The sequence below is a fragment of the Heteronotia binoei genome, chromosome 5, assembly GCF_032191835.1.
Source record: "Heteronotia binoei isolate CCM8104 ecotype False Entrance Well chromosome 5, APGP_CSIRO_Hbin_v1, whole genome shotgun sequence".
NCBI classification, from domain to species: Eukaryota; Metazoa; Chordata; class Lepidosauria; order Squamata; family Gekkonidae; genus Heteronotia; species Heteronotia binoei.
In genome coordinates, this window is record NC_083227.1 from 86,161,516 (window position 1) to 86,305,694 (window position 144,179).

The window sequence follows — 144,179 nt, forward strand, 5'->3', positions numbered from 1 at the left end:
AGTAATTGGCTCACAACCCACAAATGCCACCACCCTTTTTTACACCATTCCTTTTGCCACAATACTAAAACCGTTTAAAAACCAAATCTAAATCTTAAAGAGCTCAAACACCCAAGTTCAACCTATACATTAACCTTACTGGCTACATACAGAGTTATAATTTGGATTTCATACTGAAGCCTGCTTCAGTGAAAAATTTAAGAAGTGTGAAGTCATAGTTTCTTAATTGTATTATTTATGTAATATCACAAGAATTTTCAAAATTTATTAAATGTCACCAGCATAACTTTCTAACAAAGGCTGCCTTTGTGCCATCTAATAAATTATTGAGGGTTTTTTTCAAGTCCATGCATGCCATTAGCAACTTTAAGTTCTCCATAATTTGTTTTTTATAACCTTCAGCTGTTTTGGTAATGTTGAGATCTTAGTTTTAATTTTTTTAAAAATCAGTTAAATACAATTCTGGATGATAAAATGGGCTTGCTGTTATACATCTGTTGGGATAACTAATTATATATAAGCAAACTTAACTTGGTATGAAGCAGAACAATATAGCCAAGCATTAAAATACCCAATTTATTCCTCATGCCAAGAACACACATAAGTTAATTGTACAAATATTCCATGTAAACAAAACCACCTACTACAGTGCTGTTTCCTTTCATATGAATTCCTTGTTGCTGGAAATGTACCTTAAATATACAAAATGCAGTCATTCAAGCATCCTTGAACAAAATTCCATACTGTCAGACAGGTATGGGTTATAATTACAGTAGTAAGTACTATAAAGTGCAACACAACAACATGTTCATGTATCAATCCTGGAATTTTTAAAATGGTGAAATAAAGTTCTCTTCCTGGCTTATAAAGCTTGGGATAAGACATGTCTCCAATTCTTTCTGCTTCTGGAGGAGGCCCTGAAAAGAAAGATGCATGAATTTATTTTACAAAAGTGATACATAGTTTCATCAATCACCAGTCTCCATAAAACATGCGCAATTTTTAAATCACTGCTAAAGTGAAATCTTCATGATGAGGAATTTTTACATATATGCACCCCCCCCCCCCCCTTCAGTCATAATCTAGGGGCCTCCTGCAGGTGCCTGGCCCAAGGATGGCTTGGTTAGCTGTCACCAGGGGAAGGTTCTTTTCAGTTGTGGCCCCTGTCCTGTGGAATGCACTTTCGGATGACACTCATGCCAAACTCGTTTGGTTTCCACATGACATGCAAGGCTGAATTGTTTAGGAGAATAACCATATATTTAGGCTGTTTTAATAGTGGCATGATAGCCACATATTTTAATAATTTAATATTTTAGTGTTAATATTTTATATTTCGTTGTTTTTATGTTTAACCCTATTGATTTTAATGTAAGTTGCCACAAGGTGACTAAGTTGCCTTCAAAAATATACATGCTGGTGCTAGAATTTTCTAGCTGTCAAGGTATTACTTAAAGGAATTGGTTAGGAAGAAAAAGGCAGTTGTACTATTGACAAAATAGTATCTCTTGAAAAACAGGTGATGGTATTCTACAAAGAAATCACTGTACATGAATGAGGAGTTGAGCTACTACTGGCTCTATCTGGAAACTTTGCTGTGTTGGAACACAGAAGTTCAACCGCAATATAAAATTTAGCTATCTCATTTCCTTTTTCTAATAAATGAAAAGGCAATTTGTTTAAGCTTACCACCTCTTCTTACTTATGACTATGTTTACTGCCTTGAGTGTTGGATGCAATTTCATACTAAATAAACATTGAGAAATCTAAAATTTTTGGCTGAAAGTGGAACTCCAAAATTAGTAGCTTCACCAAACTAAATCTAGTGGCCTAATCCTACCCCAAATAAATGCAAAAAAATTTCATTGTTAATTCATATGCTTGTTTTGTTTCTGTGTTTGCTTGAGAGTAGCTAAGAACAAAAGAGACATTTGATGATTAAAGATGCAACGTGTGGACAAGAAATGGCTTCTATCCCAAGGAAAGGTATAGCGGGAACTATACTTTTCCATTAGATGTCTGTCTTGCCACACAGTGTTTGGTCAAGCTAACAGGTGTGCACTAGCATAAAGATTATCCTAAATCAGTTTCATTCAATGAAATGAAAGGAAATGCACTGTTTTCTATAGGTTATTGCTGCCATCCAACATTTATGTAACTTACAACTGTAATATCAGAATGGACATTTTAATTTTACAAACACTGGAAAATATTCTGAATGTAGTTCAACAAACTATGAAAGGAGAAAAACAGCTGCTAATGCTGTGCTGAGAATACACAACAGTATACCATACAAAGCCATTACAGGTTCCTCAAGCAGAAGAATATCTTGCACTTGGGCTCAGTTCAGATATAAATGAATGTATTAACCATGGTTAGTTTATGAAAGGGAGAGAAGGTAACAGAGTTGGTACTTAGATGAAGTTCTACCAAGGAAAATGCTACAGAGGAAGACAATTGCAAACACTCCCCTTCACTTCTCACTTGCCTTAAAAGCCCCTGGCTGGGGGGGTCACCATTGGTCTATCATGACTTCACAGCACATTCGCTCCAGTTTAAAAAATAAAAATGCTAAGATGACATATTACAGTTTATAGAGCTCTCTTGTACATTAGATAAATATGTAGGGTTGTGAAACCAGGATTCTGCTTGTATCCTATCATTCAAATCCTGGTTTGTCTTCACAAAAATAGCCAGGGAGTATATCACCAGGGGCCAAGCCAAGTCAGCATTCATGTGCCACAAGCAACCATAAGATATAACTGTGGCTACTTGAACCAGTTTCAAACTCTGGTGTCTCATCCTGATTTGGTGGACTCTATATGATAGTATGCCCTGCACACAATCACACCACCAATAGCTAAGCCATAGTTTTACATTATGTTTGTAATAAGTCTCTAGTTTTGTTGTACAGTACTTCAGCATGAACTATAAACATCTCTTTAGCCAATGGAAAACTCCTTCATGTGGAATGGTACATGCTGGATATAACGGTCCTTGTTTCATTTTCACCTTCTCCATCATGGAAATCTACACAGGAGAAGCAACTTAGTTGTGGCTAGTCATAAGGTTGCTTTTACATGTCATCACAAAATCCAGTTACAAGTTGGTTGTTGTACATTGCAATATAGGTCTTGGATTACATTAAGGAATTTCAGTGAATTGTATAAATCCTAAAGTAATCCATATCATCATATAAGATACATCTAGGTGGTAGATCTATACAGCAAATCACCAGTTAAGATGTTCGATCTGAATACTTTATTTTGTACAGGGTTCATCCACTTTACTTACACAAGAAGTTGCTTCAGTGAAGAGACTGCACTTCTAATTACACATAATCACAACAATACACATTAATGTCTGTATTTACACCATTGTATTAACTAACAATTCTGCTTCAGCAAGATGTAAATAAGGCTAAGCATAAGTCTGAACAGCTGGACAATGGAATATTTATGGCAGAACCATCCATAATGTTGGATGTGAAGCTGTCATCAATGCTGCAGAATAACTGGGACAAGCACTGAAGAATTCTGAGTGTGGCAAGCCAAAATTTCCTTTTGCTTACTCTTCAGACAACAAAATTTACAAAAAAACCCGTAATTTAGAAAATTCTGATGAAGCAGTAAAGTAATTTGCTTCAAGAACGTTTTCCTAAGGCATGCAACCAGCAGTCTTTTAATTTCCTGTGAAATCTAACATTCTTCCTGCCGTGTGGTTTTTCCTGTTTCCATAAACAATCATTCATGACCAAATTTTTGAGACTAGGGAACTATTCACTGGAGTCTTTTAACAACATTTGGAAATCTGTTTTCTGGAAAACTAACAGCAATAAACTGAAATAGCATGTATGCATAATTTCATTCAAGACTCTGAACTCTTGAAATTCTGAAAACCTACAAGCCCACCTCTTACTCTTAACCAAGCTGTGGATCAATTGTGCACCAGTTTAGTAATGTGCCAGCATCTGGTTAAGCACAGTTAGTATTCAGTATGCATAGCATAGTACATTGAATTCAGATTCAATTTTATTTTTCAACAACTTCTGAATTAAGTCAGTGGTGTACACGTATCAGATGGCAAGCTGTAAGTCACAATACAGATGTTCAAACTACAGTCAATGTATGGCCTTTTAAAACAGAACCCTACTTTACAGTCCTGTTTCTAGAAGCCACATGTGCTCTTTCTTTTGTCCAACAGGATATTATATATGTTTCTACCACATTCAATGAAGTAGTATGTTTCTGATAAAAGTCTACCGTAAGACAAAGCTATTGCTGGTCTTGCCTGGACACAGCCTTCAACATTTAGCAAAGTTATTTTGCCTGTTAAATTACTTCAAGATTTTGAGGTTACCAGTATATTAAATTAGCTATATATTAAAATACATTAGCAGATCTAAAATAGATTTTTAACCTCGGAACGTACTTCAATTTGATATCACATTTTTATTCCACCCTTCCTTCAAGATATTCAGGGCAGCAGTTCTCACTCTATAGCTCTCATACAAAAAAAGAGCTAAAGAGGAGAAGGGCTTTGGACTCCTTTAACATGAAAATGTTATGACTCCTGCCTATTTTCTGTAAACTTTAAAGGAATAAGGTCTTTTAGAGGGCCTGTTTACTAGACAGTATGGCACGATGTAGGAAAAAAACCCTTTAAGACATTACACTAATCTCCAAGTATCAAGTACTTCCGCTCTTCAAAATGTGGACAAAGAATTCAGAAGTAAGATAAGTCAAGTAGATCAGTCTCATCAAAAGCATGTACTGCTGTTTTACCTTGATTCAGGAACACAGCCTAACTTCAACTTGCAAACTGTTTGACATGATGAGTGACTATGACTCAAAGAGACTTGTCAACAAGTTGAACAGCACACCCCCATGAAAAGACTTACATGTTTGACTCAAGAGTTACTACAGCTTGGTCTAATTGGGCAGGAACTACTAGTTTTCCAAAACAGCAAAAATATTTTTGCAGTAGGATCAGTAATAATGGGTTTTAGAAAGAATTAGCTTGACGCCTACATTAGTGCATGGTCAGACAACATAAATTCCTCACTTCAACCTAGGTCGGTACTGTGCCATACAAAAATGGCACTGTCATAACAGAGCTGAAATTTTATTTTTAATGCAGTATGCATTTTGGTGCTGGACCTGCCATGAAATCCGCTGAATCTGCAAGTGGTGACATCCTGAGATATTTGAAACAACAAGTCTGAAGCAATAAAGAGAACAAAAGAGGAAGCTAACAGGATATGTTTTGTGACTGTTCCCTTTAAATACTTCTGAACCAAAATTCTTTTAAACGATGGCTAGATTGTTTTGTCGATATCATTATTCCCATTTAGAAGTCTCAGGAATTCTAGAATCAGTACATATTCACCAGAGTTCTTTTGAATCTTCAACCACCCATTTAGAATTGTAACTCATTTTGATTTGTTGTCCCTGCTATGGACAAGGGTAGGTGCACAGCTGTTTGTTTCAATATCCCTACAAAATCAAAGACTAGTCATTCATGGAGCGTAGAAAGGTGGATGCAACAAACTACAGCAAGAACTCTTCTATGTGAATCATCAATATAAATGAGTACACAGGGTGATACATACAGCAAGAGGGGAATCCGATCATTTGATAATGTAGCATAACATGACACCTTCCCCTGCCTCCCCAAAAGTGGAAACAAGCATAAATAAGAGGCAGTAATTAAACAAGAAGCAAGAGCAGAAGACTGATTATATCAGTTCATTAAAACTTTTAAGAACAAACAAGATTAGGGAAAACTTGCTCTTATCTTGGTGTATAACACAGGTGGTAGACAATGGATTAGCCTTCACTAGCTAATCTACTAATTAACTTTGAAATATGGACCAAATGTGGCAGTACCAAATGGTGCAGTTAATTTAGTAGCACTGATATCTCTGTGCAAGTATCCACATAATTCAATGATTGTTCTGATTTAGCACAGGATCCCAGAAATAAATCTGCTGTTGCATTTTTCATCGTTTCTGCTGCTGCATTTTTTTAACCTCTGGAGCAATTAATGATGGAGTTCACCATGTCAAGAAAATGACTTTGTCACATAGCATCTTCAGACAAAATCTCTGCATCTAAGTCAACTACAACTATAGATTCAGAATGTGAGCTCAAGAGGGGAGGACTCAAACATTTGAGCTCATTTTGAATGTATCTATCACTCCCAATTCAGAGTAATACACAACAGAAAGATTCTCAATGTTTTCATCTATGGTAATGCTGTAAACCCAATGTTCTACAATAATGGTGGAGCTGCTAGCTTCTTACTGAAATAGATGACTGAATAGTTTTCCCACAACTAACAAGATGGAATTTTTGTGGGAAGCATGCCAGAATCTTGGACATCTGTTGTTAGAATGGTTTAGCCTTCACGAAGAACAAGGAACAAATCTTGAAATGGAAATGGTTTGGTATAGTAATATTTACAACCAGAAGACAATGAAAAGAACATATATAGCATATTAAAAATAATGTTACTTTGATCATTTGATGTCAATATTGTGAGGGCTTTTTTGGCTGATGCAAGAACCTGGAAGTGTTCAGTAATCAGAAGACATCTACCATTCCTTCAGCAAAGCAAGAGGAGCAAAAATATTTTCTTGAAAGTTAACTAAACAAATATGAATTATGCAGTATGAAGCTATCTTCACTCAGGTCAAGATGATACACAACTTGCTAGCTAACAGTTTCTTTTGTCAGCTGAAGAACACTAAATCAAAACAAGCAAAGTACACAGCTACTAAATATCAGTACTAAATTCTACCAGGCTTCAGACTATCTAATTGTGAAACCCCGGGACACTGCTTCAGGCTCAGGCTCCCTTTTACTGCATACACTAAAGAGTGTTTTCACTCTTTAACTAGAAGAGAGAACTGAGATCTCCATTTTGTACTATCCAGCTATCACCTTAGTCTTGCATCAACAATTGCAAAAATGACATCAGTAACTGCAATATGTACAGTAACCATAGTCTGATATTTCTATCTTTTGGCATTTATACTATATGGAATTCAGTCTTGACAATAAAATTGTACCTGAACTATACACAACGAAACAACCACAAGATGTATCTACCAACTTACAAATGTACTATGGAATCCTACTTCTGTTAACTATTTTACAATTATGTTTTTCTTACCTATTTCCTTCTCCATTTTCATAGGTTCATTTGTTTTAGTGTATTTTTTTTAAATTGAAAAACTTTTATAATGGAATTGTCACATTTTGTAAACTGTGAGCTAATTTGGAGACTTGATACAAATCTAAACATGAATATATGCAACAGAAGTATGCAACAGGCACACTATGAATACTGTAAGCAGGGGTTTAGCGAAGAAAACAAAAGATCAATGGCTGAAGCTGAGTAATCAAAAAAATCAGAAGGAAATTACAGTGGTTTTACTTGACCTTGTAACTGTAGACTTTTAATAGGCAACAAATATCATTATAGTTATTTTGAGAGTTCTATATAAGAACATTTATCTGGATACTTAAAATATTGGTAAATCTATATAATCTGATTCTATATTCTGTCTCTTCCAGCAGGCTACTTTGCACAGAAATATACTGATGATTTGGGCTCCCGCATTTTTGTCACCTAACCATTTACTGACGGTACAATCAAACTAACTCCAAAGTAAGTTATATGCATATTTATATGTGTTGTCTAGTTAACAAAAGATGAACTATGTAAAGCTGAGGTGCCTTTGAAATACCACAGGCTGGATCCCACCTTCTCTTTCCCCCAGCAGCTTAATGTTTGTTCCAAAAATCCTCTCACAGGGGAAAGGGGATTCCATCCAGTTCCCCCTTCCTTACTACAGCCCTCTGAGCTGTGATATGTTCTGTTCAAGAGGATTCCTTAGTCTTGAAACATAATCTAATAGGGAAGCGAAAGGTGACTAAAGATCCACTCTGCCAATTCCTTCTGTGTTTTTTCCCCCATGGCATCCAATTCTATATATCTTATATCTATATGAGTCTATTGATAAATATACCAAATATGCCACAAAAATTATGCTGCCTATACCAATCTACACAGTACAAAGAAAGACATCTACCAAAAAGTCAATCCCATTTTATTCAATGGGGATTACTTGGAAAGTGTTCTGAGGATTGCAGCTTGTAACACTTCACTGATAGTATTAATAGCCCTCAATAGCCCTCCTTATATAGCAAAGCAGTCCCGTGGTGCAGAGTGGTAAAGCTGCAGTACTGCAGTCCGAGCTCTCTGCTCACGTCCTGAGTTCGATCCCAGCGGAAGCTGGATCATGGTAGCTGGCTCAAGGTTGACTCAGCCTTCTATTTTTCCGAGGTCAGTAAAATGAGCACCCAGCTTGCTGGGGAGGAAGTATAGATGACTGGGGAAGGCAATGGCAAACCACCCCATTAAAAAGTCTGCCGTGAAAATGTGATGTGACATCAACCCAGAGTTGGAAACGACTGGTGCTTGCACAGGGGACTACCTTTACCTTTATATAGCAATCTTTTTAGCATGGATCCTGGAATCTGTTGGTGCAAGTATTGTAGATATTTATAATATTCTCTCCCACACCCCAAAGACCCTTTCAGTACCTGGCTTACTGGAGGTGATGTCAGGCAGGGCACTGGAATTCCATAGACTTGGGACATTTCAACATCCATGCTGATGACGCTGCCAGGGCCAGCCCATCCATTAGGCAGCCCTAGGTGGCTGCTTAGGGTGCGAGCCTGGGGGTAGTGATGACAAGTAGGGCCCTCCCACCCACCCTCACCTCTCTGGCAAGGGAAACAGGCGAGTGCAGCATGGCCCCTATGCCTCAGAGTGCACATGCTGCCCAGTTGCCATTGCTCAGCCTCCAGGGGCTGTGCTTCAGAAGCTTCCAGAAGCACGGGGGAAGCTGGGCGATGGCAGTCGGGTGGCATGCAGACTCTAAGGTGCAGGAGCCGTGCTTGCGCTGTGGTACTCACATTTGCTGAGGGCAAGGGTGGGAGGAGGAAAGGTGCTGGTGGCAGGACGGTGGGGCAGGGCCTCACCTCAGGTGCAGACACCCTGAAGCTGGCCCCGGACACCACCTCTGTACTGTCACTATTATATGTAAAGAGACAGCTTATAGCATGTGCTGCAGAACAGAAAGTAGATCTAGAGGCTTAGATGATCTACCTGACAGCAGAGTCAGCATGACACAACAAGTTGCTGATTGCCTGTCCAATCTATAAATGTACAGAGCAACTGTGGTGATTGTGGGTTAATGGAGTTGGAGTGCAGCGGAGCATATTGTCAGTCAGGAGAGTGAGTGGTATTGTAAATAAATGTATATAGTGGTTTTACAGCTACTGTGTACAGCCTTCATTTTTGCGTCGCTAAGAATCACCCTCTTGGTCTCTAAGCGCATCGACAGGGTTATGGGCCCAGCACGCTTCCACTGCGCCTAAAAGACCTGAGAGAGAGGTGGTAAAGAAAGGATGCTGACTTGCTCCAGAGGCTGCCTAGGAGGTGAGATCAGCAGTGGCTGAAAGGAGTCTGAGCAGGATGGCTACAGCAGCAGCTACTGTGCTGGTGGAGAAGCTCACCACTACCAACAACAACACCTGGTCGCTGAGGTTAGAGCATTTCCTGAAGAAAAAGGGGCTTTGGGACTGTGTGTCAGCTCCTCCAGCTAATCCCACGCCGGTAGAGGCCGTTCATGATCAAAAAGCTCTAGCCACAATCATTCTAAGTGTTTCAGACGACCAGCTGGTGCATGTCCGTGGGCACCAGACAGCAAAGGAGGCTTGGGAAGCTCTCAAGGCTGTGTATGTACAGAAGTCAGCAGGTTCGCTGATATCCCTATGGAGGAGGCTCTACAGGAAACGTATGCTGGCCGGGGAGTTGATGACGGTATGTCTAATTGTTTCCAAGACCTATAAGCAAGAGGGAAAGCGGTGGCTGAGGAAGATAAGGTGTACATATTATTGAGCTCTCTGGATGAGAGATATGACATGCTGGTGCTAGCATTTGAAGGGCAGGATGCCGACAAGCTAACTTTGCCTTATGTGACCGGCAAACTCCTGGCAGAAGAGCAGAGGCAGCTGGAGAGCAAGAGAGAGCAGACTCGAGCCAAGGGAGAAGAGAAGCCGAGGTCTGTTGGGGCTGGTTCCAGCTGGCAAGCTAAAGAGGAGGAAAAAGCCTTGCAGGTGCGGAGGAGGCGCTATCTGTGTAATCAACTTGGACATTTGCAAAGATTTTGTCCTCAGCAGCAGCAGAGAAAGAGCCGGCAGCAGTCTTCAAGGGCACCCCAGGTGACTCTGGTAAGAACTGGTCCGGGACTGCATAGTCTGCCCTGGGTTGTAGATTCTGGGGCTTCTCAGATATTTTGCTGCTGTGAAGAAGAGCTGCAAGCCTGCAGGCCAGCTGAGCAGAAAACTGTGAGCTTAGCTGATGGGAGACAAGCTAGCTGCTTTGCCAAGGCACGGTCTATTTTCCTGGACTAAATCACAGGTTTGAGAATGTATTATGTGTGCCAGAGTTAGAAACTAATTTGTTAAGTGTCTCTGTTCTGGCAAGAGCTGGGTTTACCGTAATATTTGATAAGCAGGGCTGTGCAATTTTGAAGCAGGGTAAACAGCTGGCTAAAGGCACTCTGAGAGCTAATGTGTATGAGCTTATGCAAAATGTGGGGAAGGCACATACTGTGTGGAATAGACAGCCACACAACAGGTGCATCCACAGGCTGCATAGAAGGCTGGGTCACGCCAGCTACCACACAATAAATAAAACTCTGGAGATATTAGAGGGAGTGAAGCTTGACAAATGCAATGCCTTCCTAGACTGCAATGTTTGTAAAGAAGCCAAATCAAGGGCAGTTCCATCGACCAAACGGAGTGAACGTGTGTCTGAGAGACCGCTCCAATTAATACATGCCGACCTGGTGGGGCCGTATGCACCCAGTGTTTCTAAAAACAGGTTTGGGTTAATTCTGGTTGATGATCACAGCAGGTTTGCGTGGGTGTATGCTATTAAGCACAAAAGTGATGTCTGTGCCACCTTCAAGTACTGGGCTAGAAGGGTGCAGAAGCAGTTGAATGCAAAAATTGCCTCAGTTCAAACTGACCAGGGAGGTGAATTCCAGAGTAAAGAGTTTGCCAACTATTTGAGACAAGAGGGCATAGAGCACAGAGTTGCCAATGTTTCCTCTCCGTGGGAAAACGGGATTGTGGAACGGAGAGCGGGAGTACTCCAGGGTATTTGCCATGCTTTGTTAGAAGATAGTGGGCTAAAGCAGGCATACTGGGGTGAAGCCTTAAAAGCGTCCTGTTATATTTCCAATCGTTTGTGGATGGAGGCTATAAACGACATACCCTACAGGGTCCTGTATGGGAGAAAGCCATCCCTAGATCACCTAAGAATATTTGGTTCAAAGGCTTGGGTGAACATCCCTCTTGATAAGAGGAGAAAGGGAGGTCCCAAAGCCAGAAAGCTTGTGTTTATAGAGTACCAAAATGGCATGAAGTCCTGGAGGTTTGTGGACAATAGTGACTTGATTAGGCTGAGTAGGTCTGCCTCGTTTTGCGAGGATGAAAATTGGTCTAAGATTAATGCTAATGAAATGCCTGGGGAAACAAAGCTGCAACTGTCTCTAGAAAGTGAGGAGGGGCAAGAGCCAGAAAGCTCACTGAAGCAGGAAGAAGACAGTATGAGCAGTTCAGCAGGCAGCAGTACACAGCAGGAGACTTCTGAGGCTGTAAAAAGGGAGCCGGTCAGAGTCTCTGCAAGAGAAAATAACGGTGTGCCGCCAAAATGATATGGTTTTGATACTGATGTGAATTATCTGGGCAAGGGAAATAGTTTGCCAGATGGAAAGCCAAGGGGCTGTGTAAGTGCACCAGAGGAACATGTGGATACTTCTTTCACTAGGGAAGAAGGAGGATATACTTATGTATATGATGACCATCCTAAAACATATCCCAGTGTGCTGGAATTGTTGAATGAGATGTCTCTTGGAGAGCAAGGAGACACATGAGCAAAGCCTGGAAGGAGAGGATGTAAGCAATAACTGAATTAAAAAGGGTGCAATGTGCAAATGAATAAAGTGCTGGAATGTAAAGGCAATGCTGTAAAATAAAACAAACTTACTGTTGGAAAATGTATGATCAGCTGTAACTAAACTATGTAACCAAACTATGATTGTAAAAACTGAGCTGAAATGTGTAAGCAAATATGAATTGAAAAATATGTGCGCTTGTATTGAAATTACACGGTACTGTGTTACTAACAAGCCAGCAAAAGATAAGGCAAGTGCTCAGTCTGGGCAGAGAGCCAACTGAGGAGATATGGTCAGTCTGGGCAGAGTGCCAACTGATAAGGATATGCTTGCAGGTTAATTGGCAAGCAGAGAAAAATGTGTGTGTGTTCAGGAGGAATGGAAATACTGAACTGTAACTGATGTATATATGGGAATGCATGTAATCAATGTATTGATGGTAAAATGATCAATGTGTATAGGCAATGTTGTAATGTATGGATGACAGCACAGCTATAACCTGAGGAGGGGTGTCACTATTATATGTAAAGAGACAGCTTATAGCATGTGCTGCAGAACAGAAAGTAGATCTAGAGGCTTAGATGATCTACCTGACAGCAGGTGGCTGGCTGCCAGAGGAATTGCATCAGCCAGCAGAGTCAGCATGACACAGCACGTTGCTGATTGGCTGTCCAATGTATAAATGTACAGAGCAACTGTGGTGATTGTGGGTTAATGGAGTTGGAGTGCAGCGGAGCATATTGTCAGTCAGGAGAGTGAGTGGTATTGTAAATAAATGTATATAGTGGTTTTACAGCTACTGTGTACAGCCTTCATTCTTGCGTCGCTAAGAATCACCCTCTTGGTCTCTAAGCGCATCGACATGTACAAGACCTAGTGACTTCTTTAGTAGAACTGAGAATCTCCCAGGTTGTATCAGGTCCCACACATCAAGCAGGCCACACACTAGATCTGTTATTCAGCTTGGAGATTGATATGGGTCTGGTTGCAAAAGAGAAGTGCCATAGTCCGATCATCTTGTCCTGAAGGCCTGTCTGGGCATTCCAAGCCATCCTTACATAGGCAATGAACTGTTTTATGTTTGCTCATGGAGACTTGTAGACCTAATTGGGTTCCAGAATGATTTGCAGGAACTGATGCCCCTCAATGACTCATTAGATGAACTGATAGAGGACTGAAATTCCCAGTTCTCTGAAGCTATCAATGAAAATGCCCCTTAACATCCGCTCTGCCCCTGTGCTAAACTAGTCCCATGGTATACCATGGAGCTATGAAGGATGAAAGAGGAGCAGAGACGTCTAGAGCGAGTTTAGTGACAGACTCATGACAAAACCGCAAGAACTCCTTATCGGACACTTTTGAAAGCTTTTGAGGTGGCGGTGAAGACTGCAAAGAAGGAATTCTACATGGCCTCCATTACATCTGCTAGCTCCTGCCTGGCTCAGTTGTCTAACATAATTCAGTCACTTACCTCATTGCTTTGATCTTATTTTACTGAGTGCTGTTGTAGATGGAATTATTATTAAAATATTGCAAAGCTATGTTTTTAACTATTTATTATTATGGACCCCAAACTGAATCCTACTGTGCAGGTAAGGGCAGGTTAGAAATCAAACTCACAAATAAACATTGAGATTTATGTGGATTAGTAGCTATGTGTATAAGGTGATTAGTACTAAGAAGAGCAGAAGATCAAATTGCCCCTTTCTCCCTCTTGCACAAGTGTCAGGTCCTCTGACATAAACAGTGAAAGGTAATTTTTTTGTCTTGAGGCATTCAGAACTATCACCTTCCACCTGCAGTTCAAGTCATATAGTCCACAACTCAACTAGTTCATTCTTTATTGTATGGAAATAAACTCTTAAATAAATGCTTAGTTGCATCTTATTTCTTACTCTATTGTAATTTCATGGTTAGAAATATATTTGAAAATTGAAATAAAAAACACAACACTGACAAAAAAAAGTCAGAAGGTTGATTCTATACCTAATAATCCATAAAATGTAACTATATATAAAATATCAAAAGATCTACACAGTAAAAGGGTAACAGGAGAAAAGAACTCAGGAAAATACAAAGACAGGAGATGAAATATGTATGAAATACTAATATATTAAAATGTGATACCAAAACATTCACTATGAATTAAGTTTGTGCAGTACCTGTCGTAATTCTGAGAGTCCTTTCAGTATGGCCTGCTGCCTGTCTCTCACCACATTGGGATTAAAAATTGCATCCCTTACATGATCGGAACTAAAAATCTGCCGTGGAGTATGGTAAGAATCTAAAGGTAAATACAGATGAAATCAGTATTACACTTTTCTCAATATTGTACAGGAATGAATGTTTTCATGATTGTCCTAAAACTGTTTTAGTGGGAAAAAAGACAAAAGACAGGTTTCTTACCTGTAACTGATGATCTTCGAGTGGTCATCTGTGCAGTCACACATATGGGTTATCCGCCAGGATCGAGCCCGACCTCGGAGAATTCAAAGCAATCTTGAAGCTTTAATTTTAGCACGCCTTCCTCTCGTCCCGGGGAGGAGGCATCGTCTGCGCATACCTGGACGAGCGGGAGGCGCCTAACCCACTCAGTTTCTTCCCGCTGCCGTATAGGTGGACCAATTTTACTGATAATAAGAATCCAGCAGCGGGGAAGGAAGGGTGGGCGTGTGTGACTGCACAGATGACCACTCGAAGATCATCAGTTACAGGTAAGAAACCTGTCTATCTTCTTCGTGGTCTCTGTGCAGTCCCACATATGGGTGACTGGCAAGCTATTCCATCTGGAGGTGGGTGCTGGATCTGTAACCAGAAGACACGGTTAGTTATGCATAAGAAGAGAAAGGTCGTACTCACAGTGTGAATGACTGGGAACATCAGTCGAAGATGGATCGCAGCACAGCTTGCCGAAGGACGTGTCACGCCGAGCATGGACGTCTAAGGCGTAGTGCGAGGCGAATGTGGATGGGGACGACCAGACCGCAGCGGCGCAGATGTCCTCCATCGCAACGCCCTTGCAGAAGGCTGTTGAGGTTGCAATGGCTTTAGTAGAGTGAGCTCGTAGATGTTCAGGTATGGGCTGTTTTGCCAGTTCATAACAATGTAATAGCAGCCACAATCCATTTTGAAAATCTCTGTGTTGAGATTTTAGTACATTGGTTGTGGGTTGCGTATGTTATAAAGAGTCTAGTGTCCTTTCGGAACTGTCGTGTCCTTTCGATGTAGAAGGCAAGAGCCCTACGTACGTCCAAGTTATGCAGAGTTCGTTGACCTGCATCCACAGGGTGCTGGAAAAAGGCAGGTAAAGTTGAGGGTTTTCCCAGGTGAAACGCTGAGACCACCTTTGGTAGAAATGCAGGGTCAGGGCGTAGCACTACTCTGTTGTGATGGAAAACTGTGTATGGCGGGTCCGCTCTAAAAGAGCAGATGTTGCTAGCTCTCCTGCCGGTAGTGAGTGCTACCAACAAGGCTGTTTTCTAAGACAGGAGATGTAGAGGGATGGATGCCATAGGTTCGAAGGGTGGCTTCATCAACTGACAGTACGAGTGACAGATTCCAGGTAGGATGAATCTTGCGGATTGGAGGGTGAAGGTGAAGGATTCCTTTCAAAAAGGCTTTAGTAGCGTAGTGGGAAAACACGGTGAAGCCCTCGATATGCGGGTGGAATGCAGAGATAGCTGCTAGGTGGACCTTTAGGGAGAAGTACGAAAGTCCTGCATTAGAAAGGGCTAGGGTGTATGTTAAGATCTGAGTGATACTGCAGAGTTCAGGTTTAAATTTATGTAGAAATGCGTATTCCGAAAAGCACTTCCATTTCAGAGAATAAGATTTTCTGGTGGCAGGTTTCCTTGCATTGAGTAGGACATGCCGGACCTCTGGTGGGAAGCTCAGAAACTGATTCTCCATGCTGTCAGTCGTAGAAGCGCTGGGTTGTGGTGTAGGACCTTGCCCTCCTGTTGGGAGATCAAGTCCTGAGCCTGAGGGAGCTGAAGGAATGTGTTGTTCGAAAGGAGGAGGAGAGTAGTGAACCAGGGCTGACGAGGCTACCAAGGTGTAATTAGAATGCAATTGTTGCGGTCCATCTTTATTTTCTGTAATACCCTCGTGATGAGTGGTATTGGAGGGAATAGATAGTGCAGTGTCCCGGTCCATGTCTGGAGGAAGGCATCCCCTGCTGACAGTGGGGACGGAGGGCCTCGCGTGTAGAAGCGGGGACACTGGGCATTGTCTGGGGACGCAAATACATCTATTTTCAGAGTACCAAAGGTCTGGAACAGTGGCTGTAGGCAATGACTGTTGATGGTCCACTCGTGGTCATTGACTAGTTGGCGACTCAGTGCGTCTGCTTGGACGTTCTGGACCCCTGGTAGATGTACCGCTGTTAGGAAGATACCTTGGGTGATGCTCCAGTGCCATAGGACTAGAGCTCGTTTGCATAGTCGAGTAGAGGCAGTGCCTCCCTGTCGATTGATGTAGAAGACAGTGGCTACATTGTCGGAGGTGACTTGAATGTGGCGGTTGTGAAGAGATGGGAGGAAGGATCTCAGAGCTCTGTGGACCGCCAGGAGCTCCAGGTAATTGATATGGAGGGATCTTTCGTAGTCGGTCCATTGTCCCTGGACTGTGAGTACTCCCAAGTGGGCTCCCCACTTGGAGGCGTCAGTGGTAACAATCACAGAAGGAGGTGTCTGTGCAAATGGCATTCCCGCCAGGAGATGATGGTCCACCGTCCACCATCGTAGTGATGGAATAATGTGGGATGGAATGGTTAGCAAAGTACTTTGGTACTGTCGTTGAGGGTTGAATGTTAGGACAAACCACAGTTGAAGGGGGCGCATGTGAAGTTTGGCGAAGCACAGGATGGAGGTGGTGGCCGCCATGAGGCCTAGCATCCTCTGAAAGATGAGAGCTGTTTGGAAATGATGCGTTATTATCTTGTTGGCTAAGGACTGGATATGTTGCACTCTGTCTGCAGGAAGGTAGGCTTTGTGAGAGATCGTTGACAGGTGCGCTGCTATAAATTGTATGCTCTGAGTAGGATTTAGATTGGATTTTGCCCGACTGACCTGAAGGCCTAGGGTAGCCTAGAGGGAGAGGGTAGCCGAAACGTCCGTTTGGAGCTGTTCTTTTGTTTGGGTGACGACCAGCCAATAGTCTATGTCAGGGTAGATGGAGATTCGTTGTTGTCGGAGTACTGCTGCCATCACAGCCATGCATTTTGTGAATACTCTTGGTGCTGTGGAGAGACCAAAGGGAAGAGCGCGGAATTGATAGTGTTGATCTCCGATAGCGAATCTGAGGAATCTTCTGTGATGGTGGTTGATGGTGAGGTGGAAGTAGGCATCTTGCAGGTCTATCGATGCCATCCAAGCCTGCTCTGGAATCAGTGGTAGGATAGACTGAAGAGTGACCATGCGGAATTTTTTGTAGTGGATGTGAAGATTGAGCTTTCGAAGATCTAATATGGGGCGTAACCCCCCGTCTCTCTTTGGAACCAGGAAGTAGCGGGAGTAGAATCCCGTGTGATGGTACTGTGGTGGAACTGGTTCTATAGCTCCCTTGTCCAGCAAGGTCGCAATTTCCAATTGTAGAGGTGGGGATGGTGGGGTAGTTATGAACCTGTGATGTTTTCGGGTTGAATTGAACTCTATGGTGTAGCCCCTGTGGATGATCGCAAGGACCCATGAGTCTGATGTTATGGACTCCCACATGGGGTAAAACGGGTGTAGTCTGATGTCTGGATGGTGTTGTGGCAGTCCGAGGGGGGTAGGGGAGTCAAAGAGACTGCTTTGTGGTCGGTGTTGCTTTCTTTGATGTTTGAGGACGTGCTCTCTGCTGGAAGGGTTGTTTTGCCTGGGGAAGCTTGCGCCTCCAGGGTTCTGCCTGTCGTGGGGACCGAGAACGCTTGTAGTGATTTGGCTTCCAAGTTCTCTGTCGTATGGATTGGGATTGTAGTTGGGTAACCCCCAATCTTCTAGCCCTCTTTCTGCTGTCGTCGACATTGGTCAGAATGTTGTCCGTAGTGGCATTGAATAGGCCCTGCCCATCAAAGGGTAAGTCCTCTATTTTAAACTTTATGTCTGGCTGCAGTGATGAAGACCTGAGCCATGCCATGTTGGCATAAGGCAATTGCCGATGCCAGCGTCCTGGATGAGCATTGGGCTGCATGGCGTGCTGTGTTAATTTGCTGCTTGCTGACCCTTGCATGTGAGGCTTGTCTTTGTACTGTCTCTGGCAGGGAGGGAACCAGGGTGTTGAGTTGCGTAGTCAGGTTAAAGGCGTACGCTGAGAAGTAGGCCATATAGTTATGAATTTTCGTAGTGGCGGTGGTGAGGGAGTAGATCTTTCTCCCGATGGTGTCTAGTTTCTTGCCTTCTCTCTCAGGAGGAACGGGATGCCTTGTCTGCTTGGATTTGGATGATGAGTGAACTATCATAGAGTTCGGTGCTGGGTGGTTAAAGAGGAATTTCGATTCGGGGACATGAACCTCGTAGAGTGATTCGACCAGTTTTGATGTTAGTGGTACTGAGGCTGGTTTGTCCCAAGCCTCTTTAAGGGTTTCCAGATGAACTGGGAGCATTGGAAAGGAGGAACCTACCGGCAGGTCCGCGTGCACCAGATCATAGACTACGTCCGAGACTCTAGGCACGTCAGTAGTTAGTTTGATGTTGAGGGAGTTTGCCATGTTGGATAACAAATCCAGGTAGGATTTGGGTCCCTCTGATGGGGACAGGTCAGCCAGTTTAGCAATGTCAGATGCTGGTGAGTGAAGATCTGAAGTTGACAAATGTGATGAGTCCGATTGCTCTGCTTCAGATTCTTCCTGGGTGTCTACGTCCAGAGGTTTAGCTGTTTGTTTAAGCAGTGAGGGCTGTTCCAGTGGTTTAGGTGAGCAGATCAAGGTCGATCTGGCTGGGGACGATGGTCTCAGCTCCGTGGTGTAATGTGCAGGGGTTTCACGGTACCAAGGGCGGTCCTCATAGTATGCATGTTTTTGACGCGGAGGAGTTTCACGGTACCGAGGGCAGTCTTCTCTGTATGTTCGATCCCAATAGTAGGGCACCTCACGGTGTCGAGAGTCCTCATGGTACCAAGGGTCCTCACAGATTCAATGCTGACAGGAACCCGCGGATGGTGATCTGTGGTATCTTCGGTACTTACGAGGGGATGGTGACCTGGACCTCGATGGAGTGTAATATTAATAGTGTTCCCTGTGACCGCTTCGCGACCTCCTAGCTCAGATTTGAATGGGCAGTTCTCTCGGAGTCGACGGTTCTCTTTCAAGGGAGGGTGCAGACATTGTTTGTGGAGGTATTGAGACCTCCCGAAATGAGTGTGCGTCTAGGATGTTGAAGCGCTGGCTTTTGGTTGAACCCAGGGACTCGGTGCTCAGGATCTGTTCTGGCAAGGATTCGTGAATTGAGGGTGACCGAGAGTGGATGCGAACGATCTCGAGGGGCACGATAGCAGTGGACGCCGAGGCTTCTACTGGAGCCGGGGTTGTCAGTTCCAAGGCCACGGAGTTGGCAGCCGGGTGCGGTGTGGGAGGCCGTGCCGAAGACGTCAGATCCAGTGGTCTATGGCTTGCCTTGGGCTTTTTAGGAGATTTTGGACCCGTAGGGTCCTTAGAGGTCGATTCTGTGTGCTGCCGCTTTCTGGAATCATCTGACTTCTTCAGATGTTTCCCAGACTTAGGCTTACTGGGAACCAAGGCCACGGAAGCAGCCGGTCGAGCCATCCCCTTCTGAGTAGCTAGGGATGATGGCAAAGTCTGGGAACTCGAAGCGTGGGACATAGCCGGGTGCAGTGATGACTCTAACAAATGACTTCTGAGTCTTGCCGTGTGGTTTTTCCTCGCTTGTTTACCAAACTGGCTGCAGTGCACACAAGTATCAGTACGGTATGCCTCGCTGAGGCAGAAAAGACATAAAGAGTGGCCATCAGTCGATGGAATTTTAGAAGCACAGCGAAACACACCTTTTAAAAGTGATTTTGTCCTTCTCTTCCATCCGCCCGGGGGGGAGGGGGGGAGGGGAACAAAGTCTAAAAGAGATAGCATGAGTTCTTTTTTTTTAATGATACCAGTGAAGAGAAGAAGACGAATGGTGAAGGCGGTGAGAAGTTGAGAGGAGGAAGGATTGCGATGAAAGCAAGAGACTCAGCGAGGTAGGTGTATCCCGGACGGCGGTAAAGAAGAAACTGAGTGGGTTAGGCGCCTCCCCCTCGTCCAGGCATGCGCAGACGATGCCTCCTCCCTGAGACGAGATGAAGGCGCGCTAAAATTAACGCTTCAAGATTGCTTTGAATTCTCCGAGGTCGGGCTCGATCCTGGCGGATAACCCATATGTGGGACTGCACAGAGACCACGAAGAAGATTCAATAGTTTCAGAGGAATAAAATGTTTAATGCATCTGTAACAAATTAGTGTATTTTTAAATGCATTATTTTAACAGCATTATTGCTTCATGAGATTATCACTAGAATATACCAGTCTAAGCTTGCAAGACACACTTCCATTCCCCCCTTCTCATCAGGGCCAGCATGGCTCCCTGACTATCTTGCAGCCACTGCTGAGCCTTCTGTGGCTCTCGGGCTTTGCCACTGTTGTTAGGCCTGCTATGGCTTGTGGGCTTTGCTGTCACTAGGCCTGGTGACTCCCAGACGCCACCATAACCAGTGCTGTGCCTGACACAGCTACTGGGAGTCACTGCCACCAACAACTACCACACTGAAGGAAAGCACAGAGAGTGCTCTTTTACTTTGGGGGAATTTAACCCTCCAAGAGTATTTTTTTTTAAAGATTTCAGATTTTTCTGCAACCCTGCGAGGTCACACAAGTTTAATAAATAAAATCCGCTTAGTGAAAGTGTAGCCCCAATCTGCAGATTTAGATACCTGCAGATGGAAGCCACACTTAAGAAACAAATGTAGGAGATATTTCACTTTATACATTATTGCACTAGAAGCACTTCACTGTGCTTTTACTAATACAATTTTAAATGTAGGGGACTGATGAAATAGTCATTAATCATAGGCAATTATCTAAATCTATGCTTTAGTACCGTTCAGCTGTTGGTATTGCAGATCATGTGTCGAAGGTCTAGTCATGGGTGCATCTGGATCCAGGTAATACACTTCATTTGTTCGCACATAGGGAACAAAGTATGCTGATGGTGGCCTTTCCATTTCAGCACTTGGAGCAGGTCTTTCACTTTGATGCTTATCTTTATGTATACTCTTCTCTTTCACATAATTGGTATTATTAGATGAAAAATCAGAAACCTTCATTGGTGTTTGTAACCTGCTTTTAATTGCTGGAACAGGTGGTGAGTCGGATCTGTGGACACACCATCATTAGTAAGATTTTAGAAACAGTTTCTTGTGAGTCGTTGTTCTCCACCTTTGCTCTGGTATTTTAATTTACTATTTACTTTTCCTGTTAATTCTTTCTTCTTCTCACCAAGGTAACTATTTCCTTAATGTTTCAATCATAATTATGTAAAATCAGTGGAATGGGGGCATGGAGCAGCAGGTACAGGAAATCAGGGTAAGAAAGGGAAGGAAACAGGGATGTAAGAAGGTCAGACAGTTGCTTATACAATGCTGAAACTTTGTTCAAAATATGCCGTAAAAAGACAACTTGAGTAACTGTACCAACAGAGAGTTTAGTTGGTTTTTCTTGATAGCTTAGACTGATATTTGATTGCGCATATTTCTTTTTTCCTGGCTGGTTGAATTGTATCCATCAAAACTGGGCCACTGCTAGCTAGAAATGTTTAGGTCTGCTGTGTTTTTCTAGATCTTGGTTTCCTCTGCTCAGCTCTGAAAATCTCAGCTTACTTGAGCATTCATAACTGAGTTCAGCCACAGCCCACTGTATAGGCAGACATTTACTTGCAATGAGACACTTGGGTGTTTTGATTTTTGGTGGTTAGTTGTATTTTAAGACTACAGAAAGCCAGATTTAGTTCATCTATGAGTGAGCCAGTGGTCCTCATGCCTTTAGGCAATAAGATACAAAGTTTAATCCATATCTGTTGGATATGAGAATATGAATCAGAGATAAAACTAAGTTTCATTCAGACATTAATACGGACTACACTTGAACCTGTCTGACTGCTTGGGTTACTGCACACAGTTGGCTTCTCTCATCTCACACAAGGAAGAAATACAGTTTAAAACAAGCTCTATTGTCCTATGATGTACTACTGCAGGTACACAATTGAACTAGAACTGGTTTTCCCTCCCACAAGCCAGCATTCTAAGCCTGGATTATACAGAGACTTACACAGGGGGTGGCATCTTGTCTGATGAGAACTGGCTCAGCATAAGCCGAGTGCCTACATTCATTCATATCTCATGGGTAACCAAAGTTAACTTTAAACTGAGATTCCTACAACACTGTGCTCTGTATAAGCGAGGAAAGGGAGAGTAGCAAGCTGTGTATACGAGTTAGCAGTGAGCCAGGTTTGTGCATATTCATATATAATAATGCCAACGATGTGATGTCTGAATTAAGGCTTAGAGATCTGAACAGAGAAGGGAAATAAAGACATTAAGCAATAGCTGCGCCAGAACGTCAGGAAGTAGGGAACGTGATTACTGTCTCCTTGCCTAACCTTCCACAGAAGGTTCTTTTAAAGATAAATAACTTCTATGTATGTCATCTTTAGGGAAAGGGATAAAGAAATAATAATAATAAGCAGCAGTAGTAGTAGTACATTTTGATGGGTGGAGTGGGAAAATGGAGCTCCAGTCCCACTAACCAAGTAACCAAGGCTCTGAGCTTTGTTTATTGAACACTCAAGTGTAACAATGGTGGGAGAATAGGAAAGAGGTGAGATATAGCAATTAACAAGAAATAACAATTAGATTGTTTCATTTGCATTAAACTTTGGTTTCTTTGGAATAATGTGCATGATTTGGTAATGGGGGAATTTTCAATTCTGTTGTCATGGATTGACCATTAATGCTAAGTGGATAAAAACTCTTTAGTGAATGCAACTGAACACAGATTAGAGCATCTTATCAAATCTGCTATATAGTAGTGATAGCAGCAAAGCAAACTCACTTCACTGACACCAGTGGGTCTGCTTAGTGCTGTCCAGTGGAGCTTTTCCAACTTGTGAAGGAGCAGTTATATCATGACCCAGGGAATGTTGGTCCAGAATACAAAAAAGTTTACTGCAATTTCATTGCAATGCATTTTGCAGATAAAATTTCTCCCATTCACCATGACTTAGACACCACAGTTGGACTGATCTAATTTCAGGATGTTATTGGAGTGCAATCTGGTCCAAGTTGTATGGATGAAGTTCAGATGGCGAGGCCTGGTGAAGTGGCCAAAGTGCTTCTATGTGTGCTACCCCCACCACATCCAGGTTTGACCTTTCCTTCATGGCTAATAGTATCATGCTGGGCTGGGATGATTGACTGGGTCTAGAAGATAAAAAAGTCCTCTCTAAATGAAGATGTAGTTAAAACTACTTTGAAAGAGGTGCTTTCATGAAGAAGGCATCCTCAGACTCAAAGGACCTAAACAACTCTTCCTCCCCACACCCCCGTGGCTTACAATTTTGTTCTTGGGGAAGGTGTTTGAGTGGGTAGTGGCGACACTGTTTCAAGCAGACTTGTAGGAGACAGTGACAGAAACAGCCCTGATAGCGCTTACTAATGATCTTCACTGGGAGAGTGATGGGAGTGTTTCTGTTGACTCTCCTGGACTTTTCAGTGGCTTTTGGTATCATTCACCAAGATATTTTTCTGGAGAAGTTTTTTTTTTGGGGGGGGGGGTGGCGGTGGTGGTAGCATGCTTCAGTGGTTCTGCTCATACTTGACCAACCAATTTTAGATGGTGGTGTTGGGAGATGGCTGCTGGGCTTTATGGTATTTATGCTGGGGGTCGTGCAAAGTTCCATCTTGTCCCCCATGGTATTTAACATCAAAATGAAAGTGCTGGAAAAAGTCATCCAGGGGTTTGGAGAAAAGAAGGTAATGGGATGGATGAGAGCCAATAAACTGAAGCTGAATTCAGACAAGACTTAGATGTTGTCAGTCAATGGCGTAATCAGCAGTCCTCCAAAACCTCAGATACATGGCAAACTGCCCAGCTGTTCGGCCATTCCTCATTAAGAAAATATATATACATATCTCCTAATAAAAACATAGGCACACAAACAGGTTTCTATGCCAAAGGAACTTAATTAAAACCTTTTAAAAGTTGAAAGCCTTGGAGCACCAACACAAGCCAGCCGCCAACATCCACGCATGCCCCCCCTAAGCAAGCAGAAGCAATCGTCAGTCAATGGAGACGCTGCTCAGGAACTGTTTAGGTCCAATGCCTTATTTTTCTATTGTGATGTTGTTTTAATTTTAAGTCATTTTGAACATGACTTTTAAGAGGCAACATACAAATATCCTAAATAAATATCCTAAGTACATAAACAAAGTTGGATTTTACATTCTGGGGTTTCAAAGAAATTTTTGTGTCTACAGATACATTTTTGCAGGAGTAAAATTGACTATCATTTGTATTCCAAATTTCCAAATGTTATTAAAAATATAGATCTTGTGAATTCAGCTACTATAACAACATTTACTTATCTTTTAAAAGTAAAGCAGATACCTACCTTGGTTCAATCAAATTATTTTTTGGAGATGGTTCTTCCTAAAATGAGACCAAATAATGAAATTGTAATTTCTTATCTCTTTGTAAGTTAATATATTTGCTATGTAGATTTGATTCCTTTAAAAATCACTTACAATTTGCTTGGCATCTGTATGATTCATACAACCATAAGTGAAAACTAGCCCCACTCTTTAAGGATTCAGGAGGGGAGGGACAATTGAGGCCTTCCCTTCTTCACCATTTTCCCAACTCAGAATGGGCTGTGAAACTACTAAATGCCTATTGGGGTAAACATACCAGTCAGGAAAACTGCAGAGGCAAGGGCTTAATCCCCGCTTTTTGTGTCATGGTCCCAATCTGAACTGGTCTCCCACATATCTTCTACAGAAAGAAACACAAAACACTGGAAGGTTGTATTCATGGAATTCCTAGCATCATGTCTGGTTTGGTATGCCTAGTCAGGGGCTGACTGCAAGTTCAGGAACCTGTGATAGCTTTGCCTATGCACAAAACAACATGGAGGCATTTAGATCCCAGGGTTCATTAGAATATCTGAATTTTTGGGGGGGTGAAGTCCTTTATCATTTTATACAAACATCCTGGCATGCAAAATCTAGTGGGGTATGGTAGGGTTTTACCCAAATCTGATACCCTGTTCTCACAATAGACTTCCATTTAAATTACCTTTGGTATGAAAAAATACCAGTGTACAATAAGCAATTACTTGAAGAAAGCTATGTATGAGATCACTAGTTTTTGGACATTAATTTGCATGCAGAAGAGCAGAGGATATGTAAAGTGGAGATAAATAACACACGTGCACTAAGAATCCATGGGGAGGTATTTGTGAGTTTCCTGCATTGTACGGGGGGGGGGGGGGGGGTTGGACTAGATGACCCTGGAGATCCCTTCCAACTCTATGATTCTATGCTTTTTGCTGTGGATTTTATGATTGTTGAAATGTATGTTTTGGGCTTTTTAATTTGTGACTGGTTCCACAATGTCTGTATTACTAAACAACTGGAAGGGCGGAGTATGAAACTGTATATAAATAGTGGACGAGCAGTTTGTGGTATGTTCACATGAAGTAAATAATAGTTCTCAATAAGTATGCTTAAGATTGCAGCCTCAGGGTCATTCTAAAATATGGCATGCTAAATGTCTTTTTGTTTGTTATTTGTTGTATACCATGTCCATCTCTTCTCTTAAAAGCAGCATTATTTTTGTAGAGATGTTGCATTTTTTAAAAATGTGACTACTTTTGTTTTTAATTATCACCTTGTGAGATGAAAGTGCATGAGTTCTACTGGATACTGTATGTGCTATAGTTGGCAATGAAAGACAGACATTTCTACTCCACCAGAGAGTTTTGTAAATCACTTTAAGTTGTATTTTGGCTTTTTTTTATTAGAGGCTTTGCATTTCCTGGCTCCAGTGCAAGAATGGTCACCCAAACATCTTTTTCTGAAGATGCCAACAATAGCAACAGCATCTCATCACACTCCTACTGTTACTGAAAAGACATTTGCAGGAGCATTATACAAGTAATAAATCTGTCTGGACCACAATTGATTGTATGGAAAAGACTCTCTGAAAATAACCTAGTTAGCAGTACCACTGAAGAGGAGGATAAGGAACAATCCAGCAAAAGTTGGTAACGATCATGGCTGCAATCCTATTCACGACTACAGATCAGCCTCATGGAAACTCATGGAAACGGGGCTCACTGCAGGTCCCATTTGCAGCACCACTGGGAGGGCAGAGAGGGCTACGGCAGCCATAACAGCTCTTGCCAGGGGCAAAAGCAATGGCAAACACTGGAAGCTGGGGCCTGCTCTGTGTGCTACCAGCCTTATCAGGGAACCCAGAGAGGGCTGGTGGCATCCTGCCTGCTACTTAGGCTACTCGACTGCCCCAGCTCATCCTCTCTTTAGAATTCGGCATTTTGGCCCACCCTCCTGCCCTTTGTTGGAAGTAGTTTGTAGTTGAGGGGTTTTACATGTGGGTTTTGTTTCTGTTACTCTTTTACTTGTTGCAAGTTAGGCAGTATCAGTACGGAGTCAGAGCCATTCTCAGGAAAGCTGGCCTGCATGCCCATTTTACTCGGTATGGGGATCCCGTACGGGATCCTGGTGTGAAAGTCAAGAGGAATGTCCAGCCCGGGGGACACTACTAGGGATTACTCTCAGGTGGCAGAGGAGACCACTCCAAAGCAGCCTCCCCTGTTGGATCTGCCAACCTGTCATTCCCAAGGTTTCCCTGTGACCCCAGCTGGCACACTAGGTTGGGCAGGGGAGTCAATGAACAGGATCCAGTACCCCATGCTGTGCCAAGGCTTCTTACAGCTATGATCAAAAAACAAAACAAACCCCTCCCCCCCAAAAAAAACTCTGGGTGTGCAAGTGTTATTTTTAGCCTGGGGTTGTAGAAGGGGTTATTGGTAAGGATACCCCTCACCTTTGGAGCCCTCCTTGCCTTGCCAATTGGCACTGGAGCTTGTAGTGATTTTAGCTTCACCAAAATCACTAGATAGTGTTCTTGGCCTGTATAACAATACAATGATCAAAAGGCCTGTCACTTTAAGACTGCACTTTTTAGGCCTCTTGGCTGATGCCTAAGTGTTAGCACCGCAGAATGCGGCTGGCAGTAAGATTCAGCTGTGGAGGTGAGAAATAAGGTTATGCTGACCCACCTCATCTTAATTAACTAATGCTAAGAGTGACCTCATCTTGTTCAGCGGGTTGCTCGCTGCTGCTGCAGTTTCCCCCGCGGATCAGCTGATTGGTGGCAGGGGGTGAGCTTTTAAGGAGCCCAGAAGGTGCTTTCCCCCACCTTAACATAAAAACAGAGGGAGAAGGAGGTGCCGCGGGGGTGGGGGGGAGGCCAAATTCAGTTCCCCCGCCCTGCCAGCCCTGGGGCTGCAGTGGGCAGGCCACCAGTCCCTGGTGCTAAAGAGGTTGGGGACCACTGCTCTAAAGTCTGAAAGGTAAGTCTAGTGCCTAAGACTACTCACTACCCTTTGAGTAATATTCTGTTTGAGCTGCAAGTCTACCTTGCAGGGCTCCTGTGTTAACTTCCCGGTAAGGGCTGGAGGCTTCACCCAGCCTCCAGTCTAGGGAATAGAGTTAGAATGTGGTGGCAGACTACTAAACCAGGTTGGGTTCCTGTAGTTTTTAAGGTTTTGGAGCCCAGGAGCCTAGCCTGAAGGGAACTTCCTACTGAGCAGTCACTGACTAGGCTGCTGTCTGGTAGGGGTGTTCCAAGACAAGGCTGCAAACCTACTTCTGAATAAAGATGCATACAATGATACTGCACATCCTTCCTGACTAAGGCACATAATTATTATTCTTTTCTCTGTAAAAATAGTCTTAATGAGATGCAGCAGCAATATCTTATTTCTGAATGCGCTTGTCATTAAAACAGCAGTATCCGGTTTTGCTCTCCAGCAAAGGTTCACATACACTCTAATGAGCAGAGCACAGAAAAGCTTCAGCATACTCTCACATGATTTTGCTATGATCTTCTGCATTTTGTAGAGTTCTAAAAACTTGTAAATAGTTGTCCTAATAATGTATCCAAAAAGCTCATGCAGGAATAAATGCTGTTAGTCTTTAACATGATACTGCACTTCTGTTTTGTCATGCTACCCCCATGGAATTGTACCACAAACTGTCACTAAATTTAATGGCATACACAGGACTGCAGCCTTGCTTACCTTAACCTTATTTGTAACAACATTAAAAATACTAATTTATTCTTCTCACTTTGTCACAAGTTTCTTCTCCTTACAATGTGAAACTTTACTAGTTGTTATCTTCAGTAGAACCTTTTGTATTTAAAGATACATGCTGCTGCCTTTATTCCTAAAGAAGCTTTTATTACCTGGATGGGCTTCAGCAATTTTATATAGTTCTACTGAAGGAAAACATTAATTTTCAAACTATTTCCAAGAAGCTGCTAATTTGAGTTTTCCGACCTTGACCCTTTAATGGACTATTAATTGTGGCATCTCTTGATTCTTATGGATTAAGCCAACTTTGACAATGGGCAGCAGTGGGGGAGAATTACCTGTCAGAATCTGTCCAGCATGTTTGCAGTCAGAAGTTACTTAATATTTCTAAACAGAAAGGTGGCACACAAATATCCCAAATAAATACTGTCAACCAACAGACTTAGAAATGCAAATCTGTATTACAAGTGCATTATGAGACTTTGTTCTAGGTACTCTTATCAGATTCTTGTGCTCAGCCTTTATGCAATGATTGGAATTATGATAGAAACATTCAAGAGTATTGAGTTTTTACCTTAATTAAATGTAGTTATACACATTACATACGCTATATCTAATACATTGTCATTTGTGTTTTCCTACTTCTCAGGCATCCCCCAGTTTTTACCCTGCAATTCTCCTTGAGTCTCAGTGGGAAAGAAAGGCCATAAATAAGATAAAACAGAGAACTGTTATGAATACACGCTAAGATGGGAGAAATGGATTTGAAATCATAAATCATCACCTTTCTTACTGCATTCACCTTATCTTCATGATGAGGTGAGGGAGATGGATCTGGAGAAATGCTTTTCTTTGAACAAAGATTGCCAGGGCTATTTCTTTCAACCAGTTGGAGCAGTTCCATTTGCCGCCTTGCTTTCTTTTCTTCTCTTTGTTTTTGAAGACATCTTGGATATCTTTCTGATGCTGGAACAAACCTTTTGCAAGGTTTGTTTATGTTCCAGTCTGGCCTTTTCTCATTCCTTCCCAGTGGTTTGGTATGTTTTGGCTTTTGAGCAGTCAGTTCATTTAAACTGCTATAGCTGACAATATTCTCTTTTTCTGAAATTTTCTTTTTATCTGAGTATTGTGGCTCTTTCTTACATTTTTTGCCATTAGAGTCCACTTTATATTCTATAGAAACATCTGGAGACATACAGTCCACTCTTCCACTCCTAGTTTGCTCAGTATTAATGCTATCTAAAAGGTAAATACATATATGCATTTAAGGCACTCTAAACAGCAACTCATTTATATTTTGGTATGTTACATTTACATTTACTCAAATATTGTCTCAAGTGTTTTCCTTCCGATGGCTTGCAAAGAAAAAAATGCATTCAGCATAAAAGAACATTTATTTAAAACAAATAGGTAAAAACAAAAACTAACCAGTGTCTTCTGTAAAAGCTAAAATTGTGACTTATCAACTTAATGTGAAACAATCACTGTACATTTCCATGGTGGTACTGTCCCTACTGTTTCACAAAATGGATGTTCATTTCCCCTTCTGAATTTTTATTTTCCTAAAAATAAATATTTTTCAGTAACAAGTTTTATGACTATTAATTTTATTATTAGCAATAACATAAAATTGTTCCTTTACGTTAGTGCTGATTTATCTATCAAGAAACAGATTCTATTACCGATAAAAAGTACTCCTGGCCACCATTATTTCAAGTTCAAGAAGTGTTTAGAGAATTGCTGTTACCTGCATAAGCCATAACTAAAATTAAGGGGTTTTTTTAAACAATGCAAGTCCACTCAAGTCTATGGGGCTTTGGATTATTTTTAAAATTAGTGGGTTTTTACATCAGGTATTTGCAACTAGCATAAATATCAGATATGGCAGAATTTAATTTTCTGTTTTTAATGAAATTAATGGTTTATACCTGACAATATTCAATTATTCATATACTGAGCCCTATTTCAGACACTTATAGTCAGGGCTTTTGTTACAGAAAAAGCCAGCAGGAACTAATTTGCATATTAGGCCACACCCCCTCCCACCAAGCCAGTGGAACTGCATTCTTGTGCGTTCCTGCTCAAAAAAAGCCCTGCTTATAGTTAAGCTGAAAACCTTTTTACAGCATCTCTTTTGTATTATTTGAATGATCTGAAGAGATAGCCCTTGCCATTCTGATTAGCTTTAAGGATAGGAGTGCTATGTTAAAATTTGCACTATATTGTGAAATGACATACAGGGCTGCTGCATTAAGTTTTCTTATGGGATCAAAGCTGTAATGTGCAAGCTTTGTTGAAGTTTTTTCTTTATATTTAGAAGTAAAGCCTTTAAGCTTTTAGTTTTGGACACCAAGGTTGATTTGATGTCTCCTTTCAGCAATTCTCCTCTTTACAAACATCTCACTGGCTGGCAGTTTACCATATTCTGCCACCATCTGTTTCTGTATATCAAGATAATGGGCATCCTGCTTAATGAACCTGTGTACCTGTCTGCACAGCAGTGTCCTTCCGAGGAGAGAGGACAGCTTTGCCATCTTGGTTTACCATTTTGGTATTCTCTGCAGAACTGTGATCATCTGGAAAGCCATTCAGGTTAGCACTGTAACTCTCATGCAGTGTTTCACCTAAAAAGGAAAAACAAAATTCCCCCAAGCTTGATCCCCCCAAGTCATGATATTAGAGTTAATGATACTAAATACTAGAGTTAATATCAGCTCAATACATTCCAATTTAAAGTGCATTTTTTCTACTCTAATGCCTTTTTATGTTTAATTTTTAATCATGTCATTGTACCTTACTGTTCTCTTGGATTGAGGTAGTATGAATTTTACATGGAAATTGTGGGATATAAATATTTGTAATAATTATGTGAACCAAGCCATTACAAACAGGAATTAAAATTGTCACACAAATGGTTAAAAATCAGGAACAACAGTGCAATACATTTTTACGAAAACCAACCAAACTGTCAAAAGTTCCCAGAATTCATCAGGCTGTCTGTTCAGTGCAAAACAAAAAGCGAAAGGATGGGGAAAAAATGTTCCAGGATACTAAGGAAAAGCTACAAGCCATGGATTTCGTGCTTTTCCATCATACTCTGAAACATTTATCATCTCTTCCCTCTTACAAAGAATTCTGGGCATCCAGAAAAGCTTGCTATCTGACAACTGGGCTGGCCCTAGTAAAAATGTGTTACACTGCTGTTACTGTTTGGAACACCAGATTATCACACCTAAAATGTTGGAGGCCAAAGGAGGCTTTCCCAAGATGCAGCCCCACCCAACAACACTATCCTTCCCTTTAAAAAAAATCAAGAATAAGTGATGCTATTTGAACTGAAACAAACACTGCCACCACATCCAATTCTATTGAAGTTTGGTACTTACTACCACCCAGATTCTTTTGCAATTTGGAAATATCATGTCCTTTCTGAGCCAATTCTTTAATACGCTGTTCTTGTTTCAATCTCTGGGCTAACTCTTGCGCTCGTTGCATTGACTGATACAGTTCATTTGTTTTAAGAGTCATGATCTCCTATAAGGACATTAATAAGAGAACAAAGGAAGAAAAACTTTTTAAGATACCATAAAATATCTGAATACTTCTTTTACTTGCACAATATGGTTTTTTTTAAAATGCATGTGGTTCTGTATGTGCATACAACTGCCAGAGCACACAGCTAGATGCCTACCTCTTTTTGCTTTTGTCTGAGCAAATCTTCTTCAAACTGTTTTTTCATCAATTCTTGTTCTCTTGCAAGCCGGCATTCTTCTTCTTGCTCTTCTCGCTTCCTCTGCTCCTCTTCAAGTTGCTTCTTCATTCGTTTTTCCTCTACTTGAGCCATTATGGCTTTCTAAGAGAATGATAAAATGCTCTAAAATTAAAGTTAATGAACAGGTAGAATATGGCCTGGTGAAAAGAGTTTAATGTGACTGTAGTTTCTTTTTTTGTATGCTGGAGCTTTGATAACTGTCTTTATACGTCACTATTATATTTTACTTTTTAAAGAAACAGAAATAAATGTTCTAAAGAAAAAAACCACTCCTGGTGTGTTATCTTCCATCAGATTCTTTTTTATAGCTATAAAATTTTAACAAGCTGTGCAGACCTGCTGAATACTTGCGCTATTGTACTGACCACAGCCATAGTGGCATTGCTTGAGCCACTTGCATTGCTCTCTTATACTTCCTCCAAATGGCTAGGCAAAGGTATCAATGTACATGTGCAAGAGGGAGAATTGAAGAGGCATCGTGGGAGATATTCTATGGGGGTGAAAAACAAAGCTATTGTTTAGCTGGAATAGTCACATGCGTTTTCCTCGATACAGGAGAGCATTTATGCTTGCAAGCAGGCCTCATTTTGGGCAGAAGCAGAGCTCTGGAACCTCTAAATTTTGTTGTGCTATTTCTTTCTTACCTCCCCTCCCCCAATACTTGCTTCTGGGCTCCACTGTTCAAACCCCCTGTGAGAGTTTTGCTGAACTCTAAGATTTGACACTTTCTAAAATTTTCCCCCACAAAAAATGGGAAAATAGCCAAAACATATAAAGCAGACAGATGGAAATCTTCATCATGCCACTGTAGCCACACTGGAGAATGACCACTGGCATTTACCACAAGGGATCCTTTTCCTCTGTCAGGAGGCCATCTCTGTGGGTGATTCCCACCCATGCTTCAGGGAGGCAGGAAATATTTTTTTCTACTTCCTGTTGGCACCTTCAGAATGACCCTCCCTTCAGTTCTGGGACTCTGAAAGCAGTAACCATAATTCAAGTAACACTAACTCTGTTAAAGAAACATATTAAAGAAGAACATTAACTGCCACATAACGTTACCCAGTGAGATACAGGGTAGAAAGGCAAGAAGAAGAGAATAGCACATAGAAACAGGGATATCAGTGATGATGGGAGGACTGAGATGGCCTCCTGACCTCAGAGGACCCCTCATGGTAAATATCAATGGTCATTCTCCCTCTGAGATGGAGGCCATCTCTGTGGGACCTCCCAGAGCAGTGTCCCTTAGGTGGGTGGGTCATCATCATTGTCTGTCACTGTGGTGTGCTGCAAAACTCTTCTTCCAACCACAGCATCAACTGAAGCCAAATAATTCAGCTTGTAATGACAAAGGGAAAATGGAAAAAAAATGCAGTCACTTTACAAGCTCCTTCTGCTGATGGTCTATTAAGAAGGGCTGAGCTGATGGACAAACTACACAAGGAATGTGCCATAATTCTGGTAGGAGTCTCCAAGCCAGAAGCCTTGTAGGCTGCAATATTACAAGCCTTAAGCTAATGGAAGCCTTAGACATTTGACCTTCAGAGCTGGAGGGTGCTATGTTGCTGAAGCAGCTGTTTGTTTTCCTGATGGACTCTGTCCTTGAAATGTAGATATTGAGTGCTCCGCAGACAGCCAGGGTATGCCACACAAATTCCATGGGGTGCTTGGACTGTGGTCAAAATGTGAGAAGATAGATCTCTTGTGTTCTGTGAAAATTCAAAGAAACTTTAGGCAAAAATATTAGGTCAGTCCTGAGCAGTAGCTGATCTGTGTGAAGGATGCAAAGGTTTGATTTTATAGATAAGGCACTAATCTCTGAGACTCTGGGCTGAGGTTACAATTAAGAAGAGAGTCTTTATATGTACCCACTACAGACAAACTTCCCTGAAAGGCTCAAAGAGAGACTTTGTGAGGGCAGATGATACCATATGTAACCTCCGAATATGGCAGCGATATACTGAAGGAGAAGCCTGGAGTGTAGCACGTTACAGGAAAACACAGGACTTGATGATGTTTGGTCAGCTTCTACCCTCTGTAGACAGGAAGCACTGTGGTAAGGGCATCAATTTGTCTGCAGATAGTGGAGGACTTTAGACCAAATGTCAGATTATCATAAAGAAAGACTAACACAGAAAAACCGTGATCTGTTTTTGTTTGCACCATCTCATAAAAGCTGTCCAGATAGTGTTGTGAATGTGACTGGCGCTTGGAGGAAAGGATTGTTTGTTACCTCAGAAGAGTAACCTAAATCCAAAAGTATTTTGCACTCCATCTCCAGGCAGTAAAATGGAGCGTCAGTCAGTCTGGAAGTGCCAGATCAGGCTCTGATGAAGCATGCTCAGAGACAATGGAAAAGACAGAGGACAGATGTAATCACCAAGAGTCAAGAATGACAAGCCTAATGAGGGGCCACCAGTATGACTTTGGCTTCCTGCTACCAAATCCATCCTGCAAATGGTCTTGCGAATGAGTAGAATTGAAGGGAAGATAAAGAGGAGTCCTGGGCGAGAGAGACGTGAGAGCATCTATCACCTCTGCCTGCCTTCATGCAGTAATACCTTGTGAAAGAAGCAAGGAAGCCAATGGTTTGTATTCAACACAAACTGGTTTAGGAGAGGACATTCTAGGTGTTGGCAAATGAGGTTGAAGATTTTGGGATGGAAAGACCATTCCCCTTCACAGATGGTCTGCCTGTTCCGCCAGTCCACCTGTGTGCTGTCCACCCCCCTGATGTGCTCCACTCTCTGATGGAGATGAGGTTCCTCTCTTCCCAGGCCAGGATACTCAAAGTTACTCTTTGGAGTTGAGACAACCTAGAGTTCCCTGCTAGTTCAGATATGTCTTGGCAGAGATTTTGTCCATCTGAACTAAGACATCCTGACAGGCCAGATCCCACCTGAAGTAATTCAGAGCCAGCCAGATGACCCTGAGTTCTAGAAGTTGATGAAAAAACTCTCTTCTTTGAGAGTCCACTTACCCTGTACCAGAACCTTGTTCAGGATAGCTCTCCAACCTTGAGGGCTAGTAGCTGTGAAGAATTCCCTATAGACCGGGACATAGAATACCTTGGCCTGTGAAAGACCACTGACCACTGTCCACTAGACAAGACTGGATTTGATGGGTATAGGAACCTGAAGATTAGGAATCTTCTTTCCCAGGATGGACAACTGGTAGGAATGAAGGGAACACTGTAGTTGTCTGGAGTGACCCTGGCCCACTGGACTGTGACTAAGCAGGAGACCAGCAGACCCATTAGCTTCTCCAGAAACAACAGGGATGAGAAGTTGTCTTGGATTACTTGGATCACAGCAGCCCAGATCCTGTGCCTTTTCTAGTGGGAGGAAAAGGGAAAAACAGGTTGCTTACCTGTAACTGATGATCTTCGAGTGGTCATCTGTGCGGTCACACACATGGGTCTTGCCGCTGGCAATGAATCCATACCTCGGAGTCTCCAATAGCTTGCCTAGAGCGTTTTTTGGCGCTCTCTCCCGCTCGCCCTGGGGAGCTGGCATCGACTGCGCATGCCTGGAGCAAGCAGGAGGCGCCCATCCCACTCAGTTTCTTCCAGCCGCTACTGACAGTCTACGTAGGTAAAAACCAGAGCAGAAAAAGCCAGCAGAGGGGAAGGCTGGGTGGGCATGTGTGACTGCACAGATGACCACTTCAAGATTATCAGTTACAGGTAAGCAACCTGTTTATCTTCTTTGTGGTCTCTGTGCAGTCCCACACATGGGTGACTAGCAAGCTAAAAGTCAGAAAGGAAGGTGGGTGCTGGCAAGAAAAATATTTTTATACTTACAGTATATGCATGCACTCACCTGGGGTGATTTCAGTGGAAGATGGCTCTGAGAACCGCTTGGCCGAAGGAAGCTTCAGGTCTAGCACGAACGTCCAAAGCGTAGTGGGAGATGAATGTGGATGGAGAGGACCATGATGCAGCAGAGCAAACATCCTCTAAGGAGACGCTCTCCACGAAGGCCGAGGAGGTCGAGACTGCTCTAGTTGAGTGAGCCTTGAGACCCTCAGGTAAAGGTTGCTTAGCAACTTCGTAGCACAACCGGATTGCAATAGATACCCACTTAGAGAGTCTCTGGGTAGAAATTTTGCATCCTTTATGGGGATTACTGTAGGCCACAAACAAGTTAGGGTCCTTACGGAAAGGTTATGTATGAGAGAGGTAAAAAGACAAAGCTCTTTTGACGTCGAGGGTGTGTAGAGCTCTTTGTCCAGAGTCCTTAGGATCAGGGGAAAACGTGGGCAACGAAGTAGAAGTTGAAAGATGAAATTTCAACACAACTTTGGGTAAGACAGCCGGATCTGCTCTCAGGACCACCTTGTTCCTGTGAAAAACTGTATAAGGTGGGTCAGAGCGGAATGCACACAAGTCACTAGCTCACTTATCAGAAGTGAGCGCAACCAACAAGGCAGTTTTCCAAGAAAGAAAGTTGAGATCCGCAGTAGCCAAGGGTTCAAACGGAGGTTTCATAAGTTGTGCAAGAACTAACAACAAACTCCAAACAGGCACAATTGGGTTGATAGGAGGGTGAAGGTGTAACATACCCCTGAGGAATGATTTGGACAGTCTATGGGTGAAAACAGTCTGACCATCAATAGGTTTATGGAAAGTCGAGATGGCTGAAAGATGAACCTTCAAGGAGGAATAGCTGAGACCAGAAACTTGCAGAGACCGAAGGTATTCTAGATTCGAAGGGAGAGGTACAGACTCTGGATCAAGTTGTTGAGAAAACGCAAACGAGCAGAAACGCTTCCACTTGTATTGGTACGAACGTCTAGTAGATTTCCTGCCATTTAGGATAACTTCTGCGACATTTAATGATAAATGTTTGGCCGAATTCTCCATGCTGTGAGCCGAAGGATCTGCGGATTGTGGTGCCATACTTGGTCATGATTCTGGGTGAGGAGGTCATCTGTCAAAGGAAGGCGGCAGTAGGTGTGATTGGACATCTGAAGGAGTCTCGTGAACCACGGTTGCCAGGGCCACCATGGTGCTACCAGGATGCAATCTGTACCATCCCGAGCGATCTTGAGTAGGGATCGAGTAATCAGAGGAGTTGGGGGGAAGAGGTAATGAATGTGAAGAAAAGCATCATTGCCTCTCCTGGAGTAAAAGAGAGGGCATTTTGAGTTGTCCTTTGTTGCAAATCCGTGGAAGCCCGAAGCATGCAAGAATGCGATGCAGGTAGTGAGGATTGAGGGACCATTCGTGGTCGTCTAGGCGAATCCTGCTGAGGGAGTCTGCCAACACATTCTCTATCCCTGGCAGGTGAATAGCAGTCAGGTAGACGTCATTCTTGATGCACCACTCCCATAGGGCTATGGCTAGCCGGCATAGACTGACAGACCTGGTCCCGCCCTGTCTGTTCACATAAAAAACTGTAGCCATGTTGTCGGTTGTAATCTGAACGTGTCGGTCGGTTACAGACGGGAGAAAGGACTGAAGAGCCCTGTGAACAGCAATAAGTTCCAAGCAGTTTATGTGCATGGCCCTCTCGGGAGCAGTCCACAGACCCAATAGTCTTGTCCTCTAAGTGGGCTCCCCATCCCCACTTGGAGGCATCTGTAGTTACAATGACAGAAGGAGGAGGAAGGACAAAGGACATTCCACAAAGTAGATTGTCTGGTACTATCCACCAGAGGAGGGAGAGTTGGAACTTTCTGAGGTACAGTAAGGATGGTGCTCTGAGGTTGTATGTGAGGGTGGTAGGCACGAACAAACCAAAGCTGAAGCGGCCGCATCCTCAGTCTGGCAAAATGAAGAACGGATGTTGTTGTGGCCATGAGGCCCAGAAGATGTTGAATGATGCTTGCAGGTTGTGTCGGGGCAAGTATGACCTCCTGGGCCAAAGATAGAATGGATTGGGCATGATCCGTGGGAAGATAGATGAGGTGAAGAGACGTGCAAAGATGAGCACCTATAAACTGTAGATCCTGTGTTGGGGTGAGGTGAGACTTGGTAGCATTCACACACAGGCCCAAGGAGGTGAGACGAGAGAGGGTTGTTTTGAGATTCTTCACCAGTTGATGTGCTGTAGGGGCAATTAGCAACCAGTCATCTATGTACGGGAACACAGGAATGTTGCGAAGACACAGGGCAGCTGCCACCACTGCCATGCATTTCGTGAACACCCTCGGGGCAGTGGACAGCCCTAATGGAAGGGCTTGATACTGGAAATGGTGCTGTCCCATGGCAAAGCGTAGATATTTGCGGTGCTGAGGTCTGATGGTTACATGGAAATAGGCATCCTGGAGATCCAGGGAAGCCATCCATGAGTCCTGTGGAATTAAAGGTAGGATCGATTGAATGGAGATCATTCTGAATTTCTTGTAGACTATCCGCTTGTTTAGTCTCCTGAGATCCAGAATGGGTCTTTTGCCGCCGTCCCTTTTGGGAACCAGGAAGTATCGTGAGTAGAAACCTGTCCCTTGATGGTGATGAGGAACAGGTTCTATCGCATATTTTTGGAGCAAGTCCACAATCTCTTGTTTGAGATGAGGAGACAGTGGGGTGGCAACGAAATGGTGATGGCGAGGGGGCAAAACGAACTCGATGGCATAACCTAACCGAATTATGGTGAGCACCCAAGAGTCCATGGTGATTGAACTTCAAGTCTGATAGAACGGGAAGAGTCTGGTCTGATAAAGAGGATCCAGCTGTCGGGGAGGGCACGCAGCAAAGTCAAAGAGACTGCTTGGCTTGCTGGATAGATTTTTTAGTTTGCTGAGAGCATGGCTTCTGGTGGAAAAGTTGTTTTTGTTGAGGGTTTTTTTGTTTCCAATAATTCCCCTGTTTAGGAGAGCGTTGACGTCTCTGAAACGATGGTCTCCAAGATCTAGGCCGGTTGAGCTGTTGAGGGGCTGGTTGAGAGACCCCAAGTCATTTCACCCTCTTGCGGCCGTCATCCACAGATGTGAGAACCTCATCGGTGGAGGCGTGAAACAGGCCAAGGCTATCAAAGGGAAGGTCCTCAATTTTCTGTTTTATATCTGGTTGCAGATTTGTCGATCTGAGCCAAGCATGTTGACGAAGTGCTACCGAAGATGCGAAAACCCTAGACAAACAGGAAACAGCATGCCTGATGGAATTTATTTGCTGCTAAGAAACTCTTGAGAGCTCAGAGATTAAGTTGGAAGCGGCCCTTTGAGAAGTCTCGGGGAGAGAGGGGATGTGATGTAAATTGGTTGGCAAAATTGAAGGTATAGGCGGAGAAATAAGCCAGGTAATTGTTACCTTTGAATTCGCAGAAGCAAAATTATAGAGTTTGCGGGCTAGGGGGTGTCCAACTTTCGGCCCTCACGATCAGGAGGTGTAGGGTGTCTAGAAGGTTTGGCCTTAGATGCGGAATGGACGATGATGGAATTTGGAGCTGGATGTGAGGCTAAGAATTTTGATTCTGGAGCATGGACTCTATACAGGAAATCAAAACGCCTCGAGGTAGGTGGAACAGAAGCAGGTTTGTCCCAAGCCTCACGAAGTCCTTCCAAATGCACTGGTAGCACAGGTAAGAGTGACCCCAAAGGAAAATCTGCTTGAACCAGAACATGCACCACATCTGAAATCTTGGGTGAATCCGATGGGAGAGTCACGTTCAAAATCTCAGCCATAGTGGTGATAAGACTGATATAGGCCTTTGAACTATCCGATGGAGAAAGACGGTTTGGGTGAGTAGAGTCAGAACCAGGGGAGCCAGGTGGGTTTCCGGAATCAGAAGAACCAGAGCTGTCCTTGTTGAATTCAGAGTCATCTGGCTCCTGCAGAGGAGCAGCGGGTTTAGTCGGTGCAGATGCAGACTCGGGGTCCTCGGGAGGAGGAAGAGATTTATGTCGTGGTGGCTGAGTGCTTGAAGTCGTGGCCGGTGCCGAGGGCATAGTGGAGCAGACTGGGGCATCAAGGACTTGAGGTAGCACATGAGACTCACAGTACTGAGAAGGTTCACGATCTCTAGAAGAGAAGTATTCGGCGTCTTGGGTTCGAGAGGGCTCACGGTACTGAGATGAAGGATAAGCAAAATCTCAGGTTCGAGACGGTGAGGATTCAGGATCACGAAGTCGAGGAAGTGAGATTTCGAGGTCTCTGTGGGATGCGACATCAAGTTCATGGTATCGAGAGCATCGGAAAACCTCCTTCGAAGGAGAACGGGAGTAATGATGATAGACTTGATGGTGTCAAGGAGATGGCGATCTAGAGACCAAGGAGTACTCATACTGACCCCTTTGGTAGTAATCACAGTGGTCACGGTAGGCTGGTGAGCAGGAATGGAAGTCACGGCGGCGAACAGGTGAGAGCGGACATGTTGAGTGGACACTTGAGTCGAAGATTCCCGGTACAGAGGGGAAACTCCAATGTCCCGAAAGGATCCAGGTTGAAGTAGGGGCCGGGCATGTTCCTGAGAAAGGATCAGAGGATCCGAACAACGGTCGGGTTCGAGAATGTCGAATGGCATCACACTGTGGACCGAGGGTGATCGAGACCGAATCGGAATGACTTCGACTGGAGCTGGAGTATGAGGAGTGAGTTGAGGCATGTCCGAAATGATGTTGGAAGGCGCCGAGAGCTCTGGAGGAATTAGAGGTTGAGTCGAGATCGAATGGGTGGGAACTGAAGCCATAGCTGTTGAGGTGGTAGCCATCGGAGAAGTTGTCGGAGCTGACCTTTTCGGGTCGCGAGGTTTCTTCGGAACCGTGGCCGATGAGTCGGAGTGTTGAGACTTCTTTGAAGAATTATAGCCGGAGTCGGGAGTGCTTGGATGCTCTCTTGGCGGACTTATGCTTCTTAAGGGGTTGAACAGCAGCCGACACAGCTGAATCTCCTGCTCGATGTGGGAGAGGCGGCGAATCAGAACTGGGCATGGCCCGGAGAGACTTCTCGAGCAAAAAACTTTGGAGTCTTGTTGCTCGATTTTTGCGTGCCTGTTTTCTGAAGTTGGCACAGTGGGGGCAGGTATCCACCTGATGAGCCTCATCCAAGCAAAAAAGGCAATAAGAGTGTCCGTCAGAAGTAGGGATTTTCGACCCACACCTCCGACACTTTTAAAAAATGGTTTTCCCTTCCATACGCTCTGGACAAGGGAGGGGAAGGAAGGGGGGTGGGAAAAAAAGGAAAAGGAAAGCGCAGAAACACGGGGTTTTTTTTTTAAGGACAAAAAAAGCAGAAATGGAGACAAGAGAAAAAGGAAGAATACGATACCACAAGCAGAAAAAAGGACAAGCTGAGGAGAAGGGAACACAGCGAGATAGGTGTTGTTTGGGTGGCAGTAAGGAAGAAACTGAGTGGGAGGGGCTCCTCCGGCATGTGCAGTCAATGCCTGCTCCCCAGGGCGAGCGGAAGAGCGCGCCAAAAAATGCTCTAGGCAAGCTATTGGAGACTCCGAGGTATGGATTCGTTGCCAGTGGCAAAACCCATGTGTGGGACTGCACAGAGACGACGATGAAGATCTGCAGGATGTGTCAATGATGGTTCTCAGTTCCTCAATCCATTGAGACGGATGAAGGGGACTCTTTGACTGGTTGACAATGAAACTGTGTTTCTGTACACAGGAATGTGGACTAGGTGTCCCGAATGTGTTTGAAGAGGCTGCTGGACCTGATGAGAAGGGCATCCAAGTATGGATGGACGCAAATCCCCTGGTGCCTGTGGTAGACTACAGGGTTTACCAGGATCTTGGTACATGCCCTGGGGGCCTTGGAAAGCCCAAAGGAAGTGTCCGGCATTGGAAACACTGGAAACATTGGCCATTCACTGCAACCCTGAGAGATATTCTGTGAGCAGCATTAATGAGGATGTCTAGATAGGCATCAGTCAGAACTACTGAGGTAAAAAAAAGTACCCAGGGTTTAAAGGGCCTCCATTATGAACCTTAGAAATTCCCTGAGAAAGCCCTGATGCTTGACAAACTTGTTGAGAAACTTGAGATCTAAGCTGGCCCTCCAATCACCATTCCTCTTGGAAACTGTGAATGAGATGGAATAAATTCCCTCAATCCTGCTCTGGAAGGGGAATGGGCTGTATAACCCAAATGTTGACAAAATGTTGTATGACCTGTTCAGTGATTATTTTTTGTGTGTGGACCTTAGGCACCAGAGACTGAATGAGTTGCTCTGATGGGAGTTTGTAAATTTTATGGTGTAGTCATAAGCAATGACATCTAGGGTCCATGAGTATTCTTGAGAATACCTCCAGACTGGAAAGAAGACTGAAAACCTGCCTCTTATCTGAAGGGACATGCAGTCATGCCTGCTTGGAAATGGATTCACGTTGCCTGACACAGACTTGAAACCTGGACAAGGAGTGCTGGGTACAAAAGGAGTGATTTCACCGTCTATCAAAATGACATATGTATTGGGGCATGGTCTGTTTCTTGTCATGTGCCTTCACCAGAAAGTCATGTGCAGTCACCAAGGAGATGATCACCCTGGAATGGATAGGCAGATACAATGGATTTGGGAAGCATACCTGAGAGCCAAGCATTCAACCTCCTAGCCACAGTGGTGAAAGTCATGGCCTTAGAAATGAACATTAGGATGTCTAAGGTGGCATCAACAAGAAAGAAGGCAATCTTCGGCTCTGTGCTAGTGCCTTCAGGGGGGTGGTGGTTGTTCTCTGACAAGACTGGATGACCTTGCGGACCCAGACAATTGTGCTCCAGATACGATGGAGGCTGTAGTGGAAGCTCTGACCATCCTCAGAAAGCAGGCCAGTAGATTGAAATGCTACCTTGGGCCATCAACTGGGGAGACTTGTAATAACTCATCAGCATAACTAGAGCATAAATCATTTTAACAAATGTAGAAACTGCCCATTTGAGAAAGGTCTGTCCCATTCCACTGTGAGGTGATGTTCAAATATTCAGGTAAAGGGAAACACCTTTTCAGTCACATTATGAAAGGAGAAAACTCATTAGTATCTGTGGCTAAAACATTTCTACGAGAAGCCTTAAGCTCCTATGCACCTGGAAGGTAAGCATGAAAATCAAGGGCTGTTATAGTCTTTGTTAAGAATGGCACCTGAGTTTCTTCCTCCTCCTCCTCTTTGATAGAGATTCCCCCTCCTCCCAATTGTCAGGCCCAGAGAACCAAGGTTCTGCTCCAGGGCTTTTGCATCCCTTTGTATGGGTAATAGCATACCTGGGTGCCTTAGTGGCCCAGGGCAGGAGGGGCTGAGAAGTATGACTGGAGCCCTGTGAAATAAGTGCCACCTTAGGGCAGAAAGAAGCCATCCCCTCTTCATGTCTCTGTGGAAGATTCACATCACCCCAGAAGGAATAAAGAAACTCCCAGAATTGGGTACTTTACCACTAAGGAGGGCGGCTCAGTGATGAGCCTGCTCCATCTGGTGTGCTGAACAGGCACCTCTGTCACTTTCAGCCATTGCCAGAGCCAGTCGTTGTGAAGCGAATGGAGTGGATGCGGACTCCGAGCCTCCAAAATGGTCACCACCAGCTATCGACAGCCCTGAAAGACTGGCATGCTCTACCAGCAAACAGTGCTTCTTAGCCTGTCATTCAGCCACCACTGTCACTGACTGCTGGACTTCGATGAGACGGATGGCATGAACAAGCTGTGAAGGCATGCTGACCCCGCCTGAAAAGTATGCGGTGCTTCTTGCCTTGTCAAATGGCTGTCGCAGACTGCTGGGCTGTGTTGAGACAGACAGCACAAACAAGCCATGAAGGCATGTGGGCCCCACCTGAAAAGTACATGGTGATCGCAGCTGTCTCTGACTCCTCATCAGTCAGAAAAGCAGTGAGGGTTCTGCCTCCACCATTTGATGAAAGAAAAAATATTAGGCAGGAGCACTTCAAAACTGTGAAAAAATGTTGATCCTCCATCAGTCTCCGGAGAGAAAGAGAAAGGGAGGGAGGCAGAGGAGAAAAGTAGTAAGATACAGAAAAGAAACACAGAACATGCATTTTGCAATTAGATTTTTGCTATTCTTACACAGTAAAAATCCAGTTGTAAAATGCACTATTTAGTGTGAACACACTCAGATTCAGAGTATAGGGTGGGATATAAATCCAATATCATCATCTTATTCTGAAGGCGCCAACAGGAAGTGGGGAAAAGTATTTCCTGCCTCCCTAAAGGATGGATGAGAATTACCCACAGAGATGGCCTCTACCTCAGAGGGAGAAAATTTTAAAGGTATGTTGGAAGTAAGGATTTATTATGACAATTATAATTCAAGAAGCATTTTAAGGTAGTGGATGCTGAGCTGATATAATTTAGTACACTTTCTAGCGATGTCAGCAGTATGTGGCATATACAAATGAGTTGTGCTAATGAGCTCTGGCACCTCTTTTTCTACAAAATAACCCCTGCTTGCAAGATTAAGCTTTACCCCTTTGCAAGTAATGCAAGGTCAGATGCAAAGGATCACATACTCTGACAGACTTTGTGGCTGTGCTTCTGGATGAAAAGAAACTCACTGGAATGTGGTACATTTTGCAGTATTAAGGATTTGTGGATTACTCCTCCTTTTTCTGCAATAATGAGGAAATGTCAACACCAGAGATAGTTAAGAAACTCTTGGCAGGCATAGATTTAGGAGTTATATTGGCTATACCATTTTTTTGTTCATGTAATTAAATTCAAAGGACCTCAAACATAGTTATTTAAATTATTTATTTTTGCTGTATCTAGTGTGACATTGTTTAAGGCCTGTAGGCTACATGAAAAGGTAAAGGTAGTCCCCTGTGCAAGCACCAGACGTTTCCGACTCTGGGGTGACATTGCATCATGACATTTTCATGGCAGACTTTTTACAGGGTGGTTTGCCATTGCCCTCTCCAGTTATTTACACTTTCCCCCCAGCAAGCTAGGTACTCATTTTACCAACATCGGAAGGATGGAAGGCTGAATCAACCTTGAGCCGGCTACCTGAACCTAGCTTCTGCTGGGATCGAACTCAGATTGTGAGCAGAGAGCTCGGACTGCAGTACTGCAGCTTTACCACTCTGCGCCACAGGCTACATAAACAGTATAATTAAAATAAAGAATACCTAGTTATAAGAGGGGACAAAGGATTCCTGTAGTACTGCAAAATGAACAGTTTAACTTAAAATAGTAACCTGACACAGGGGCAAGTAAGAAGCCATGTGCCACAGAAAAAGCTTAAGTACAATGGTACAATTCTTATCTTTTCCTGTACTTTGTTTTTGCTTTTACTGAATATTAGTGCTTCCTCTGATTTTGGAGACTTTGTAGAAAAAATTAGCAAGGCTGATCAGAAGTTAATGATTCTACCTGGTGTTCTATCTGCTTCTGCCGCCGCCTCTCTCTTTCCTCAATTTGAGCAGGATCCAAAAGGGCAGTCATTGAACGAAGGAAGCTAGGAAAAAAACAGTATTTAAGAGATATGCTATAATTTTAAAGCAGATACATGTAAGCATATAGAGCCTTATGTAGGAATGTAGAGAATATTCAGCAGTTCTATATATTAGTTTTTATTTCACAATAATTTCACTTGTGCTCTTAATAGCTATGGAATGTTAGCGCAGTAAAATAAAATTATTCTACTGTTCTAAAATGCTGGAAAGGCAGCTATAAAAACAAATGGGAACTCTCACCTGCCTTTCTGACTTGACTCTGAAGTATGACTCCCAACCTGTTTTCCTGAACTTTCCACTTCTGTAGGTGTAAAAATAACTGAGTCTTGAGGCTCAGGAGAAAAATGTAAAGTTTCAGTTGGCTTTTTATAGGTTGTATTTAAAGGGTATTGTGAGGAAGAGTGAGCATGATTCTTAAAAGAATCAAAATGCATTGTCCATGCATTGTCCTCTTCAGCCTAAGAAAAAGATGACACAACAAAATATTAAGAGCATTTATATTTAAAGATGATTTAGAAATATTTTTTATATTATTGATATCTTAAACTTTAAGATTTACATATTACAGCTGTAACGTACTGATAGAAAGTACACAGAAGGGATTAACAGACCTATAAATGGTTTCTAGAAGGGTAACATGGAGCCTGAACCTAAACACATTTGTTCAGTAACTTGGATCCTACCAAGGACAAGCAATTACTGCTTGCATTCACAGATCTTACCCACCTCCCCTTTTCCCCAGCAGCCACTGTGGGTTCCCCAAAACTGATGTTAGAAGTTGGGGACCCTTGTAAACACAGCTTCACATGGCACAGGAGAACATCATGAGGAAGATGAAGCCAGTTCCTTCCAACAAATTCACTCCCCTCACTGCTGTCCCACACTCTGCATAACATTTTGTCCACGAGGAACATGCAGTACAATGCCATATGCTTGACTGCCTAATACATTAACTCTTCCTCTTCTGGCTGAGTCTAGAGTGGCAGGAATGGAAAACAATTTATAGATATTTTCTTATTTCAAGACATACTTCACAAACCAAAACTACCTTTGATAAATCACATTTTTCTTCTTTTTTCCGTAGTTTTGCAGCTTCTTTTTGTTTATCAAGTTCTTCAAGCCACTTTTGTTGTTGTTCATGTTTTATAGCACTGAAAGGATGCTCTACTGGAGTTGCTTCCTAAAAGAAGAAAAATTGTACTTGCACCGCTGTCTGGTTATTTTTGACCTATTTCAACTTTTTAAATGTAACATTTGATCTGTCACTCAGAAGTACAATGAACACACTCCTATATGTTTAAATCATGTGCTTTTACCATTGTTTTATTTGTATCATAAGGTGCCTTGAGCTCCACAACATAGAAAGGTGGATAATCAATGTTTTGATAAATATAATATAATAAAATATAATATAATATAATATAACAGACTGGCTCATGATACTTGAGTCCCATATTGACATAGTTTCTATATAAACTTGTAGCAGCTGCATGGGTCTTGTCATTGACACAATTTGTGGTGCTTAACATTATGGAGATACCACCAGTGAAAAAGACTAAAGTCCTTTTCATATGACAGTCCAGAAAGGATGAACTAGAGTGAGGGAGAGAAGTAGGATGCTGAGAAGCTCTGCCTTGATGCACTAAATTGTATGCTGTATACTTGTTGGCCAATTGTCTTATGATTGTAGACTGCTTTTGAAGTGTTCCCAGTCTGATGGAAATGTGTCTAGACATGTAGGACCTATAAAGTCTTCCAAGTGAACTCACATAGATTTGTGGAAGAGTTTGTAGAAACATACTCCTTCCCTCTCCCCTGGAGTTTATTCACCTTAGAATGTTGCATGAATGAATTAGATCACTGTGTATACTAATCACTGTAATGAGCATCACATATGCATGCGACTCTTGAGAACTTATTGAAATTCAAACAAGTTTTGCAAACTGCAAATTCCCAATTTACTATAATCCAAATTTAAGACAACAACTTTATTCTGGGAATGCAGTCAAATCTCATACATAAAATATAGTATGGACAACAGAAAACTTGTCAAGCACCACACCACCAGATTTTTAATATGACACAGTTGTTTTTCATACGCAGCTCCTTACTGTTTTATGTGGCTATAATAAATAACAGCATTCTTTAATTTTATTACTAGGAGAACATTGTCTTAATACCCACATCAAGTTCCAGTTACTAGCCACTGACATATATCCATCTAAATCTCAGCAGTTCACCTATCCAGTTCAACATTCCATATGCTTTTTTAAATCTTAAAGCAAACACTGTACACCTTTGAAAATGCTGCCTTTAATGTGTGTACAAATTTGAAACTGGGATTAAACTAGAATTCAACTCTAAAATGTACTAATAAGACATTTTTTTCTAATAAATTATGGCATAGACTGGAGATAACCTTTAAATATTCCCACAACTAACAGAATCAGAAGTGGAAGCAGCCAACGTATCTAATCACACATGTACCCTAAAAACTGTCCAGAATCTCTTAGAATATCTCTTAGGCAGCCCATTCCGGAAATAGAGAATTGCACAGTCTAAAGTTTCAGGTTTAAAGACAAAATGTTGCATGCAAGTAATTTCTTACCCCCAACACAAATGATGATCGAATGGCAGCTGGCAAGTCTGGAGAACTGAAACTAGAGAATTGTCCAGTTTGGCCACTTGAAATACTGGGTGAAGGTTCACTAGTCTCAGTGGCTGAACTTCCACAAATGTGGCTATCTTCTCTTGCAGCACTTACATCCTCTGAAAATGGCATCTACAAAGGAAGTATTTCAATTAAAACTATTTTTTATGGTGTATCTGAATGCAGCGTTGTATATCATGCAATTCTTGTTCAGTACAGAACACTAACCACTCTATTTTCAGGTGGAAAGCTGTCTTGGTCTGAAGCAACAGAACAATGTTTGAGTCCACTGGCACCTTTATGACCAACAAAGTTTAATTATTTGGTATACATGCACAGTTCTTCAGATACACTGAAACGAGACTTCCTCAATCGTTACATATAAGCGGGGGGAAAGTTGCCAGGAAGGTCAAATTAGAATCAAGATGCGTATGTAACTGAGTGATAAGTATAGCTAAGATTGGATTAAAGCAGTTGGTGAGACCTGTGAATAGCAGCAAATTAGCATACAGATAATAACATGCACATGAAAGCTTATACACAGAATTAAATTTGTTAGTCTTAAAGGTCCTACTAGACTAAAACTTCACTCTGTATTATATATATTATATGCATTGTGCAGGAGGGTTGGACTAGATGATCCTGGAGGTCTCCTTCCATCTCTATGATTCTATGTCACCGTTTATTTAATATGGGCCTAAATAGTAGCTGCTTGAACAGGCAGTAGAATTTCCAAACTATTTGCCCACTCATTTGAACTGTATTTCTGTGTCTAATTTGGAAGAAAAACTTCAGTTACTCTGAAAGATAAACAGAATTGAAAATGCAAACATCTATTTGCCAAACAAATGTTAAAATCAGGATTTAAGTACCATAAATAAGCCAGTGTGATAGGGTGTCAAACTACAATCAAATTGCCATTCTGCCATGGAAGCTTGTTGGGTGACCTTGGGCCAGTCACACACACTCAGCCTAACCTACCTCCCAGGGTTGTTGGAGGATAAAATAGAGAAGTAAACAATCTTACCTGCGTTGAGTCCCGATTGAGAAGAAAGGTAGTGTTTAAGTGAAGTAAATAAAAATACTAAGTAAGGTGGTTCTCTTACCTGAACCTGATTAGCCATCTGTCCTTTTTCTGAGCAGTTTTTAACTGCATTTGCTTTCTGCCACGGGTAACATTTTGACTCTGATGCTAAATTTTCTTTAAGTTTTTTCTTCAAAGCTATCTGCTCATCTTTAAGAACAGAAACAGATTAAAGCTAGAATAAGTACAAACAACAAAGCTCCAAAAAGCAGTAATTTAAAATTTTTGAATGACCGAGATTAGAGAAAAGTCATCTTTTTTAAAACTGAAGTTTAATGGAAGTTCTTGGACTTAGCACAATGAAAATGATTGCCCAGAATATAAAAAAGGTAAAAGGAACGTATCTCCAAAAACCGGACGAATATTATAAACCTATCCATGTATTTATTCCTTACACATATATTCTACCTTTCCTCCTAAGGAGCTCAGAATTGAATATATTAAAGTTAACTAGAAAGGGTAATGATTTATGTCAATGTTTCATTTCACATGACTTAAACGTGAGTGCCTTGAATAATGAAAATTTTTAAAACCCGACATTCTAGAGTGGATCCAATCTCATGTTTCCGCAGCCACAAGGTCTTCTGCATGCAGAGCATGATTTTTGCAGCCCCTCCTCCCCCCTGCAGCACCCCAAAACCATTCCAGCTGTCAAGGGAAGTATGCTATGAAAATTATGTTGTATAGGTGGAAGGATCTGTGTGCTTAAAAATACAAGGCTGGATTGGCACTAATCAATGTATCATTCTCAATGTGGTCCATCTGTGGATACTTAAATTCAGAGACTGGTGTCATCAAGGAAAAAACCTCCCAAAATAACAGAAGCAGCACCTGTAGCTTTAGGAAACAAATGTTTTCAGTGGCCATTGCTGGGCAGCCACAACAGTACCGCCAGCCTTCAAATCTTGGTTTCTGTCAAAAGAGGCTGGGGCAGGAGGCAGGGCCCCTTTCTAAGGCTTTTTTGGCCTTGAAGGAAGACTTACTGGGGTCAGGCTTAGCAGCAACCACCAGGCAACTCACTACCACATAACTTCCATGACACTCTCAGACCCAGACAGTCGCATATTCTCATCCTAAATTACTTCATAGGGTAATTGTGAGAATAAAATGAAGGAGATGAGAATGATGTTAGCTGCTTTGGGCTACTATTGTGGAGAAAGGCGGGGTTTAAATGGTTAAATAGCATATAGCGAAGATGTTAACAGATAAAATGTAGGTTGGTGAGTGGGTAAGAAGGAGAGAGGAAAGCACAGGAAAATTGAAGACTGCCAGGAGGAGGGAAAGAGGAAATAGTTTGGGGAAAAGAATGAACAGGGAAATAAGGTGTCCCTCCCAAATCCTTGTAGGTTCCCCACTGCGTAACTGTGCCTGGTCCAGTGGCTGGCACTGCACAACCATATCTTTCCTGGGTAGAAGCTCCTGGGCAGAGGGAGAAAGCTTAAGATGGACAAATAAAGGTAGGTTGACTGGTGGTAGGAAGGAGAGAAAGAAGTAGTAAAAGAGAGTCTATGAAGCTGCCATGGAAGGGAAAGAGGAAACAGTGGGGAAGGGGAAATGAGACACACCACACCTTGCAGGGCCCCTACTTATATGCGCTAAATCTCAAAGAACTTGAGTTTCCTATAGCAATTTAGGCTGTGATTTTAAGTACACATATGTGGAATTTTAGCTTCCTAGAATAATATGTTAAAATATGTTTCATCAGTTCTTCTTTAGAACTGGACTTTTCTGAAGAGGACTGTTATTACTGAGAACTGATGTTGAGAAACGGGATTCTAACGATCAATTTAAATTTTAAACATACTGAATCAGTGCAAGGAGCACAGATCCTTACTGGGTGCACTTTCCTCTCACCACAGCAGCACTTTCTAATGCTGGGAAAGTTTATTTGGGTTGCAAGGTCTATATTCCAATGGGGGGGTTGAAATCATGCCTTATCCCATAAGTAGAGCTCTGCCGACATGTGAGGGAAGAGGAGCAAGTTTGCCTCCTCCTCAGTGTAGCCTTCTGCTGAGTAAGAGAATGAACTCTCTCAGGATCAGAAGGAACATTAAGGTGAGGGGAATGTGGCACATATCTGCGTCTGTGAATATCCTCCAATGCACTGCTGGATCTAACACAGGGACTGTGTTTCAATCCTCTATTCATGTGACTACAAAAGCTGACAGATATTGCAGGTGTTTTAAGTATCAGCTACATCAGATTAACATATATAATTAAGAGGGTGACAAACGATTTGACATTTAAATATCAAACTGATGCCTAGTTTACATATTAACTATTTAAGTGTATATTAATAAAAATGGAACTATACTAGAAGCTTGGATTAACAATAGATTAATCATATATTAGTTCTATATGCAGTTAACCACACTGACAAAACATTTACATAAAATGAGAAGGCATTTTAATTACACGGTACCTAGTTCCTTCTTCCATTGGGATTTCTTAGCATCCAACAGGTGTTTATCTCGTTCCCTTTCACCCAGAGTACTAAACATGTCAGCTGGTTTCCATGAGTTCCTGTTGAAGAAAATTTGTAGAAAATGTTTGAAGGGAATTATCTATTAGTAAACGGAGCATGTTAATTGGGGCTAGGAGTAGATTTAAAGTAGGTTTATACTGCTGTATTCCTGTAGTTCTGCCTTGGTGACTCAGGAAAGAGATACAAGATTTTCCCACACTTTGTATAGGCAAGAATATGTGTTTTTCCTCATCTGTTTCTGCTTGTGAACGAAAGGCCATCCCTATTGACTAGCTGCTGGAGAGAACAAAGCTTTTGATTGAAAAAAATTGTCAAATCAAGGTTGTGTATGTGTTTACTTGCATAATATCTACCATGACTCTCTGACCAGTGTCTGAGACAGAAAACAATCCATGCCTACTGCACAATGCCTGAGAACATCTACTTCCTGCATTTTTATGTAACTATCCTTGTATAATTATTTAATACTGCATTCTGTGTAGTATATAAGGGACCGTCATCCATTCATCTTGAAATTTCAAAAGCATTCATATTATAGAAATTCAAACTGATCTGAATTCTTAATTGAAAAGATTTACATACGTGATAATGATCTGTTCGGCATGCTTCAATGCTACTTTGTTTCTTAAACTATTTTCATTTCGGACAAATACAGTTTCACCAGTTTTCTGAAGTAATCCCATTATGTTTTCTTCTTCTGAAACTTGATCAGCAGGAGGATTCGTACCTAGATTGTTCTGAACTAGAAAATAAAAAGTGCTCTTTAAATGTAATGGTTCAGTAGATTCTGCATTCATAATCCTTTAAAGGGAAAGCAAAACTGGGTCATACCAAGGGCCATAAAATTACTATTTTTGCTAAAGACAGATACCTGAAGACAACCCCTGTGATTTCTGATTAGCTGAGAAGGATATGAAGCCTATTTGAGGAAACTGACAGTATAAAAGAAGTTAGCAAAATACAGTTATATTGAGAAACTGATCTCTTATGTAACAAGAAATATCAAAGTGGAGTTAAACTTTATGAGTATTTGAAAGCTTTACAGATGATTACTTGTATAATTTGTATTGTGTACTTTGTCATTTGATCTTCACATACAAAGTCACCCCATGATGAAAACCATGTTTAGTTTTTTACTTATTTATAAAAATTATATCCTGCCTTTCCACTTTTTCAAAAAAGCACTTCATAAGATTTAAGTACATTGCTCAGAGCCCAGTCTAGGCTGGGATGGGCCAATTTTTGCAAAAAAGCATTTTATAAGATATAAGTAAGTAACCCACAGGATGGGGCAATTCAGTAAATTGAAATGATGATTCCTGCTGCTAATAATAATAATAATAATAGATTTGGAAGGGAAGGAGGCATGGTATCTAATCTTGTCAGATATTGGAAGCTAAGCAGAGTTGATCACAATAGTAAAGCAAACATTTAATTAAGAGTTAGGCTTGCTTAAATACTAGAAAAATACTGTAAATTGTGGTGAAAATGAACTATCTTACTTGTTTCTTCTCCCTTTACATCCTGACACTGTGAGATTCCTTTGGTTCCTCCTTTTACAGCCATTAAGATCTGTTCAAGCTGCTGTTGTGTTAGACATACCAAACTCTCCCTTAGATCTTCAACAGAAATGGAAGGTTTTGGGGACTTCTTATTGGAGACCAAAGGCTTTTTAACAGACACTCTGGTGGTGCAGATATGAGGCTTTGCAGTCGTACTGTTGTTGTGGATGATAAAAGCATGGTCCTTCTGGCTGGACTCCTTAGTTGGCGTCAGAATTTCATGGTTTTTCCTACTTATTGTTGCTAAAAGACTTGATCCACTTCTGTGTTTCATTAAACATTCATTCTTTTCACAGATAGTCTGCACTGATTTCAAAACATTCCCATTCTGTTTTGTTCCCAGTGTATGTTTTAAGATTTTATTTTTATTGGACACCTGTTAAAACAATAACAAATGTACCAATTATAATAGTCTCTCCCAAACTGAAACTTCTTTTCAAAGCAATGCTACTGAAACTACCACAAAAATGATTGCCATGGGTAGGGCTAATCAGAAAATGTTGGAAGGGTTCAAGGCAAACCTCCTTATACAACCAAGGAAGGTACTTTCGAATGGACTGGCTCAGTGAGTATCTACCCTGCTTCACAGCAAACTTCTTTTGAAATTGAAGGAGCTTTCAGGCACAGAATGCAAACTGGTATTGCAGTCTGCTGTTCAAAGGGAAAAAGAAACTCTCAGCTCCTACTGGATCTCACAATTTTTGTATTTATTGGAAACAGCTCAAGTCTAATAAAGTTCTGTTTGGAAACTTTAAACTGAGTTGAATTGGAATCAAGATACTAGATCAATACTCCCTCTAAGCTGTGGAGTCTTGTGAGCAAAAATTCTACTTGGTGAGCCACTGCATCAATTAGTTTGCTCTGGGGCCATTTTTCCTGAGCTAAGACAAAAATGTGTGAGCCAGAGGCTAAAAAACTAACACTAACTCAGCTTAGAGGGAACACTGCTCTAGATACACCACTTTACTAAAACGAATCCTTTAATAAAACTTAATGTTTGAAACATAAAGTAAAATTCAATCTAAATCCAAAAAATTTGCCATGAGCTCCATATTGCTGAAGAGCCCTGTGGCGCACAGTGGTAAAGCTGCAGTACTGCAGTCCTAAGCTCTGCTCATGACCTGAGTTCGATCCCCAGCGGAAGCTGGGTTTTCAGGTAGCTGGCTTGAGGTTGACACAGCCTTCCATCCTTCTGAGATCGGTAAAATGAGTACCCAGCTTGCTGGGGGGAAAGTGTAGATGACTGGGGAAGGCAATGGCAAACCACCCTGTAAAAAGTCTGCTGTGAAAACATTGTGAAAGCAGTGTCACCCCAGAGTCGGAAACGATTGGTGCTTGCACAGGGGACTATTTTTTCCCCATATTGCTGGCAACATTTTCTTGAATTACATCATCTTCATATAATTCCCCATATGAGCCCCATAGTCTGCTTGCAGAGTGGGTGATATATAAATCTAGTATAAATAAATAAATTTAAGATCAGCAATCCAACATCATCTGGTGGTCCCTGGCCCCAGAGATGTCTGATCAGCCTTGACTAGGGCCAGGGCCTTTTTGGCCGTGGCCCCTGCCTGGTGGAATTAGCTGCTGCTGGAGATCCAGGACTTGCTTCAGTTCTGAAGGGCCTGTAAGACAGAGCTCTTCTGCAGGCCTTTAGTTGAGGTGGCAGACATCACCTGCTGTTGGCCTCCCCACCCTTTCATTCTAGTGATCAGGATCTGTTTCTGAGGCAGAGTTTTTAAGCCAGTTGAAATCTGGTTTTAATGCTTTCCTTGTTTTTAGTTATTCTGTATTGTAACTGTAATCTGTTTAAACTATTTGTTTAACTGTTTTAACTTATTGTTTAGTTTTTGATGTGACCCACCCTGAGTCTGCTCTATGGGGAGCGTGCAATATAAGCCAAATAAAATAAATCTAGCGAAAAGCAAAACTAGAGGAAATTTAGGTGCAAATCTTCTATGACTGATGTATTATATTTAAATCGCAGCTCATACATTATGGGTTCAATTATGCTGACACTTCTAAAAACTTACCTTTACACTTGATTTGGATTTACCCACTGTGAAAGGAAGAAACACGCAAAAATGAAAACTAGGAACATTACAACTTCAAGCAGTAGAATTGTTATCAACTGTAATGATATCACCAGTAGCACTAGGATGTTCAAATCTTCACATTCAGTCTTGCAAAATGATATCTTGTAGAGAAGAATAGAAGATAAGCATGTTTTAAATTAAATGTAATGTATCCTTCTGACTGACTACAGTGTCCAGTTCTGGCAGCCTGCTTCTCAAAGCACTCGAGTTAACAACCTTTTAAGAGGGGCACCTGTAAGATGCAGACCTTTTGAGAATTAAATACCTATTTACATTCAGCCATGCGACCTGATTCATGAGAACAGCAACCTTAGTTTTAATATATGGTAAAAACTTTGTTAACATGCATCCTTGGGGATTGAGGATTGCTTGTATTCCTGTCAACAAATCTTTTCTTCTATGGCAAGAGGAGAACGTCATCAGTTTATTTTTTTTAGGGCGTGGTGGTCAAGCCCAGGACTAGGCTGAGGGCCGCAGCCTGCTTTACTGCCACCTGCTTGGCTCTGCTGCTCTCACCACTACCAGGCTGAGAGGTGTCTGTTCAAGTAACTCGCCTGCTTGAATCTGTTTGAGAGCAGACACTGCTCATCTGCTGATTTCCTTTTCATGCTAAATATTTTTCAAGTAACTGCACTTAGGACTCCAGTCATTGGCATTGTTCTACAATATGTATGCAATTAAATAATTCATCCAAAGTTTAATTACTGCTATGTATTAATTTAGGACAAGACAACAGATGTAGAAGAAGAAGAAGAAAAATTGCAGATTTATACCCCGCCCTTCTCTCTGAATCAGAGACTCAGAGCGGCTTACAATCTTCTATATCTTCTCCCCCCACAACAGACACCCTGTGAGGTGGGTGGGGCTGAGAGGGCTCTCACAGCAGCTGCCCTTTCAAGGACAACCTTTGCCAGAGCTATGGCTGACCCAAAGCCATACCAGCAGGTGCAAGTGGAGGAGTGGGGAATCAAACCTGGTTCTCCCAGATAAGAGTCCGCGCACTTAACCACTACACCAAACTGGCTCTCTGTACAGTGCAGTCCAAAATTTTTATTTGGAACTAAATCTCGGTTCAACTCGACTTTTCTTGGAAAGTGTATATACATTTACAACTATGGGGTTAGATCCAGTGGAAGGACTTTGCAAAGATCTACCCAATTTTCTACTCCCTCCCTGGGTAGCCATTTCTGACCTTGGAAAAATTTATTCTCAGGACCTGTGTGGACTTACAGCCATGCAAGTCAAGAGGATGCAGTGGGAAGGGAACAATGCTGCTCCCTTCTTCATGAGCAGAAGTAACTGCTTTGGAAGAGAGGAAAACCCAGCAAGATCAGCAACCATGAGCACCTTTAGCTGAGAAATCAAAATCCAACTCACAGAGTACAATCCTACACAGTAAACTCATTGACTTCTATGGACTTGGTCCTAATTCTGCTTAGGACTACATTGTTAGTCTGCTTAAGCACACTAAAACAGCATTTTTCATTTGCCTATTTCTATTATGTGCAATAATGAAAGAAAATAAGATAAAAATGACAGCACCATCAATAAAGAAAAAAGTCAATTTCATTTAATGACAGAGGGCTTGTGAATTTTTGCTGCCCTAAGTGAGAACTGAGCAGGTGAAGGATGTCCCTTCTCAGACTGATGAGGGGACTTAGCTATGCCAGAAGCAACAGAAATGTTCAGATTCATTTGCTGTTTCTGGCACTAATAGTGCTACCTTAGAAGATGTTACACCATTCCAGGTAACTTTCTGATTGTGCAGGGAGCAAGTCATGCTAATGTAGCACCAGAACACTTGAAGCTTCTGCCAGGATGCTCTCTGAACTGCATTACTGGCCCATCGGGCTGCCTAGTCTCCCTCCCCCTGTATATGGTGAAGTCAATTCTAATTCACTGTCATTATTTACTTTCTTCAAATAACATGATACCCTATCAAACTGATAGTGCTCACCTTACATACCCTGGTTAATCCACAAAGTTCTTTAGAACTCAGTTGATATTTGCACTGACATTGCTAGAATGCCCATTATGTGCTTGGATTTTCTAATAATGTATAACAAATAAGCTATGCAAATTAATAACACGCATTTTCATATGATAAACCAGCTGGAAATTATTTCAGGTACAATGCCTTACTTTGAAAGACTACTGAAATTTGACCTTCCATTTCAACAGATCATTCAGCAGCGTGCACACTCTAAGAGGAAGACTGCTACACCAATGAACAGCAGACTAGCCTGGCAGGCTCCAGCATTTTAATTGGCCTGGCTCCTATGCTTTTAACCGCAGCGTGGTATGAAGAAATTTTATAAAATGAAACATTTAAACGCACTGACAAAAGGATGGGAAAGCTTGACCAGCTTTACATTTCTGTAGGACAGCCTGCCTTGAAAGGTGACGAAGGGTATCGCTAGATCACTTGTTCTTACATAGTCATCACAGAACACTGTACAAATAAATCTCTAGAAAATTGGATATCACTACATAACATTGCCCTGACCTGGATGGCCCAGATTAGCCTGATCTTGTCAGATCTTGGAAGCTAAGCAGGGTTGGTCCTGATTAGTATCTGGATGAGAGACCACCAAGGAAGTTCAGGTTTGGTGCATGAAGGCAGGCAATGGAAAACACCTCTGAATTTCTCTTGCCTTGAAAACCCTATGAGATCACCATAAGAGAGCTGCAACTTACGGCAAACAAAATGTGATATGAGCTGCAACATGCATACTTACTCAGAAATTTCACTATATTCAACTGGGCCCAAGCTAAATAAATTTGCTAGGATTGCAGCCTTCAATTCTTTTGTGAAGTCTGCCCCATTAAACAGTACATAATTTCAGTTTCCATCCAATCTTCAAAAATTAATTGCTTTATTAAAAATTATATGAATACTGCTTTGAAATTGCAAAAGGATGGGCATGGATCAGATCATGGACCTATTTTTCCATGGACTGGGGTCCAGTTTGAGGTCCATGAACCCAGCATGTGTCATCCCACCTCCCAGGAGGTTCATAACTCTGTCAGCAGGGCTTGCAAAAGCCATTTAAAGGAAATAAGATCCCTTTAAATTGCTTTTGCAAAGCTGCACAGCACATGAGTGAAGATCAAGTGGTGACTTCAACCACTTGAAAGCGGGTGAGGCTACTGCTCGCCTTCATGTGCACCGCATTGTGCTTTTCACAAAGGCCATTTAAATTTTCAGTAGCTTTTGTAAAGCTGTGCGGTGCATGAGTGAAGGTCAAGTGGCAAATTCACCCACCCGGAAGTTAGTGAAGTTGCCACTCACCTTCACTCGCATGGTGTGTGGCTTTGCACAAAGGCCATTTAAATTTTCAATGGCTTTTGCAAAGTCACACAGCACACGAGTGAAGACCGAGCAGTGACTTTATCCACCCAAAAGCAGTTGAAGTCACCACTCACCTTCACTCGTGCACTGCATGGCTTTGCATAAAGGCCATTTAAATTTTAAATGGCTTTTGCAAAGTCTCACAGCACACTAGGGAAGACCGAGCAGTGACTTTACCCACCCAAAAGTGGGTGAAGTCACCACTCATCTTCACTCGTGCACTGCATGGCTTTGCACAAAGGCTATTTAAATTTCAAATGGCTTCTGCGTGGACCATGACCAAGTCTGTTAAACGTGGACCACATGGACCTTAAACCTCTGTGGTCTATTTTTTTCCTGGATCCTGGCCATTCCTAAGTGCAGAATGCATCTTATAAATATTTAACAATATATTTTAAACGTTCAAAATGTAGCTAGCTAGCACCATACCTATCCCCCCAGGACCTGGTTACAGTGATCCATGCAATGGTCACTTCCAGACTAGACTACTGTAACTCGCTGTACGCTGGCTTATCCTTGAGACTGATCCAGAAACTGCAGCGGGTCACCTGCTGACTTCATCATCTTTACAGGTGGGCATTCAGACAGCGCTCTGCAGTCTGCACTGGCTGCCTATCGAGTACCAGATCCGCTTCAAGGTTCTAGTGCTAACATTTAAAGCCTTACGCAGCCTGGGACCAACATACCTGCAGGGCCATCTCTTTCCATATATGCCTAGGAGGTCATTACATTCAGCTTCCCAACATCTGTTGGCCGTTCCCGGCCCAAGAGATGCCCGCCTCGCCTCAACTAGGGCCAGGGCTTTTTCAGTCCTGGCCCCAACCTGGTGGAATCAGCTCCCTATTGAGATCTGGGCCCTACCTGGCTTATTAGCCTTCCGTAGGGCCTGTAAAATGGAGCTGTTCCACCAGGCTTTTAGCTGAGGCTGCGGGCGTCTATTCTTGATCTGGTTGGCCTCCCCGGCCAGCACTGTCATCTGTGCTAAGAACTGGAATAAAAACTGCTATCCCTATGAGATATCATGATGTGAGATAGCTAGGCTGGGCAATATGTGATGTCATGGTAATCTGAGTGCTGTTGAGTTGTCTGTTTATAAAATGTCTTTATTGTATTTTATTGTTTTATTACATGTTGTATTCCGCCCTGAGACCCACGGAGAATGGGCGGAATACAGTGATCATGATCTAACAGAGCTATATCTACTTATGCCTAATGAAACCAATGACCGTAAACATCTTTCTGCTGGATTGGGGCCAGCATCTTCAACATGTTTGTGTGGAACTAAACTATACTATCTCAAAGACATCAGTCAGAAATGATCTAATATAATCAAATTTGTTGGAAAATATTCAGATAAACAAGGATTCTAATCATTTATGTGATTGTACGCAAAGGAAATCATACCAGAAGGAGCCAATATTAGTCTAGTTTTTCCATCCAGTATTTCAGTTTCAAGCTTTAAACCGTCCCTGTAAAATAATACAAAATGGTATGTTACCATCCATGAAAGAGTCAAACAAAATACAGAACACAATTTTTGAACAGTTATAATGAACTACTACAAATGTAAGACTCTTCACAATAGTAAATATTTCACTTAATACAGGTTACAGTATGCCATCTGGTTTATTACCCTATTCCCTCTTCTCTCCCACTCTGTTGTTTTCCATTACCACCACATAATCCAATTACAGATTATACAGAAGAGCTCAACTGCTTTTGTGGCATCATCCACCATCGCTGGGAATAGAAAGAAACAAGACTGTGTGGGATGCATAGATATTTAGATATCTAACAGGCTCTGTTTTACAAGATAGAAAACCAAAATAATCCCCTAGTGAAGCCCTATCATTAAATGCTAGTTTTAATATTTTTTTAAAAAAATCCTACTGATAAACATTTGGATTCTAAATGTTAGACTACATTCTAAACAGTTTTTGAGAGCAGCTGACACAGTGAGAGTATTACAGAGCCATGTCTAAATATTCAAAGAGACTTTAATGGAATGTTACATCTCCCATGGAAGCTACTATGTGTCTTACTGGGGCAAACATATGGATACCTGTACTTGTATGTTTTTCCAGAAAGGCAAACAGCAGCTGCCTGGTGCCATTTTTAAAATTGGAAAACAGCAGAGAGGTTTATCCTTACCACCACCACCGCTGTCCTGGCACACTCATAATCCAAAACACAGGAATCATGTCTAATAACTGAGTTTTAGAAAATGTCAGAAGTTCTAGAAATGATCCGCCATGTAAGGAAGTCCCTCAGTAGTTACAGCAAAGTCTTCATTCGTTGACATATATCGCATACTGCTTCAGTAGTCAAGCAACTATGAATGTCTGATGCCACATAAAAACTGGGGAGCAGAGTGGAGCTGTAATCCTTTCAGGGAGCAAGGGATTGGCAAATTTCACCCACTAATCCATCTGGGTGACCTTTATATCTAATAATTACCTGGTACCCACAACTGATTACTTCAATTCTAAATATCAAGGGCATGTACCTTCTATCTTATGGGAAAGACTGACACAATAACTAGTATTAGTTCCTGTGGTCCTAAGGGCAGAGGACGGGCAGGAGAGAAGGCACCACAATACAGCAAAGACATGAAAATAGGGTTGGGGTGCAACAGGTCACAGGTTTATTGATTACAGCAACAGCAGCATTGATGCAACATGTGAGCATGGATCCAGGCATCATGTAATCCACCTGCCAGCAGATGGAAACACACCCAAGCCTGCCTGCTGTGGGTAAATCTGGGATAGCAAAAGACGTGGGCCCACACAGGCATAATACCTTTGAGTGGATCTGTGAGAGGAGCCAAGCAACAGCCCCCACGCTGGGCATGCTGCTAACCGGTGCCAGCACCAAAACCCCTTAAGGGGGTCTCCAATCAGGAGACGTGGGCACCCAGGCCCAGCCTCTCCCTCAAATGGGTCTGAACCAATGTCTAAAAGTGCCACAAAAGCTGCCTGTTCCTGCTACTACTAGTACTTATTTCTGGTTGAGATCATTTACCGTACCTTTTTGTTGGAACACTGCAAAGTAGGACACAGCTCATAACTAAGAAAAGATGAAGAGACAGGGGAGACAGCAAGAGTGATAGTGGAGAAAGACTCAGGATGAATCTGACAAAGCACTGGCTAGAGCTCATTTGAAAACCTACTCTGCGATGATGGCAATAGTAAAGCGGCAATACTTTCCCATCACCTTTGCCTCCACAGTGTAGACTAAAATGGAAAGGTACACTGGAAAAAAGCAGCACTTACTAGACTTGATTTCAACCAAATCTACTAAGAGCTGCAGGCTCAAAAAATGTTCTTTGGCAGTCAAAAATACTAACTGTATAGTATATATTTTTTTCTAACACAGATACTAAGTTCCAGCATTTACAAAACTTGCAGTCTGCTTTCTGAGGTTGCACACCAATTTTATTCATTTTCAAATGTATGTTTTAATGGCTATAACCACCAATTATTATGTATCTTTATCGATCTAAATAATACATAGAAAATGTTGCCATAAACCAGTGCTTTAAACAAATCTTATTTTCTTTGTAATTGAAATCCTGATTTGAAGTAACTCACCCTAATCTGTATTCTGTTGAATAAAGGGATTTAAATTCAGGTTATAAATACATATCTTACTATGACATATAAGTAGTAATAGCCAAAATAGCCAAAAAACAGGCAGTCTATCTTGTTCTTTTGCTATGATGAAGCAACTTGATGGGCACATGAAACTTTTTTCCACATGAAAGTAAACATTATCACTAAGCGCTGCTAGCAGGCATGATAACAGAGACTATGTCTAAAGGCGGCAATCTTACATGCCATCGATTTGGTACAGTTGGGTATGCATAAGCGGTTTGATTTTGCTGATCTTAAGTACATTTAACTCGGCTGGACTGTATTCAATGTCTTTGATAGAAATGTACTCTTAAAAAGCAGACGAGCAACCTGTGCAGCTGGCCAGTTCTGCTGAAAGTTGCTCGCAACCCCTCCCCGCCAAGAATGCAAAATGATCTTTATTTTACTTTTAAGAACAACCTAGATCCGAAGCGAAAGCATCAAAGATCATAAAACCGTTGCCCAGGTACACAAATGCTGCTGTGTGCGGAACAGCTAATGTCTGCGGGTCATCCGACTTTTGTCCGCTAACAAAAGGGCTAAGGGATTAAAACTCGGCAGGTTGCACCCAGCAAGATACTGCCGACTGGGAATCTTCAACTGAGATTTCAGGACAGGCGGTGCCGCCTCTTTAAAGAAAATCTCAGGCGATAACAACGGGAGAGACACCGACAAGGCACATGCTGCCACCCAGAGAAAAGGAGGACGAAAGAAGTCAGCCGCTGCCTTACCCTAGATTCATGGCTCTTCCTCTGCTCTGTCCACAGGCACACAAAGCAGCAGCCAGCGCCTCAGAGCTAAGATAGCAGCAAGAGGCGGAACAAGAACACCACTGCACAGCCCTCGAGGAAGCCGAGGCAGGACCGATCTCTGTTTAATGTGTGTGCGTCGGTTGCTGCCACCGCACAATGAGAGGACAGCTGATAGGCCTGCCGGGGCCCCGGTCCTTTCGCCAATGAGCTCTTCTCACACTAAGCGAGTAGCACGGACTGCCTGCGAGGCATTGTGGGAATTAGAGTCCAGGCCGAATCTGAGTCTTCCCGCCTTCTCTCCGCGCTCCGCCCTCGATCCCGCTTTGAAGTCGCGCGCCCTCACAGATAAAAGCCAGAAGGGAGCCGAAAGTAATGGGAGCCGTTGGAAAGGACGCGTAGCGGCTGAACGTTCCAAGTCCCACGGCGGCCGAAGCGGGGATTCTTGGGGTTTTGGCGCGGTTAATAATCATTTTATTGCACCCAAGAGCTCCTTGGGCTCCACCACCCCTAGAGTGTGTCCCGAAATTATTGAAGTACAAGGGTGCAGACTAAAAATCTGAATATGGGCTACAGTAGCATACTTTTAGAAAAGGCATTGCTTGTGCTTGGTAATGGGAAAAGAGGCTAAATTTGTCATTTGAAAAAATATATTACTGGTGGTATTATATTTCTCCAGATTTTTGTGTTATGTTTTCAAGGTAATTATCCAGAAGGATGTTCTCTGCAGGTCTTTGATGTCTCTATGAATTCAAAGTGTATTGAGCAAGTTTATAATATAAAGATTATTTAAAGGCAGAAAATGGAAGGTATACTCAGCTAAAACAAGAACCCAACACCTGCTGAAATCTGCCAAACTGAATCTGTATAAAACTTAGTGTGGAGATTGTGCCAGAAACATAACTATCATCAAAGGAATATTGAAAAAAAGGGAGACACAACTAGCCAAAACAGCCCAATGATCCCTCTAAGCTGTGGAACCTTGTGAGCAAAAATTCTTTTTGAGGTTCTGGTATTAAAGTTGTGACTGAGCAATTTGGCTACTGCATAAATTAGCTTGCTTTGAGGCCATCCTTCCTGAGCTAAGACAAAAATGTGTGAGTTGGAGGCTAAAAAAACTGAGGTAGCTCACACAGCTTAGAGAGAACACTGCCAGCAAAATGGAAGGCACACAGTGGCTGTGGTTTAAAGAACAGCCAACAACCGTGGCATGTTGTGTGTTAAATATCTGGCCAGATATATGCCACTACACTGCAACAGTAACAGTTTAGTGTGGAGCTCCTGCTGGAAATATGGAAGGCTACCTGGCACTTACGGGTGAAAAGGTCCTTGGGTAACTGGTATGGAAAGATATCAAGCATTAAACAGTATTTGCCTAAAGAAAGACCGTCTGTCTCTCAACTGAATGTTTATAATAATTTGCCTAAGAAGTAGCTACCTTTTTATGGTGCTTAAACGTTACACTTAATGGGATTTGTCTTCAACAGAACATTTGTATTTGCAAAACAGGGGTGGTAAATTGCACCAATTACCCCTCCCCACTGCAACCCCTCCTTCCTTTCCCCCCTCTATTCTGTTCCAGTGTATGTTCACTCCAGGAACAAAATGCGGCTGCAACAGAAAAGGAAGCAGGAATGGCCTGCTCTGCAAAATCTGTAGGTGGTTGGCTGTACCCCAAAATGTGTCTTACTGCAGAGAATTAGCACTAAGGAATCTATGGATTATGGTTGATGAAGGCAGAGGGGTGGCCATGGCTCAGTTTCTGAGCATTTGCTTTGTGCATAGAAGGTCCCAGGTTCAATCTCTTGCACCTTCAGTTAAAAGGGTCTGGTTGTAGGTGATGTGAAAGACCTTTGGAGAGCCCTCAAAAGCTTGGGAGTATTGACCCTGAGTAAACAGTGCAGAGTAGAGCCCTGTGGCGCAGAGTGGTAAAGCTGCAGTACTGCAATCTGAACTCTCTGCTCACGATCTGCTGAGTTCGATCCCGGCGGAAGCTGGTTTCAGGTTGACTCAGCCTTCCATCCTTCTGAGGTCGGTAAAATGAGTACCCAGCTTGCTGGGGAAAAAGTGAAGATGACTTGGGAAGGCAATGGCAAACCATAAAAAGTCTGCCATGAAAACGTTGTGAAAGCAATGTCACCCCAGAGTCTGAAACCACCGGTGCTTGCACAAGGAACTACCTTTACCTTTTTAAGCAGTGCAGACCATAATAAACCAATGGTCTGATTCAATGAAAGGCATCTGCATGTGTTCATGTGATTTTTCATATGCCTTCAATGGTGACTGGATGATAAAGTGATTGCAGTAGGGTATGGAACAATTCCTGTACCCCCTGAGGCAACACTCACTACTAGCACATTTCTTTGTTAAGACCTTCTGCCTAGAAGCCGCAGAGAGATCATAAAAGGAATAAGTTTCATTTCTCAATCAGATGTACGATAGGGATCTACAAACCTAAGAAAATGCAGGAAATCAGTCAGCGGCACAGTTACAAGTTGCAGTGGATCTCTAGAGAGCTTATTCCAGAGAATTAGACTCCTTAGTGATTGCACTAAAGGCAATTAATAAGACTCTGGGGAGTATGTTCACAGGCTAATAGCAGCTCTGGAGAGTACTATAGCAGAGTTTGCCACTCCCCCAGTGAGCTCCAACAAGTGTGTGCTGAGTGTATTTCCAAGCTAGATGTATTTCCAAAGTCACCAATCTTTGTTTCAGTAGAAGATTTGGGCAGGACCAGATCTACATGTTTTTTGAGGGGGGCAAAATTAAAAAATGGTGCCCCCTTCTGGGTCCACTCTACCTTATGGGCCCATAGAATATGGCGCCCAGGGCAAGCACCCCCCTCTTCCCCCCCCCCTGAGATCCGGCCCTGGATTTGGGAGAAGTTCCTAGAACTACAGTAAGAAGAAGAGATGTAGCAAATTCAAAAGACCTGATGAGTTTTTATGGGTTTTTTTGTTCTACTGTGTTAACGGCATAGTTGTTCTTCGATTATGTGTTTTTTCTTTTTATTTACATTCTTGAAGCCTATGTGAAATACGTAGGGGCTGTATTACTGAACAAAATAATTTTTCTTTTCACTTTTTTTTGCATAAGAAAAGGGCCTCACACCTTAGAATGTTTATTGTTTGATAACATTCCTCAGCATTGGGAGAAAGCCAAGATGTCTGAACTCTTGTCTGGCCTTGTGGAGAGGTCTAAACTTCCATGCATGAAACAGAAAGACATGCCTGAGATTCAAGGCTATGCTCTTTCCTCTCTTCTTAAAAAAAGGATGGTTAGATTTTGAACTCAGAGAGACTTGAACTGTTTAATCAGGCTAAACCATGCTTGTGTATTCCTATGCTGCAGTTCCTTTTTATAAAAAAAAATTAGAAATAGACACCGGCTAAGAACCCAAATATTTCTGTCTGAAATATTTTCCAAAGGAATATCTTTTGGGTGGAGGGGATGGGGAACCTTTTCAATATGTTTAAGTAACTGGGCTGAGTCTCTATACAAAGGGGAAATCTGTGACAAATGGTTGCCTTCTCTGAAACTACTTTGTCCTTAGACAAATTGTACTTAGCAAAAAATAAAAAAAATCTCTGCTCCCTCTTCTGTCTCTTGGATTTAACCTGCCCCAACCCTTAATTATCCTCTTGTGTACTTTTTTAAGCTCGACAATATAGTTAAAGATACAGTGACCAGAACGGCACATAGTATTACAAATAAAGCTGCACATAAATCTAGACAAGAATATTAAAATATTGGCTCTTTTATTTTCAGCCCTTTTTGTAATAACCCCTAGCATGGAGTTTGCCTTTTTTTTGTGTCTGCTTCACACTAAATCAATATTTTCATCAGACTTTCCACTACAAGACCAAAATATCATTCAATCTCAGTCTCAGCCAGTTCAGACTCTATCATTCACCCACCCATTTTTGTTAACCTGTCCAAAGAACTCCAGACAGGATTTCCCATTGCAAAAGCTGTGCTGATTTTCCCTCAGCAAGCTTTGTTCGTTGGTGTACTTAATAATTCTCTCTTAAATAATAGTTTCTATCTTACCTGGAAGATGTTAGACCAACTGGCCTGTATTCTTTAGGATCTCCTCTAGGAAAGGAAAGCACCAGTCGTTTCCAACTCTGGGGTAATGTTGCTTTCACAACGTTTTCACGGCAGACTTTTTACGGGGTGGTTTGCCATTGTCTTCCCCAGTCATTTACACTTTCCCCCCAGCGAGTTGGGTACTCATTTTACCGACCTCGGAAGGATGGAAGGCTGAGTCAACCTTGAGCCGGCTACCTGAAAACCCAGCTTCCACCGGGGATCAAACTCAGGTCATGAGCAGAGTTTAGGATTGCAGTACTGCAACTTTAACACTCTGCACCTTTTAAAAATCAGGATGACATTTGGTATTTTCCAGCATAGACATTGGTTTTAATAATATTACATATACTGCTGATTAGTAGTCCATTGATTCATCTAGCACAGTACTGCTTAGCCGGGCACAGCTTTTGAAACAATCGGACAAAGAAAGATGTCTTTCCCAGTTCTGCTAGTTGTAACCTCTCAAGCAGCCCTGTGTTGGGAACCATGTTTTTGGATCCATGGCTTCTCAGGCCATACTCTGAGATTTTGATACTAAAGCTGAGAAATTAAGATCAGGCAACCAGAGTATAACCCCCCTGCACCACTTAAGGCGACCCCAGCCTCTCCTGCTGACTTTGTTTCTTCCTTCTGGTTTTACCTCACGACTACTGAGTAAAGGGGGTGGGTATAATAAGGATTTCTAGTCTCTTCGGGGTTCTCTTTTATTTCCAGATAGCCATATAACTATATATGTAGGGGACCACTGCTGCTGATTCCAAATACTCAGGCACCAGAGAACTTAACAGTTAGCCACAGATTTTTATTTACACAGTCTTCAGCTGGGGGGAAGGGATGTATTTACATAGGCTATTTTGGATCTTGGATGAATAACAGTTGCTAAACAGTTCAGGCTTTACAATACAGAGGTTCACTGAGGTATCTCAGGGTCCACAGTTCTTATATTCTTCACTCTCCAAACTCTAATTAGGTTGGCCTCTTGGACTGGTGTGTCTGCTCCCAGCCCTCCTGACTCCCTCAGACCCACATCTCTCCCTCAGCAACCTTGTTAGTTCTTAAGAGTAGTGTAAATATTTCTGTGACCACTCAGATCTTTCACTGTGACACTCGATTGTCACTCTCAGCCACCTGGCTGTCCCCACAGAGCTAACAGCGAGCTTCACTTCACCAGAAGTCTCTTCACAGCTCTCTCTTCAGCTCTCCTGCGGGCCATATATTGCCCACCTCAACTGTCTCCCTCTGACAGTTGCTGACAGTTGACTCTCCAGCCGTTATCTGTCACTCACTCATCCTGAGAGTTCCGAGCACTCCAGCCCCCACCCTCAGATCACATGACTCAGACTCCCTGAGTCCTTGGCTTTTCTATTAACCCTTCCAATTCCGTCACACAGAGTAATAAGATCAAGGGGAAGTAGCCATTATTTTCTGGACTGGGCAATCCCCTGTCAATGGTCCTATTCTTTGGCTTCCTGAGGGCTCATTGAAGTCCAGGTCATGATTATAACAGCCCCTGAATGTCCTATAATGGAACACACTTATAAACACAATGTTTTACCTACAGAATAATACTGGGCACCTAGGCAATGGGTATCTGGTGTTTGTGTCTGTGTTTCAATAAAACAGATATAGACAAATGGTAACCTATAATATGGGCCCTGAAAGGAAAATAGACCTGATCTAGTGACTTGAACCCTGACCCCCCTCCCTCCTGGGTCCAGTGCCTTTGGGAGTGTGACAATGTTCCCTAAATATATTGCTCTGTGACGCTTCTCCAACTCTGGCTCACATCTTTAGTGTGTTTCATCGTCAGTATGAACAAATTCTGGCTATCTACCTATAGAAAACAAGTCTTAACGTTCATTCCAGGATTATCAAAGGAAATTATTGCTTCTAAGAGTATCATTGAATCAAGAATCAATCTGGCCATCTTGCACCTGGGAAAACATCCTGAGAGGATGCTTCCCACCCATTTTAGTGAATGTTGGGGATTAAGGTTCAAAGCTGAGAAATTTCCTCCCTCATGGCTCAAGAATGCACACTCACACCCCCTAAAATAGTATAAAAAGTCACACCATCAGAGCTCAATGAGATTCTGTTGGATGCCCAGGTAACAGATTCCCCTGATGAATATCAGATCTTGGCGCATGAAGTTCTGGTTGCTGCATGCACCCATCCCCTCCCAGACTTACAGGCTTGTCTGCTCTCCAGTTAGGTAATGTATCACCCATACTTCCCCCCTTTCCCTCAATATTATACCTGCTACTGTCTTTCATTCCAATATATTGTATTAATGTTTTGATCTGAATGTATATTTCAAATCATTATTTTTCTACAATAAAACTCATTTTCTTTTATTCATGGCCTGGTTTGTGGCCCCAATAAAGGGTGTATCAGGGACAAAACTCCATAAACATACAGGTCCTGCCTACTACCCCTGCCCCTTGCTGCCCTGCCTTTGAGCTAACTTCCCCATCTTAAATTAAAGGCAAGAATATTCAAACCAGCTGTCAGGGGGTAACATGATGATTTGCAGAACAATAATCCACCTCCTTAGGATCATCCAGGAATCTTTCCAATCTGCCTTCCAATGCAGCCTTCTCTGGAATCCTAATAATGAAAGCCAGGGCCACCTCCATCTCCTAGCCTTTGTTAAATAGACTGACCACTCAGGTAACTCAGTCATCACATCCAGCAACCATCTTCCACCCTCCTTCCTTAGGAACATTTTGGGCCACCTACTACTTTATCTACAAAAATCGAAACTCATCATCAAAAGCCATGATTCTCCCTCAGTCAGAGCAATAACTGTGTTATTCCTCCAAGTCTAGAGCACCCCAAAACTCAGGGATGGACAGAATTCTGGAAACTTGGCCCAAGGACAGAAAGGTTAAAAAAATACCACCAATAGGAATTGGCCCCAATAGTAAATGCTCAAGGGAGCATAGGATAAAACAGCATCCTGGCAAGGGAGACCCCCAAAAACTGCTCCTCCACCATTGGAACCACTGGAGAGAGATCTGTTCTTCACCTGGACCCTTTCCCCTTGCTATGTTAGAATTCATTTGACTGTATTAAGACTTCTGGACCAGGCAATGTGAAAATTTGTGCTGTGTTTCTTTAAACCTCTGACTCTTCCTAAATCCCAATTGTGCACTTCACTGAAGTTCTGGTAAAATAGAACCTGCATCTTCTGCTCTCTCTCTCTAGGAACATTACAAATACAAAACAACACCAAGGACGGGTTCTGATTTTCTGCACCAGACTGAGGGAGGAATATCTAACATAACTGGAACAGCTTCCACTAGATATCTTTATTTGCTTGTGGATGGTAGGTTCATATATGCACATGTGGTTTTTGTACATTGCAGTTATTCGCATTTCAATAATTCCACAAATTTAGTATTTTCTGTTGCTCTGAAAATGCACCTGCATTGCCTGTTCTTCCTTCTGTTAATTTTGTATGTTCCATAAGTGTTGTGTCTGGTGTTTGTCCCAGGAAGTACAGCACAGCGCACCTGTGGGCGGTGCCTGGAAGGGACTAACGCAATCCACCTATGATTAGTGGCAGGAAATTTAACTGGCCAGGATTGGACCTCACTAGGAAGAAGATTGTTCTGGGAAATGTATATTACAGGGAACCCGCCCCCGCCATGTTGTCTTTGTGATGTAATCACTAATAAAGCATGTTGCCATCTGAACGTCTCTGACTTCAGTACATTACCCTGATGACGAGGATGGGATTCTGGTGAGCAGAGAGCAGCCTACAGCGCTCTGAGCTCTAGTGCTTCCAAGACCATGGCTACTGCTCCCGGACAAACCCTACTGGCATTCGACGTCACCCGGCCCGACTTATGGGAATCATGGGTGGACCAAATCAACTACTATATAGAGCTGCACAAAATGGAGGCAGCGGCCGAGAAGAAGGCGCTTCTCCTGAGCATGTGCGGGGTAGAGACCATCCAGCTGATGAAGTGACTCATCGTGCCAACCACCCTAGCAAGGGCCACCTACAACCCACTGGTCAAGGCAATGATGAACCACATAGCGCCCCGGCTATCCAGTCTCACACCCAGGCACACCTTCTACACGCGTCAGCAGAGACAAGCTGAGTCCATCGCCAAGTATCTTGCAGAGCTCTGTAGATTAGCCCTGAGATGCGATTTCATGGGGGACCTGGAAGAGATCCTGCTGGACTGATCCACGGTTGGCGTCCGGGAGGAGAAAATGCACCAAAAATTGCTAGCATACGAGGACAAAGACATTGACCTCGCGAAAGTGCTCCAACAGGCAACCGCCTTTGAACAGACTCACACCAGCCCTTCCACACACCTGATCACCACTGCCTCAATGTCGGACGGTTCTGACGAGGAAGGGGCACACGAGCTTTGCTGCCAGCCATGCAGCGGGTTAAAAACACCAAACCGACCATGGGCAGTGGAGAAGCCAAGCACCAAGTGCGCCAGCTGTGGGGACCCACACAAGTGCCAAGACTGCCCCTACCGTAATGCGAACTGCAGAAGCTGCGGAAAAGTGGGCCACATCGCCTGAGCTTGCAGGGCCAGAACCAACAGGAGGCCTCAGTCCGCACACCACGACACGACAGACACACACACGACGGCCGCATACAGCATCCAGGTAATGAACTTGCACCAGGACACCCCCAACAAGGTTAAAGTGCAGGTCTTAATCGAGGGGGGTCCCTGCCTGATGGAATTGGACATGGGATCCTCCATCATTATTTTGGAGGAGACCCTCAGTAAACTCTGCCCCCCAACCAGCCGGCCCTGCGGCCTGCAGAGTTCATATTGTGGGACTTTCAAAAGAATCCCGTGCAGATCATGGGGTGGGCCAGAGTTAGGGTGGAGTTCAAAAATTTTAAAGGGGCCCTAGACATACTTGTGGTAAAGCGCCAGCTCACCACCCTATTGGGATTGGCTTGGTTAGGCCTTTAAGGCTGAAGGCTCGACGGGTTCCGTTTGCACTTAAAAATTGAAGCCGAACTGGACTGCCTCGTGGCCCAGGGGGTGCTAGAGCCCATCACCCATGCCACTTGGGAAACCCCCATAGTCACCCCAGTCAAGCCAAAAGGGGGCTTGCACATCTGCGCAGACTACAAATGCACAATTAATAAATCACTACAGGACCACCCATACCCCATCCTGGTGGTCAGCCATGTCCTCGCCTCCCTGGCCGGTTCAAAGATTTTTGGGAAGTTGGATTTGGCCCAAGCATACCAACAACTTCCGGTGGATGAGCAAATGGCTGAGGCCCAGACCATTGTTACGCACCAGGATGCTTTCAAGGTGTGGAGGCTACAATTTGGGGTCAGCGTGGCTCCGGAAATTTTCCAAAGCTTAATGGATTCTCTCCTTAAAGGAATTCCTGGAGTACAACCCTTTTTCGATGATGTTTTGATAGTGGCACTCGATGCCAACGAGTTCTGCCGCTGCCTTCGAGAGGTGCTCCACCGTTTCCAGAATGTGGGCCTCAAGGTGAAGCGGGAGAAGTGCTCACTTGGGGTGCCAAAGGTGGAGTTCCTGGGGTTTGCGGTGGACACTGCAGGAATTCACCCAACAGCCGACAAGACCAGGCCCTGGCCCCCACGTGCAAGGTGGAACTACAAAGTTTTTGGGGGCTCCTGAATCTTTACCACTCATTCTTGCCCCACAAAGCAGCCCTGGCCGAACCCCTACACAGACTCCTAGATAAGGGCGCCCCATGAGTCTGAGGGAAAAAGGCCATGACCTTCCAGATGGTCAAGAACATCTTGGTTTCAAATGAGGTACTCCACCATTTTGACAAGTCCCTCCCTGTGATTTTAGCATGTGATGCTTCCTCTTATGGAGTGGGTGCCGTCCTGGGCCACCAACTCCGGGACAGTAGAGAGGTCCCCGTGGCTTATTTTTCTTTTACTTTGACCCAGGCTAAGCGCAACTATGCCCGAATAGAGAAGGAGGCATTGGCAATCATGCTGGGTATATACAAATTCAACAACTACCTGTATGGTAGGCGCTTCAGGATTGTCACAGACCACAAGCCATTGCTCGACCTACTCGCCCCAGACCGCAAGCCACCGCAGATCCTGTTGCAGCAGGTCCTACGGTGGAACAAGTTACTCAACTTATACACCTACAAGCTCGTCTACAGCTCCGGCAAGGCAATGCGCCACGCAGATGCCCTCAGTCGCCTTCCGCTACTGAAGATGGACCCAGATATGGCCCCAACCCACCATGTGATGCTCCTGGAGTCTCTACCAGAGTGGCCCCTCCACACAGCGGAGTTAGCCAGGTCCATGGGCAGAGACTGCATTCTTGCACATGTTTTGAACTGGGTGGGGAGGGGTTGGCCAACAGGCAAATTGGACGCTGAACTCAGACTATTTTTTTCCTGCCGGGAAGAACTCTCCTTACTCAAACGGTGTATTCTTTGGGGCAGCGGGGTGGTGGTCCCTCCCCTACTTTGGAAGCAAGTGCTTGAAGCCTTGCACGAGACGCACCCGGGGACAGTGCATATGAAAGCTCTGGCGCGGAGCTATGTATGGTGGCTGCGAATGGATGAAGAGATAGAGGGGTAGGTTAGGAGGTGCCCATCCTGCCAAGAATCCTGGCCAAATCCGCCCAGCGCCCCCGTTCACCGTTGGGAATCCAATCAGGTGCCATGGTCCTGGCTACACTTAGACTTTGCAGGACCATACCAGGGGCAAATATTCTTTATCTTGGTGGATGCTTACACAAAGTGACTGGAGGTCATCCCAGTTGCTTCCACCTCCACTGTGGCCGCAGTCAGAGCCTTACAGAGGGTTTTTTGCACCCACTGAATCCCGGACACTATAGTGACAGACAACGGCACCGTGTTTACCTCCCAGGAGTTCCAGGAATTCCTGAATAGGTACCTCATTCGCCACATACGGTCCACTCCCTTTCACCTGGCCACTAACAGGCAAGCGGAGCGCATGCTTCGCACAACCAAGTAGACCCTGGGTCGCATAGTCCAAGGGGATTGGGACCACCAACTGTCTGCCTTCCTGTTTGGGAATAGGATCAACCCCAACATGGCTACGGGCGTAAGCCCTGCCAAGTTACTCATGGGCAGGTGGTTAACCACCCAGCTCGATAGGTTCCACCCTGACCGGGCCTTGGATCTCCGCAGCTCCCCCGAGACTAGGGAGGCCACTAGGGGGTTCATGGGAGGCCACTAGGAGGTTCTTTTCGGGGGATACAGTCTATGCCAAGAACTTTGTGAGCAGGCCAGAGTGAAAACCAGCTTGGGTGCTGCAGCTCACCGGGTCCCACTCATACGAGGTCTCGTTGGAAGGGAGGCAGCTCCTCCGCAGACACATAGACCAACTCTGCTGCTGCACCCTGCCAGAGGAACTGGCAGGGCCAGGGGGAGTGGGGAACGGGGAAGGCACAGGACTGCTGCAAGAAGCAACCCTGCTGAGCTCACCAGGTTTGCTGGCGGAGAAGCAGTACAGGGCGGGGGAGATACCTCCGCAGGCTCGAGACAACACTGCCAGCCGTGGCCCAAAGCGAGGAACTAGCGGTTACAGAACCCCAGGCAGCAGCCCCAGCTCCCCAGATCAAACCTCAGTGATCGCTCAGAGAGCAGCTGCCGCCCGCTCATTTGAAAGACTATGTATCTTGATCTGGGGGGGGGGGGAGTGTTGTGTCTGGCATTCGTCCCGGGAAGTACAGCAAAGCGCACCTGAGGGCAGTGCCTGGAAGGGACAAACGCAGCCCACCTATGATGATCAGTGACAGGAAGTTTAATTGGCCAGGATTGGACCTGACTAGAAAGAAAGTTGTTCCGGGAAATGTATATAACACGGGACCTGGCCCCGCCATGTTGTCTTTGTGATGTACTCGCTAATAAAGCATGTTGCCATCTGAATCTCTCCGACTTCAGTACATTATAATAAGGATTATAATTTAACTATTTTCTTCTCACTGTCTGCGATTATGAGCCCCTCCCTAGGGTATTGTTCAAGTTCATGCTTGTTTCAAGCACAAATAAAAAGTCTCTGACACAGAAATCTAGTAAATATAATTTGCATGTCTGTTCTGAGCATTTCTGGTAACATGCCTAACATTTTACATTTATGAGATCACCACATGGGCTTGCAGCTATATAGCAGCTGCACATTCCCTGTGACAACTCAGGACTGTATCACAGGAACAGGTGGGGTCCTGCTTCCTCCATGCTATTTTCCTGACCACAGACAGCCCAGGGAGGTATTGTTTGCCCTGTTGACAAGTGGTTTGTGCACTAAATACTTGTACCTGCAGCCCAAGGACAGGGCAAATAACCCACACAGAACCATTTTTTGGTTAGAAGATGATTCAGGGAAGAAGGCAGGTATCCCTGTCCCCCTGCATCATGGTCCTGCGATCAGAATCTTGCCCTTGTGGTGCTAATACATTGAGTTGCCATTGGGAACTTGCAGTTGGTGTCCTGCTACAAGTGCCTGTTGGGACCACATGTTAAATATAAGGTGTAATGTGGCCTTTTAGATTGTTTTAAATTGAGATGCCAGAAACTGAACTTGGGATCTTACAAGTGCAAAGCAAGTACTTTTCCACATCAACTGAAAGATAGGATAATACTAATTTGTGCAAATTTTTAATGTTAAGCTTCATGTTCTATACAAATTGTACATTATCTTAAAAAATATGAACTGGAATAAATGTCTAATATATTTAACTGCTATTCCTTTTCAAGTGGGTTTCATCTTTATCTGAAGATTTGATCTCTTGTCATCTTCATTTCAATCAGCAGGTGGCAGAAGACTCAAGCATGCTGTGTATAGCCTCAACAGAATTTACCGTATCTAGTCCAGTAAAAGATTGTGTAGATACTGCCATATAGATATTCTGTTTGAGGGGAGAACTTCCATGGTGAACCTGTAGAAAATACATTGTTTACTGAAATAGCACATAAATGTTAGCCTTATCATGTAGTTCCAAACAAATATTGTTTCATCATCAGACAATGGCTGGTTTTCATTGTAGGACAGCAAGGGGGAAAGGCCAGAGTTTGAAAGACAAATTTCAGCAGGATACCAGTTAGTCTCTGGCAGTGAAAACAACAGAGAGTCCTGTGGCACATTAAAGATCAATGCAATTATTAACGTAGACTATTTTATGGATCTCACTGGTCACTGGATCTCATAACAAGCATGACAATCATCATTTTCATTTACATCCAGCTTTTCTTCCCAATGGTGAGCCAAGGTGAATAACAACATTCTCCTCTCCTCTATTTTATCTTCATAACAACCCTATGAGGTAATTAGATTGAGAAGGAGCAACTGGCCTATTTATTTAATTTATTTATTTATGATATATTTATATCCCGCCCATTCTATACAGACTCAAGGAGGCTAACAGCATAAAATAGACAGTAAACAAAAGCAATATTAAAACAATAAAACAATCAGATGAATGGCAATAGAAACTGTTTCCTCCCCGGAATTAAGTCCAAACAAATGATGACCGTATAAACTTAGCTTGTTATTTCCAGGGCTTTTTTTGAGCAGGAACGCAGTTCCAACTGACTTGCTGTCAAGGCGTGTGGCCTAATATGCATATTAGTTCCTTTTTAACTAAAAAATCCCTGGTTATTCCTCTTTGCATCTGTAAAAACATATTCATTATGTTGCATGCTAATTTGCTGTTCAACCTCTATCTATATTTATGAATCAGTAACTTTCATTTCATTGTATCTCAGGAAGTGTGTGCACACACAAAATCTCATACCTTGAAGAAAACTTTGTTGGTCCTAAAGGTGTCACTGGACTCAAACTTTGTTGTTAAATGCTTTCTTTCAGCATTTCTGCCTGACTGCATATTTGAGAACTGAAATGTGGTAATGAAAATGGAAGAAGTCAGAATTAAATTGTCCATATAATCTCTCCTTATACATCCCTCACATAAGCAGCTGATTAACTGCTGACATGATTCATTACAACAAGCTTCCATTCTCAGAAGATATGAAGCTATATTAACTCCAGCAGTGTGATTCAAAAAAATACTGTTGACCGTCATAATAGAACTGTAAAAAAGAAAAGAATAGAACTTGTTTGTTTGATGATTATGGTGGATAGTTTCAGAAAGTGGTCAATATTCTGTTTAAAATGGTTGTACTGCAGGTATATTTCACGATATTTCTGTATGTACATTTGTCTCACTATGCCCTGTTGTTTAAAGAGTTTTTGTTTCTGCTCAGCTCTGATAGTACAGTGAGCTGGGTCTGAAGAAAACTGTTTCAAGCAATGGAGTAGTGCAATATGTAATTCCCCTCATCTACAACTACTGGTTTTTGTAAACTCTCCCACCCAAACCCATCCCAGTTTATATGTGAATGGGCAAATAAATTGAGAGCCCTGCCATATAGAGTGCAGTGCAATTGCTACAATGCACTCTATGTAGAGCTGCCCTTGAAAACTGTTCAGAAACTTCAGTTGATGCAGAATGCTGCAGCCAGGAAGTTGACTGGAGGGGGCAGTAGGGACCATACCACTCCAGGCTTGGCCTATCTAAAATAAAAACAACGAAAATACTAAAAACAACAAAAAGGGGTTCTTTTCTTATGTCCAAAGTAAGAAAAAAGCAAGGATATAGTGGGCCCAATGCAGGGGCAAGGAAGTGAAATTGTTACAGGTGATGAAGAGCGGGCAGAACTACTCAGTCCCTACTTTTCCTCAGTCTCCTCTTGTGAGATGCTCAACATGGTGAAAACAGAACATGTGATGCGGGAAGGGAGTTGCAGACTAGGATTGGCATAGAGATAATACATAAACACTCATACTGATTCCCCACTAGCCTTGTTCCAATCTCATGCTCCTCCATGGGACTTCTGTCCGATTTCGCGCAAGGTGCCTTGGAGCTGCAACTCACCCCGCCTCTTTCCCATAGCAAGCAGAAACCAGTTTTCAGAGGATCTTACTTGCCACACTGCGAAGAAGAGGAGCGTGAGACCGGGATAAGGCTAGTGGGGGATCGGTCCTAGTTTCTTTAAATGAAACTAAGTCCTTGGGGCCAGATGAACTGCATCCAAGGATACTAAAAGAACTTGCAGATGTAATTTCTGAGCCTCTGGCCATTATTTTGGGGAATTCTTGGTATCTGCCGCAATTACATAAAGATGTAATGAATTCCTGTTGCCAGACTTTGAGCTGCAGAAACCTATCAGCCTTGCAATAAATGTGCATTATGATGCCAGGATTGACAAACGTGAGCAACACTATTTGGGCCGATATATGATTAATATTTAAAGCATATCCTTGGTTATATTAAAGACTGTAGCATCTGGGTAACTACCAGCCCGTCTATACCTGGAAAAGTTTTAGAACAAATCATCAAACAGTCAGTCCTTGAGCATTTAGAAAGGATGGCTGGGATTATTAAGAGCCAGCATGAGTTAAATCAAGCAGTTCAGTCATTGAGCATTTAGAAAGGACAGCTGAGATTACTAACAGCCAGCATGGTTACTCAAGAGCAAGTCATGTCAGACGAACCTTATTTCTCTTTTTTTGAAAAAATTACTACATGCTGGATCAGGGGAATGCTGTAGACACAGTCTTCGCAGTGGAGGACGGTAAGCAGTGGGGTGCCGCAGGGCTCAGTACTGGGTCCCATGCTCTTTAACTTGTTCATAAATGATTTGGAATTGGGAGTAAGCAGTGAAGTGGCCAAGTTTGCAGATGACACTAAATTGTTCAGGGTAGTGAGAACCAGAGAGGATTGTGAGGCACTCCAAAGGGATCTGTTGAGGCTGAGTGAGTGGGCGTCAACGTGGCAGATGAGGTTCAATGTGGCCAAGTGCAAAGTAATGCACATTGGGGCCAAAAATCCCAGCTACAAATACAAGTTGAAGGGTTGTGAACTGGCAGAGACTGACCAAAAGAGAGATCTTGGGGTTGTGGTAGATAACTCACTGAAAATGTCAAGACAGTGTGCGATTGCAATAAAAAAAGGCCAACACCATGCTGGGAATTATTAGAAAGGGAATTGAAAACAAATCAGCCAGTATCATAATGCCCCTGTATAAATTGATGGTGCAGTCTCATTTGGAGTACTGTGTACAATTCTGGTCACCGCACCGCAAAAAGAATATTATAGCATTGGAAAAAGTGCAGAAAAGAGCAACTAGAATGATTAAAGGTTTAGAACACTTTCCCTATGAAGAAACGCTTGGGGTTCTTTAGCTTGGAGAAACGTCGACTGCGGGGTGACATGATAGAGGTTTACAAGATTATACATGGGATGGAGAAAGCAGAGAAAGAAGTCCTTTTTTCCCTTTCACACAATACAAGAACTCATGGGCATTCGATGAAATTGCTGAGCAGTCAGGTTAAAACGGATAAAAAGAAGTACTTCTTCACCCAAAGGCTGATTAACATTTGGAATTCACTGCCACAGGAGGCGGTGGTGGCTGCAAGCATAGCCAGCTTCAAGATGTCAAGTCGGCTGATTCAATAACGAGACCTTTCTGATAAAAAGTTTCTAGTTTATTGATATCATTGTTCTCGACTACTCAGAGAGATTGGAAGACTGAAGACCATACAGTAAAGTGTAATCATATAAGGTATACTTCAAAGGGATTCTTTAGGGAGGGGTACTATGCAGGGCACATTCACACATTGATGTTAAAAATTTGTTCTCAGGCCCATCGTGGCCTTGGGGCGAATACTCCCCCCGATACTCAGCCTGAGAAGGCACCATAATCTCTTTCACATATTCCCATTTCAAAGCAGAACTACATAACAAAGGAAGGGAGGGGGGGGAAAGGGAGTGAGAGCTAGCAGCATTGGTATACAGTGTGGCTTTTAGCCAGAATCCTTTCCCCTGAACCAAAGATGGAACACAGACTTGTCCAGAGTTGAAGCAGACTTGACACAAGAGGGGGTTAGATAAAAATATGGAGCAGAGGTCCATCAGTGGCTATTAGCCACAGTGTGTATATATATATATATGTGTGTGTATATATATGTATATTAATTTTTTGGGCCACTGTGTGACACAGAGTGTTGGACTGGATGGGCCACTGGCCTGATCCAACATGGCTTCTCTTATGTTCTTATTGTGTTTTCGGTAAGGCTTTTTATAAGGTTCTATATACTATTCTTATTGAAAAGTTGTTTAGATGTGATTTGGATCCTGTTAATGTAAGATTGATCTACAACTGGTTGACAGCATACCTAAAGAGTGCTTGTGAATGGTTCCTATCCTCTTGGAGAGGAGCGACAAGTGGAGTGCCTCAAGGATCTGTCCTGGACCTGTTTTGTTCAACATCTTTTAAAATGATTTGGATGAAGGAATAGAAGGAATGCTTATCAAATTTGCAGATCATACTAAATTGGGAGGAGTCAAGAGACAGGGTGATTTTGACATGCTGGAAAACTAAGCTAAAACAAAATGAGTTTTAACAGGGATAAATGTAAAGTTCTGCATTGATGTAGGAAAAATCAAATGCATAATTATAGTATGGGGGAGACTTGTCTTGGCAGTAGTCTGTGCAAAAAGGATATAGGAGTCTTAGTGGACTGTACACTGAACATGAGTCAACAGTGTGATGAGTTAACAGTGTGATGTGGTAGCAAAAATTAAATGTGATTTTGGACTGCACCTACAGAAGTATAGGGTCCAGATCAAGTGAAATGATAGTATTGCTTTAATCTGCTCTGGTTAGATTTCTCCTATGGTGTTGTGTTCAGTTTTAGACACCACAACTTAAGAAGGATATAGACAAGCTGGAATCAGACCAAACTCCTTGCCTAAACCATCATAAAAGTGTCTCAGCTGAGGGGTGTGCGCATGCTCTAAGGAGTAAGAAGCCAAAGCCTTCGCCCCCTCCGAGAAAGAAAAAGATTTACAACCTAAAAGAAATGTAAACATCTCTATTACAGCGTGAAGATAAAAGAGGAGTGTGATTAAGAAACAGAGAACAGTCTGACCTGAAAATTCAGCTGCTGCATGCCGTAAGGAAAGTTTTATTTAACTTTCAAGATAAGGAGTTGACACTAACAGTGTTTGATTGTTTAAAATGGCGACGACCGTGAAAGGGCTATCGGAGCAAATGACGCAATTCCAAAATTTAATGTTAGACTCTAATGAGAAGATAAGAGCAGAAATTGAAGAGGTGAGGAAAGAAGTCTCCCAATTAAATATGGAATTGAAAGGAGTTAAAGAAATGGCATTAAAAGCTGAAAATGCCACAAAAGAGAATAAGGAGCAGATTACTCAATTGAAGAAACAAATCACTGAGCTTTCGGACAGAAATAGAAGGGCCAATCTAATTCTACAGGGGATTTCAGAAGAAGTGGATACCTAGAGAAGAGCATGGTGGAATGGATTTCAGAGCAAGGAATAAAAATAAATGAACAGCAGATAGAACGAGTTCACAGATTGCGGAGTAGGAGAAGAGGGGGGGAACCACGCCCCATAATAATTAAATTTGCAAGGGAGAAATTACAACAGCAAGTATTTCTAGCTCTAAAAAAAAACACAATTGGATTATAAAGGAAAAAAGGTGTTTGTAAGGCAAGATTGCTGTCAGGAAACATTGCAACAAAAGAGCTTAATGCAACCTTATGCTGAGAGGCTCTTCCAGAATAAAATACAGTTTACATGGACTTATCCAGCTTCTATAGTAATTTTCAGAGAAGGGAAAAGACTGATGGCAAGAAATCCAGCTGAAGCAGTGAAACTACTAGAGAAGTTTGGAATCGACCCAGGAGACATAGGTTCCCAGCTGATGGAGGAGACTTCATTATTGGAACAAGAGGAAGGAGACCCCTCTACACATCAGGACAAACGGCAAAGGACGTCCTCATAAGAAAAGGAAAGTATTCATAAAATGAAATAAAACGTCATAAGTTAAGGATATAATTATGAAGGAGGGGGGATGTGCATACCTAAAGGCATAGAGAGAGGGTGAGGAATCACCCCCAGTTACAAGCTCTATGTCAGGGGAAGGTGGGAGGGGATGGGGAGGGGGGAGGGCACTTGGGAAATGGGAAGGGAAAGATTTAAAAAGTAAACATTCATCCAGAGGGTTGGGAGACTCTTACTGTAAAAGAATATGGTTACAATGTTGAAGATGCTTTCATTGAACATCAATGGCTTAAGTTCTAATCTCAAAAGCTATAGACTTGCTAGACTTATAAAGCAGCAAAGTATAGATATTATGTGCTTACAGGAAACATGCAAAGCCAAAAGGGATATTAAACCATTATTTAATGACCCATGGTGGGAGGTTCTGGCTGAAGCAAGAGGTACAGCAAAAGCAAGGGGAGTGGCAATTTTGGTACACAAAAGGAATGATAAATGTATAGATGCGTTAAGTGACCGGGAAGGAAGATATCTCTTGGCTAAATGCTCCTTTCAAAATTGATTGATATTGATAAATATCTATGCCCCAAATAAAGGAGGGAAATTTTTTTTAGTAAAGGCTTTACAAAAGTCACAGAGGTTCTCTGAAGGAAAAGTAATAATAGCAGGGGATTTTAACACTGATGTTACTAAAGACAAGACAATCAGGTGGAAAAAAGTGGAATTTGATAGAAGCATACGAAGCCTTAGGTTTGAACCCCCAAACCAACTCACTTTTCAAGCAGGCACAAAACAGCTTCATGCTTAGATCATATAATCTTTCAAAGATCAAATAATTGGGAATTGACAAGAATAACAACACATCCAATATGGATTTCTGATCATGCCCCATTGAGCATAGAAATAGAAATAAAAGGTGAACAGGTTAAAAGAATATGGAGATATAATAATATGATTATGACTAAAGAAAAAGATAAAAAAATTATGGAAAATCAGTTAAAATTATATTTTAAGGAAAATAGGGGGACAGTGGCCACAGATATTCTTTGGGATGCAGCTAAAGCAGTAATTAGGGCACAATGTATAATGAAGGAAAAGGAAATAAAAAAAGAATGGTTTTCCAATAAGACAGGGAAATAACAAGAACTGGAGATGTTACAAAGACACCAAGCAAAGAAATTTTGCCCTGACAGGCAAAAATTAATTAAAGAATTTAAGAGACAACTAGATTCTCTTGACTCTATAGCACTTTGGAAAAAACAAATTATGGTAAGGAATGACTTTCAGAGGATCACAATAAACTTAAATAGGAGATTGGCAAATTATTTAAAGGATAGAAGGCATAAGCAAAGGGTGAAAAGTATAAGAATACACGCAAATACAACGCAGACCCGAAGGAGATTAGAGAAGCCTTCCTGGATTTTTATAAAACTTTATATGCAAAAAAAGATATAGTTGAATTTGTGGAGCAAGTTGGAACAAATTTAAAAGATCAGGATAAAGAAAGCTTAGAGAAGGAAATAACTATCCAAGAAATAGATGAGGTAATAAAAGGGTTAAAAACTGGGAAATCTCCGGGATTAGATGGCTTTACAGCAGAATTCTACAAGGAGATGAAAGGAACATTGACCCCGGAACTGCAAATAGTGTTTAATAATATTTTAAAGGGAGGAAGGGCTCCTAATACTTGGAGGGGAGCAAAAATAACTTTAATAGTGAAGCCTCAGAAGGATCCTCAAGAAGTGGGCTCATACAGACCAATAAGTTTATTAAATCAAGATTATAAAATTTTTGCTAAAATAATGGCAAACAGATTGCAAAATGTAATATCTCATATAATAAAAGAAGATCAGTATGGGTTTGTGAAAGGTAGAAGTATAGCTCACCCCATAAGAAATATATTAAATGTAATTTGCCATAACCAGGGGAAGAAACTAGGATTACTTAAATTAGATGTATACAAAGCATTTGATACACTGTCCCATGAATTTTTGTGGTCCATAATGTCGAAATATGGAATAGGCCAGCCATTTATAAATACAATTCACGAAATTTACAGAGAAGGTACAGCAGTTGTAAGAGTGAACAACGAACATACGGAACAATTTCCAATCTTAAGGGGAGTAAGGCAAGGCTGTCCACTTTCACCAGCCTTATTTATAATGGCGATGGAATAATTGGCTGAAAGAATTAGGAATTCAGATAGGATAGAAGGATGCAGGATGGGCAAGGAGGAGATAAAAATTAATTTGTTTGCAGATGATATAATTATGATTATAACAAATCCCCAAGAGGGAATTAAGGAAACGAAAATCATACTAGATGATTTTGAAGCGATATCAGGGCTAAGAATTAATATGGGGAAATCAGAAATAGTATATTATAATGTGAACTCAAAGGAAAGGAAGGAAATTAATAGGTTAACCAAAATAGGAATGGGAGTCAAGAAATTTAAATATTTGGGAATAGAAATTTATAAAAATACTAATAAGACAGTGGAAAAAATTATAAAAAGATATGGGAAAAGATAACAAGAGATATGAAGGGATGGAGGAGGAAGACTATGAGTATAACTGCTAAAGTAAATAGTGTGAAAATGTTTTGGATACCAAAATTATTATATTTATTTCAAACAATATCATTAGAAATGGACAAACAAAAAATGAGTATCTGGAACACAAAAATACGAGAATGGATTTTTGGTACTAAGAAATTTAGAATTGCAAAAAAGGTAGTATATAATCATAACTCCAAACTAGGATGGGGAGTACCGGATATAATAAATTATTATGAAGCTTTTCAACTTAAAGCATTATTAGAAATAGAAAGAGAAGGGAATCAGAAATGGGTTAGGTTTGAAAATGAAGCTAACAAAGGGGTAGAGAAATTTGGTATTTTTACAAATAAATGGGCTAGAGAGCTTAAATTGGATACAGGATCAAGGAAAAGTACATTAATGATCTGGAAAAAGTGGCAGCCAAAATGGTTAAAACGAATATCCAGATGGTCATCTTTGGAAACCTTGGAAGAGGAAGGTATAGACTATAGATGGGGGGAACTACTTAAACAAAAAGGATATAGTAGAGTACAGGACTTGCTATCTGCAAATATTTTAAAACCATTTCAAGTTCTTGGGGAGGCAGTAGGTGCAGAATACTGGTTAAAAACTGCAGGCTTATACACAAAAATTAAAAAAAATAATTGAAAATAGCGACATAAATATAGAAGAACCAATAGAAGAGATTTATAAATCAATGGAAAAAGCTAAAAAAGGATTGGTAGGGGTAATTTATAAGAAAATGACCTCAGATGAAGGAATAATAGCCCACCTTCAAAGAAAATGGAGTACAGAATTTCAAATAACAGAGCAAAGGGAATAAAAATACACAAGTTTAGGGAAATGGAGCTAAAATTTTATACCAAATGGTACAGAACCCCTGCCACCTTAGCTAATATGTTTCCAGGACTAAGCCCAAACTGTTGGCATTTTAGAAAAGTGAAAGGATGGTACTCCCACATGTGGTGGGAGTGTCATGAAGTTAAAAAAAATGGGAAAATATAGTAAGAACAATAAATAAGCTTTTTCATGTTAAACTAAATATAGATTTTGAGTTGATGTTGATGAGCACTTTAGCCAATGCAATAGTAGGGGAAAAATCAAGATCTATTAAAAGCAATGATATTAGCAGGTAAAGCAGTAATAGCAATAGGGTGGAAAGATAAAAATAAATGGACAGAAAGAACTTGGCATAATTATCTGTTTGAATTTGTTCAATCAGAGATAATGGACATAATAAACCGAGATTTGCCATGGGAAGATAAAACATCAAGGATCAAAGAAAAATGGTCGCTTTACCTAAACTGGATGAAAGAGGAACGGAAGGAAGACATTCAATGGAAGCTTCAAGCCCTATGCCCCTGGATGGAAGAAGTTTAGACTGAGGGGGAGGGATGGGGAAGAAAAATATATAATGGAACAATGAGACAACGAAAAATTGTATATTTTAATTAATAAACAATAAAAATATGAAAAAAGTGTCTCAACTCTGATTGATGTTAGCAGGGAACGATATAATTGGAAATCCTAGGAATCAGACCATATTTTTCAATAGCTAATACAGATAGTAGAATTTTGAGTAGGCCATCTGATTGTTGTGGTTTTAAATGATATCTAGAATTTTAATGTTGTCATTGTTATAAATTTTTATGTTGTAACCTACCCTGAGCCTGCTTGCAGGGAGGTTGGGATAGAAATTAGAGTAATAAAATAAAAATAAATGTGTCTAGAGTAGGGCAACTAAGATGGTGAGGGTTATGGAGACAAAGTCCTATGAGGAGAGGCTGAAGGATCTGGGTATGTTTAACCTGGAGAGGAGATGACTGAGAGGTGATATGATCACCATCTTCATGTACTCGAAGGGATGTCATTGTCAGTGTATTGAGTCCTCCTTCCACAGCATGACAGAAGCAAGAAGAAGCAGGTGGATCTATCTGACAGGTCAGGTCAGATCAACCTTGTGAGCAAGCCGGTTCTGGCTGGACTGTAACCAGGGGAAAGCACCTGCTGAAGTCAGCAACTGTATGGACTGCCATGATTGGCTGACATGTATATATAAGCACTACAGTGCCAGACTGTATTCCTCTCAGTCGAGAGTTGGTTCCTGGCGTAGCACTTTGTCACTCAGTTTAATGATATTCACCGCACTAGTTGTACTGTATATAGTCTGTAAATACACTACTTTTATACTAGGTGCTGGTGTGTGGCTCTACTTCTTCCCGGAGTATACTCTTGAACAGTTCTCTGTTTTGCACTCTGCACATGCACCGCCAATAGTCACATGGTGCGGAATTGTTTTCTGTTGCCCCAGAAGGTCGGACCAGAACCAACAGGTTAAAATTAAATCAGAAGAGTTTTTGGCTGAACATTAGGAAGAACTTCCTGACAGAGCGGTTCCTCAGCGGAACAGCCTTTCTCAGGAGGTGGTGGACTCTCCTTCTTTGGATATTTTTAAACAGAGGCTAGATGGCCATCTGACAGCAATGCTGATTCTGTAATCTTAGGCAGATCATGGGAAGGAGAGCAGGAAGGGTCACATCAGTGCTTACTTAGTTCTAGTAAATTCTTACACACCCAGGAAAGCCCTCTCCCACATTGCCACCCATGTGCTCTCAAAAGCTGGGGGTGTCCAAAGAAGGGTCTTGGAAGATAACCATAGTGGTTGGGTAGGTTTGTTAAGAGAGTGGGTAGTCCTTCAAACATGCTGGTCCCAAGCCATACAGGACTTTAAATGTCAAGATTAGCACCTTGAATTGTATCCAGAAACAGATTGGGAGCCAATGTTATTATAGAATCGTAGAGTTGGAGGGGACCTCCAGGATCATCCAGTCCAAAACTTCTGCACAATGCAGGAAATTCACAAGTACCCTCCCCCCAGTGACCCATGCTCCACGCCCAGAAGAAGGCAAAAACCCTTCAGGATCCCTGGCCAAACTGGACTGGAGAAAAACTGTTGCCTGACCCCAAAGTAGTGAACAGCATTTCTCACTCATTACATCAAACCTCTGGAACTCTCTCGTCAAGGAGACTCTCCAGTCCCTTCTGTTGCTATGTTCTGCCTGTGGGAGAAGACTTCTTTGCTTCATCCAGCATTTCTCAGTAATCCCTTCTTCCTGGCCTATGTTTTAACTGTAGTTTTTATAAATATTTTATTTTATTGTATGGTTTTAATTATTTGAATGATGTATTTTGTGTTATTTTAGTGGCTTTTAACATGCCTTGATGAGAGCAGCCCCAATGCTAGGGGTTCTATTGCCCCAGGCAGAACCCCACGCTGCCCCCCCATGGACCCCATGTGTTATTTTAGTGGGTTTTAAGGTGTTTTATTATGGCCTTGCTGAGAGCAGCCCCAGAGCTAGGGACTATGCTGCCCCAAGCAGAACCCTGTGCCGCTGCCCCCCCTCCCCCGTGAATTGAAGTGACATCATTGTGATGACGTGTGGCAAACCCCCTGCCCAGCTCTCTCCCACTTCAGAGGGAACTGAGCAGGGACCATGTTCTTTCTTCGCTCCGATTGCTTGGAGCAAAGAAAGAACACTCCGTGTTCCCCCTACCCAGCCTTTTCCACTTTGGAGGAAACTGGGCAGGGGGTGGAGGCGTGTCATTCTTTTTTCGCTCCGAGCAATTGGAGCAAAGAAAGAGCACTCTATGCGCCCTCGCCCAGCTATCTCCTGCTTCGGATGGAGCTGAGCAGGGGCTGCATTGTTCTTTCTTCGCTCCGAGCAATTGGAGCAAAGAAAGAATGTTCCACGCTCCCCTTGCCCAGCCTCTTCCACTTTGGAGGGAGCTGGGTAGGGGCAGAGCTGCATCGTTCTTTCTTTGCTCTGAGCAATCAAAATGAAGAAAGGATGCCATAGATTATCAGGGTAAGTGCAAGCAGGATGAGGAAGGGGCACCCACCCCTGACCCTGCAGCCAGGTGGCATCCTAGGCAGCAGCCTACTTCATCTACTCCCATGTGCCAGCTCTGGATGAGAGCAGAAAGATTTGGTATAAGTTTTGTAAATAGATATGAATCATAGAGTTGGAAGGGGCCTCCAGGGTCATCTAATTCAACCCCCCCTGCACAATGCAGGAGCTGGAGGATATCAGCGAGGGGCCGGTGGTGGCGTCGACAGTAGCGACAATAACGAGCTGTGTAGACGAGCTGTGGGCGGCGACGGAGTGTGGGAGGGGAACGGGGCGAGCGCCTTGAGTTTTCCACCCACTCCCCCCCCCCCGAGTGTGTGACTGACTGTGAACGACGGCTGTGAAGAGTCTGGCTTGAAGGGACTGGAGGAACAACTGAAGGGGGCTGAGGTGTAGATGGGTTGGTAAGACGTCTGAGACCCTCTAGGTGCTCGGAGGGCGACGGCAGTGCGACGGAATGAGCGCAGGGAGGCTCATACCCCCCTGGTCCCCTGAGGTTGCGCAGCAGGCCAGATAGCTGGCATAAGACCACCCCTAACGACCTCCTATCTCTTTACCTACGCCTTCATCTACCTCCTAGCCACCACACGGGCCACACCACACGAGAGAACGGGCTCCATATGAATATCGGTACGCCCAAAGACAAGGACAAGACAAGAATAAGAACACTGCACTTTATAGGCACTATCACTTTAAAATCATTGCACTTTATGCAGCCTGTTTACGTCCCCTGTCCCAACCCTTACCCTAGCGGATCTAAAACTGCCAACCTAATAATAATATGGATTGTGGTTGATGGTTGGCTATTTAAATTAGATTGCTGACTATTAGCTAATTTGAGAAAAAATTTGATTTGTGGCAAATTAATTAGGGATGTATATTTATTGGGAGGGTTTTTTAGAATTAAGGAGCCTTTAGAACTAAATAAATTTTAGCTAATTAATTTGTGGGAAGATTTAGGGTGGGTTCTTAGTTAAATAGCTTTTAGATTTAATTGGCAGATTAACTTTTATAGACAGATCAGCTGGGAGGAGGAGGGTGGAGGAGAGGGCAGTGTTAACATCCTATCGGTCTAGGTGGACATTAACAGGAGATGATTGGCCTGGGGATTCCAGTACTCCTGGGGAGGGGAAGGTATGGCGGTGGGACTAGGCAGAATCATAAGGGAAGGAGACTGAGACATAACAGTGCTCGACCCCCTTCCAGCCTATGTCCCATCCCGACGGTGACAGGTAGTAGGGCTGGGTTGAATTACTCGCCTCCGTCACTGGTGTTTTGCAATGCCAGGTCCATTAATAATAAGACCTCCATTCTCCGGGAATTCCTGTCTGAACAGGATATGGACCTGGCATGCGTGAACGAGACGTGGGTACGGGAGGGGGAGACTGTAGCTCTCTCCCAGATGACCCCCCGGCATACTCGGTCTTTCACCAGTCCCGGACTAGCGGGTGGGGGGGAGGAGTGGCACTATTCATACGAGAGGCTTACTCCTTTAGGGCTCTCCTGGCCCCGGAGATTCCAGGCATTGAATGTGCCGGCCTGATGTGGGATGTTAGGGAGGGGTTGGCGATCTGGCTGGTGTACCGACTGTTAGAGTATTTTGCACGCAGCAGAAGAGCTGAAGGAGAGGGACAGGCAAAAACACAGGAATTAATAGACAAGAGAAACAGCTGTATTCAATGGTAGATATATTTACCAGGAAAGTATCCAATATTCAGAGTCGTTGCCAGGCCAAGGTCATACACAGTAATCAGTACACACTCCAGTAGATAACAGTATACAGCAGTAAGTATACACAGCACGATAGATAACAGTATACAGCAGTAAGTATACACAGCACGATCCAAGCACAGTAGCATAGGATCCAACACCAGCAGTGATCGCTGCCACCCAGATAGCGGGCCTCACAGAACCCACAATCCTTACAGGCAGGCTGAGCAGGCTCACTGAGCTTCCCTAAGTACATGTACCAATCATCAGGGTTGCATCAGCTCTGTGAGTCAGCACAAAGCCTAATTACAGGTGAGGTCATCCCACCTTACCTCAGTAACAGGTAACAGCTGGATCATGATGCAGCATGACTCAGCATGACATTGCAGAAACAACATTACTATTACTAAGATGGAGTCAGTGAGCCATTTTAGGACTGAGTTCCAACATTCTCCTCTTAATAGTTCTGTTCGTTTCTCAATCCGAGCCTTTTACAGTGCTCATTATGCTTTTCCATAGTCTGGGGTTTCGTAAACATATCTGCTGTATTGTGGCCAGTATCACAATACCTTATGTTTATCAACCCTTCCATGATACATGATCTGACATTCTGGTACCTTATGTCAGTGTATCTATTCCTTGTCTTTACTCCTTCCGCTTTTGCAATCTCAATCACAGCTTGATTGTCTTCCAGAACTTCAACAGGCTTCTCTGCCTCTATATGCAGGTCCTTTAGTAGCTGTCTAAACCATTCTACCTCAGTACAAGCAGTAGAAAGGGCGCAGAACTCTGCTTCTGCGGTGGACAAGGCAACCACACGCTGCTTTTGTGTCTTCCAGCATACTAATACCTCTCCCAAATATATGGAAAGACCTGTTGTTGACTTTCTGGTTTCACAGTCACTTGCAAAACTTGCATCTGTATACACTTTCAGTGCTAGCTCCCCCCTAGGTTCGATATAAAGACACCAGTCAGCAGTGTTCTTTAAATATCTCAACACTCGCTTAGCAGCAATCCAGTGATTCTGCTTAGGGTTCTGGGTAGCTCTTGCCAACAGATTACAGGCTACTGATATGTCTGGCCGTGTCCAATTACTGATATAGCTCAGACTACCAATTAACGACCTGTACATTTCAACATTACATGGTGGGCTATCAGTAACATCATTTACAAAGCCAGTCACCATAGGGGTTGAAACAGTTTTGCAATCAGTCATCTTGTACTTGTCCAACAAATCTATGATTTTAGGTTTTTGTGACAGTTTAAAACCTTGTGTAGTTTTTGCAATATCTACACCCACATAGGTCTGTACAGTACCAAGATTTCTCAGTTTAAACTTCTTACTTAAGGCTGAAACAATATCATCTGTTTGTTTCTTTGTCTTGGTCAGAATCCCCAAGTCATCCACAAAAGTAAGAACAATACATCGTGTTTCACCACTTCCCTTGGTAAACACACATGGATCAGCAATGCTCTGGGTAAACCCTAGCTGTTTAAGTGTACCCACTAGGCATTTTGACCATTGATGACCACTTTTGCTTTAGACCATACAAGCTCTTATTAAGCAACCAGTATCCCTTTCCAGTACCAGGAATACCTTCTGGTCTCTTTAAATAAATTTGGTGCTCCAAATTAGCATTTAGGTATGCCACACAGACATCCAAATGGGTAAAATGGAGTTTTTCTCTGGCTGCCACAGTTAACGCAGTCAGAAGTGAACTGCTCTTTAACGTTGGAGCAAACACTTCGTCATAAGTCTCATTAGTCTGTCTGCAACCTTGTGCTACAAGCCTCGCCTTATACTTTTTCCCCCCAGACTGGTCTGTTTTCACCTTGTATACCCATCTACTGCCTATGGGTTTTACACCAGCAGGTACAGTATCAGTCTCAACATAAACATTTAAACGTTTCAGGGAAGAAAGTTCATCGTCCATAGCAGCCTTCCAGTTACGCTGCTCTTCCTTGGACAAAGAGAAAATGTCAGTATATTTCTCAGGCTCATGTATAGCAGACATTACAGGACTAAATCTCTCAGGAGCTCTTCTTTCACGTGTAGATCTCCTCAATGCAGGCTCATCAGTTGGCACATTCCTCCCGGATGATTCCTCACGAGTAGGCTTCTCCTCCATCTCCTCCTCGTCAGGCATCTCTTCTTTTGGGGTTAACTCAGCCGCCTCTCCCTCCTCTGGGTTGCTAGGCATCGAGCTGACTTGTAACCGGATTCCTTGGTCATCCTCAGGACAGAACGCTGGCGATTGGGTGCAACGATCCCAGCCCTCTGATCTCTCCAGAAACGTGGCTGAAGCACTAATCACCACCTCACGACTGTCGAGCGTGCCAAAACGATAACAGCTCCCGTTTCTCTCATACCCGAGAAACCTCATACGTCTAGCCTTCAGTTGGCCTTTACGTCTGAGCTGTTGAGGAATATGAACAAAAGCTGTAACTCCAAATACATGCAAATTCGCCAAGTTAGTTACCTTGTCATGCCATAGGCTTGCTGGTATTTTGCCAGTAGATGAACACCAAACTCTGTTCAGGTTGTAGTTGGCACAGCACATAGCCTCTGCCCAAAATCTCCAGGGCATATCTGCATCACGTAACATACACTGGCACATGTCTTGCAATGTACGGCCTCTCCTCTCACAAAAAGCATTATGGGTAGGTCTGTACGGAGCAGTCAATCTGTGCTCAATCCCGAGCTCTGCAAACAAACTTTGAAAACGTTTATTTACAAACTCAGAGCCTCGGTCAGAAATAATGCATGCAGGCACATTTCCAGTTTTTCTCTTAACAAACCTTAGCCAATTCTGCATATTTTGAAAGGTTTCAGTTTTAGCTTTCAACAGGTAAACAAAACCATACCTTGAATAGTGATCTTCTATACTTAAGACATATTTGGCCCCGCCCACTGACTCCTTAAAGGGCCCTATCAGGTCTAAGAACACTAGGTCAAGAGGTTTCTTACTAGTAAATTTACTTGGAGTACGCACAGGAGCTTTTGTAGACTTTACCAGCTTGCAGATTTCACAGTCAAGAAATTTCTTGCAAGGTTTAAGACTAAGGCCTTCTGCCTGTTCAACAGTCTTCTTTAGAGCAGGAAAACCAGCATGGCCTAATTTCCTGTGTAAAAGATGACAGCAATTATCATGCACTGGTTTATTTACACAGACGTTATTACACGTTTGTACCTTGGTATGCAAGAAGTATAAATCTTCCTTCAGCATTGCCTTTACACACACACCGTCACTGGTCCTCAGCTCACAGCACGAGGTGTCAAATTGCAGTTTGAAACCTTCCCTGCACAGAGCAGACACAGACAGCAGATTCATCTTAAGTGAAGGAACAAAACCCATATGCAGCTCCTTCCTTAGGCTTGGCAGGAACACTTTCCCTCTGCCAAAAACAGTTGCTTTAACTCCATCTGCCAAAACAACAGACTGGTTATCAACAGGTGTGTAAGTAGTAAACAAACTCCTCTCTCTACAGAGGTTCTCCGACGCTCCGCTGTCAATTAGGAAAGATTGAGTGTGATTAGTTGACTTACCAGTAGTAACGAGATGCACATTACCACTCTTATCAGCAGACCTCATTTCAGACCGTCTCTCTTTCCCTTTCTGGCCTTGACAATTCCTAAACAAATGTCTAGATGAGCCACACCGGAAACATTTCTTCCTTACAGCCATTACATTACCTGTTTGACAGTCAGGATCCTCCTTAACAGTAAATCCACTGCCCCTCTCTGGCTTACAGACAGGCTTTTTCTCCACACGCAGAGAGGAATTGGACTGTCTCTTGCCATATTCATCAAGAAGCCGTCCAGTTACGACGTTCATGGTTAACCCTGTCTCAGGCAAACCCTCCAGGCTCGTTATCACAGCGTCATATGATGCATCTAAAGAACTTAAAAGTATGCACACCTCCTGTGATTCAGAAAACATTTGGTTATGCTCTCTTAGCTCTAGAAACATCCTACGCATAGACTCTATATGAGATAACATATCAGCATTAGCTGCCAGCCTGGTATGCAGAAGCTTCCTCACCAAACGAATCTGAGAACCGACAGTTCCTCGGACGTAAATTTCCTTCAAAGCATTCCAGCAGTCATTAGCCGTCTCCAGTCCTGCTATATGCACCAGCTGGGAGTCGTCTAGAGAAAGACCTATTAAAGACAAAGCCTTAACATCCTTTTTACGCAAAAGGTCTGCAGCTTTTCTGTCTTCAGCAGCTTCCTCTGCCTCCTCAGCAGCCTCCTCTTCACCCTCCGGGCTACTGATAGGAGCAGCCACCACCTCCCACAGCTCTTGGTGCTTTAATAACAGACTGACCTTCTGGGACCACGTAGCATAGTTAGTCCCATTCAGCTTAATAATGCTGAGCCCAGAGAAGGAAACAACATTTGCAGCTTCCATCTCTGCTACTTATCACTGGACACCTGCGCAACTTGGCAGTCTGCCTCTGTCTCTTCCAAAACACTGTGTTGCCTCCTCTGTCTTCAGAACAGCAGCACCTCTAGAAACACTGGGAGCACTGGGAGCTCTGGGCCCAGAACCAATGTTAGAGTATTTTGCACGCAGCAGAAGAGCTGAAGGAGAGGGACAGGCAAAAACACAGGAATTAATAGACAAGAGAAACAGCTGTATTCAATGGTAGATATATTTACCAGGAAAGTATCCAATATTCAGAGTCGTTGCCAGGCCAAGGTCATACACAGTAATCAGTACACACTCCAGTAGATAACAGTATACAGCAGTAAGTATACACAGCACGATAGATAACAGTATACAGCAGTAAGTATACACAGCACGATCCAAGCACAGTAGCATAGGATCCAACACCAGCAGTGATCGCTGCCACCCAGATAGCGGGCCTCACAGAACCCACAATCCTTACAGGCAGGCTGAGCAGGCTCACTGAGCTTCCCTAAGTACACGTACCAATCATCAGGGTTGCATCAGCTCTGTGAGTCAGCACAAAGCCTAATTACAGGTGAGGTCATCCCACCTTACCTCAGTAACAGGTAACAGCTGGATCATGATGCAGCATGACTCAGCATGACATTGCAGAAACAACATTACTATTACTAAGATGGAGTCAGTCAGCCATTTTAGGACTGAGTTCCAACACCGACCGCCTAACGCACTGCCTAACGCACCATCCCTGGTAGAGGCCGCGGCGGGCTGGGCATTGGAGTGCCCAAGGCTATTGGTCTTGGGTGACTTCAATGTTCATGCCGACGACGCGGCCTCCGGCCAGGCGATGGACCTGGTGTCATCCATGGTGACACTAGGGCTCTCCCAGGTTGTTACAACACCCACTCATCAGACGGGACATATGTTAGACCTGGTCTTCGCGGCGGGAGTATCAGTGAACGATATTGCAATGGAAGCAGTGCCATGGTCGGATCACTTTGCCCTCAAGGCTCGTATGGATGTGTCACCCCAAACCTGTTTAGGCGGAGAGTGTATTTTAGCTCGCCCGCGGAGCTTGATGGACACGGAACGGTTCCTAACGGCCCTGCGGGATACCTGGCCCACTGGCGATTCCCTCGATGACCTGGTAGAGTCCTGGAATGACGGACTCTCCAGGGCCATCGAGGTGATCGCACCTAGGCGCCCTCTGCGCCCCCGCTCGAAGTCGTCGCCCTGGTTTGACCAGGAGCTGCGGCAATTAAAGCGGGGACTCAGACGACTGGAGAGGCAATGGCGGCGTACTCGAGACGAAGTGACCCGAACATCTTATAGAGAGAGTTTGAAGGCCTATGAGATGGCAATCAAATCCGCAAAGGAAACGTACTTTGCGGCCAAGATTGCGTCCGCAACTTCGCGCCCGGCACAATTGTTCGATATAATTTGAGGATTTACAACGCTGCCGCAAGGCAGACCAAATTCTATTGAATTGGAAATAGGCTGTGAGGCTTTTGCGAAATTTTTTGCGGATAAAATCACGTCACTCCGCCTCGACCTCCCTGCCAGATTTGTGACAGTTAGTGAAACCGAGGCCCCGAGCCTGTCTTCAGATTACATTCTGGATGGCTTTAGCCCCCTCAGCCTGGAGGAAGTTGACAGGATTCTCTTATCTGCTCGCCCAACAACTTGCAAATTGGACCCATGCCCCTCCTGGCTTATTAAATCTTGCCAGAGGGACCTTAGATATCCTGTACGGGATATCATAAATAGATCCCTGACGGAAGGGCACTTTCCAACGCCACTCAAAGAGGCGGTGGTCCGTCCCCTCCTAAAGAAAACATCTTTAGATCCGGCCCAATTGGCACACTACGGCAGGTCTCAAATTTGCCCTTTTTGGGCAAACTTATTGAGAGGGCAGTGGCGATGCAGTTACAGACTTTCCTGGAGGACACTTCCGTCCTTGACCCATTTCAGTCCGGCTTTCGCCTGGGCCATGGGACGGAGACGGTGTTGGTTGTTCTGGTAGATGATCTTCAATGGCATCTGGATCGGGGTGGCTCGGCAGTGCTGATGCTGTTGGACCTGTCGGCCGCGTTTGACATGGTTGACCATCGGCTACTGACTTGCCGCCTTGCCGACGCGGGGATTCAGGGGTTGGCCCTGCAGTGGCTTTCCTCTTTCCTTAAAGGTTGGGGACAAAGGGTCGCGATTGGGGGGAAGCTGTCCCGGAGGCACGCACTTGATTGTGGTGTGCCTCAAGGGGCAATTCTCTCCCCGATGTTATTCAATATCTTTATGCGACCCCTTGCCCAGATTGCCCGAAGGTATGGGCTGGGATGTCACCAGTATGCTGATGACACCCAGCTCTATCTGCTTATGGACAACCGACCGGTCTGTGCCCCAGAAAATTTGGATTGGGCATTACAGGCCATGGCTGAGTGGCTCAGACTGAGTGGACTGAAGCTAAATCCTGCGAAGACAGAGGTCCTTTGTCTGGGTCGTCGGGGACCGGGGGGGAGAATTCCCCTGCCAGTTTTTGACGGTGCACCGCTGACGGCGGCGGACAGGGTCAAGAGCCTGGGGGTACTATTGGAGCCTTCCTTAAAAATGGAGGCTCAGATAGCAGCCACTGCCAAGTCTGCGTTTTTTCATCTTAGGCGGGCAAGGCAGTTGGCTCCCTTCCTGGATCGCGACGACCTAGCAACAGTGATCCATGCTATGGTCACCTCGAGGTTGGACTACTGTAATGCCCTCTACATGGGGCTGCCCTTGTGTCGAACTCGGAAATTGCAGCTGGTGCAGAATGCCGCGGCCTGCCTGTTACTGGGCCTCCCAAGATGGAGGCACATACGACCGGGTCTTCGGTCTCTGCACTGGCTCCCAGTAATATACCGAGTTCGGTACAAGGTTCTGGTTATTACCTTTAAAGCCCTATATGGCCTGGGACCTGCCTACCTGAGGGACCGTCTCTCCCCACACGTTCCCCAGAGAGTACTGAGATCGGGAACCCAAAACCTTCTCGCTATCCCCGGGCCAAAAGAAGCCCGCCTTAAATCCACCAGGGATAGGGCTTTCTCTGTTATGGCCCCTATATGGTGGAATCAGCTGCCGGAGGAGGTGAGGGCCCTGCCGGACCTTGTTCAATTCCGCAGGGCCTGCAAGACAACCCTCTTCCGGCTAGCTTACACCTGACTGACGAGAAACTTAACGTAGCTTTCCACACTTTTGTTATATATTCTGTTATGATGCTTAATGTTTTAAATGTTTTAAATATTTATACATCTAAATGTTATTAATTTTATTTTTGACTCCCTGTTGTAAGCCGCCCTAAGCCACCTCGTGGGAAGGGCGGGATATAAATCCTAAATAAATAAAAAAAAATCACAAGTACCCCTCACTGCCCTCTTATGATCTGCCTAGGTTCACAGAATCAGTATTGCTGTCAGATGGCTATCTAGCCTCTGCTTAAAAACCTCCAAAGAAGGAGAGCCCACCACCTCCTGAGGCAGCTTGTTCCACTGAGGAACCACTCTAACTGCTAGAAGTTCATACTAACATTTAACCAAAAACTCTTTTGGTTTGATTTCAACCCATTGGTTCTGGTCCGCCTTTCTGAAAGAGAGAACAAGAAAGAAAAATAGAAGGGAGGGAAAGGTGGAAAGAAAGCATCTTTAACTTTATGTGTTTTCCAAGCCCCCCTCACCCACTGCAGTCAGCTTGGCTTGAAACAGGGACAAATGTCTTTTCTGAGCCAAGCCAGCCATCTGGTGTGGCAATGGAACCAGACTTGGAGAACATCTTTTACTTGAGAGGGAGAGGGAGGAAAGAGAGAAAGAAAATAGGGAGAGAGGTGGAAAGAAAGCAACTTTAACCTTAAATGCATTCTCCAAGCCACCCATTGGCTTGGCTTGAAGAAGTGATTTAAAGAGACGTCTTCTTCAAGCTGGCTGACAGGGTGGCAGGGGCTTTGAGAGGCGCAAAATATGTGTGAAAGAGCTGCATGTGGCTCCTGAGCTACAGTTTAGGCACCCCTGCTCTAAAGGCAGCAGAAGAAAGTCTTGATATCAGACCATTCAGGTTCTCCACAGTCACAATTCCCATCGCCTTATAAAAGTCTTGAGTTCATTTTTTTGTCTGTTAATCTTCTCCCCATTTCTCCATCAAGTATCTGCTATCCTTTCCCAAAAAACAGATTAACAATCATCTACCTGGTTTTCTTGGTTTCCAGTACTTTTATAATTTGCTCCATGACTTCATCCTTCTTCTGCATTATACAATCAGTTATCTATTTATATAATCTGTGATCTTTTTTCCTTCAGTTTACTAAACTTTCTCTTCATCTTTTTATCTATATTCCTCATTAGCCCTCACTCTCCTTGGCACATCAGTAATGTTTGTTTCTTTGATGAACATGATAAGAATAAAAGGGAAATATTATGAAAGACATCCAGAAAAGGAAGTAGCATTATTCTTTGCGGATGCAGAGAAAGCATTTGATAATTTAAATTGGAACTTTATGTTTGCAGTAATGGAAAAAATGGAGTTGGGGGGAAAACTTTATAAGGATGATAAAAGCAATATATACTGAACAACGTGCAAGGTTATGTATAAATGCAGATCTTACAGAAGACATGATAATTAGCAAAGCTGTCCGCTTTCCCCACTGTTGTTTATAATGACTCTTGAAATCTTACTGATGCAAATCCAAGAATATAAAGAAATAGAAGGATTAAAAGTAAAAGGATTTACTTACAAATATAGAGCATTTGCAGATGATATAGTGTTTATATATGAAAATCCCATACAAGTCACACCTTTGTTGTTAGCTAAAATACATGAATATGGGGAATTGGCGGGACTGTGTATTAATAAAGAAAAATCCAAACTTCTATGTAAAAATATGCCAGTAAACAAACAAAAGGAACTACAGAAGATAACGGGATGTGAAGTTACCTCTAAGGTAAAATATTTGGGTGTAGAGATAACAATGAAGAATATTGACTTGTTTAAAAACAATTATGAGAAGCTATGGCGTAAAATGGATGAAGATATGATAAAATGGAATAAACTTAATTTGTCATTGCTTGGCAGAATAGCTGCAATTAAGATGAATATTTTGACAAGAATAATATATTTGTTTCAAACTATTCCGATTGTGAAAGACAATAAACAATTTAATAAATGGCAAAGGAAAATTTCAGAGTTTGTGTGGGCTGGGAAGAAACCAAGGATCAAAATGAAAATCTTAACAGATGCAAAAGAGAGAGGAGGATTCCAATTACCAGATTTAAAATTATATCATGAAGCAGTTTGTCTAGTGTGGATAAAAGAATGGGTGATGCTGTTAAACAAAAAACTTTTAACGTTGGAAGGTCATGGAAATAAATTTGGCTGGCATGCTTATATGTACTATGGGAAAAAAAGATGGATGTTTTTTTCTCTCACCATTATATAAGAAATAATTTGCTAAATACTTGGATGAAATATAAGAAGTATGGGGATGAGAGAGAACCGTTATGGATAGTGCCAGCAGAAGTAATAAAAATAACAACTGAGACGGGTGAAGAAAAGTGGTTGTCATACAATCAACTATTAAAAATACAAAGTGGCAAAATAGAATTGAAAACTGCTGAAGAGTTGAATAAAAAATATGATTGGTTCCAAATGCAACAAATAAAGAGCTTGGTGGAAAATGATATTAAAACTGAAGGAATAAGAAGAGAACAAACAGAAATGGAAAAAGTTCTGCTTGGAGACAATGAAAAATTAATTTCAAAATTACTTTTAAAATGGTCTACGGAAGATGAAGTAGTGAGATCTCAAATGATTAAGTGGGCAATTAATGTAAATAAAGAAATACAGATGGAAACTTGGGAATATTTGTGGAAGAATTCTATAAAGCTTTCGACATGTCATAATATTAAAGAGAACTGTTTTAAAATGATGTACAGATGGTATATGACTCCTAAAAAGTTGGCAAAGATGAACAATAAGATGCCAGATAGATGTTGGAAATGTAAAAAACATGAAGGTTCTTTCTACCATACATGGTGGACTTGTGAAAGAGCAAAAAAGTATTGGCAGATTATTCAACAAGAAATTTCTAGGATCTTGGGATACGAATTTAAGAAAGTTGCAAAGACTTTTCTGTTGGGATTACAAATGGAAAAATTTCCCAAAAAAGATAGAACTATAATCTGTTACTTGCTTTCAGCTGCTAGGGCACTGTATGCGCAGTTGTGGAAGCAAGAAACAATACCAGAAAAATGGGATTGGATTGTAAAAGTTATGACATGGAGTGAAATGGACAAATTAATAAGAATTTTAAGAGACTATGACTTAGAAGTTTTTAAAATGGAGTGGAAAAAGTTTAGAAGATATGGAGAAAAAGAGTGGAAAATAAAAAGGACATTGGACAATTTTTGATAATGATTAAGTCTTAGAAGGAAGAAGAATATTAATCTTTGTTTTTATTAGTTAAGGGTACCTTTAAATGTTAGTATTTTAAGTAAATAACACCGGCAGGGGTCAAGTAATGGGGGGAGGCGTGGTTAGAAAGTAATATATGGGATAGATAAAAAGAAGTTATTAACGATGCAAGAAATAGATATTGTTACCATATGTTACTAAATAAAATTGTTTTAAATAAGTACTGTTTGTTTCACTTTGTGTTTTTCTCCATCCCACACTGTGTCACCACCCTACACTGTTTCCTCAGCATTTCACTATGTTTCTTGGCACATGAACAGAAAGTCCTGAATAATGCTCCGGCATGTTATATTAGCTCTGTCATTCCTCCAGTTCTTCTCCTATTCAGGCTTATTCCCTGCAAAGTTTTTGTGTCAAATTTCCCCCGTGATTCACATCTAATTGTGTTTGAAGCATATTATGTGACATGAGAGCTGAGGAGCAATGCGCAGCATAGTTACTCAAGAATAGGTTTTAATAAATTCATAGGCATTTCCATTTAAACATATACATCTTTGGACAGTAATTTTATATTTTAACTTACTATCTGTTTTGACACATTTTCATATTATCTTTCCATAGTAAATTAAGTACAAGACCTTTGTTCCACATCGAAAGGTTGCTCTTCATCAGTTGAATTGCCGTAATTTTCAGTTAAAAATGCTGTAATTTGTTTCAGTTGATTTCATCTTGCTTTGTTTGAAGTATGTTTACGATTGCATCACGACATGAGGTAGGGGTAGTGTGGATGGGCGAGGAAATCATGGAATGGCATTCTGGTGAATGTTTAAGGAGAGTTGTAAAGCTTAAAGTGCTCTCCACAGGGCTTGAGAAGCTTGGGAAGTTGGCTGGTGGCTATATAAAATATCTCAACATTAGTGTTTCTCTCTCTACCATGTTTTGTAGCCTATGCACTCTTTCTAAGTATGTGCTCACCTTATCTGCTGCCCAAGTAGCTTGCTTTTCAGCATGCTTTGTCTATTGGTGCATCTGCTAGAAAAGACATCAAGTCTGTGCTTTTCTTTCTTTTCTTTGTAGTGTTGCTGGGGACTATATATTCCTGGGGCTGTAATGTCTTTGACTAATGCACAGAAGCAACATATCCTTGCCACATTAATATCCTCCAACCCATCTATGATTCTTTGGAGGCATTCCAGTTCTTCACTGTTTGCAGGGGATTATTCTATGAATGCGAGGTTCATGATCACTGTTTTCTGTCCCCTAAACATTTTCCCCAAGGATGCGTGTGGGAGCTAAATCCATTTTTCTGGCCCATGTTCATGTGTATCTTCAGGGATGATGTGTTTCTTGAAGGGAAACACTGGGAAAAAAGAACTGATTTAAATCCTAGGCTGTTCTAAAACCCAGATGCCACCTAAAGGCGATATAACGTTGCTGTTATTGAACTGGATCCAATACTAATCTAATTTTCACTTCTTCCTAAACGTGATATGAATTCAAAGAAGGTTTCTGCTTCTAGTTTGCTTCAAAACTCAAGGAATATGAAAGCACATTTTGTTTTTATTTTCTTAACAAGTTTCCAGGAAAAAGGTACTAGGAAGGAACAATCAGCTTTCTGTAGCTGAATACCAGTATGAGAATTAATTAACTGACTAGCATTCCTGACAATAAAATACCAAGCACAAAACAACAATATACCCCCCCCCCTGCCAGGCAACCAAAGTTATTTGCTGAAATCAAACAAAAGCCTTCTAAGTATTGATTGAGTCAGGGCTTTTTTAAGAGGAAAAAGCCCAGCAGGAACTCATTTGCCACACCTCCTGATATCACCATTGTTTTGCACAGGGCTTTTTGTAGAAAAAGCCCAGCAGGAATCCGTTTGCATATTAGGCCACACCCCTGAGACCAAGCCAGCCTGAACTGCTTTCCTGTGCATTCCTGCTCAGAAAAAGCCCTGATTGAGATATAAATCTTCAGGTTCAAAGTGTAGCTGTGTTTGCCCTTTTGTACCTTTTTTTTTAAATTATGTGCACATGTGTGTCTGCGTGTGGACCTAGAAGTCATGGTGACCTCTAGTGAGCAACCCCTACTGGGGGCCTGGAGGATGTTCAGAGAGGTGGCTGAATAAAGCCTGTTCCCACCTCCTGATTTCTGGTATTCCAAGGAGGTTTCCCATCCAAGTACTTGTCAAAGTCAACCTTGCTTAGTTTCTGAGATCTGACAAGATCAGGCTTGCCTGGGCTATCTAGATCAGGACAAGAACCTGTACCTTGACATTAAGTCTTTTGTTGCTGTTGTTATCCTCAAGTCTACGTTATTATTCCTTTATACCCAGAAATACATTTGCTGCTCCCTTTGGCTGAGAGGGTCACCTTCTGTATGAGGAAACATCCACAGTTAAGAGATATTGAAATATTTTTCTGCTGAGATCCGGAAGACTATGCACTTTCTTTTGACTTTCATATACAAACAAACTAGCAGTGACTTCAGCCAGTAGTATCCAGATCTTCTAGGGCCGGCTCTGCTGATCCAACAGTTTGTACCTTGAGAAAGGAGAATCACAGATAATGCTGCCTCCATAATATGAGGCTGGAGCACCAAAATAATAATGACTGAAAAGAGTTTTATTAAATGGAAAAATGTGTACAAGAAGCTGTTTGAGCAAAGGAAAAGCAAGGATGAAAGACTCTTTAAAAAAAAAGTTGAGGGGGAGGGGACAATAAATTCTGATTGGAATCAGGCTAATGCTCAATCCCGAATCCAAGGACAATTAGTTAGATATTTGTTTGTTTATTTATATTCTGCTGTTCTTCACACATAGCAGCCACTGAGTGGGTTTTTGAAAGAACATTTTGCTCATTTGATGGTATCTGAACAGAGCAGGCTGTACTAGAATGCCTTTTGCTACTTGCAGTTTCTCATCCTGCCAATAACCAGGCAATTGGTTCTTGCAGAATGGGGAAATAAAGATCATTTGAATAGCAATCATGCTAAACTGAGCACTTGAAAAATCTCCCAGGAAGCTTCTGTAATAGGTGTCTGCATTGTGACCTATAGCTCAATAGAGAACCAAAAAAAAGGTTTTTTTAAAAAAAGAAAAGAAAAAATCTTGAAGTATATTGGAGGATTAGGTAGGATGCAGCATCAGCCAGTTTTTAAAGGAAAAAGCAAAGAAAAAAATGGGCTAAAGCTCTTGTTAAAGTTGCTTTACAAAAAGGGTGTAAGGAAAAGCCCCCTACTTTTCATACACATGGACATCGTGATCACCAGTATGGTTGCCAGGGTGCCTGGAGTTTTGACTCGTACACATCTGCTCTAAGAAGTGGACTTTGCCCACGGTTGCTAAGGCTTATGTGAATACTATAAGCCTCAGCTTTGCAGCAGCATTCTACATCTCTGGATGGGTGTTAGCCAGAACTACAGACGAGCTTCCAGCTGTTCCTTGGGTGCCCAGTCTTGGCCGCTGCAGTGGAAAAAGCCACGTCACCATGAACTGTACAGGCAAACAGTTTCCAGCCTGTTTCCATGAACCAAAGGCTAACACCATCAGAATCCATCTTGTTTTCCTGACTCCATATCCAACAGCTGCTTCAACTTCTGCATAAGGCAATCAAGCATATCTTAGGTCTGGATCCTGCCAGACCACTCAAGCCTTTGTCCAACAGAACTCAGGACAAAGACTGGTGCCAGGAAGAAGACTAATGAAGAGGAAGACCATCTTCTGCCAGAGCCAAGTTCCTTTGTGTAAACCGGGTGTTACCTAGGCAATGATTTGGCTCTCTATTGTCACCCTTTTAGATAAGTTTAATAGTCTTAAGCATCTCCCCACCCAGTAATCTCTCCCATTCTTCTCCCCAACTGTCATTTTGGAGCCTCACCCTAGTCCATTGCAACCTGAAAGTTTAACCAGGTATCCATGGACCATGCTTGTTCATTGGTCAGTCATGGGCACCCAATTAGGTGCCACCGATTAACTTGCTATTGGCTACTGCAGAAGTCCAGCCCTTATGGTCACTGCAGAGCCTCCCCTTTTCTGAGGTCATGTACCAGCTGACCACCTGTCATCCACCCCTGTGCCTCCCATCCCCTAAGGGCTCAAGGTAATCTATATAACCTGTAACACAGCTCCCCGCATGTGTGCATCTAGCAGTTCCCCAGTTCCGCTGTATAGATCCATCCCCGATTCTGGCCACAGTTTTTGGGTCCATTTTCCCCGTCCTCTTATGTCGCCATTGGAGCCTTCTTGAAGACTACGATAGGTAAATATTGCCCTGTTTGTCTACCCATGTGTTCCCCTATCTCTCTATCTATGTTTCCTAGGTCTGAATGTGTGTATTTATTTTATCTTGTAACCAGAATAAATATTACGCTGCCGGATAAATAGAGACTGTAGCACCACTGTACTGTTTTAACTTTTTAAAACTAATTTATATTTGTATTTATATTGTTATTGATTTTATCTGTTATTGTGATATCATGATTTCATATCATGTTCTGTAAGCCGCCCTGAGCCTGCCTTGGCGGGGAGGGCGGGGTATAAATAAAAATTTACTTACTTACTTTTATGGAAGCCTATATTTTTCTTAATAAATTTTAATTGGTTTACTTAATATTAGAGTCCCTAATATTTTAAGCATTACTTTTCTGGACTGTTAATCCTGTATACACAGGTAAAAAGATCCTGGGTGAGCCAGGTGCCCACCTGACAATTCTCCAACCTCGTTTTGAGGGCATTTTGGCTTACAAGGGAAATGATGGAGGTGAACACTTGCTAGTAATTCAAGGGTGAACTGTGCACATTTTTATGTCAGCGTACTAAAATAATTGCCCAGGCCACTCCTATGTATATGTACTGTGAGATAATCTTTGTGCCACTTACTAATAAAGGACTCACAAGAATCAGTGTTTCGGCTGCAGAAACTGCATGGATATGTTAACATATAACCAAATGGCCACGCCAAATAAAATCTGAAAAGTTACTTTAGCATTAAAAGCTGCAATGGCCATTGGCACATACTGATCACCCCTAGAGAATAAATATCTAAGGATATCTAAGGATAGCATTTGAGTTTGTTTTAAGAATCTCTGATGCTGCATTAATATAAGGCTTCCAAGATAAGATTATGACTGAATGTCACTCCCAGGTACTTAAATTGGGTCACCTGTTCTATTTTCTCACCCACAACACGTCTACAGGAGGGTTGGTTTGAGAAGACCATTATTTTTGATTTATTATATGGCTGGAACTGCACTTAGAGTGGAATTTGCCCAACACTCTTTGAAGTCTAGAGCCTGGATTGCGGCTTTTAAATTGAGACTAAAAGTCTTTTATTTAACACCAAATGCCCAAGGTGGCCTCTTACATCTCCTAAAGGAGGACAATTACAAAAGCAGTTGGGAAAGATATCTAGATACTTGATTTGAGTTTGAGTTAGGCTTTCCTCCTACAGCCTGGAATAGTTTAATTTACCAGGAAGATCTGAAGCGGACTAGAATGAAGGTGATCAATCTTGACCGAGCTAGTACTTTAGATTAAGCAAGACATGTATGTTCCACTCTTGCCCTAGGTATTCCTCCTCTGGAGTCACTTCCTTCCAGTAGCGTAGGGAGGGGGGGCGGGGGGGACGGGTCGCCCCAGGTCTGGGGGGTCTGGGGGGCCCCCGCATTGCCAAGGGGGGTCCCTGAACAATGGCCGTGTTGCTGCACTGCATAAGCTTTTGAGAAACACATCGTGAGATGCACTGGAGACTTGTTTCGGCTTATGCCTACAACTAAATGCGTTAGTTTAAAAGGTGCTACTGGATTCCTTACTCTGGAGATGAGCTGTAACCCCGGGAGATCCCCAGGAGGCTTGGCACCCACCCCTACAGCTGCAAGGAAAACCGCCATAGATGGGTAAAAAAGTGGAAGCTGGGACGGAGGACGGGGAGGGGGCGTCCCAGGCAGCCGTTTCCCACGGCCATTCCCCGCCCTATCTCTCGCTCGCTGTCTCCTGCCCGGCCCACCAAACTTCCCTCCCTCTCCTCGCCCTCCTCAGAGCGCATCGTTGGGGGGAAGCCGGAGAGGCCGCCTGGTCGTCGGTCGGGGAGCCGGGCCCTAAGGGGGGGGTGTTCGTGTATCGCCTTCTCTCTCCCCCGGCTCCCGTCTCTGCCATGAGGGCGCAAAAAGGCGGGCAAATCCTTCCCCCTCCCCCCGTCGGCGCCACCTCGGCCCTGCCCTGCCCGCGCGCCTGACGGGTTTTCCAAGGGGGGAAACGAAAGTCTGGGGACGGGCCGCTTTGTGAAGGGATGAGGGCGGTGGGGAAGGAGCTGAAGGAAGGCGGCTTCTTCTTCTCAGGGACGCAGCTGCTCCTGGCCCTGGGTTTCTGCTGCTGCTGCTGCTGCCTCCGGGCGGCTCAGCCCTACAACCTGGACGCGCCCAGCGCCCTGGTCTTCCAAGGGCCAGAGGGCACCTTGTTTGGCTACTCGGTGCTGCTGCACAGCTACGGGCCCAGCGGATGGTAAGTTGGGAAGACAAAAAGGACGCTGGCGGGTGGGGGGGCTGGCCCTAGGGGTGCCAACCTCCAGGTGGGACCTGGAGACAACTCCCTCTAAACTGTGGAGGCTTGTGAGCAAAAATTCCACTTTGTGAGCAACTACTGGGATTAAAGTCGTGAGCTACTGCGTAAACTAGTTTTCTCTGGGGCAGTGTTCCCTCTAAGCTGCGGAGGCTTGTGAGCAAATATTCTACTTTGTCTCAGGGGTCTCCTCTGGATTGGGTGACTGGGAACTCTGCCAAGAGGCATTGTTTCTGATTAAACATGTAGGTAAAGGTTCCATAACTGCTTCATACATGCATACATGGGGACCTCCTTATAGCTTTGCTTGTTGAAAACCACATCAGCATGCCAGTTTTTGTTTTCCTTGTTTTTCTTGTAAGCTTGCTTAATATAGAAGTCCCACAAGTTCAGGGCACAAGGGGAACAGCTGGGCCAGCAGGCTGCTTGTGGCATTTCTCCCTGTCACATGGTGTGGTGGGGTAATCAGGTTATCAATCACATGACCTAGTTCGCCATCCCCCAAAGTGACACCACTTCCTGTTTCCCCCCCCCCACAAGTGGTGGCCATTTTGGGGAAGTTACATCACTTCCTGTTTCCAGCAGGGCTCCCTCGCAAGTGGTGGCCAGCCTGCGGAAGTGACATCACCGGAAGTGACATCATATCCTGTTTGTGGCGGCGTGCACACACATAGGGGGGCCCACATAAATCTTGGGCCCCAGGCCCCCAAAGCCCTAGCTACGCCCCTGCTTCCTTCATATACTAAATCCCTAAAAACACCTAGTCATAGACGTGCTTTCACGAGAGGCAGTTTGGTGTAGTGGTTAAGTGCGTGGACTCTTATCTGGGAGAACCGGATTTGATTCCCCACTCCTCCACTTGCACCTGCTGGGATGGCCTTGGGTTAGCCATAGCTATTGCAGGAGTTGTCCTTGAAAAGGGCAGCTGCTGTGAGAGCCCTCTCAGCCCCACCCACCTCACAGGGTGCCTGTTGTGTGGGGAGAAGATATAGAAAATTCTAAACTGCTCTGAGTCTCTGATTCAGAGAGAAGGGCGGGGTATAAATCTGCAGTCTTCTTCTGCTTGCTAGGCTTAATTCTTTTCCCACTGCTGAGTTGACAGGTCATTTTTCTAGAGTCCCATACTCAGATCGCTTATGTGATTGCAGGTCTGGAACTGTAGAAACACTTGGCCATCTTCTATTACATTGTCATCAGTGGTCAATTCCTAGATCAATTTGGATAACTCCTGTTCTTATTAAACACCAACTACCAACTGAACTTTGGGTGGTCCCTTATTTGCTGGCAGATACTAATTCTGAAACCACGTATTTTTTAACGATAATCTTATCTGTAAAATGACAGAAATCTGGATTGATCTGTTGGTAATGGAATCTGGCATATATGTGGTTAATATGACAATTTTAGGTTTACTTAACTGTACAATAGGTTTTATTAGAAATTCCTGTTTTTAACATTTTATTCACTTTTAAATTTAAATATTTTGACTGTAACATTTGAATTCTGTGAATATGGTTAGTTCTGTTGTATACCAATACATGTTTTGACCATTGTTACATCCTGATTGAGCTTAAGACCTTTGGTCATAGAAGCTAATAAATGAAATGGAAATAGTTAACATATTTTCATTTAAGCAAATAGGCTTTCATACTGGTGTTTTGTTGACCTCTTGCTCTGAATTTTAATACAAAGTTGCACAACCTTCTCTTACAGCAACAGTTCTCAATATGGTCCTTGTGGGCGCAATTCCACCCACCTGCACCTTCCCTGGTGCCCACCAAATGTTCATAGAAAATGGGAGGGGCTATTAAGACTTTTTAATTTTTTTGTGTTTATTGCTATAGTGCAGATGTAAAGTACCGTGCCTGTACAAATAGCAAAGTGTTATTCTATAAACATAGTGGGAGTTGATTCTGACTGAACATTATTGGGTTGCATGGCTAATATGCTTAATACACCCAACTAGAACATCTATTGAAGTTATCATCTTCCTGGTTTTAATGTATTTTTGTGATTCAGATGGAAGTTGATGATACTACACTCAATTTTGGTCAGCTATCATTTTTACAAATAGTGCAGGTTCAAAATGGCTAGGCTCATGAGAGAAGGGCTCGTATAAAGGAGTAGCCGGGAGAAGCACTTTTTCACCTTTCACATTTTCAGAAGTATGTTGGATGCCTGCAAAACGAATACAGCTGCTGCCAGATGAGGGTTTCTTAGCCAATTCTGTGTGTATATTTTTTGTGTGTGCAAGAAAATGTTTTTAAACACTATGTTCCTTTTAAAAGGCATCCTGTTCAACAGAGCTTCTACCTGCAAGGCTGATTGCATGTTTGTACCAGGAGTGGTGGCTCTTTAGAGATATATGGGTCCAGGCTGTGCAAAGTTATAGAAGTAATAACCTGCATCTTGAATTCAACCAAGAAAGCAACTGTAAGCCAATTCAATTGCCTCCAAATTAGTATTAGATTTTCAATAAGCAGATGAGCAACTGCACTTAGTACTAGCTGCTGCTTCTGTCCTCAAGGGCAGTGCCATGGAGACCATATTCCAGTATTATTTTGAGGAGAATTAATCCTTCAAGGATTTTTTTTTAAAAAAATTACAAATTTTTGTGCAAGCCTTGGTTTTTCTTTTTTAATTTTTAAAGTTTTCATTACCAATAATCAACGGCACAAACAGAAATAACAAAAAGTTGTACCAAGAGTACAGTACCAAAGCACAATCAACAGTTCACTGAGGCTTCTACAGAGATTCTGTAAAAGGAGGGTTCCCAACAACACAGCCAATCAGATCAAGGTTTTAAAATAAAAGCCATCTATGACAGGATTGGTTGGATGGAAGGAAATCTCTCTCCTGCACTTTTCTCAGATTTTTTCAGGAAAAAACTGTTGTCTGTTCATAAGCTCCAGTCTCTGGATTTCAGTGTCCACAGACTTTGCTGCATTGAGAATTAGATTTTGATTATACTACTTTGAGGATAATTCCATGTAACAAATAAGTAACTTTGTGCACTATGAACTAGTCATTTGGATAGGCTTCATGAAACTGTCATCCTGTTTACAGCTGTCATCTTGTAAATGGGTAAATTCAGCAGCTGAGCATTCTTTGTTGTAGCCTTCACCTGTTGGAACAGCTTGCCTGAGAAGGTTAGGAAGGTTCCCATGTTCCTATCATTTCAAAGAATGTGTAGAGTTATTCAGGAATATATTTTTATGAAGTGGATTTTGTGTAGTTTTAATTTTTGTAGAATTGTGAAGGTAGTTTTTACTGTATTTATTGCTAGCTTTTGTCATTGATTGCATTGTTCTTTTACGTTTTTGTCATATGCCCTGAGTTCCTGAAAGAAAGGTGGTATATAAGTGAAGGAATAAATAAGTAGATAGAGTTCCACTGCACTACCCATTACCATGCTGACAAATGTTCATTTTTAATTGTTAGGAATTAGGTTGGACTTTCAGAGAGGCAAAGTGAACACTTGCCCATTGCCTGAGTCCTGGAATTAAATTTCAAAAACCTGTGCTGGATACTAGTCAACAGGGCACAGGGCGAGTGATCTGTGAGTTTCACTTCCTTCTCATCCATCATGTAGAAGAGTAGGTGTAAATTTGGCCAGGATCCACATCACACCTGTTTCCACAAGCCACATGACAGACTGCTTTAGCAATCAAGTGAAGCTTCAGAAACAGTTTATGAAATGGTACAGAGGCCGTTCAACTACAACAAAAAAGGAGAAAAAATATTATGCTGTGGCAGTGCAGGCATAACAGTGCAAAACCAAGGACCCATTCCTGTGATTAAGCCCCACTGAATAGACCCAAGTAGACTTGCTTAAGATTATTCTCTAACTGCAAAGTTAGAACAGAGCATAGTTGACACAAGAAAATTATAATAAAAGTACAGGTGCTGTGGAAATACCAAAGAATCACCTTTTGAAGAGCAATATTTAGTACAGGAAGTTAAGAATCAGAAGTTAGAAATACAGTGCGATGGCCAAAAAAGAAAGAAAGAAAACATCACATTTTACCAAACAAAATCCTGAGAATAAGTCAGTTATCCAGGTCAGGGATATAAGCCAAAAGACTCCTTAGAGCAGAAGCAGGGCATTGTAAACATCATGTGTATCTGGTCTCATGTTCTAGAGAAGATAGCCTTCTGCTCTGCTGCTACCTTTGTTATACAAATCAAAACATAAAAGCAATTTCCATCTGGCTGATGAAAGAGATTCATACTCAGGACAACCTTCTTTCAGCCACTGAACCATCACCAATTGTGAATTTGCCTTCGATATGTTCTATTTGCTTCTTCATCAGTTCAGCCTCTTTTTCTGAGATTAGTTTCAGAATCACTGCATTTTCTTGCCTTTCAAATGCTTCTTGCTTGTAGAAATGTTACTGTTCAAAGACTCATGTGTTGTTGAGTCTACCTATGTAAACTGTACTGTCAACATACGTTTGTCTTGGATATAACCAGGACCTGTTCTGTCATCCATTTTCCATTAATATCAAATACTTCTAAAGTTGTATATTACAATTTCAGGTTCACTTTATGTGACTGAAAAAGGTGCTTAACACAACTCTGTCTGCTTCTGTCTCTCTCTCTGTTCACACAACACACAAACACTCACATATATACAGCTTATATGTCTTCACTCCTGGTTAATTAATATAGAATAATAGCATGCTGACCCCATCCTTGCAAACATAAATAAAGGTGGATTAGAATCTACAGGCATAAATATGCACCTGAAAACACACAAGGAAATATACTTTTATTATACTAGTCCAGGGGTAGCCAAACTTGCTTAACATAAGAGCTGCATAGAATAAACATAAATTGTTTGAGAGCTGCAAAATATGAATGTTTAAAGGAAGGAAGGCAAATAGATGGGAGGAGGGAAGGAGAGGTGGAAAGAAAGCCATTTTAACGTTAAATGCATTTTTCAAGCTGCTGGCTGGTTTGGCTTGGAGAAGGGATGTAAAGAGACAAATGCCTTCTCAAAGCTGGCTGATGCAGCAGTGGGGGCTTCAAGAGCCACGCAATATATGCAGAAGAGCCACAGTTTGGCCATCCCTGTACTAGTCTATGAATGCCATATCCCAGGCTAGCCCACTCTCATCAGATCTTGAAAGCTATATCAGTCCTCAGTAGTATTTGGATGGGAAACCTCTAAGAAATACCAGGGGCACGATGTGGAGGCAGGCAGTGGCAAATCACCTCTGAGTGTCTCTTGCCTTGAAAACTCTACAGGGTTGCCGAAAGCCCGCTGTGACTTGACAGCACTTTCCACTACTACCATGAATGCCATGAGGTGGTTCAATTGGTTTAAGGACAATTCATCTACATTAAGTAATCTTAAGGAGGTGCTCTGGGAATAAGCTGCAGCAAGTATAAACCAGCTTGATTCTCTCCTTTCTTATCTGCTGTTCTTTTTTGCTGGCCAGTTCCAGCTTCCTTGCAAACATAAATGTTTTGACTTGGTGCAAATTGTTGCATTTCCCTAACAAAGTGGACTGAAAATTTAAACAAACAGAATCCTCATGGTTTATGCAAGTGTGACACTTCCTCTGATGCAGCACAATAAATCCTAACTTCTGTTAAGTTTTAATTCTAAATAAAAACTCTTTGACTACAATTTGCAATATAACCCATTTTGTATTGAGGTTTGAATTTATCTTGGAAATAATCTCAACAAGAAAGCTCAGCCAATGCTATTTGCAGTATGCAGTGGAGGGTTTCTTCTTCTTTTTAATCTGTGCCTTTGAATTTATAAAGATTAAAATTCACTTAATCCTTTCCCTACTGTATAGAAGAGGAGGAGTTATATTGGGTGGTAATTGTGTCCCCCCCACTCTTCTTTTAAAAATAAGGACAATGATGAGATGTGTAGTATCCTTGCTGACTAAAAAGCTTTGTTTTTGTTGCCACCAGAGAAGTTATATATTTTTCTTCCTCTGAGAGCATTGGAAGGCTGGTGTAGTTAAATTAGATAAGTTTGAATAAAAATAAACAGGGATACTTGGTATTAGGGATATTCCAGTTTGGTGTAGTGGTTAAGTGTGTGGACTCTTATCTGGGAGAACCGGGTTTGATTCCCCACTCCTCCACTTACACCTGCTGGAATGGCCTTGGGTTAGCCATAGCTGTAGCTGAGGTTGTCCTTGAAAGGGCAGCTGCTGTGAGAACCCTCTCAGCCCCACCCACATCACAGGGTGTCTGTTGTGGGGGGAGAAGACACGGGAGATTGTAAGCCACTCTGAGTCTCTGATTCAGAGAGATGGGTGGGGTATAAATCTGCATTTCTTCTTCTTCCTTTTGAATGGACAAAGGAGTTTTGCTAGAAAAAACAGGTGAGAAAGATGTGGAGTGATGGCTTTTAGAAATGTTATTGTTGGCCTTGAAAGGGAAATATGTTTGACTGTCTCACTAATTAGATGAGATTAAAATTGTGTTGGCATGCATGGCAAGGCACAATGTTGCTAGCTGTGGCTTAAGCCTGGCCGCCAGTGCTTTCTCCTGTTATGGTTTCCTCTGTAAAACACTGCATGCTGCTTTGTGAGTGTATGCACCCACCCACATATACATACAGACACTAAAACAAGACAGAAGCAATCTGTACTAATGATAGGCTTGCTTTGTCTTCAAGGCATCTTCCATTTCCTACCTCTGTGAAATCAATGGCATTTGTTTCCTGAAACACTCAGAGCCCCATGAGATCAACATTTGTAGTAAAAGAAACAAAATTGCACAGAGATCTATATTATCCACAGCATGTATTCTCCCAGGCCATTGTATTTTGGTGACCATCAGCATTCCTCAGGCAAACAGAAACATATTTATTTATTCAACATTACTTTCCGTTCCTAAGTAGATTCCAAACAACTCTAAATGATCATTAATCCCCAATAATAATTGTTGGGAGTATAATAATATCCATTGTGCTGTCAAAAAGTTTTGCACATTACCATAATTTGTAGAAGATCCCAAATTGCATTAATGAGAATGTGTAGACAGGGCCCCAAACTGTATTCTTAAATAGTTGTTGCTGAAATATAATCCTTTACTACTTCACTAGAAAAAGTAAAACTAGGATCAACACATCTGCAATACAATCAGACCTCATTTTGGGCAGGAGCTCACAGGAACAGAGCTACGGAACCTCTAAATTTTATTGTGTTCTTTCTTTCTTACCCCCCCTCCCCCCTCCACAAAATACTTATGTCTGGACTCCATTGTTCAAACTCCCTGTGAGAATTTTGCTGAACTCTAAGATTTGACAAACTTTCTAATATTTCCCCCACAAAAATGGGAAAATAATCAAAACATATAAAGCAGACAGATGGAAATCGTCCTCATGCCACTGTGGCCACATAGGAGAAAGTAATTTTAAAAGTATGATGGGAGTAGGTTTTGTTATGACAATTATAATTCAAGAAGCATTTAAAGGTAGATGCTGAGCTGATATAATTTAGTACAGGGGTATGTAGCATTGGCATATGCAAATGAGTTGTGCTAATGAGCTCCAGCACCTCTTTTTCTACAAAATGACCCCTGAATACAATTATGAATGAGAAGGCTAAAATCTAGTGAGTCCTACATAGACTTTTGAAAGGTGGGGTTAATAAAAGCTGCATATTGAAACAAAATTATTTGTTAAGCTTAAAGCAGTCCTTTTGAACAGTCCTTTTGAAGAATGATTCAGGTACAATGGCCTCACTAAATGATAAAACTGTTTCTTCCGCAGACTGTAGATGACAGATTTCCCACTGTTCTCCCTCTACTGGCCATCTCTATTGTCAACATCATGGACTTGGGAGATATTTTTTGTTTTCTGCTATACTGTGGGACAGAAAACAGTTTTCACAAGGGAGCATTCTTTTAATAGGGGGTGTTCCATCTGCTCTGTTTTGAGGTTCATGTAAAGGTGGAATGTCACTCTTGGCTAATTCAAGTAGGGAGAGTATGGGCTAGAGGGAGAAGCTGAGCACTGCGCAGAAAGGACGTTCTGGAACTGTGCATGGCAACTGCTTGTGGCCAGGCAATTGTCAGGTTCTAGGCAAAATTGAGTTATACACTCTTTGTTGGCAGCATACATCAGGTAAAATAAGGTGCACAAGAATTTGACATCCTGAGCTGTCTGGAGCTGATTTCTCATGACGTATCTACTCGCTGAATCCTGCTAGTAAGGGCTATCAAGGCATGTCATCTTGATTATTTTGTGCAGCAGGATGTGCTGATGATGCCTCAGAATTCTGGCTATGTTCTAGACAAGCCGAGGTCCAGAGAAGGAGGGAGAACAAGAAATGGTACAGGCTCCAGTTGGGGTTGCCAGGTCTGATTCAGGAACTATTTGGAGACTTTGAGGGTGGAGTCAGAAAGCTTTGTGGGTGGAGCCATGAGCAAGGTATTGACAAGCATGATTGAACAAAAGGAGTTCTAGCCATCACATTTAAAGGAACCATATTCCTTTTAAATGCCTTCTCTCCATTGGAAATAGTGGAAGATGGGGGCACTCTCTTTTGGGGCTCACAGAATTGGAGACCCTGGTCCAATCTTTTTGAAACTTGGGAGAGGTTTTTTGAGAAGAGGCACCAGATGCTATGCCTACAATTTGATGCCTCTACCTAAACAACAACAACCCAGCCCTTCTGAGCCCCGTTGATCGATTTTCCATTATATCCTGCGGGGACCAGTCTCCCTAGGATATAATGGAATGCCTTGCAAACATTTCCTCCCTCCCCCATGCTTTATGATAACACTGAAGCAAGGGGAGGGCCTCCAAACTGAGGGATCCCCTACCTCCAACTGTGGATTGGCAACCCTAGTTCCAGTACATGGACCTTATGAATGCCAAACAAACCCCCAATCTTACTGGCTCTGTTCTTCCACAGCATCAATTTCTGGCCCTGGGAAAACGTATTCCCTGAGTTGTGAGAACTATGTGGACTAACAGCTAGGTAGATCTGGAGGGTGCAGCAGGAAGGCATCTTCCATCAGCAGAAGGGAGCAGAAGCGGCAGAAGGGATCCCCTTCCCCACAGCACCCCCCCCAACCCACATAGCTATTACTCCATGTGGATTCCACAGTCTTGGAAATAATTTTTCTCAGGGTTGGCAATGTCTGCTGAAGGGAGAGGAGAGCCAGAAGGACCCACACTTACCAGTGCTTTCTGCTTACAAATCATGGAATCCATTCACTTAGCAGGTGCATGGTCCTCTAGCCTGTGTCCACATTTCCATTGTGATGAGAACATTAGTGTTTGACCCTCCTTCACCCCCTTTTAAAACCCCTTATATGGATTGCAAAGAGCTCTGGCAACCCTCCCTGACAAACACACCTCACTGATGATGTAGCTAACAGGCTGCTAGCTACAAAGACAAATGTCTGAGCTAACTTATATACCCCAACAAAGGTCTCTTCTCCAATACCTCCAGATTCATACTAGGGATCTTCCCTTCCTCCATTACACAGCTCGCCCAGCATCTGCTTAATATTAGGAGGATGGCTGTAGAAACAAGGAGGATTTCACTCTATACCCAAAGCCAGTGTGGTCTAATGGTTAAGAGTGTCAAACTCATATCTGGGAGACACGGCTTCAAATCCCCACTTGTGCTATGGAAGCTTGCTGGAAGTCCTTGGGCCACTCACACATTCTCAGCCTAACCTACCTCATAGAGTTTTTGTGAGGATAAAATGGAAGAGAGGAGAATGATGTAAGCCATTCTGGGTCTCCACTGGGGAGAAAGCAAGGCAGAAATGAATTAAATAAAAATACTTGTGCGATTTCACATTATCCCTAATGCCCTCAGGAAGTACATTGTTGGAATCTTGGCCAAAGCTTTGCCGTTAAAATGTAGGACAATCTTAGAGCTTCAACAGTTTGCTCAGAAATCCAAAGGTAGTCATGGCAGCACTTTAAATATCAAACAAAACAGAATGTTGGTAGGTTCCTTGTGTCAAAACCCTCGGGGAAGCTTGGACGCTATTTAAAACTATAATCCTAGAAGCTCAGATAAAATACATACCACAAGTTAGGAAAGGCACAAACAGGCATAAGAAAAGACCTGCATGGTTAACAAACAAAGTAATGGAAGCTGTAAAAGGTAAGAAGGACTCCTTTAAGCGGTGGAAAACCAGTCCAAGTGAGATTAGTAAAAGGGAACACAGGCTGTGGCAAATCAAATGCAAGACTGTGATCAGGCAGGCAAAAAGGGACTATGAGGAGCATATTGCAAAAAACATAAAGACCAACAATAAAACTTTCTTCAAATATATTAGAAGTAGGAAACCAGCCAGGGAGGCAGTGGGGCCCTTGGATGACCATGGGGTAAAAGGATTACTGAAGGAGGATAGGGAAATGGCTGAGAAGCTAAATGAATTTTTTGCCTCCGTCTTCACTGTGGAAGACGAGAACTTTTTGCCCTCCTCAGAACCACTAATTTTGGAAGGGGGGTGTTGAAAGACCTGAGTCAGATTGAGAGGTCCTACAACTGATAGACAAAAGAGGAGGTCCTACAACTGATAGACAAATTAAAAACTAATAAGTCACCGGGTCCGGATGGCATACATCCGAGAGTTCTGAAAGAACTCAAAGTTGAACTTATGGATCTTCTAACAAAAATATGTAATCTTTCATTGAAATCTGCCTCCGTTCCTGAGGACTGGAAGGTAGCAAATGCCACCCCCATCTTTAAAAAGGGTTCCAGAGGAGATCCAGGAAATTACAGGCCAGTCAGTCTGACTTCAATACCGGGAAAGTTGGTAGAAACCATTATCAAGGACAGAATGAGTAGGCACATTGACGAACACGGGTTATTGAGGAAGACTCAGCATGGGTTCTGCAAGGGAAGATCTTGCCTCACTAACCTGTTACATTTCTTTGAGGGGGTGAACAAACATGTGGACAAAGGCGACCCGATAGATGTTGTTTACCTTGACTTCCAGAAAGCTTTTGATAAAGTTCCTCATCAAAGGCTCCTTAGAAAACTTGAGAGTCATGGAGTAAAAGGACAGGTCCTCTTGTGGATCAAAAACTGGCTGAGTAATAGGAAGCAGAGAGTGAGTATAAATGGGCAGTCTTCGCAGTGGAGGACGGTAAGCAGTGGGGTGCCGCAGGGCTCGGTACTGGGTCCCATGCCCTTTAACTTGTTCATAAATGATTTGGAGTTGGGAGTGAGCAGTGAAGTGGCCAAGTTTGCGGATGACACTAAATTGTTCAGGGTGGTGAGAACCAGAGAGGATTGTGAGGAACTCCAAAGAGATCTGTTGAGGCTGGGTGAGTGGGTGTCAACGTGGCAGATGCGGTTCAATGTGGCCAAGTGCAAAGTAATGCACATTGGGGCCAAGAATCCCAGCTACAAATACAAGTTGATGGGGTGTGAACTGGCGGAGACTGACCAAGAGAGAGATCTTGGGGTCGTGGTAGATAACTCACTGAAAATGTCAAGACAGTGTGCGTCTGCAATAAAAAAGGCCAGCGCCATGCTGGGAATTATTAGGAAGGGAATGGAAAACAAATCAGCCAGTATCATAATGCCCCTGTATAAATCGATGGTGCGGTCTCATTTGGAGTACTGTGTGCAGTTCTGGTCGCCGCACCTCAAAAAGGATATTATAGCATTGGAGAAAGTCCAGAGAAGGGCAACTAGAATGATTAAAGGGCTGGAGCACTTTCCCTATGAAGAAAGGTTGAAACGCTTGGGACTCTTTAGCTTGGAGAAACGTCGACTGCGGGGTGACATGATAGAGGTTTACAAGATAATGCATGGGATGGAGAAAGTAGAGAAAGAAGTACTTTTCTCCCTTTCTCACAATACAAGAACTCGTGGGCATTCGATGAAATTGCTGAGCAGAAAGGTTAAAACGGATAAAAGGAAGTACTTCTTCACCCAAAGGGTGATTAACATGTGGAATTCACTGCCACAGGAGGTGGTGGCGGCCACAAGTATAGCCACCTTCAAGAAGGGTTTAGATAAATATATGGAGCACAGGTCCATCAGTGGCTATTAGCCACAGTGTATGTGTGTATATAAAATTTTTTGCCACTGTGTGACACAGAGTGTTGGACTTGATGGGCCGTTGGCCTGATCCAACATGGCTTCTCTTATGTTCTTATGTTCTTAATGAAGGTTCCTTGACTCATGTGAATAAAGGCCAAACCACTTTTGTTGTGTGATGCAGTGAAATCCAAACAGTTAGATGCAGATAACTTTGGAATTTTAATATTAACCTACTGCCTAGAAAAAGGAGCAGGTGGTTTTGTTTCTTTCATGAAAAAGATTCCTTGGGAATAATAGCTTATAAATTTACACTTTGAATCATGAAAACAGAAAATATGGTAAACAAGTTACTGTCCTACGTAAACTAGGGTAATAATCTTTCCTTATAAATCAGTCAGAAACAAATGTTTACTCTATTTATACACTTACGAGAACTTTGGCTGGGAGAGGAGTGCTTACTATTTTAGGTCTTGGTGTGGGGGGGACAAAATGGTACAAGATGTAGTTTGTATGATGCCCCTAATGGTTTATATGATGCCCTTCTACCAAACTTTGGAATCGAATACCTACCAGCATTTGATGGAAAGGCAGAGAGGATGCTAGAAGGCAGTTGGTAGTTTAACATTGGTAGTAGAACCATAGGGAGCTGGACAGAAGGCAGGTGATGTTTAGCTGGCGTTGGCTAAAACTGAGGCATCCTTGAGTTATGTTCGCTTTCTAGAATTCTGCTGACTGCTTTAAAAATGTATTTGCTTCCACAGTGCTACAGGAGGCCAAACAGTCTCTTATCCCTCTCTGGATTTCTCACTTCTTAACAGTATTTGAACATTATTTCCCAATTGTTTAATCCCACCCTTTTTTTTTGCCTTGCATGTATGTATCTCTTCAGTCTATTGACAGCTTAAAAACACAAAATTTCAATTAAATTTCATCCTTTTGTCTACTTTTATCTCACTATATAAAAGGACAATTCCACATTCCCCCACCCAGATGCTTCCCTTTCTAAAGACAGACACTGTCTTTGCCATGTCCTGTATCTTTCCCTGCTTCCATAATTTCTGCAGGACTAGGCTAGGGAGGGTTCAGTGTTTGATTGACTGGGTTGCAAGAAACAAAAAGATGTGCGTGAACACATGATTAAGAATTAACCAAGCCAGATGTGCGTGAACACATGATTAAGAATAAGATGCTCAGGAAAAAAATCAGCTGGGGAAAAAATTACAGTAACATCAAAGATAGGCAGCCATGGTTCATGTTGGTCTTCCTAGCTGCCACATACAGTATCCCAATAGAATAGGAAAGGTACTGATAACATCTGGCATCCAAGACTAATCAATTACTTGTATGCACTTTCACTACACAACAGTTGAAATGATTGGCTTGCCAGCTCTGGGTTGGGAACTATCTGGAGATTTGGGGGTGGAGCTTGAAGAGGGTGGCATTGGGGGAGGGGAGGGACTTCAATGCGGTACAATGCTGTTGAGTCCAGCTTCCAAAATGGCCCTTATCCACAGGTGAACTGATATTTGTCACCTGGAAATCTCTAGCTACTGGAAGCTGGCAACCCTAAGCTTAGAGAGAAGTTTCAGGACAAATTACAGGCAGTTTGGGAAGAAGGAAGGCATGGAGAGATCTGCTCAGCCAACACCTTCTATGATGTTCTCTGGTGGATCCAACCCAATATTTGCAATATGCAAAATGTCAGCTCCTTTGTATAACTTCTCATCTTTAGCATTTTTCAGTTGTGCTCCTCTAACACTTTTTCCATGGAAAATTTGCTTCCTGCTTTTATATTTGTATGGGAGAAAATACAAATTCCCCCTCCCCAGGAGAAAGCACAGTTAGAAAAAGATTGCAATGGAAAGTAGCAAGATTCCTACAGTTACCCTTTGTAATTTCTAGGCAGCTCTAGGAGTCACCAGGAACTCTTCTTATAAGTGAATGAGACCTGTTTCTTTTTAATTTCTCTCCCAGCATGCTGTCCCTTCCAGACAACCCTTTTGCTGGATTGTCAGGAAATGGCTGGCGACTTTAGGTTGGTGGAAAGCTGGGCAGATGTGTGATCATCAAGTCACCTTGTGGAGTGACATCTCAAGAGAATTGCCAGAGATCCTCAGTCTTTCAGGAAGGATGTAGTAAATCAAGCTTTGTTTCATTTTGTTACATAACCACCACCTTACTAACAGCACTTGCTTAAACCTTAATAAACTCCATTTTAGATACAAGCAATTTGACCTTTTCTTGGGTATCCTTTGAACTTAAAAGCAAAGTCTGGCAGGCACTGTTCTAAAGTAAGACAAAATTCTCTTCCAAATAGGAATTCCAAGGAAAGTTGCCATTTTATGACTGTACTTTCCCCTGCTCCTGGACAAACTTAAAATCAAGTGAGGGCAACAAGTTTGCTTTCTGACAAGGAAGCCCAGCCCAAACACGTTGTGTGCTTTAAGATGGGTTGTAGAAAGAATTCATATTTCCCCTCAACATTATTTCCTTAAGAATGAATGGATTTGTTCTTGTTCGGTGGCGTAATGATAAAGAATTCCTAGACCTCTAAAATAATCCTATCTATTTTACTGTTTGAAATGTGGCATCATGGTGCTTTTCATCTCATTTGAGCACTCAGAGAACTACCAAGTGAACTTCAGTGCAAACACTCATTAGAAAAGACAAACTAAAGCAGGGGTGTCAAACTCATTTGTTATGAGGGCTGGATCTGACATAAATGAGACCTTCTTGGGCTGGACCACGTCAGGTTGGGCCGGGCCATGTTGGGTCAGGCCATGTGTATACCTATTTAAGATTAGGTAGCAGAGATATAAACTTTATAAAGGATACAGACAAACACAATTAAAGGTTTTGTTTTTTTGTTTTTTTAAAAAAACACCCTTAAAACATACTTAAAACTTTAGCACTCATTGGTCTTAATGGTGCTTTCTTTGTATTTCTCCCATGGGATCCAGGGAACGGGGCAAAGGAAGCTCTGGCTCTTTTCTTCCTTCCCCAGAGGACCAGGAGGAGGATGAGCCTTAGCCAACAGAAGGAAAAGAGGCTTGGCTCAGTAGCTCTGCTGTGCAATTGAGAGAGCCTGGCAAAGTAAGCTCTGCCTACCACCCTTCTCCCCAAGGGAGGAGCCTCAGGCAATGGAGAAAATAGAGGTTTTGCTCTGTAGCTCCTGTGTGATTGAGCAAGCCTTGCAAAGCCAGCTGTGATACAGAAGGGAGCAAGCATCAGGGAGAAGGAAGCAGATGACAGCCAGTGGCTTGGGGGCCTGATAGGAGCGCTCCAGGGGCCTCATTCGGCCCCTGGGCCAGATGTTTGACACCCCCAAACTAAACCCTTTTGAGCTATGCCATGCCCCTAACAGGAAATCATCTGCACATATTCATGTGAACTAAATGTGAAATAATTTCCTGCTATATGAACAATTTGCTTTTATCCCATCAATCCAGTTCAATTGGAAAATACTGTAGGATTGTTCTCAACTTGTGTAATTAGATAATAAAACAATAGCATTCAAAGAAGATATTTGCATTAGGTGGATTGCTTACCTAAATATATAAAAAAAATTAGTTTTGTAAAAAAGGATTCTGCAAGAGTCAGAAAGTGAATTACTGAATCATCAGTAGGTGCCCACCTAATTATAAACAGCTCTGGAGCAATATTAAGTGTCAGCTAGATATGACAGCACTTTTAGAAATGATGGAATTTGTAATAACTATAGGCCTAACAGGATGAATAATACAAGCTGTTTGTTACAAATTGTCCATTTATCTATCATAGGGGTGGCCAAATGCAGCTCAGGAGCCACATGTGGCTCTTTTGCACATGCTGTGTGGCTCTCAAAACTACCGCGGCCCTGTTGGCCAGCTTGGAGAAGACATTTATCTCTTTAAATCACTACTCCAAGCTAAGCCAGCTGGTGGCTTGGAAAATGCATTTACAGTTAAAGTTGTTGGAGAATGCATTTACAGTTAAAGTTGTTTTCTTTCCCTCTCTCCCTTCTTGTGGCTTTCTAAATTTGATGTTCATGTCTTGTGACTCTTAAACATCTGACATTTACTCTATGTGGGTCTTACATTAAGCAAGTTTGGCCACCCCTCATCTACCCCATACCATACTAGCAAGATCAGCGCTGGACATGATTGAAGAAGTAAATTATACATACTATCTATGCTTGGCAGAAACAGTTTCTTCTAAGGAGAACTTCCTTAGAACTTCTTCCACCTTCCTTTATAATCAGATAATCAAGTTTCTAATATAGAATTTGCACACCAAATAACAGGTGGAGATGTACAACCTTTCCTTTAGTCTTTAGAATTATCCAAATTCTAAACAAGGGGGTGTGTATAGATGTTAAACAACATTGGGGAGAGAAGTGCCCCCTGAGGAACCCCACACATTAGGAGATGTCCAGAGGACATGGTCTCCCACAGCACTACCCATATGCTGGATAAGGAAAAAAAAACCTTTGTTTGTACTTGGTCCAAACAAGGTTGAACCTGTAGAAAGCTATCCTCTGTATTACAAGAAGTCATTTTGAGATATTCTTATGTGGGCATGTGTCAATAAATTCTGTGGAACTTGAGTCAATATAAACATGTGCAGGAATTAGTTGTAGGCTACTATCTCCATTTCTACTAATGCTTTGTCAACTCAATTTTTAATCAGTTGCCACCGCTCTTTGTACTCTAGTTTCCAGTAAATGTAATCATGTCTGGAACTAGTTCTATTCACTGTAATAAGTATACTAAAGACTTCATGACAATTCCCATTCAAGTCTATGGGAAAAAATCCTATTTGGAATTTCAGCATGGCACCACATTAAGTAATCTCTTGACTCAATAAATAGTCTTGTTTCCATCTCATTTCATCTGTGGAATTTGGAGGAGGGGTGCACCTGACGATGTGTCCCTTGCTTAGTGATGTGTGCCTTGCTTAGTGAGTATTAATAAAGAATATTTAATATACATTAATAAGCAAATAGGAATTTTTTTGATGACAACACTGGATAGTCTAAATTTGTAAATATGTCTGCATGTATTTCTCCGCATTTTGATCACCAAGAGAAAGCTGTCTCTTTACAGAACAATTCCTACGAAATTTATCCGTGTGAAACAAGAACTTACTGTACCTCAACATTCAGCTTCATGCTGAGAACTCTGAAGTAGTCAAATTAGGCTTCCCAAAAGCTGCGGTTACACACACTTGGATGTTGATTGCAAGTATTATCTTAAGAGACTAATTTCTTATATTTGTAGAAAATTGCTGCTCTTTAAAGGCCCTATTTTGTGCTTTCATACTTTTTCTGATGGCTTCGCAACAGCTTCGACAGGAGGTGGTGAATAACAGCATCTTCCCTTTCAAATAGTTGCTTTATTTTGGAGAGGAAATGTGAAAGAAAAAAACAAAAAAGCCCTAACTCAAATGTCTGGAAAAAAGAATCTCATTCTATTAAGGAACAAAAGGGCAGATTGTGTCACAGTTTGCAGCCACTTTGGTTTACATGCACAAAAGATTGATGGCAAGATTAAAGTTGGATCTAGCAGGGATTATTTGTTTCCTCCTTACTTTAGAGCCCAGTGCAGTAGAGTTTCTTTGCAGGGACTCTGATACTTCTTCTCAAATGTGGTACCTCCCATACAAAGGTAAGGGGGAAAGTTCTTTCCTATAGTGCTTTGTAATAATGTCATAAGTAGTGTGGGAAGAAGTAAGGGAAGAATATATTGTTTTTATACCCTCTTTTATGTTTATTCAGTTCTTAGTTATTCTTGCAGCTTCAGGAGGAATCAATAGTTGCTTACCCTCTAACCAAAGGATCTACAGCCTATGGCTCTGGAGCCAAATGTGACTCAGTACAGAACCAAACATGGCTCTTTAAAAAAAGAAAACCAATTTGTAACTTAAGGTATATTGGAGGCATAGGTGGGATACTGCAATAACCAGTATTTGATGAGTGTGACAGTAAAAATCCTTCATGAGACTAAAAGACTTATTTGAGATGCTTTACAGAATGAGAAACAATAGAAATGAATAGCTATATTCAAGTCCAGTAACACTTTTGAGACAAACAAGATTTTTTAGGGCATAATCTTTCCAGAGTCAAAACTTTCTTTGTCATATATGAGTTAGAATGGAGATCTGTGAGTCTTTATATCCTAGTCATGAGGTGGAATTGGTGTTACAAAGAAGGAACTCAGGATGTAGAGGAACACTGTGCACTGTAATCAGTTTGACTAGAGCAGAGAAGAAACTTTCTGGGGCAGAAAATCAACATCTATAGTGAGATAAGAATTCTATTTCCCTATTAAAGCTCTGAGGGTCCATTGTTCTGTACTAATTTATTTATTTATTTAGGAAGTTATTAACTTCTGAATGAACTCAAGTTCAGCAATCTCACACTGGAATCTCCCCTTGGAGTTTCTCAGCAGAGGAATGCCCTGGAAGATTAACATTTTCTCTCACTAGTTTTGGAGTGTTGTGGGTTTTTTTAATGTTGGGTTTATGTCCATTTGTTCTTTTGCGTAGGGATCAGCTTCTTTGTCCAGTGTAGAGAGTGGAAGGGCATTGCTGGCATTGGCATAATTGCTGGCATACATAATATTGGAAGATGAACAAGTGAATGAACATGAGATAGTATGCTTGGTGTTGTTAGGTCCAGTGATTTTCTTGTCAGAATGAATATGCAGACAGAGTTGGCATCTTGCTTTGTTGCACACTCTGGTCCCAGGGTCTGTGTTCATGTTAGGAAGTACATGGGGGTGAGAAGTTGTTAGAAAGCTGTCTTTGTGCAAGAAAAGGTTTGCCTCCCAATGCCTATGAGAGAAGAGTATCATTGGCCAATCTAGGTTGTTAATCATGAGCTGAACTGATTTGAGATGAGAGCTGTATATGACAGCCCCTGAGTTCTTGAGTGGTGTTCTGGTTTTGTTTAGGTCTGTTTTGTAGCTGGTTATCCCTTGGTATCATTCTGGTTTGGTTGATCCATTTCTTTTTTCTTCTTCTTCTTTATGGCAGAGTTACACACAGGAAGTATGTAATAATATAAAATATGTAACCAAGCTGATACAACAGGTATACAAATCAACTGGGAAATCCCCCTAAATAGTAATATCTAGATTTTCAATCTACTCAGTTGCAGCTGGGGAAATTTCAAAGAGCTCTGTCACATCCCCCTGAAAGCATGACGCTCACATTCTTGTGACAGATAGAAAATAGTTTGGCGGGCTGCACTGCAATCACATTTGGGTTCTAATATTTTGCTCCATTTAAACAACAGGTCTGCACAACTGCCAAAGCCTGTTCATATTCTATTAGCCATCTTTCATGTTTTACATGACAAGTCAAATACTGAGGGCCTCTGATTGGTGTTTATCAGGTTATAGATATCAGATGGAACTGATTACATCCATATTCACAACAATTCATTCCCTATATCAAAATTTTGTGATTGCAGGATTTGTGTAGATCTTATTGCTGGGTGTTGAGATCGTAACTGGATAGATCAACATCAGCCATGCCTTAGTGGCTGGGCAACTCCCTGGTTTCAATAATCATGAAGAAGAGCATCTTGTCCACAGAGATGCAAGAGCGTGATATGGCACAATGTGGGTAGCCAGTATATCAGAGTGGGTTTGATATACCTGCTGATAGTTCTCATTGTTGAGCATCAAGTTTGGCATCAAGTTTGTGGACATGGGGGCTATTGAGCCACAGTGAAGCACCATATTCTGCAATACTACACACCAACCCCAAAGCTGAACATCTTCCTTACTACTTCAGGTGGTTATTGCAATTCCAAAAATGTCTGTTGTAGATCTTGCAGCTGAGAATCTCTGTTTGAGAGATGTGACTGTAGACAATGGATCATTTGGTGTGTTCAGGGGGGTGACCGTAGATATGTTTGGCAATCAGTAGGTTTCTAGTATAAGGTGTTTTTAATGCTTCCATTATGGATTTGTGCAGTGGTACTTCTTGTGTTAATTGGTTCATAGTCAGGTAGATGTTGGGGTGAAAGTTGCTGAAGGCCTAGTGAAATTTCTCCAGTGCTTCTTTCCTATGTATCCAAATGATGAAAATGTCATCCATAAACCTCAGGGACAAGAGAGGTGTAACTGGACAGAGATAAACAATTAGCAGTAATCCAAGTGTGCAGATTTATGTCAATACACTAAAACAATTGTGTGTAGAGCTCTAGTGCTTATTTATTGAGAGGCTCTGTGTGTGCCATTTCCTAGCAAAGGATTCACAGCAATCAATGTTTGGATTAAAGGAACAGCATGGATTATTAATCAGCATGTTAATTATCAGTAATGTTAAGTTATGCAAACAGATGTTTTCAGTTATGCAAATAGGCTTTCATATTGCCTCCTTGTTGTTCTCTTCACTCTAAATTTTGGTGTAGCTGGACTCTTAAGTTCACTGACTCCTTGTCTAACTATTGCACTCTGGGATGTTGTGGGCTTGCTTTCTAATGTCCTTATCAGTTCTCTAACTCGTACACACTGGCCAATGTCCCCAAGGGTGTGGTCCAAGCACCATTAGTGAATCAGCAGCATGCTGTCTGTCTCTCCCAGAGTTTCTAATTCCATATGAAAACAAAAGATAATTAGTTACAATTCTTTACCATTTATCATTGACCAACAGCTAAGTTCACAAAACTCTGTCACAAAGCAATGAATGTGAAGGGTATGGTTTTGGCTTTTCTGATTCCAATTCTCCATTTAAGTTAAAGCCTCCTAGAAAATCAGACTAACCTTTCGCTGGCCTGCTTGATCTATGAAGGGGGTAGAATGCTGAAAAACAAGTACATAATTAATTCAGTAGTATATCTGTATTCTGTATCTTGCTTGTATTTGTATTTTTAAATGAGTAAGTGTGATGCTTGTTCTTTGAACAAAATGTAGTGCTCTTTGAATTAAATATAATATATAGATTTTTCTGGTTACTGTAAAGGTTAAGTGCACAGCACACCTGTGCAAACCTGTAGAAATGTATTATTAATGTATTGACCAGAGAAATGTAATCACTGTAGTTAATGTATTGTAACCTGAATTGTTTCTCCTTTCTTCACTGTACAAAAGCTTTGTGCTTTCTTTCCAGACTTGGTCCTCTTGTGTGTGTTATTGGCTTGTACATATGAGGGTTGCCCTATTGTGCTAATAATTGGTGACTATGGCAGGACCAACATTGATTTCACCTGACGAGCCTGGAGCAGCAGCGGACAGGTAAGATCCTTATGTGCACACCCAAACAGCCAGATCTTTGTTGTCCGTGAGTTGTGTCTTTCCAACTGCAGGCTGTTGGAGAGCTGGATGATTTTATGGGTCTTGCTTGTATAGACTGAACCTGGAACAAATCACAGTAATAGAGGACTGGTCTTAATCATATACTGTACAGGTAAGCGCTATTATTTTAGAAGAAAGAGTTATTTTCAGGACCAGGGGGTGTAGAGTAGTCTATCTGGGCATAGAGACCTTAATGGAAAGTCCATTTCATATTTTCTTTGCAGCTTTGCAAGTTCAGAATTGCTTCCCGCTTCAGCTTGCAAAGACAAGGAAGAAGGAGCTGGGAACTTCGGCAGTCTTGGGACTTCAAAGAGTTGAGAACAAGAGGAGGGAGGGAGAGAAAAGAGCCCCATGGGCCTGGTTAAAGCCCTGGGAGGGTCAGTTCTGGCACATGGGCCAGACATTTGACACCCCTGATGTAGATAATGGACAGATAAAGAAAAATGGGACACAAGGGAGGGAGATGAGTTACTTCTGCAATACCCTGGACCACCTAACGTAGCATAGAGTAGCCCCTATGACATCCACAGTTGTTTCCAGTGATGCAGTACCATTGAAAAGGGAATATGATGAGATGGTCACAGGATCACCATCTTCTATGTCCTTTTCACCAGCTGAAGTTACTCCAAAAAAGTGAAATACTTGAACATTTAATTGATAATTTTGCTGCTAAACCTAGTAGTTCATCCACAGTCAAGGAACAGCTATGAATCCTGAGAGACAGTATAACTGAAATTGAGGAAGAGATTGACCAGTATTGGTTGTGTATACCTGCCAGATAGAGGAAGCCAGATCGCCTGACATATCCAAGCTATCCACTTAGAGAGGCTGCTGGACCTCAAGGAACTGCATATGTGTATGCCCCTTTTACTATTAGTGATCTGTATAATTGGAAAATAGATATGCCCTCCCTGTGGGAAGATAGTAAGAAAGGTTCCCATATTTGAAGGGCATCATCCAATATGGTTTGATTGTCAACAGTTGTTAAATATTCTTCTTATTTTAGAAGAAAAGCAATTGGTGATTGGAAAGACCCACCAAATGTATGAGACTGATCAGCAGGGAAGTGGGGAGAGTGTTCTAGAGTAGATACAGTTGTCCCACAAAGTGATTCAAAATGAGGAAATTTAATAACTGAGGACAGAGAACAACATTAACTAAAATTTGTATGGAAACTGGGATTTAATGGCCACAGGCTCTACTACTAGCCCTTACCAGGACAGCATCAAAGGGGAAATTAGAGCTGTCACCTTTTGAGATAGTTTGGTAACAAAGGGAGGTAGGAATGATAAGAAGACAGAGGATAAATCATTGCCCCCCCAGATGGAAGGAAGAGATGAACACAAGGGTTTGGGTAACTAAAGGGCCACTTTCTTTATTTATTACATTAACACAAGGGCTATAAACATAACAGGCAGCACGGCAGGGCCAGGGGATGAAATACCCCTCCCCTACCGCATAAAGGGCGAACCACCCTGCCCCTAGGTATAGCCAAAATACATGGCTTGTACCCGGCCTGCCTAGCAAAGGTTATGCCCTGGAGTTCCAACCCCCAGCCGCACGGCTAACGGGCAAATCAATCCATGCAAACCCAAGGCAGTCCACTTCATCACTCAACCGGCCAGCATGGTCCAGGAATGATTTAGCGAGACCCTGTGCCCCAAAACTGGGGTGCTACAGGTGCTCACCGAGCTGCATAATGAAAGTTTAGGCCAAAACCCAGCCATCGCGAGGCCAAGCCTCTGCTTAGGCAGCTGCGCCTACTAAACACCCAACACTTCCTTAAGCCCAAGTTTCAAGTCTTCTAAAAAGGCGTCATTACCCTTGTCTGAAAGATGTACGCCATCGTTCCTGTATAAATCCGCGCAATCAGCCTGGGTCCCAGGGTGAGGAAGAAAGTGGCCCAAACCCCCCTCAAGGACTCTTTTAAGTTCTAAATTGGCTTTGTGGTGAGCTCTCTCAATCGCTCGTGGGTCCCAAGCCGCATGCCATACCCGGTTTGGGATCATGGCTGACCACACGATCAATGCCTGAGGCCAATGCCTCTTGATGACTCTAAAGTCATCTTTGGCCTGCAACACAAGGGCTTTTCCCTTGAACAGGCCTAAATCATTACCACCCAGATGTATCACCACATGTGGCAGTAAAACGTGAATATCCTCGAACAATAGGGCAACAGGCCCGACCAATGGAGACCCCGCCGTCCATGCCATTCAATGGTGGCCCACTTGCTGAGCCCCAGCTGTGACCCGGCTGAAGTCCTCCTGGCCCTATGGGCAGCCCAGAACATGAAGCTGTGCCCACATATGAGGACGTGTCATCTCTCTCCACGGACCACAACATCTGAGAATAGAAGAAACCATGAATAACATAGCCCCTTAATAGCATGCCAGTTACTGCAGTGCAAGAGGGCGAACAAAGCCCTTATAGGCTGAGGAACGCCACCTACCAAGCTTCTGAATGGAAGGTGAGGAGTACCCCAGTGCAGCAGCAGTAGATGCTCCTATACGGAAGGAATGGGTGCCGAATTTAACTCCCGACAGGCCCAGAATAGCAAGGGCCTTGCACGTCACTGTCCAAAACTGATGCTTCATCAGGGGACTGCAGTCCCCATGACAGAACAACAGGCCGGCACCCAAACCACGAGCAACCATGTAGCGCTTTAAAGCTGCTACAGGACAGATCTCGACATCAGAACAGGATCCCAAACTAATAGTATCCCCCCATTGCAGTTGATCGGTCTTGGAACGACGAACTGTAACATATACAGATCCGCCAGCCAGACAAATGTCTTGGGCCATCAAGTCCCTCCCTGAAACATCCCTTTTGGACTGAGCCACCAGTTCACTCACCCAAAGAGCCCCAAAGAATGCCATGAGAGAGGCGGCATGAAAGAGCAGCGTTTCGTACTCTGACACGCACACCTGGCCCCAGACCGATCGTAAACCCCTAAGAACTGCAGGAGAAATCGGTTGCCAAGGATCCCATCTGGGCACAACTTCTCTAGACCAACCTTCCAACATTTTCTTAATGCGGAAGTCACCGGTATTTGCCTGGAAAACCAAAGCCTTACTAGCAAAGGCCAACGCAGACAGCCGGCCCTGGATAGATCAGACTGCTAATCCCCTGCGCCTTAAAGATACACTATAGTGGAGTAATTGCTCCACCGGAAGGGACCATCTCCTTTGGTAACCAACTTTGCTCCTAAAACTGTCGAACTGCATACTGCCATGTTGTACGATTTTCTGGTACTAGAAGCAATGGCGAGACTTATTGCTCTGCCGGCCTCAACCCTCCAATCATCCATATCCCAGGGGGCATAATTGTTGGGAGAAGATCTGCGTCTGGCGAAACCTCTGCATCTGTTTGCGGGAGAGAGTATCAGCCACCCCATTAGCCACCCCAGGCACATGCCTGGCGAAAAATAAAATATTGAGCCTCAGACAACGGAGAGTGAAGGCCCGCACTAGCCTCATAACCCTGGGGGATTTGGAAGTAAGGGAATTGATAACATGCACCACGGCTAAGTTGTCACACTAAAAGTGGACTGTGTGGTCTGCCAACTCATCCCCCCACAACCAAAAGGCTACCAAGATCGGGAAAAACTCCAAAAAAGTCAAATCTCCATTCCACCCTGCATCTACCCATTCCAGAGGCCATTCCTCTGTGCACCAATGTTCGCGAAAGTAGATGCCAAACCCCAGGGACTCCGCTGTGTCTGATGTAATTTGCAGCTTGGCTTCCAGCTGCAACTCCGCCCTCCAAAAGGAGATACCATTAAAGGATGTTAAAAACTCCTTCCATAGTAAAAGGTCCTCTCACATGCTGTGTGAAATCCTGATTCGGGGGTGCGGCTGGCATAATCCTGCCATTGCATCACACAGCCTCCTCAAAAAGGGGCGACCAGGAGCTATTACCTTACATGCAAAATTTAGGTGGCCCGCCAACTGCTGCAGCTTCCTCAAAGTCAGCTTCTGCCGAAGCAAAAACTGAGCAACCATTTCCTGCAGACCTAGAATTTTATCCCTTGGAAGGGAGGTGTGAAGTTTGCTAGGATAGGGAGGGAAGGGTTGGAGGTGGGGTGGCTCTGTATGTCAGAGAGGATATACGGTCCAGCAAGACGGAGGTCAGAGAATTAGATTCCCTTTTAGAAATGCTTTCGGTTGAAATAGAGGGCCCAAAAGGAAATTTAACTATGGGAGTTTGTTATCGCCCACCAAATCAAAAGAGAGAGGACGATTATAATATGATGGAAGGCTTAAAGATAGCGGCTAAATGTAAAAACTGTGTCGTAATAGGTGATTTTAACTACCCACAGATTGATTGGGTCAATATGTGTTCTGGTCGAGAGAAAGAGATTGAGTTTCTTGATGCTCTCAATGACTGTGCTATGGAGCAGAGGGTCTCAGAACCTAACAGGGGTGGGGCGATCCTGGATTTAGTCATAAGTAATGCCCAAGACTTGGTGAGAGATGTAAAAGTGATCGCACCGCTTGGGAGCAGTGACCATAATGTTATTGATTTCACCGTTTGTATAAATAGGGAATTGCCCAAAAAGACCGCCACAACCACGTTTAACTTTAAAAGGGGTAAATTCACTGAGATGAGGAGGCATGTGAGGAGGAAACTGAAAGGAAAGGTAAATACGATCAAAACCCTTGGGGAAGCTTGGAGACTATTTAAAACTATAATCCTAGCAGCTCAGATAAAATACATACCACGTTAGGAAAGGCACAAACAGGGATAAGAAAAGGCCTGCATGGTTAACAAACAAAGTAATGGAAGCTGTAAAAAGTAAGAAGGACTCCTTTAAGCGGTGGAAAACCAGTCCAAGTGAGATTAGTAAAAGGGAACACAGGCTGTGGCAAATCAAATGCAAGACTGTGATCAGGCAGGCAAAAAGGAACCATGAGGAGCATATTGCAAAAAACATAAAGACCAACAATAAAAATTTCTTCAAATATATTAGAAGCAGGAAACCAGCCAGGGAGGCAGTGGGGCCCTTGGATGACCATGGGGTAAAAGGATTACTGAAGGAGGATAGGGAAATGGCTGAGAAGCTGAATGCATTTTTTGCCTCCGTCTTCACTGTGGAAGATGAGAACTTTTTGCCCGCCTCAGAACCACTTATTTTGGAAGGGGTGTTGAAAGACCTGAGTCAGATTGAGGTGACAAAAGAGGAGGTCCTACAACTGATGGACGAATTAAAAACTATTAAGTCACCGGGTCCGGATGGCATACATCCGAGAGTTCTGAAAGAACACAAAGTTGAACTTGTGGATCTTCTAACAAAAATCTTTAATATTTCATTGAAATCTGCCTCCGTTCCTTAGGACTGGAAGGTAGCAAATGTCACCCCCATCTTTAAAAAGGGTTCCAGAGGAGATCCAGGAAATTACAGGCCAGTCAGTCTGACTTCAATACCGGCAAAGTTGGTAGAAACATTATCAAGGACAGAATGAGTAGGCACATTGATGAACATGGGTTATCGAGGAAGACTCAGCATGGGTTCTGTAAGGGAAGATCTTGCCTCACTAAACTGTTACATTTCTTTGAGGGGGTGAACAAACATGTGGACAAAGGAGACCCGATAGATGTTGTTTACGTTGACTTCCAGAAAGCTTCTGATAAAGTTCCTCATCAAAGGCTCCTTAGAAAGCTTGAGAGACATGGAGTAAAAGGACAGGTCCTCTTGTGGATCAAAAACTGGCTGAGTAACAGGAAGCAGAGAGTGAGTATAAATGAGCAGTCTTCGCAGTGGAGGACGGTAAGCAGTGGGGTGCCGCAGGGCTCGGTACTGGGTCCCATGCTCTTTAACTTGTTCATAAATGATTTAGAGTTGGGAGTGTGCAGTGAAGTGGCCAAGTTTGCGGATGACACTAAATTGTTCAGGGTGGAGAGAACCAGAGAGGATTGTGAGGAACTTCAAAGGGATCTGTTGAGGCTGGGTGAGTGGGCGCCAACGTGGCAGTTGCGGTTTAATGTGGCCAAGTGCAAAGTAATGCACATTGGGGCCAAGAATCCCAGCTGCAAATACAAGTTGATGGCGGCAGAGGGCGACGCGGAAGATGGCGGATGCTTGAAGCGGCAGCTCCCGGCTCACAGTCCCTTCCCGCTTCTCCTGCTCCCGTTCCCAACTATTTCTTTCACCTGGCATGGGCAAACGAACTGCAGGGAACACCAAGGCAGCCAAGAAAACTCCTGCGAAAGCCACACCGACGCAGCAGGTACTAAACTTTCTTCCAACGAGCCCCGGGCCCTTACCTCTCTCTGAAATGGAGTCCAGCCCTTCCCCCGGCCCTGCTCAGGAAGAGGGCTCTTTATTAACAACTCAAACATTTCAAGCGGCGATTTCACGCTTGGAGGACTCAATAGGGGTCACAATGGGGGAGAAGATCAGCAAAGCTATTACCCCCTTACAATTAGAACTAAAAAAAATTAATGAAACGCTTTCAGCAGTCACTCAAACTGCAGACTCAGCGCTGGAAATGGCTACGGTGGCCCACGAGGCTGTACAAGCCCTGCAAAGCTCAGTCCTATGGCTCCATGAGAAGGTGCTTTACCTGGATAACAGATTAAGGGCTGCTAACCTGAAATTTAGAGGCCTGCCAGAACAGGCGGAAGAGAACCAGGAGGTAAAAATCTTCATTGCCTCATGGCTTGCTTCAGCCCTCCACCTCCAAGATGGAGTCGCCCCTCTTATTGATTCTGCCTACCGTCTGGGGGCATTACAGCCCAAGTCAAAAGACTTTTCAAGAGACATACTCGCCACGGTTCCAGACTCCAGGACCAGAACCCTGATTTCACAGAGAGCCCGATCTGAAGAGGGTCTACTCTACAAGGGAAAAAAGATCCTGGTTCTAGCTGATCTTTCACCGGAAACCCTGCAGCATAGAAAAGAAATGAAGCCGATTCTAAACTCACTATTTGAACACAAAATACGCTTCCGCTGGGCTTCTCCTATCCAGATACTGGTTGTTCACCAGGGCCTTCGGCTAACAGCTTCTGATTTCACCTCCGGCTGTGATCTTCTTAAACAACTAAACATTGACTCTCCTTCATCTCCTGACTCAAGTAGGGCTACTTCATCTCGTTCAACCAACCCACCGTTTTCTTTCAAGTCAAGAAGACGACGCTGACTTCTCCACGGACATTCAGTTCACCTCCTGCTACTTCCATCTCCTGCTTCTGAACAGTTGTATTTGCACTACCCATGCCATCTTGTTCTGGTTTAAGGGAGCGGGGTCTTTCTTTCCTCTTATTATGTCACATTGTTAAGGGAACAGCCGGGATGTTCCTTCTTTTTGCTCCCTCCATATTAGATTGTATATTTCTTATATACTGAGTAAAGTTGCATTGTTTCCTGGTTGGAAACAATGAACAGTTTAGTAAGATTTATGTTGTTAATATTGTTGATTTGTTTTTTTAAGGGGAAAAGGTACCTTTTACTGGTGTTTATTTATGGCCCTTTTCAGACGGTGCTTTTTGACCAGCACTGGTATGTTCTGGTATACTCTGGCCATGACCCATGAACTCAGTGGATCCCTTTAGCGCTGTTTGGATTTTTGGAAATTTTTACATTTATACTGAAAAGTGGTTTGTGTTTGTTCAATTTGGTTCGGACAAATATGGTTGTCGTTGGGAACCTAGATTTTTGCAGTCAGGTCACCAATCCTGGTACTCCCACCCCAATGTTCTCTCTTTGTTTATTCTGTGTTGTGAGAACAAGGGAAATCTGGTCATTGCTACTTGTTTTTTCTACTTCTTCTCATCATTGTTATACAGAGCCCCAGTCCGGGTTCTACAGGCGTTATATGGATCTTAACAATGTTTTTTTTTACTTTAATGTATCTAAATTATGTCTGACTTAAAGTTAATTTCTCTCAACTGCAGAGGCCTTAACAACATTATTAAAGCCAAGCGGCTTTCTTCCGCTTTGACCAAATTATAACCTGATCTTCTTTTCCTACAAGAAACCTAAGTCGGCAGGCTCCACCATACTTCGATCTAAATGGTTCCATACACAGTACGTAGCTCCTGGTTCTTCTAAATCACGCGGAGTCGCCATTCTACTTTCAAAAAATACCCGGTTTGTTTTGTCGGCTCAAGAAGTCGATCCCCAAGGACGTTATATCTTTATAAAAGGTACACTTAATGACTCTCCTTTCACTCTGGTTTCTCTATATGCTCCCAACTCCTCACAAATTACCTTTATAAAAGACACGCTTTCTAAACTTGCCCTTTTCCAAGAAGGGGCAGTCATTATAGGGGGGGACTTTAACCAAATCATAGACCCCAGGTGGGACAGATCCTTTAAGCCACACTCTCCCCCGACTTCTTCCCCAGCACCTATGCAATCTGTCCTTCATAATTTTAACCTATGTGACGTTTGGAGACTGCATAACCCGGGGGTTAAGGACTACACCTACTTCTCGGCATTACACAATACCTTTACAAGGATTGATTATTTTCTTATTTCTCCCTCCTTATTGAACCAGGTTTCTTACACCAATATTGGCCTCAGGACACTTTCCGACCACGCCTGGTTGGAGTGCACACTGCATGTTGGTTCTCAGGACAGGCCTTCATTTAATTGGACATTAAATAAATCACTCCTTCTGAACCAAGAATTTTGTACACAATTAGAGCAAGAGATTAATCTTTATTTCAAAAACAATTTGGATTGTGGGGTTTCCAAAGAAATTGTGTGGGACGCAATGAAAGCTGTTCTGCGAGGCAAGTGTATCTCCCTGCATTCGGCCTACAAAAAAAGAAAATTAGAACTGAAACAACTTATTTTAGACAATATTAAACACTTGGAACAAAAACACAAGCAAACCTGCTCTAATAAAATTTACCAAAAACTTGTTCTCGAAAGACAGAAACTAGACTTATTGGAAACATCTAATATTCGAAAAAATCTACTATTCGTGAAACAAAAATACTGGTATAACCACCCCCGTTCGTTGAAGCTACTCTCGTGGAAACTCAGGAAAGAGCTAGGTGAGAGACAGATTAAATGTCTTAGAGGCAACTCTGGCAAAATACACTCATCAAATAAAAAAATCTTGGACACCTTCCATCAGTTTTTCCAACAGCTATATACCTCGTCCAATCCTCCTTCTCACCTAATAGACCACTTTTTTCAAAACCAGAAGATCCTTACCCAACTCTCCCATGAACACCAAGCCTTTTTAGATTCTCCGATTTCTTCCCTTGAAGTCGTTGACGCCATTAAGGTCTCCAAAATCAATAAAACCCCAGGTAGAGATGGACTACCTTCAGAATTTTATAAAAAATTCAATCTTTCCCTGGTACCTCACCTTACCACTGTTTGCAATCTTGTTCTGGACTTCGGCTGTATGCCTCCCTCCTGGTCCCAGGCGAAAATAGTTATGATTCCCAAAAAAGACAAAGACCCATTAAATGTTAAATCTTACCGCCCCATTTCTTTACTAAATAACGATTATAAAATATTTACTTCCATTTTGACTGCTAGATTGAACACAATCATAGGGCTCTATATTCACACCAACCAATCAGGATTTATTCCGAATCGCGATATCACGGACAATACTAGACAAACAATTAACTTAATTCAATGTTGCACTTTTCAGCCATACGACTCCTGCATTCTTGCCTTAGATATAGAGAAGGCCTTCGATAGTGTAGAACCTCTCTTCCTTAAAAAAGTCTTACATCACATGGGTTTCGGACCTAGGTTCAGGACGGTTATAGATTCTTTGTATTCCTGTCCATCCGCGTTTATACAAATCAATGGTCAACAGTCCCCTTCACTTATCCTAGAAAGAGGGACTCGTCAAGGGTGCCCCCTATCACCACTGCTATTCGCCATTGTCATAGAGCCCTTTGCAAATTTGATATGGCTTTCTTCAGAGATCTCTGGTATCTCTGTCCAAAATTCTACTTTTAAAATAAGTTTATTTGCTGACGATATAGTCTTATATATTACAAATCCACTACAGTCTATTAAAGCCGTTTCCTCTCTCCTGTCTGATTATAGTAAACTTTCAGGTCTTTCAGTTAACCACTCGAAATCAATTCTCTACCCGATTAAAATTTCCGATACTTCTAAAAAAGACATAGTTGCAAACTACCCCTTTCATTGGGTCTCTGATTCCTGGTCCTATTTGGGGCTGAAAATCCCCTTAAATATAGCTGGCCTATTAAAAACTAACTACACGGCCACGGCTTCTGAGATTACTACCACGCTCAAGCAATGGGATAAGTTGCAACTATCCTGGATGGAAAGAATCCATGTAATTAAATCCTTTATTTTTCCCAAGTTTTTATATCTTTTTAGGGCTCTTCCTATTGAGATCTCTCAGCCTACTTTAAAATCCTGGCAACAAATACTGACCTCCTTTATCTGGAAATATAAAAAGCCTAGAATCAAAGTTTCAACTTTATGTCGATCAAGACAAAAAGGTGGCCTAGCAGTTCCCGACATTGCAAAGTATTATAAAGCTACTATTTTATCCCAGATGACCAAAATATTGTACCAACATCCCCCGCCGCCGTGGACGCCCATAGAGGAAGCTCACTTTACCCCACTGAAATACTACGAACTATTATGGCTCAAGAAAAATGAACGCCCACCGTGGCAATTCATGAACCCATTCCTCAGGGCGCTCTTGTCAGTATGGGATTCGGAGCGTCATTTTCTGGCTCCAGGACTCTCTACTATCTCATCTTTTATAGGACAAAAATATTTCCTTCCTGCCCAACTACTCTTTTCTTTCAAGGTCTAGAGAGACTCCTCAAAAGTTTTTTTCTTTAATCTTCTTTAATCTTCTAAACAACTTCTACCTAAAAATGATCTAGACCAAGTTTTGACTAAGCCAGCACCTTGGTTTGAATACTTTCAAATCAGGCACTTTCTTCAGGACCCTAAAGTGATCTCTTCATTTTCTCGCCCTTCATCTGACTACGAACATCTGGTTCTTCATTTTCACGAAGAGAGAACGCCTAAAAGTCTCATTTCACGGCTGTATCAAATCTTATTGTCTAAACTCGAAGCAACCTTACCCTCTTACACCACCCAATGGCATAAAGACTGTGGCATCATCCTTTCTCCCGACCAATGGGACTCTATATGGGCTAGTGATGCCCTACAATCTACTATTATAAATATATCTCAACAAAACTTTAAATTGATAGCACGTTGGTACCTTACTCCTAACCAGTTCTCCCATATGACCCAGTTAGGCTCTTCAGACTGCTGGAGAAACTGTGGGCTCAAAGCCTCTTATTTTCACTGCTGGTGGGACTGCCCCAAAATCAGACCATTCTGGACCTCAATTTGTGCCCATCTCTCCTCCCTAACTGGGGTCTTGATCCCAGATGAACCAACAAGGATACTTCTCAATCATTGGTCCGATACCCGTCTTTCATCTTCTAAAAAATCCTTGATAGTTAAACTCCTGACAGCTGCTAAAACCACGATTGCGCAGTCCTGGAAAAACTCATTGAATTTGACACTTGACAACTGGCTACTTAAAGTCTGGGAACACATTGTAATGGATAAAATTCAGGCAGCCATAGACCACAAAGACCCATACCAAGCCTACGCTAAATATCTGGCAACTTGGCTTCCCATTCTAGAAAAGCTTGACAGCGATCCATTTTATGCTAACTCTTATTCTAAAAATAAAATGTATAAGGATTTCCTTTTGCTATAAAATTCTCTTAACAAGTTAATTTCAAGTTATTTAAAGTGTATTATATCTTCCTTTTTCCTTTCCCTGATCTTATTTTATTTTCAAATACTGTGTTATTATAATTATAATTACTATTACCTTCAGTTTGTATTTTGTTTTTAAAGGTTATTTTTGCTCTGTATTCTGTCTATTAAGCTTACGATGTTATTTCTGTTAATCTTGACGGTAAACTTCTTGCGCTATGGATTGTAAGCTACTTTTATGCCTTAATAAAATGTTTAAAGTTAAAAAAAAAATACAAGTTGATGGGGTGTGAACTGGCAGAGACTGACCAAGAGAGAGATCTTGGGGTCATGGTAGATAACTCACTGAAAATGTCAAGACAGTGTGTGTTTGCAATAAAAAAAGGCCAATGCCATTCTGGGAATTATTAGGAAGGGAACTGAAAACAAATCAGCCAGTATCATAATGCCCCTGTATAAATCGATGGTGTGGTCTCATTTGGAATACTGTGTGCAGTTCTGGTCGCCGCACCTCAAAAAGGATATTATAGCATTGGAGAAAGTGCAGAAAAGGGCAACTAGAATGATTAAAGGGCTGGAACACTTTCCCTATGAAGAAAGGTTGAAACGCTTGGGGCTCTTTAGCTTGGAGAAACGTCGACTGTGGGGTGAGATAATAGAGGCTTACAAGATAATGCATGGGATGGAGAAAGTAGAGAAAGAAGTACTTTTCTCCCTTTCTCACAATACAAGAACTCGTGGGCATTCGATGAAATTGCTGAGCAGACAGGTTAAAATGGATAAAAGGAAGTACTTCTTCACCCAAAGGGTGATTAACATGTGGAATTCACTGTCACAGGAGGTGGTGGCGGTCACAAGCATAGCCAACTTCAAGAGGGGCTTAGATAAAAATATGGAGCAGAGGTCCATCAGTGGCTATTAGCCACAGTGTGTGTGTGTGTGTGTGTGTGTCTATATATATATATATATAATTTTTTTGCCACTGTGTGACACAGGGTGTTGGTCTGGATGGGCCATTGGCCATATCTAACATGGCTTCTCTTATGTTCTTATGAATCAAGTTCAATCCCTAAGAATGTCAATTGCTGGGTAGGGCCCTCCATCTTCTCATGGGCTAACGGAACGCCCAGCTCCGCCGACTGCGCCGCAAAGGCCGTCAGCAAATGGGCACACTGGCTGGAGCCTAAGGAGCCCGCAAACAGAAAGTCATCCAGGCCCAGATGAGCCCAGCGGCGCACCGCCCATTCTAAAAAGGAGCTAAAGCACTCGAAGGCCGCACAGGAAACGGAGCACCCCATGGGCAGGGTTCTGTCCATATAAAACTGCCCTTCAAATTGGAAACCCAGCAATTCAAAATCCAAAGGGTGAACCAGTAGGAGGTAAAAGGCAGACTTTATGTCACACTTTGCCAACTCCGCCTCTACCCCATAGCACCTTACCATCTGCACCACTTGGTCAAAAGATGTGTACCGCACAGTACGCAAATTTTCTGATATGGTGTCATTCACCGATTCCCCATGAGGGTAAGATAAATGATGAATCAATCTGACCTCTCCTGGGGCCTTTTTAGGCACAATGCCCAACGGGGAGACCCTCAAGGTAATCACAGGAGGTGTGGAAAATGGGCCAATCACCCTACCCTTGGCTAATTCCTTCCCAATCTTCTTACAAACTATGTGCTCCGTCCCTATAACTGACTTCAAATTATTGGCCATAAACTGCTTTCTGGAGCCCTGAAAAGGAATTCTAAACCCAAACTTAAAACCATTTAAAAAATAAAGCCAATCTTCATCCTTTGGATAGTCACGGAGCCATGCCTCAAGCACTGTTACCCTTATTGGGCTGGGACCCTTTAGCAAATGGCTTATCCACACTGCATGGGCCCTGCTTACGCTGTCCCCGCCTGAGTCTACCCCTAGAATAATTCGTGAAGGAATGAGACCTCCTGCAATGAGGGCACTCATGTTTGCAGTTCTTTTTACCACACACCCCCTGGGACCCAAACTCCCAACAAAGCAGGCAGGGTTGAATCACCTGCCCCGCACTGCTGTGGGCACCAGAAGCAGTGGCTGTGCACTATACAACATGTCCACTGTCTGATTTATCACCCAGGTTAGGTTGTGCTGGAGACATAACCTTCAGCCACAGCTGTGGCTGAATCTGATCCCACTGAAGGGCCAGTTTCAAAGCTGCCTACATTCTAAACTCCTCATCATATTGCAGCCAGACCAGGCCGGTAAAGCTAGTGTAGCTTTTGTAAATGATGTCAAAATACTGAAAAAGGGAATTGAATCTCCATGGCTGAGAACTGGCTATAATTCCAGCGTAAATAATGAACCTGGGCACCCAGTTAGCCCATATGTAATGCTTAATGTAATAAATAAATATCCTATCAACTTTCCGCTTCTTGATTTTCTCCTTTTCCCTATCATCCAAATCCTCTTTATCTTTTTTCTCCAGCTCCCTATAGAGCAGAGAAAATAGGTTCACAAATTCCCCTTTCAGTATCTTATCCTTGGTGGCCGGTAACAAGTGATCCCCAAGAGGTAAGGCCAGATCACCAAAAGGTAAAGCCTTAGCTGGCACAGCAGAGTATGATGGACCCCAAGGATAAGAAACCCCGCAGCCACCATAGGGTGCCAAGGACGCTTCCGGGAACTGGCTGGGCAGACTTCCCCAAGGACCCCAAAAGTTAGCCAGGTTAAGCCCCCAAGCCCATGGCTGGGAATTATTAAAAGCTGCAGGCTGACTATTGGCAACCGGCCCGAAAGTGGCAAACTGCCCCCACGGCCCTCAGGGCCACGCCGTGGTAGTGTGCTGTGCAAACTCACCCCTACCCAACTGCAAACTGCGAAGTATCCACGTCGGGCACCTCTCCTGGAACCAGCGACACACCCTCTGTTCTGTCCATAGAAAACCTGCTTTCGAGGGAAGACAAACGATTAAGGATTTCTTTCTGGAAGCGCTTCTTAGCAACCCGCTTGTCAGCCTTGGAAACCATACCCGTTACACCACCCTATGCAACCTACCACCTGAGTCGTCCAAAGCGGCTATTCTGGCTAACACAGACTGCTCGAAAGTGCCATCCTCCTCATCAGACGATGAAGGCAAAGGTGCTGACCACTTAGGAACAGGCCGGTGCAGGTCTCTTGCCCTTGGATTTACCCTGTCCCTTAGGCATGATATTGCGCCCAATAAACAAAGACAAACCCTTCTACTGCCCTTGCTGATGTGGCCTGAGGTAGGTGATGAATGTAAAAAGCAATCCTCAAAATGGCTGCCCCAAGCTATGCACAAAATGGCCGCTCCTCTACTTGGCAACAGGGAGGAAGAATCCCACAGCTCGAAGCAAATGGCAGTCCTCGAAATGGCCACCCCTAGCTATCAACAAAAATGGCCGCTCTCCTCCCCGGCAACAGGGAGAAAGATAAAATGGCCGCCCAACTAATCCCACTATTAGCCACTGCCTCCCTCCAAACTGCACTGTCCAGAACAACAGCCCCGCACAGTGCAAAGATCAGAAAATGAGGAGGATGGCTCCTCAGCCGAATGAAGATGCCAAGGCAGCCCC

At 42.7% G+C, this 144,179-nt stretch overlaps 1 protein-coding gene and 1 long non-coding RNA gene across 2 annotated transcripts; one reads left to right on the plus strand and one right to left on the minus strand.

The window, feature by feature from the left end:
* Positions 1-562: 562 nt before the first annotated feature.
* On the minus strand, positions 563-63,430 carry CCDC66 (coiled-coil domain containing 66). Its single transcript, XM_060239746.1, has 19 exons — positions 63,112-63,430; positions 60,153-60,217; positions 55,334-55,359; positions 53,241-53,676; positions 52,321-52,480; positions 51,676-51,776; positions 49,276-49,403; positions 48,128-48,301; positions 46,568-46,699; positions 45,760-45,977; positions 45,437-45,521; positions 32,093-32,254; positions 31,788-31,935; positions 30,888-31,025; positions 29,186-29,640; positions 24,673-24,710; positions 21,106-21,380; positions 14,203-14,324; positions 563-917 (listed from the first exon to the last, which is right to left on the minus strand). The coding sequence occupies exons 1-19, from the start codon at positions 63,120-63,122 to the stop codon at positions 831-833; spliced, it is 2,961 nt and encodes a 986-aa protein (XP_060095729.1). The 5' UTR covers positions 63,123-63,430; the 3' UTR covers positions 563-830.
* LOC132572570 (uncharacterized) lies at positions 7,616-21,231 on the plus strand. Its single transcript, XR_009555441.1, has 3 exons — positions 7,616-7,674; positions 14,191-14,330; positions 21,103-21,231. It is a non-coding gene; the product is annotated as an uncharacterized LOC132572570 (long non-coding RNA).
* Positions 63,431-144,179: the final 80,749 nt, after the last annotated feature.

Coding starts and splice junctions, on each gene's coding strand:
- CCDC66 (XM_060239746.1), bottom strand. Junction 51,777..52,320: donor GCCGAACAGATCATTATCAC/GTATGTAAATCT, acceptor TTTCTTCAACAG/GAACTCATGGAAACCAGCTG. Junction 32,255..45,436: donor AGAAGCAGATAGAACACCAG/GTAGAATCATTA, acceptor TCATTCTCTTAG/AAAGCCATAATGGCTCAAGT.